This window comes from Liolophura sinensis, chromosome 13 (assembly GCF_032854445.1).
Source record: "Liolophura sinensis isolate JHLJ2023 chromosome 13, CUHK_Ljap_v2, whole genome shotgun sequence".
Classification (NCBI taxonomy): Eukaryota; Metazoa; Mollusca; class Polyplacophora; order Chitonida; family Chitonidae; genus Liolophura; species Liolophura sinensis.
This window is the reverse complement of record NC_088307.1, coordinates 21,342,467-21,486,645: the sequence shown is the minus strand read 5'-3', so window position 1 is coordinate 21,486,645 and position 144,179 is coordinate 21,342,467. Positions and strand designations below refer to the sequence as shown.

At 38.8% G+C, this 144,179-nt stretch overlaps 2 protein-coding genes across 2 annotated transcripts; both read left to right on the top strand.

Moving 5' to 3' along the window:
- The first annotated feature begins 25,031 nt into the window (after positions 1–25,031).
- On the top strand, positions 25,032–28,883 carry LOC135480781 (uncharacterized). The gene is made up of 3 exons (XM_064760705.1): positions 25,032–25,136; positions 26,082–26,243; positions 27,513–28,883. Exons 1-3 carry the CDS (start codon positions 25,085–25,087, stop codon positions 28,142–28,144), a joined length of 846 nt encoding a protein of 281 aa, XP_064616775.1. The 5' UTR covers positions 25,032–25,084; the 3' UTR covers positions 28,145–28,883.
- Positions 28,884–41,342: 12,459 nt separating this feature from the next.
- LOC135480427 (protein unc-80 homolog) lies at positions 41,343–141,384 on the top strand. The gene is made up of 57 exons (XM_064760257.1): positions 41,343–41,825; positions 42,940–42,988; positions 65,430–67,687; positions 68,258–68,514; positions 71,319–71,500; positions 71,857–72,041; positions 72,803–72,923; positions 73,896–74,055; positions 74,594–74,824; positions 75,533–75,720; positions 76,194–76,409; positions 77,484–77,616; positions 78,022–78,270; positions 79,662–79,781; positions 80,171–80,296; positions 82,519–82,706; positions 83,639–83,854; positions 84,033–84,209; positions 86,325–86,463; positions 87,759–87,867; positions 88,067–88,139; positions 89,230–89,364; positions 91,099–91,285; positions 94,865–94,993; positions 97,606–97,740; positions 98,745–98,845; positions 99,737–99,823; positions 101,023–101,175; positions 101,776–101,874; positions 102,236–102,332; positions 103,431–103,552; positions 104,117–104,194; positions 105,378–105,485; positions 107,729–107,773; positions 108,599–108,783; positions 109,625–109,754; positions 110,651–110,719; positions 111,261–111,368; positions 111,795–111,905; positions 112,855–113,012; positions 114,556–114,684; positions 115,406–115,625; positions 116,546–116,625; positions 117,625–117,748; positions 118,658–118,697; positions 118,986–119,041; positions 120,965–121,144; positions 121,695–121,818; positions 122,462–122,680; positions 124,906–125,001; positions 126,210–126,298; positions 127,300–127,480; positions 136,003–136,155; positions 137,171–137,374; positions 137,851–138,000; positions 138,742–139,067; positions 139,369–141,384. Exons 1-57 carry the CDS (start codon positions 41,692–41,694, stop codon positions 139,684–139,686), a joined length of 10,437 nt encoding a protein of 3,478 aa, XP_064616327.1. The 5' UTR covers positions 41,343–41,691; the 3' UTR covers positions 139,687–141,384.
- Positions 141,385–144,179: the final 2,795 nt, after the last annotated feature.

Here is a 144,179-nt window from a genome sequence, read left to right as displayed (position 1 = left end):
AATCTTTGGCTCTTTTGTTGCCGTTTGTACTGTCTATACGTTTGTGTACTCCTAGTATACTAACAGTTTAAGACCACAGTATTAAAATACAGAGCACAGTCTTGGTCACACTTCGCTGTTGCAGTGAATATATGTACCGATAGGCCTATTTCAGTTTTACGCCTAACTAATGCTCCATGGGAGGCTTAGTGCTTAAGCCACCTGTCTTTCCATTTATTTATTTTATTTATTTGATTTGTGTTTTACGCCGTACTCAAGAATATTTCACTTATACGACGGCGGCCAGCATTATGGTGGGTGGAAGCCGGGCAGAGCCCGGGGGAAATCCACGACCATCCGCAGGTTGCTGGCAGACCTTCTCACTTACGGCCGGAGAGGAAGCCAGCATGAGCTGGACTTGAACTCACAGCGACCGCATTGGTGAGAGACTAATGGGTCATTACGCTGCGCTAGCGCTTTAACCGACTGAGCCATGGCTTCCAATGAATTATTAAAGTATGATCAATCAATCAGTCAATGATTATTCCCGAGGCAATTTGTCACAATTCAACGACTTATTTATACATGTGTGACCAAGTTTTTCAGTCTTCACTAACCTGTAGCTTTCATACCTGAAAGAAACTCCCTAACAATATAACCTTGCTTATATCCGTGGATAAGTTAACTAGGGCTAGAAGGAATTGATTTTTTCTGATCGATACACACACAACTCTTTTTCTAATGTATTCCGAATGTCTCTGGACACAGTTCAACCACAGGACTGCAGTGTGTGACTAATCTGTTTTAGTTCGCAATACAGAAAAAAAAAAGCCTGCGTCACGGTGTATTATAAGTTAACTGGAGTTGCTGTGGTATTGATTTATTGATTTATTTGATTGGTGTTTTACGCCGTACTCAAGAACATTTCACTTATACGACGGCGGCCAGCCGTTGATTTATTGAATTCACACACCTATATATAGGCAACTTTCCGTTAAATTGAATAGGCGCGAAACAAATGACTCACCAGTTACGTGTGACCATTTGCCAGTTATCACTTTGTCTCTGCTTTTACTCCCTGTCCTGTACGTCTTCATTGTATTGTATTCTTGCATACACCAGAATTCTGCTGGTGGACAAAGTATCCCGAGGCCTGGTCACTTCGCCTTGTTTTAATGTTATCGTATGCAAAATGTAACTGACAAAACAACATTTTGAGTAATTCTACACCAGTGACGTCCAACAAATTGTAATTAACATTACCCATTTTTTTTGCCTAGTTCTGCTATAGCCATGTTGCTAGGATGCATGTATGTCGCTACTATTTATGCATTTACATGAATGAGTGAGTGAGTGCTTGGGGTTTAACGTTTTTTCAGGCATATGACGACAATGGAATCCTTAGAGTGCATGCACGTGTAATGTGCCTCCTTGTTGCAGGACGGATTTCCACCGCTCTTTTATTTAGTGCTGCTTCACTGAGGCGACTTAAGTCGCAAGTAAGCGGCCCCGCCCCAGCCATTATACTGATACGGGTCAACCAGTCGTTGCACTATCCCCTTCATGCTGAACGCCAAACGAGGAAGTTACAACTTCCTCTTTTAAAGTCTTAGGTGTGACTCGATCAAGGATTGATCCTGGATCTACCGGTCCCGAAGCGGACGCTCTACCAACTGTGCTATCCGGGCCGGTCATTTACGTGAACAGTCAGAATAAAACCCTGACTGAGGTAAATCGACAGTAAGACCGTATTTCACCAGTTACATGTGACCTTTGCCAATATCACACTGTTCTCACTGCTGTGGTTTTACTCACTGTACAGTGAATCTTTATTATGTCATAAATCTATGCGCTGAAAGAGACATTCGTATTCCAGCCGTCAACCAGTAAGGACGTTCCAGGTCAATAATCGCAAGACGAATTCCAAAAACGATGGATAACATGAGCGACAAATACATATTCTGAAATACAGCTCTACTGAGGTAAACTGGGTAGAGACCAGATGTCATCAATTACATGTGACCAATTGCCAGCTATCGCACTGTCGTTGTTGATTTGGTTTGCCTCTGTAAGGGTTTTAGATCAGTCAGTTTGTACCATGTATTACATTAAAGTTCTGTCAAATAGGGGCAGACATTTCGTCGTATCGTTGTTTGATTGTTCACATTTAATGTCTGAATTGTTGTTTTTCTTTGCGATAAATTAAGAACATACACATAGGTGTTTTATTTGTTATTGATTAGCATCATTCTCGTCGCAGCTCACCGAGCCCTAACCAGTGAGGTCGCACACTGAAATTCACCACTCATTAGCTTAAGACCTGGCAGTAAATGAGTGTACTTGATCATGAGAAATCAGCTAACTAGTCTACATCTGTTTTAAGAGCTTATTAGTGGCTCAGTTTCAGTTTAAGTTTTCAGGTTGGTCAGGTACAACGGGTTTTTTTTTCCTTTTTTTTTTAAACATTAACCTTCGTCCTTGTGAAAAACATCTTGAGTATACAGCGTTAAACACCAATCAAAGAAATTATTAATTCCGCTGTTAGTGTTTGGCAATTTCATCAAGAATAATCTTTTTATGCTTTACAACTACAACAAAGTTTTCTTTAGTCGTTATGGATTATGCCAGGGAGCAGTGTGTCCGTTTGAGGAAACACTATGACTTTTAATTAAGAATTTACAAGAACAGTGAAAGCCTGGTCCCTTTGCATTGTTTTAATGTGATTGTGTGTTAAATTTGATGTAAACACAGCATTTTGAGTAATTCTAGACCAGTGACGTCTAATAAGTTCCATTTAATATCACTGCATTTTTTTTTTACCTAATTCTGTTTAAGTCATGGTGCTAGGATGTGTGTAAATTGCTACTATTTATGCATATTTAATTATATTATATTAATTACTCATTTGCATGAATAGAATGAAACCCTAACTTTGGAAAACTGACAAGACGCAGTATTTCCTCGGTTACGTCTGACCATTGGCCGGCTATCGCACCATCGTCGCTGTTCTAGTTTTACTCACTATGCTGCATTCTTTTATTATTATTATTCTTAAACATACATGTAATATGAAAGATCGCAGCATTGAGAGTAAAACCACAGCAGCAAAGGCACAATAATTGGCATAAGGTCACAAATGTGTACGTATTGTCACAATTGATCAGTCTGTGCCTATGTGACGTGTGCTTGTATTAGGTGATTTTTGCTTGTAGATGGAATCGTCTAGCCAGGAAAAGTCAACTGTTGCTCTCAGGCACTCTATATACGAGACACCCACCAGCGTCTGCCTCTCCAAAACAAACCCACGTGGAGGGACACCGCTGGTCTATAAATGTCGCACTGTGTTACGCGCGTGTGATGTTCCGCAACTCAGCGGACGTAAAATTCCACACAGCAAACAGATATGTAAATATTTATATTGTTGACTGGGGTGTAGAGTCATCGGCTGCACATGCAGCCAATCAGTGTGCTGTCTTAGATCCACAATGGCTTTGTGCTATTGTCTGAGGTGTAGAACAACACAAGGTCCAAATTCACATTTTAAAGTCGGGCAGTTGAAACATTCCGCGGAATTTTCAGTTACATACACATAAAAAGTATTTAGACTATTTAGCGTCTTTGTTTGTGGACAAAATCCTTTTTTAATGGTGCATAATGTGAAATATATCTGACTATCCTTACATCCAAGTGTGAACTGTGGGCATAGATAATGTTTTTCTGAGTTCAAGTTACAGCTTTATTTAACGCTTTCAAAAGCTAAAATATAATTTTACCTCATTGGTGGGAGGTTTCTGGGGTCATTAGGCTGTGCTAGCGTACTAACCAACTGAGCCACAGAGGCCCCTCAACCACATTGGTGAGATGCTTCTGGTTCATTACACTGCGCTAGCGCGCTAACCAACTGATCCACGGAGGCCGCCTATGTCACAATATGCACAGCGAATATTAATACTATTATTATAGTATAGTAATTTGGCCATAATAATTGGCACTAGTATAATCGAATAGTAGAGCATTTATAGCATACAACATTACTACTTGGATTTTCAAAACTCCAGTCTTTTTATGTTCTAGATTTTTGCCTCAAAATTAGAGAAAAAAACTACAGTGATGTTAAATGGCCTTCCCGAGTATGTATATATGGTGAGCATAAAAGTATGGGTCGTACTTTGATGCTGCATTGCTCCATTAACCTTTGTTCAAACCCTTTAAAACTTTAAAAATTTAAATGGCATGATTTTGTTAATATACTGACCAGTTTTCAGCCTGTAGTGTGTACACAGGTTTAAAATGAAAACATAGCCTCAAAAACGCACGTTCCGGTGACCCACATTGCATCACCTGTCAGGTGTCATGAAACATGTGCTGCACCTGTCTGAGACGCATCAAGGATTGCTGAAAAAAAATTACTCTTAAGGAGATTCGGGACTCATGGAAGAAACGTTTGTGCGCCGTCTACCGAGAAGATGGAGGACCAGTTGATCACCTTTTCAAGTAAAACAATGTAGAACATTATTTTGCAATGTCCTGAACATGCGTTTTTGACTCCATTTTGATTTTGATCCTATGAACAGAAATCTTAAATAATGAAATTGAAATTTAGTCTGTATTCTTAGGACATAATGACTTTTGAGTGTGTAAATTTTTAGAAGCTGACGTAAGAGGATTTCGGAGATATTGAGTGTCAAAGTACGGCCCATTTTTTATGCCCACCCGATATATTCTTCAAGGTCATGCAGCACAGAGGTCACCAGCTCGATGCTTTCGGTTACATACCCACCTTCTTTCCACACACCTTAACTAGGCACTAACAGAACAGCCCTTGTAACACATTAATTCGGTGAAAGGCGATCGCTATGTGTGTTCGACTGTCACAGTCAATTTCCAACTTAGGGGAGGTGGGGGCCTCCGTGGGCGAGAGGTTAGCGCACAGAATGTGTCAACTATATACCTGGTGCATTTCTGTACACTTAAATACTGTATGCGTGGCCGAACAGCTAGCATACTTGTGCTGCACACTGGCTAACTCAGCAGCCTTTCACCATTGCGGCCGTTGTGAGTTCAAGGCCAGCTCATGCTGATTCCCTCTCCAATAGTACGCAGGAAGGTCTTTCAGCAGATCATGAGATTCAACCAGGACTTGTCCAGTTTTCTCCCACCATAATTCTAGTCGCCGTCGTATAAGTGAAATATTACTGAGTTGGGCGTAAAACAACAGTCATATAAAATGAGTAAATAGGAAAGAATCGGGAGAGAATGTGGTAAATTAATGTGTCGAAACAGACATTCGTATACCAGCAGTCAACCAATAAGCACGTTCTGGATCAATATTCGCTAGTTCAATTCCCAAAACGACGTTTAACACAAATTATCAAAGAGCTAAGAAAGTATTAAAAGTACGAAAATAGGACGGATTCATTCCAAGAGCAGCAGTCAACAGTTTTCAGTGATGTAGGAAAGACACAAGGTATGTTTTAAGTGACTGAGTGAAATCAGTATTCAAACCGCGCACATCGCTAGAGTAAAAGTTGTCGATAAAAAAATATGTATCTCAGTTGCGCCTCGTTTGCAACTGTTCACATATCCGAAGCGGTGATCCAATTCAACACGATGAACGTACAGTCCCAACCCTGAGTTAAGCGGAATAAGACACAATCATGAAGCATTCTTGTAGAAATCATGTCATCGAACTGAACGAGTTGAAGATTCTGGACTATCTTCAAAGAGTTTAGACGCAGTTGATGTAGTCGATAAACGGATGTTCAAGACTTCATAGCAATATTAAAAAAGAAACATGGATAGAAGAAAATATCCAATTGCATTAACTGACATTCATAAATCTTTACATACCTATAACCGCATTCCTGACCAAAAAATATCTCATCCTTTTTTAACTGAAACTCTAAAATTTATTCCTGAATGTGCTTGTATCGGCTACTTCCGTCATTAGAATCCTTCGGTACTTACGAGCGCTAATGAAGCCTACTGGACGAAAACACTCGCGTCAAGAGGATCCTCTCAACGGTGTAAACTGGCGGATTGGTCATTGATTAGCGTTTAACCATCGCCCTGTCGTATTGGTTTTGAGATCAATGGCAGCTCCTGGATTTGAGAGGGGAGAGCGGCGTAACCCTCTGAGAAATTGCAGCGAGCTTAAGAGACAAGTAGGAAGCGAGTTGACACTTGTGGACAGATAAACGGAGCGGATTGAACCCTCCACGCATATCGATAGTTGTCTTGTTCTGGCTGAATCGTAGGATATACAAAGTAGAGGAGAAAGTAGGTCCTTGTATATACTCACTCGTTGGGTGAGTTTGTAAACCCTCTAGTGGCTCAGTCGGTTAGAGCGCTAGCGCAGCGTAATGACCCAGGAGTCTCTCACCAATGCGGTCGCTGTGAGTTCAAGTCCAGCTCATGCTGGCTTCCTCTCCGGCCGTACGTGGGAAGGTGTGCAGCAACCTGCGGATGGTCGTGGGTTTCCCACGGGCTCTGCCCAGTTTCCTCCCACCGCCGCCGTGGTATAAATGAAATATTCTTGAGTTCGGCCTAAAACACAAATCAAATAAATAAATAAACTGTAAACCCTCTAACCAGAAACTCTTGTGGCTGTTTTGCAGCGTAACGTTGATTGAAGTCCATTTCTTTTTAACCAGTATATATCATTATTTATCAGTACGTCATTAATTTACCAAAGGCCGGTGGTTTAAACCATTAAGGCGTTAAATAAAGAAATTAATAAATGACAATACAGTAGCCATATCAGGTGATAGAGTGTGTCTCTCTGCATTACGACTGATATGTTTTCTTCCATTATATTTCAAACACCGGTGGGGTCATACTGAAGATTTCAAAAATGGTACTTGTTTGCACTGAGAGGTTAGAGCAAGAAAACATGACTTGTTGGCCCGGTGTCGGTATAATGTGACTGGTTGGAGTGTCATGTCTGGTGTCTTGATGTTTGGTGGAATGATATTTCATTGGCTGGGTGGCCTCGCCCGGCAACAAGAGGAAAGCGTGTTTGTACACACACCTAATCGTCATATAAGAAAGGAATTGGACTTTTACACATATACTTTGTACATGCATGCACACATACACCTTAGTTTTTTTTCTCATTCAGATACATATTGTACGTTTAAAATGTTCTTAGTGTTTATCTGTTTACTACTAAATTACAGTTGCGATTAAACTCGTTTCCCTCTTACGTGTTCTGAATATTCATGGTTTTTCACACGGCTAGCTAACGAAGACGATCCCAACATGTACTAACTTTATATTATTGCTCTTTAGCACCCTACTCAAGAACTTTGGTCGTATACATCTGTCTACAATGGAGGAAAGGAATAAACCACCGACCTTTGGCAAACTTATGGGTGAACTAATGATTTATGCATGTCATCACAGGGGCACTAACGTCAAAAACATCAAACCAAATTCTGAGCACCACAAACAGGGAGGGAGAATATATGCATATTTGAATCAATCCAAGATAATGATCTAATAATCACGAATTAAGAATAACACATGTATGTATACATATTATTATATACTAGGGGCCTGCGTGGCCGAAGTGGTTAGCACATCAGAGTGGCGCAATTACTCAGGATCCTCTCAAAGTAGAGGAGAAAGTAGGCCCTTGTATACACTCACTCGTTGGGTGAGTTTGTAAACCCTCTAGTGGCTCAGTCGGTTAGAGCGCTAGCGCAGCGTAATGACCCAGGAGTCTCTCACCAATGCGGTCGCTGTGAGTTCAAGTCCAGCTCATGCTGGCTTCCTCTCCGGCCGTACTTGGGAAGGTCTTCAGCAGCCTGCGGATTGTCGTGGGTCTCACCATAATGCTGACCGCAGTCGTATAAGTGAAATATTCTTGAGTACGGCGTAAAACACCCATGAAATAAATAAATATTATATCTTATCTTAGACGAAATCCCATAACATGCTCCTCAGTTAAGTTACATATAAGCTATTTTTATCTTTGTTTAAATGAAGCATTTCAAGTTTGACAAGGCCTAATCATTTTGAATGAAAAAAATTTCTTCACATATTGTGGGCACAAGTCAAGGGAGATAACTCTAACGTGAAAGTTGTTTGGATGGCCTGGCTTAAAATGGTATATGATTAAAAGGTATATATTTCTAAACCGAAATATGTAATTCCGCCCTGCGGACAATATTCTGCAGAAATCACTGAAAATGATTGAAGTTTGACTGTATATGACACTGGGTTGATCGAAGTAGAGAACAATGTGTCGTATCTTCACACCGTTTTCGAAAATGTAAATTCGCACGCAAAACCCTCCTTTCCTAAAAAAGGGTCAATGTACGTCAGCAGATGGGTCACAGTGCTCGGAGAAAACGGCTTCATGAAAGAGAAAAATTTCCAGGAAGTGGGCAATATTATCATTATTCATATAAGTGTTGCATAAGGGTTTAACGCCGTACTCTATAAGTTTTCACACATAACACGGTGGTTAGTTTCATGGATAAAGGATAGACGGGATAGACCATAACTTCGACAAGCAACTGCGCTTGACATACAGAGCTATGTGATATTGGCGGAAGGCAAGTGATCGCCAACAACTTACATCATAGACGACTTTAATTACGGGTCAAAGACACGAGTGATTTTCTGAATAGAAAAAGTGGTTACATGCCGATTATTACGATCAAATAAGATTCCCCGACTTATATCAATTGAGCAGAGACCTTTTTCAGTGTTATGTGCAACACGTCATTACAGAAACGAATATCTTGTTGATAAAGATACCATTTTTTCCAAATTTTCTGTGATATTTATCCTTTGCACACAAACCTTTTCAGACCGTGTGTGCAAAGGATGTCAGCCGCAATCGACTAATATGCTAATGCAGATGCTAATATCTTGTTAGGTTGTTTTTTCTTTTTCTGCCATGGATTGAAAGGAAATTATTCTCTTGCAATTGCTTTTTGTTTTGGTTACTAAAATTGAGCAAAAGTCTCTGATTAAAAAATAAGCAAAGAGTTATATTTACTGTAAATCAAAAATGGTAACTTTATATGTTTGAAAAATAGAGAAAAATCCCCTGGTGAGGAGAATTTACATAGGAAAAAAATAATACAATGCCTTCTCAACTTTCTACATTCTGTTATATTCCAACTGCAGTTTCAAACTTCATGTTGTTTTCAAGGAATATGAATTTGAATGTCCACAGAGGTCTTTATAAAGGATATGTGTTACCAGTAACTAAGGAACATGTTATGTACATGTCAAAACAGGCAGTGGTTTAATTACATGGCACAATACATGGATGAACTGTTGCTAGGAACAAGGTCGTACATGTATAAAGCCGTTAAGTGGCGACCAACAGATTAATCAGTACCTGAGAGTGTCTATCCGCAGACGACTAGTGACGATGCGTCTTTATTAGCATCGAACGGATGACCCTGCGGATAATCTGTGACACAGTGTTTGTACATATACGATGAGTAATCAAAACAATGAGTAATAAAAATGAACTTGTTTGACAAAATTAATCAACATAAATTATACAAGCAAGATGGCTTGATTTACATTTAATACTTTATAAAATGAAAAAACTTTTAACGAGGGAGTCAGTGACAATGCGCATGAGGGTATGTGCTTACTGACTGGAAAGTGACAATATTCTTCGTTATTGATATGTTGTCGATGCAGCGTCAATCTGGAGCGGAGATCCGAGGTCTGGCTAATATATTGTTTGCCACACCCCATGCAAACAAGTGCATATAAAACATTTTTTACAGTGCAGTACATGTCAAATTTTTTTTTTAAATAAAGAATCTTCTCTCTCAAACATCTGTATGAATGTATATGATAAAAGGATCAAAATAATCGATAGTAAACATTGAATATACACCACTCATACAAAACCACCACTAATTAAGATTAATCTAATGACTTGGATAAAAACATGCAAATGTCTTTGTATTTCTCATATACATGTATTAAATATCTTGTAAAACAAAACTCTTGTGTTAATGTAGGGCACTCCATCTGTTCTTTTTGAAAAGAGAATATTTTATGTTACTAAACAGCTTAAGACATGTAACAAACATAATTTATGTGATCAATTTGACAGTTATTGTCAGAAATTTCCAAAAATGTCGGTAGGGTTCCCTAGAGGGATGTTCAAAGCTTGCATTGTGTCAAAGTCTGCGTCACTAAGTCCTTCATGTTGCAGCTCATTTCATTTTCTTATCAGACAATGCCATATACTAAGAAAGGAGTTGATAGTCTTGATATGATCTGAGGATTATTTTTGATCGGTTAGTTGTTAAAATGCTGTGTAAAATAGGCACAAAGATACACTCAAATACAGATATGCACATTCTCTGACATCAGGACACCCGAAATTGTTGTGGTCATATGTGTACACTTAGCCTTGGGAAAGCTCTGTGATGTCCAATTTATCAACAATAGGTCAGGATGATGAGTGGCCGTGGTAAACAGCTGGCCATAAAATGTACGAGTCTGGACATGACATAACAGTCACTTGTGGAAGAGATGTCAGAGTAAACATTAACTAGGGTAGTTACAAATTGGAACAAGAATTTCGCACCTTGACCCGAATATGTTTAACTGACACTGCCATGTTTCGCAGCTTTCTTTTTCTTATGAAAGCAATAATTCCAAATGTTGTACAGAATGCTCAGTCCACTGTTCAAGTGCGTGGAATAACAGAAACCTGATCCACTCATTAGTTTAACGTAATGATGTTTATGGTAACTCCGAAAAACTCATTTTGACATTTTTGAAGTATTTCGGCATTTTATTTTTCTATCATCAAGAGAGCTAAATTTCATGGCGAACATCACAGATATATATATGTATATAAAGCCAGTAAAGAATTACTACTCTTCAGATAACGTTTGATTGTTCTAGTTCCCTGTATTTACATTGTCAGTTTGTTCGGTATCATCCCATCATAAGGCTCGCCGCCGTCATGTAAGTAAAATACTCTTGAGTACGGCGTAAAACACCGATCAAATAAATACATAAATATAAATAAATCACTACTAACACTGACGTGAAATATGTTCTGACAAATATGTTGTATTTGTACTCAATCTTAAATCTTTTGGGGTTGTTCTGTGTTCTTATATTCCCGAAAGGGAAATAGTTTGCAAACATGTTTTGTCACAAACAAAAAGCGTGTGAACATAGGGTGGATCTGTATATGTCGTAATATATGTGATCTAAACTTTCAATCTATGGGTTTGTGAGCTCTACGAAAACACACAAGTGTTTTCATTGATTTGTACGAATAAATAAATTCATGAATTTAATCAGTTGATTTGATTTGGCCATTGTACCGTGTTCTGCAATGTCTCACATAGATACTGTGACGGTCAGGTGTATGAGTGGAGGGAATCCCCTGTGTTTGTTAAACACCTGCCGAACTTCCTAACGTGAATCTACCTTTGTTTTAGGTTGAACTTGGAATTGTTTCAAATTTTAATTTCTGCAAGATATAGTGTGTGTATAACACGGCAAACAAAACCATGTACATGATATTCGCTGATTACTTGGATAATGCATATAAGCCTTCAGATATACAAAAAAACATGTTCCATGTTTAAAATGTGGGAAGAGGTTCATCTCTGGCAATGTGGACAGAGATTCATGTCCGTCATTTTGGGCAGGGATTCATGTCGAGTAATACATATGCGTAAATTAAGACCAGTTTCTGACCCCCAAGCGGTGTGTATAAAGCTTGTCTCATTACTGTAACGACACAGTGTCCAGCCAAACAATTGTACAAATGGACAGATCAAAAGTTCAACTACAACTTTGTTTGCACAATATTTTGTGTTTTGTCAGGTGTGTTTGCAAAGGTATTAGCGTGGGACATTTCCTTGTTTAATGACATGACCCTGAATTTTACCTTCTCTTCCTTTTTACAGTAATAGCAAGTAGTTAGATATTTGAGGTGGGTATGTTTTCATCGTGTTTATTTAATGTAATGCAACCATCCTATAAGTGGAGAGGCCTCCCTGGACTTGGTGTTTAGCTGCTATCGCTGGACCATAGCCCAGGAACCTCTAGCCAATGCGCTCTCTGTGCGTTCAAAATTTTCCTGAGATTTTCCCGTGTTTTCTTCCCACCATTATGCATGTTTTTCCGCCTCTGTGGTATAACTGAAATGTCCTTGAGTAAACAACAATCAGTAAATAAATGCGGGGAATCCGGGTCAACGTTAACTCAGGAAATTAACTGACGTTGGAAGTCCGCTACAGCTCTTGACCAATCCGTAGTGTTCCTTAGTATGATGCTCTCGATGGTTTGGCTATGGCTTTAAATCAAGAAGTTTTGTCATGTGCCTTGCGAAGTAGGGTGATTTAACCTTCGCCATGTCCAGCTATAAAGCTGACTGCCTTTAGTCGTTAAGTGAAACACTAATTAAGTATAAGTGTTATACGTGGGAAAGTTTTGAAAGAATTCTGAATTTTATTTTATACATGCTGTCCTAAAGAAGAGCATTACATTTTTTAATCAATATAATTAATATCAATATAAGGCAGTATGTGGTGAAAAGTTGCAAATCCTTAAATTATTGTCTGAAATAACAATGATTTTTTTGTCTCGCTAAAGCTATGAAAAAAATCCATGTTCTAGATGTGACCCACGGTAGTTTTCGCCTCATCCGTTTCACACAAGGTGTGACATAACTATGTCCGGAATCCAGATAAGGTTAACTCGTACAAGCTCGTACGTTTACCGTGTTTACATTACAAATGTTTGGGTTGGACACTAATGAAGACGAAACTTCACTGTAAAATTCAGCACAGGGGTATTAAGAGATAAACAAAATTGTTTGTTAATTTTCAGAGCTAACCAACTCCCGTCGCCTTTGAATCACGTAATGAAATTACGAGCCTTCTTTTTGTGAGCGTTTACTATTACTATAGTATATTGCCCTTAGAGCATTCCTGGAATACATTCCATTCACATTATATATTAATCTTTAACCTTTTAAAGGTAATGTAGTTATCATGCCTAGTTGACAATACATCATTTTGACTAATTCTCGATCTGTGACGTCCATTAAATGGTAATTAAAATCAGTGCATTTTTTAACCTAATCTGCTTAAGCCATTAGTGCTTCGGGACATGTTATTTGCTGATACTGAAGCATTTAAGTGAACAGATAGAATAAAACCATGAGGTAAATTGTCAGAAGGCCGTACTGTGTCATTTATCTGTGGCCATTTGCCAATTATTACGCTCTGTCGTGACTGTGTTACAGTATCTTATATTAGAATATGTTTGGTACAAAAGAACATGGATGAACGCTCTTCGTAAACACGAGAGGTAGATCCACGGTCAATCCTGGGTCGACTCACACCTAAGACCTTAAAATAGGAAATTATAACTTCCTCTCTTGGTGTTCAGCATGAAGGACATAGTGCAACGACTGGTTGACCCGTATCAGTATAATGGCTCGGGCGGGGTGGTTTACTTGCCTTCGGTGAGGCGTCTCAGTGAAGCAGCACTAGATAAAAGAGCGGTGGAAATCCGTCCTGTTACAAGGAGCCACATTACATGCAATCTAAGGATTCCATTGTCGTCATATGACTGAAAATATGTTAAGTACGACGTTAAACCCCAAGCACTCACTCACTCTTCGTAGACACGATATACTGCCTAACTTCTTGCATGTTAGCCATACCACTTTTGAGTGATTGCCGGTTATTTTATGAAAAAAAATCTTAATTGCTGTTGACTGGCTGATAAGCACAACGACGGGATTTCAGAACTTTATCTAGAGTACACGTAGCTCAATCTATGCTAGTTCAATGCTAGTTTGATATATATCCACATACATCTTGAATTGTAATGTCCACGACGCTATCCCTGTCGAGATATACCAATCTAAAGCTTAGCGCACACGGACAACGTTTGTTGTCGGAAATCAGAGTTTCAGATCCCGGTGTCAAATGTTTCGGAGTATCGGTTACCCCTACACTAGCAACATTTGTTGTCCATTTTTTGAAGATTCCAACGGCGAAAAAAACACGGTCACATGATACGGTCCAGGTAATAAAGCTCCAAAATGTTGTACCCGTAGACGAGCGAAATCTTGTGTCCGGCTCTTTTGCTTCTGGACTTTTTTGTTGCCGAAAATTAAAGTTTAATCTTTGGATCAAGCGTTCCAAACTCAAGAACTCACGCGAGTAAATTTGAGGTTTTTTGATGTCTGGATCAAGAAACCTCGTTTTCGACAACAAATGTTGTCTGTGTGCCCTGGGCTGAAGCGTCAAGTCCGACATGCCGTAAACTTTCTATCCCAGATGACGCCAGCGGGTTTGTGCGCTGGTCTTGTCGGTGTTATGGAGCCAACTGAGAACTGGTTGTTACATCTACAGAACCGATTTACAGGTTCGACCCGGCGTGATTAGCCGGAATTTTTCCCTATCGCCCGCGAAGGTGTGAAGAATGAACAGACGCCGATATTTCCACCAATTGTTCCTTTATTGCTGGCTAGTAGTTGGTTCGCACCGGGAACGTTCAATGTACCTGCAAGCTCTCGCCCAGGATAGATGAGAGGCCAGCTCTCTCTACAAAGACTCTTTCACAAGTGACACGTAATCCACATATTTTACAATGCGTACTCCACTCGTAAACCATGAAGTGGGGTACCAAGTCCATAATAGCAAGACCCATTTCCAAAACAACCTAAAACACCAGTTTTCCGCCCGTAAGTGGGAAGGCTTTGCAGCAACCTGTGGATGGTTGTGGGTTGTCCCCGTGCCACGGTCGTAAAAGTGAAATATTCTTGAATCCATGCGTCGAAGCAGACATTCGTACACAAGCCGTCAACCAGTAAGGACATTCCAGGTCAATAATCGCAAGGTCAATTCCCAAACCGACGTACAGCATAAACAGAACTAAGAAAGCAAAAAAAAAGTACGAAAATAAAACGGAATCATGCAAAGAGAAGCAGTGAACATTTTTCAATGATGCTGGAAAGACGCAAGGTATGTTCTAGGCGACTGAGAGAAAACAACATTCAAATTGTGTACTATGCTAGAATATCAGTTGTCGATAACAAAATATGTATCTCAGTTGCGCTTTGTATATGGCGTAAAACACCAATCAAATAAAGAAATTAAACCGTTGTTCCCAAAGGAGTGTGTGAGAAATTATATTTATATCAATAGTACGTAAGCAAAAATCACCATGACACAGTCTTTGGCGATTTGTGGTGTAACAGAAATCAACGCGATTTTTTTTTTTTTTTTTGCATTAGTGACTGCCAATGCATCTGCATGACTTCCCTGCAAACAGCTGCTATCATGCATTTACTCTGATTTCTGAAGGTAGCTTTTCACACTTGAGTTTACAAGATTTCAGAGTGAATCACAAATGCTCCACAAGTTGGCGTTTAAATCTTTCATTATACATGATCTGTGGACACCTGTTATAATTAAGCCTTTAAGCGAAACTCTAATTAGGGACTCCTTTAAGTGTTTTTCAACCGGCTTGATTCAGCCTTGTTAATCGTTGTTACATGCCTTACATCATGCCACGCCTTGTGTTACGCAACGTGCTCACGATTCACAACGCCTTCTTACATCTAACCCCTGATTTACTTTTGAAATGTCAACGTCATTTGAACTTTCTCTTCTAAGGCATAATCTTAGATTTTCACACCGGCACATCAGTTAATTTCATATACTTTTTATACTTTTTTCAGTTTTTGCAGGTGGTTTATGATGAACATTGTTAACCAATAAGGCCGTTCCAGATCAATAGTCGCATGGCCAATTCTCAAACACGACGTTTAACACAAAGTACCAAAGAAGTACAAAAAGTATACGAAGCCTGAAATTACGACGGAATCACGCAAAAAGAAGCAATCAACAGTTTTCAAAGATGTTGGAAAGACGCAAGGTGTGTTCAAGGCGAATGAGTCACATCAGAATTTAAATAGCGTACCATGCTAGTACAAAACTTGTCGATAATAATAGATGTGTCGCAGTTGCGCTTTGATTGCAACTATTCGTATATCCAACGTGACGATCTAATTCAACACGATGAATATACAGCACCTACCCCGCGTTAAGCCGAGTTAGACATAATCATGAAGTAGAGTGCCACAGGTTTTGGACGTCTTGTCCACATTTACTTACAAGAGAATTGTATTCATTGTAAATGCTTTAAAAACTTAGAATGAAGGATTTCGAATGAATAACTTTGACACGCAGGGTCCGTTAACTAGAATTAAGACGTGCAGTAAAGAGAGAAAAACTAGAGCAGCGACAAAAGTGTGATAGTTGGCAAATGGTCACACGTAACCGGTAAATTACGGCCGCCTGTCAGTTTACCTCAGTTAGGGTTTTATTCTAACTGTTCATGTAAATGCATAAATAGTAGCAATTTAGACGCCTCCTTGCACCACGGCTTAATCAGAATTAGGTAAAAATACGCAGTTACGTTAATTACAATTTATTTGACGTCACTGGTCTAAAATTACTCAGAATGCTGTGTTATCACTTTTAGCGTACAATAACATTAAAACAATTTTTTCTCTCTACGCTGTACGTCTTAATTATATTAACGAGTTAACCACTTGGCCACGACCTGCCCGGAGGTATTGAAATGCAATACGTAGAACTATGTTTTTGTTCATGGACAAAGATAATTACAACAGTGGAGTTAATTGTTTATTCAGCAAACTGATGCCGAATTCTAAAGATTACGTGACAATATTTTAAGTGGTGTGCTTCTCTTTCATCACGATTTAAGAAGACAGGCACAGGCCTAGAGAACGCTACGGCTGACATTTATGAGTACTACCTATCGGTAACCTCACCTCTTGGGTCCCCTGACAGTTAAGTAAGCAAATATTACCTCCATGACCTGGAGAGCTAATGAAATAAAAGTGCAGATCCGACGGTTGAGGTGCAAAGGTGAAAGTCGGTTGATATAAGACTCAGTTAGAAAGATCCAAGAAGTTGTTATCTTTCGGTGAACTTTTAACCAAGAATTTAAACTACAGATAAATTTTATTCAAGCATATAAAAATATGGATTCTACGATTTTGAGACTACTTTTACTCGGCGTAATCTCAGTTTCAGGTAAGTGTCATGATACAATATTTTGTTATAAGTTGTAAGTTGAGTTGTAATTGACTGATTGTATTTTAAGATCATTAATATTTACTTTTTTTTGCCGGATTGCAATGAAAAACATGTCAAGGTATTCAACAAGCTAAAATTCAGTTTGAGCAAGAAACTATAGGCCCAGAGTTTCTTTTTCGTGACTCGCTCCGGAAAGTATCTTGAACCAAATGGCAATGGCAGAGTCCGTACTGTATCCGTGTAAGCCAGAGACATGAGTTCGATCCCGAATCCGGTCATATCTAAGACCTAAAAATTGATATTCTTTGAAGGCCCTTGTAAGCAGTCGACCGACGATTAGGTGGCTATTTGTCCCGTCTCAAGTTTAAAATTCATTGAATCCCACTTGTCTTCCAAAACCATGGTGTACATATCTGTACGTCGCATTTGGGAAAGTCCTTTACCGGCCGATTATGATGATTTGTTCTGTTATTTGGCCATTTATTGATCAAGGCTAATAACTGCATTGTCTTATCGATCTGTTTAGCAAGATAAAATGTTATCAAACGCAGCACTTAAATTGATCACAAAACTATAACGTCGAAATGTTTTTTAATAAAGACGTTATTCATTCAGCATTCAAATGTCGAGTGCCATTATAAAGAAATCAACATGGCAAACAATCTGAAGCTTATGAATTAAAATAAAAAAGAAGATTATATAAATAATATACAAGACTTACAGTACAGAAGACTGCAAAGCACTAAAATATGTTAAGACTGAAAAAAACTATGAGAAATGGACAATATTGAAGCTCTCTTAGACTGTGTGTATTTAGCAAATCAGAATAGGCTACTCTCTGGTTTATTGCGAAATCAAATTCACCATATTTCAAATGGTTATAGGCCTCGTACCTTTCCTAAGGTTCATGTGGCTTGGGGGCAATGGGTTGGTATTACGTGTATCGAAAACATTGTCCAGTTTGTTTATTGGCTAGAAGGTAAGATTGGCCGCACCGGGAACATTCCAAAATTTCTGTCATAGCGGACGGGATAGATATAGGCCGCATTGTGAAAGTTTTGGTAGAGGGCTGGCCTGCTGTCTATCCTCGGCGGTGGCTTGCATGTAGGCCTACATTGAGCGTTCCCGGTGCGAACCAACTGCCAGCCAGCAATAAAGGAACGATAGGTGGAAATATCGGTGTCTGTTCATCCATCACACCTTTGCTGGCTAATCACGCCGGGTCGAACTTGTAAATCGGTTCTGTAGATGTAACAACCAGTTCTCAGTTGGCTCCATAATACCGACAAGACCAGCGCACCAGCCTGCTGGCGTCACCTGAGATAGAAAGTTTACAATGTGTACCAAAGGAATTATTTGTCCTACCCATTGTTTGGACATCAACCTATACGAGAGCTTCTCAGATCTTGAGAATTAGCTGATAGTCACGACCGACCAATTAAAAGTCACTTTAGCGGATTAGAGAGGCTTAATCACACGTGACTTTGGACTTACTAATGTTACCAATGGAATGTCCTGTTGCATTTACACCTTCAGAGATTGGTGAAGTTTGTTACCATACTCCTCACAGCACACGGGGCAATCATATTGTCCATTTAAGTCACTGTTACCACTAGCAAATTTTGTAGACAATATTTTGTCACTGGGTTACAGTAATGAGGTCAGGAAAAAAAACCTCCAGCTTTTGTTTCTGTTACTACTGGTGATATTCAAATACATTCCAGAGTGGAGCAATGCACACCTTAAGCGTTTTTCTTTTAGAATATTTGATGATAGGTTCACAGGACATTAGTGCTCCTTCTACAAAACAAACCCATTTGAGTAGCGCAAGGAACATTATATTGTATTATAGTGTATTAAAGCGAGTGTAAGGAGTGGCTGGAAGTATGACGTGTTCCTCGTGATAAAACTGTTTATTTGTTTATTTAGTTGGTGTTTTACATGTACGTCGTCCTCAAAAATATTTCACTTCCATGATGCGACAGCAAGCATCATGGAAGATGATCTTTGTGTTTAGGGGAACACCATGCAAAGGTTATAAAGCAAAAAAAATATTTATTAGGTTTATGATTTTGTGGGCTTTTATTTTGTAATTCTTGCACATATAATTTAACTGCAACTGCTTCTGGCAAAGTGCATGCTTACAGAAGTTCTACAATACTTTTACAGTTTACTGCCAACAAAAGTTCCGATGTTATGACTGTAACAGCGGACATATGGGATGGGAACATAAAGACTGTCCTAAAGACGGATCCATAAATGACGAACACATAGGTACTGCGTCCTGCGAAGAGCGGTGTTTTACCAGGACAAACAAATGGACACCAGGAGGTAAGGATACATTAATGACGAACAAATAGGCACTTTGTCTAGTGATGAGAGTTGTTTTACCAGGACAAGCAAATGGACACATGGAGGCAAGCTTACCTTACTTACGAAAATATATGCACCGTGTCCTGCGATGAGAGATGTTTTACCAGAACAAGCAAGTGGACACCGGGAGGTAAGGGTACAATAATGATGATCATATAGGCACTGTATCCTGCGATGAGAGGCGTTTTACCAAAACGAACAAGTGGACACCGGGAGGTAAGGGTACAATAATGATGATCATATAGGCACTGTATCCTGCGATGAGAGGCGTTTTACCAAAACGAACAAGTGGACACCGGGAGGTAAGGATACATTAATGACGAACATATAGGCACTTTGTCCTGCGATGAGAGGTGTTTTACCAGAACGAACAAATGGACACCGGAAGGTAAGGATACATTAATGACGATGATATCGGAAGTGTTTCCTATCATGACAGGTGTTTTAGAAGAACAAGCAAATGGACACCGGGAGGTAAGGATACATTAATGACGATCATATCGGAACTGTGTCCTGTGATGAGAGTTGTTTTACCAGGACAAGCAAATGGACACATGGAGGCAAGGCTACCTTACTGACGAAAATATAGGCGCCGTGTCCTGCGATGAGAGATGTTTTACCAGAACAAGCAAATGGACACCGGGAGGTACGAATAGATTAAAGACGAACATACAGGCACTGCGTCCGGCGATGAGAGATGTTTTACCTGAACGAACAAATGGACACCAGGAGGTAAGGATACATTAATGACGATCATATCGCCAATGTGTCCTGCGATGAGAGGTGACAAACCAATGGACTCATGTAAGGAAGAAGTGTACTAGTGTCAGTTAAATCTGACATGGTTACCATTCAAAATACTAACTTGTCGATATCTCGATCTGACGTAGCGCCGATATGACTTAAGTTAAGTCTGGTAATCGCTCCCAATACCGACTTGACACTATCTAGATCTCAGGTAACACCGATACTTCACACATGAGTGAGTTTTAAACAACAATCAAATAAATTTTTAAATAAATACATGAAGCAAGCGTTGGAATCTGCCCACAGTATTAACGCCTGTTGTCAACGGATCAAGGGAGACTACTGGCATTTACCGGAACCTGTTGTGGATGCCCAGGTCCTTCATAAATGAATTACTTACACCCGCTAGAAGGTTTGAATCCAGATCCGGCGAATTTCCCTCATTTCCCCATGGCTCCGCGTAGTTTCTTTTACCTATGAACCTGACCTTCGTCATATTAATGAATTACTCTATGGTAATAGATGTATGGGATGTAACACCAACTAAATAAATAGGTAAATAAATAATATTTCGTAAGGTCTGACAGCAACCTGCGGATGGTCGTGGGTTTCCCCCGGTCTCTGCCCGGCTTCCTTTCACCATAATGCTAGCTGACGTCGTATAAGTGAAATATTCTTGAGTACGGCGTAAAACACCAATCAAAGAAATCAATAAATAAATATAAAAAAACATTTCCATATATCGTAAGACAGAACTTTTATGCCTCTACTGTTTATAGATCTTTAGTGGCTATGTGAAGTCGGCAGTTCTCAGACAGCCTTTCTTACACACGCGTGTTTTGTTGAAAATCAGTTGCCCTTCACCAGTATGACATTCTCGTTTTGCATGTGATGAAAACCCGTGGGTCACACTTCATAAAGCCTGTCGGTTACATCCCAGTGGCCGGTGGTTTACTTTGAGAGCTCTGGATAAAACTGACAACTCACGCATACATGCAAGTGAAAACATTCTTCAGTACGGCGCCGAACATCAATAAATTAAGTAAATAACTTAATAAATACAGCGCAATCAAATAAAGGATCACATTATTTTGGTTGAAATCGACTCCTCTAAAAATTTCTGTCAATTGTCCTTTCAGTAATCCACCGTGGATGCAGCAGTGAGTTCTTTCTGCCTCGTCCTGGTCTTCCCGAGAGCGGATGTGTTCAGGACCCCTTGGAGAACTGGTGGTGCTTCTGCATGGGCGATAAATGTAACACAGACGATATGTCCGGTTATGTGTAAACTGGAAATGATTACAACCCGGAAATAGATCCCACAATACTCTTAGCAGAATGGCGCCATTCCTGAAACATGATGTGTTCAGCTGATAAATGATAAAAACAAAAACTCTCCATGGTTGACATTAGATATACTTTGTCGTCTGCAAATTGACTGTAGTCGAGGTACGCAGTAATTCGTGAAAAATAGCTCTGCCGTCATAATAAAACTTTACACAAAGCCATTTATCTAAAAGTGAAATTCCCAAGTCACCTAAGAAATAACAATTATAAAGTGCTTTGAAACTGTGTAAGATCGCATCGTGATCGTGGGGCCTGATTTCGACGCGATGAAGAAGCTACCAGGAAAAGAAAAATAATGAATGTTTCTTATGTTTATGAATTTGTTGGGTTTTATGTTTAATTTGCATGTTCGCTCTCTTATTTTTCATGTATACCGTATGTTCCAGTCCTCGCCGATAACTGTGTGACACTTATTACCGCCTATCATTTCCTCTACCGTATTAATAAGAAAGCAACCTTTAATCGATTTGATTTTATTATGCCACAAACGTACTCATCTGAATGGTGTGTGTCTTCTTGCTGCTTTCTTGTATTAAACAAGTTCGGGCAATGTTTGTTTCATGTTGTCATGGATACAGAACAGTTAGGATTCAGGTTAGGATTAAGATATAACTTCTTGATCGAACAGGGTCTTTATTCATTTGTTTTTTCCTTGTGTTACTCTCTAAAAACTAAGGCCTTCTTGGTCTGGTGTTAAGCGTGCCTGTGTAGAACATTGACCCCGAAGCCTCTCACCAATACGCTCGCTATAAGTTCGAGTCCAACTCATGCTGGCTTCCACTCCCGTATTACGTGGAAAGTTCTGAGGGCAACCTGCAAATCGTTGTGGGCTTTCCCCGAGGCTCTGCCCGGTTTCCTCCCACCATAATGCTGTTCGCTGTCGTATAAGTGAAATATTCTTGAGTACGGAGTAAAACACTAATCAAATGAATAAATAAATAACTAAATAAGATAATTGGTAAATGAAGCTTGTAGCATGAAAGAAAGAAGCAGTAATCAGCTTTCAATAATGCAGAGAATATAGTCGATGTTCCATTTCAGATTTCAAACCTGTAATCCGTGCGCAACTAGCCATAGGTTTAGGTTAGACAAGCAGATTAATCTGACGGTCGGTCAAGTTCTCACATCATAATCACCTAAGCATGGCCCGAGAGTATTCCCTAGCCTCAATTTGTGAGAAATAGGTGCAACTGCGATTTTGATTTTGCTATTAGCAATTATGAAGATACGATTTACATAAATTATATGTCACTGAATGTTTTACCTCGATGCTATTGTGTTCAAAACCAGGCGGAGTCAGATCTCCCAATGAAAAGCCAACTATTCTCTCGCTCTCACTGCTTAGTGGGCTTTTTGAGGAATCTAACATTCACTGAACACCACTTGTTTTCGTGTCTTCCAACAATATGATGTGCACATCTGTATTCCACAGAGCTCCGCTTCGGGAGCAGTAGATCCAGGGTCAATCCCGGGTCGAGTCACACCTAAGACCCTAAAAGAGGAAGTAAGGCGTCTCAGTAAAGCAGCACTAGATAAAAGAGCGGTGGAAATTCGACCTGCAAGAAGGAGGCGCATTACATGCACTCTAAGGATTTCTTCGTCGTCATATGACTGAAAAATTGTTAAGTACGACGTTAAACCCCAAGCACACACTCACTCACTCTATATTCGACATGTTAGTCAGTAACTTGCCAAATGTTCTTGGTTTGCACTGGTCGCTTCCTTTCTTCCAATCTTAGAGTAAATGATCACTATCGTGTTAGTGACAAATTCTTAAGCATGGGGTTAAGCAAACAACCAAATGAATAAACACACATAAGCCAACTATCAGAGACCTTTTTATCCTGCCTTGCTTTCACAGAGACCGGCCCCGATAGCACAGTTGGTAGAGCGTCTCTATCGGGAGCGCTAAATCCAGGGTCAATCCTGGGTCGAGTCACACCTAAGACTTTAAAAGAGGAAGTTGCAGCTTCTTCGCTTGGCGTTCAGCATGAAGGGGATAGAGCAACTACTGGTTGACCCATATCAGTATAATGGCTCGGGCGGAACGGCTTACTTGCCTTCGGCAAGGCGTCTCAGTGAAGCAGCGCTAGATAAAAGAGCACATAACATGCATTCTAAGGATTTCTTCGTCATCATAAGCACTCACATACTCACTCTACCACAGAGCTCACTAACAGATGAAATATATGTACGCGTAGACTAAATTAGGGGTAGAGTCATGACTGGTCTCTTTGCCTTAACATTGTGACCTTTGAAATATGTGGCTGTCTCTTTTTTCACAGAGGAGACTCGGTTCATGCATGCATGGTGACGCTTCAAGTACATCTGGTCCCAATTCTGACATTTTTATAAACAATCCGTCAGCTGGACAGGATGCCAATGGCCAGAAATCGTAAGACTAATGCGCTAAGACCAGTTTCCACAGACCAGTTTTGAAATACCAATTTCGAAAGACCAAAGTATGATTACTCTAAAATTGAGTTTTCAGAGACACATTTTCAGAAACAAATTTCCACAGCAACCATTCATTTGCGCAAATTCCCCACTCTCTGGAACAAATTCGCATAAAATGTCCAGCTTTCGCGAAAACGTCCAAGTTTAAGGACTCAAAATACTTAATAAATACTTCAGTTTTGACGTACATGTAATTCTGACGTAAAATCTAGGGCACATAGAGTTGGATAAACCTCAAGACACGCATGCGTAAAATCTGAGCTGGGCATATTGCTTTGGCGATGAAATAAATGGCTGCTTTTATCGCGATTGTGTAGATGAAAAAAGTCTTTGATTAAAACGTTCACTATACACAGACCCTTTAGCGTTTCTGCCAACTGGATTTACTTTTACTATCCACAGAATCTGTAGATGTCAGAAATCCTTTAACGATTCATCAAACCTTCGTTTCTTTGTGAATCCGCTAGCGACAGCATTTTACGACATTGACACTTCATCAGCAACCCTTCGACACTGAAGGGAAAAGACTGAGACGTATCCTTTACGCTGTAGTGTGGGCTATTTACCAGAGAGTGATGAAGAGGTGAAAACAACTTTATCTAAGCTGTTTACCAGCGCACGGCGCGTCAACATTAGATAACTGTACTGTTTTCTTAAAACCCATGCCGGAAGCGCCGCTTTCCGCGTCTGTTCACGTTGGCCGGTCACGTGATATTTGGATCCGTAACTTCAAACAGAACTTTCCATGCCAGGGTATATTTGCGTGTTGTACGTCGCCTAATTAAATGATACACATTTTTTTCGCTGTGTTTCTGTTTTCTGGTATCGCCAACAGCGTACTTCAAACAGCCCTACTACCTTGCGTACATTCGTGCGTGCGAAAGTACGTGCTTCAACTCAGGCGTTTTCACCTGGGACTATTTTTCTACCCAACAAAATAACAGGTAATTAGCACGTTTACCCCACTGGGTCCTAGTCGGGCGAGACTACCGTCTGGGAATTAGAAAAACATAACTTTGTCCAAGAACGGACCAGGTTTTAAATCTTACTCCATCTCCTCGCAAAAGGCTGAACATTTCGTCATGTCTCCGGTAACGTTCCTCGTCTTCACAATTTGGTCTGGAGCCACACTAGGTAAGTATATCCAAGCTGTCAACCTTATCATAGACTGTACTTAAATCCATGGACGATTTGCCAAAGTTCGAGAAAAAAATATAACTGCTGCAACAAAAATGATCGCAATGTCAACAATATACCTCTTTGATCATCTAAATAAGTCAGCGATAGGCGTATCACTACAAGGGAATCAGTGGTAATTCTAACCTTTTCACAGTCTACCATATCTATAAAAGAGTATACTAGTCCGACAGCTAACTTATTACCAGTAATAACCGCCCAATAATAATAATAATAATAATAAATTAATAAGCGATTAATTTGATTGATCGTATTTTGTGCAATCAGGACTTTGAGAAAAATGTGTAGTAATGTATCCGGTTGACAGTTTCCATTATTCTTTAAATAAATTGAATTAAATGCAAAAAATCACGGGAGTAAAAATGTTTCTCAAGTATTTTTTATACTTTTCCTGATGCCAACTGATTTTCAGTTTGTTTGGGTTTTTCATATAATATAAAAATCAAAATAATTCACAGTATAAAAGTTAAAAAGTTCAAATTTTGAACGAAAATGATTTTGGAAATATTCTCTGCATCATGACATTCATTAAGACAAACTGACTTTACAGTCAGTTAACAATGTTGTGCTTATAATGAACTGAGAAAAACGAAAGTAACACTGCTGGATGTTCAACAATGTGCAGATGGATTGTCTTGCCACTTACGAATGAACAATCACCAGTTTTTTTTCTTTTTCTCTTTGAATACTTTCAATGGCGTTTTCTATACGCAATATCGTAATAGCAATAAAGCGTGGATAGATTATGTGTCAGCGTCGGTGGGGTAGAAACCAGAGCATCTCAATTAAACCACCGGCCTTTGGCAAAGTAACTGGTAAACTTTCTCACACGATATTGCATTTGCATGTTTTTAATAAGCATTTTTTGGTAATTCATGACAGTATATTCCCAATCTCCGGTTCGTTGTTTCGACTGTAACAGTGGCGGAACTGGTTTTGGCGGCGTCATTTGCCCACCTAACGGTAACCTGAAAAGAGAGTTGCTGACGACGGTCCGATGTTCAGAGAGATGCTTCAGTCGTACCATTCCTGAGAAACCTGGCAGTAAGTATTTTCTTTAAATCTGCTTCTTTATTTAAACGTCTAACGAATGTCAGATTATGCATCGTAACTATTACGTGGGGAGGTCTACCAGCAACCTGAAAATGGTAGTGGGTTTTCCCCGGGCTGTGCCCGGTTTCCCTTCACTATATGTTGTTCGCCGTCATATAAGTGAAATTTTCTTGAGTACGGCGTAAAAACACATTGAAATAAACTTTCAGAGGCTTAAACATTTAATAATAATAAAATTTCGCCAAATCTGTGATGAAACAGTTTAACGGTCGTTTTCGTATGCTGTTAAACGGATGACAAGATCAACATATGTGGGAAATGTGTTTAAAAACAAAACGCTTAATTTTAGTCTGTAAGCCTTTAGCCTCGGGCATGTAATCTTCCCGTTTCTCGCACTTTCACTGTTTTGGGGATCGAGGTGGCAATACGTGCTGTACAGTGAAAAGAAGGGCATGGTCTTTATACACGGAGAGACACTTGCATTCCACCGGTATGACACACGATGGTTTCCTCCACACATAAAACTATTCTAATGAGCAGCATACTGCAGTGAGTACGCCATGTGGATCTGCCACAGGGAGGGATTCAGATGTTATATTATAACGTTCATACTCGTTTTTAAGATATTATTTTTTAATATTATAAGCAGAAAAATATTCACCATGCTTTATTTTAAATATTAGATATTTAGCTAACAGTTTTGACTGGTGTCTAGGCCTATTTACATTTTGATATGGCAGGTTTATAGTTCCAGCAATCAAATAAATAAATGAATAAATACCAGTCGAAAACTTCAAGGTCCCTCCCTATCTATGGGGAATAAGTTTTCTGTTGGAAAAATGAAGTCGCGTTGTCCAAGCTGGGAATCGTTGGTTCTACTGTAGTTTCTCTTCAGTAGATTTATCAGGTATCACCTTAATTCCGACAGAAACCACCTTAATTGCGATAGAATTAAGGTGGCTTCCATTTGATTTGGCCAATAAACTAAACGCTTTGTCAGTACGGCGTTTTACCTAAATCGTATCGAATTAATCAATTATTACTTCGAAAAATAAAGAAAGAAGTCAATGGCCTAAAGCGTCTGGTTGGACAACATAAAAAACAACAGGGAGTAAAAACAGGCAGGCACGGGTGTGATAGTTGGCAAATGGACACATGTAACCTGTGAAATATGGCCTCTTGTCAATTTACCTTTTTCCATGATGCAGGAACGAAAAGCGGTGGTGGAATTTCATTAAACTCAATATAATATTCTTTCAGTTGTCCAACGAGGATGCAGTGCTGGCATTGGATTCTTCCTCAGTCGACCTTTACCTAAAGACGGCTGTGTTAAAGTATCCAATAAGAACTGGTGGTGCTTCTGCTCTGAAAGTTTCTGTAACGTTGACGATATGACTCAGTACGGAGACGGTACCACCGGCTTGATACCGATGGATAAAGAAGAAGCCATCTTATCCCCAGAGAAGCCTTTAGAACCTTGGTCTGAGGAAGAGACCGAACCAGTCAGGGAGAATACGGCCAGACCGGAAGTGGAAATAGCGCCTCCTGTCAGGAAACAACCAGGCGAGCAGGGCGACAACCTTCCGCACGGCAGCCAGTCCGAATCGCTAGAAGAACCACACGTGGAATCATCAATGGAAAGATCTCCCGAATCGCTCGAGAACCAGGAGAAAGCTTCTTATGAAGAACCTCTTCAAACCTGGGAAGAACGACCGTATATTGAACCCGAGGCAAAGGAGAACCCTGGGCAGGGGGAGGAGAAGAGTCAGATGGAAGTTCCAGAGGACAACCATTACACTCGCCACGCCCACCACGGCCATGACCGACAGCCAGAACAACAACAACAAGAGACTGAGGAACCCTCCTACCAAGAACCTTTGGCTTTGCCGTGAAAAAAAAATGAGAAAAGATCGTGATAATTTTTCATTGACATTTTCGTTTTCACGGATTCATAGAGTCATGTAAATGCTTGTTTTGTTTTTCATCACTGTTTTTCTTGGATTTATAATCGCACTAGATTTGTTGTCATCCTGCCTTAATGTTTTTCGCTTTCCTACAGATTTAGTAACAGCTTAACTTAGCACTTAAATCTTTTCATATTTATAAAGTCAGAAAACATGTAAATAATTAAACATTTATGGCCAGTACACTATGCAGAGAATCCGGCATGGGTGATAGAAGTGGGGCCTGAAGTGGGGCTTGGAATAAGATAAAAGTGATATAAAATAAATCAAAGAAGGGCAGAGAGGTGGGGAAAATAGCCACATTTAGTGATGCTATATTGATTAACGATTCAAGTGTTCTCTTTTAAGGACCGGAACGTGTAATTAATTAGCTGTCAGAATGTTGATTTAAAATAAACGGACAATGACCTCCGCTGGACTACAGAAATTATTTTATATGCCCAAATGTGCTAGATAAAACAGGCTAATTTTGCATGACGCATTACTGCCATCGCTGGACTTTTAGTATTACGTAACAGACTGGATGTCTGACGTAATTCTTCCCAGATTACTACGTTAAAATGCTCATCTGACGTGACAGAATGACGCGACAACCGCTTCTAATAGCAGGTGATGGCCTTGAGTTTGTATTTAGCAATACTCAGTCTTGTGGTTTGTATTATGTAACATAGACAAATAAACTGTTTTTCTTTTTTCTTTGTTTTGTCGAAGAAAGATTTCCTGTTCGTGATATTTGGTCTCGTACGTATAGAAACATGTTTGTTTTATACCACTGAGCTGTAGAGGGTGTCAGGAACTACACCGAAACGTCGTGCAGAATGAATTTAAGAGTTATAAATCCAATGTAAATTTGTCACATTATTATAACCAATGCCAACTTAATGCCACTTAAAAACAATAAAAGGTTGAAAGGGAAAAGTTTCGCAGGTTCACATCCAAACCTACCTAACACATTGAAAATCGAAAAAAATGACGCTGTTCATTTCAACAATGTTAGGTATCAGTATCACTGATTAAGGCTGGCGATTTATTCATTTACGACCTGCTGAAGAATATTCCACGTTTGCGACGGCGGCTAGCGTAGTTGTGGGAGGAAACCGGTCCACGCCCGGAAGAAAACTGTATTATCCGGATGTTGCTGGCAGACTTTCACGCATACCCCCAGAGAGAAAGCCGCAGCCAAACTCCTTAAAACTCCTCCTCAAATAAAAAAATAAGTAACCATACATGTATTTACTTTGTTATTTCACTAGAACGTCATATTGAAAACACCAGGTTAGACGATAAATATTTTTCGACTCAAAACTTTCATACCACGCGGTATTGTGTGGACAAGTGCCCAGACGTGAAGGACTTTGGTCAGTTCATAGATAGTGCATGAAATATATTTAAGATAAAAGACTACTAAACATTGCCGCGGAAAGTAGTTTTATTTATATTTTAAGAATTTGCTTTAATACAAACCTTGGTGGCCGAGGCGGTTATCGTGCCAGAGCTGAACAATGACCCAGGAGCCTCTCATAAATGCGGTCGCTGTGAGTTCAAGCCCAGTTCATGCTGGCTTCCTCTCCGGATGTACGTGAGAAGGCTGCCAGAAACCTGCGGATGGTTGTGGGTTTCCCCCAGGCTCTGTCCGGTTTTCTACCTCCAAAAAGCTGGCCACCGTCGCAAAAGTGAAATATTCTTCAATACAGCGCAATACACTAATCAAATGAATAAATATTATACTTGACAAACCAGGTGAACCGGGATGCACCGCAGGTCGCTCCTGGGTGTTTTGAACTGTTCAATACATTCATGACTACCCGGGATGATTGTTAAAGCTTGTAGTACCGTAGTGATTCCGCATTATAGCAACGGCGTGGCCTTAAAAGAAATCATAGACTATCCAGATGGTACATCTTATCTGGATCTATATTTGTACAAAGACCAAAACGGTTTCCTTTCTCGCACACTTTACGCCATGAGGGATAGTTTTCGTTTTGACATTGTAAATTATTCTTACTTGGACAGCAATATGCCGAAGAGCCCTGCATATGGTATGTACATATCTCGCCTTGTAGCATTTGTCAAATCCTTCGTGGGGCCTCCGTGGATCAGTCGGTTAGCGTGCTAGCGCAGCGTAATGACCCAGGAGCCTCTCACCAATGCGGTCGCTGTGAGTTCAAGTCCAGCTCATGCTGGCTTCCTCTCCGGCCGTAAGTGGGAAGGTCTGCCAGCAACCTGCGGATGGTCGTGGGTTTCCCCCGGGCTGTGCCCGGTTTCCACCCACCATAATGCTGGCCGCCATCGTATAAGTGAAATATTCTTGAGTACGGCGTACAACACCAATCAAATAAATAAATAAATCAAATCCTGCGTGTTGATTTCAGTCAACGTCATTTTAGTTATTGCTGTTATTGCTGCCAAAACTAGTATGTCCAGGTTATTCCATCAACGTCTTCACTCCAAGTTTCTTAAGTTTTACAGTGAGTGAAATTCTCTTGTAAGTAAATATGCACAGGGCGTCCAGAATCTCTGACGCTCTGCTTCAAGATTGAGTCTAATTCCGCTTAACCCGGGGATAGGGGCTGTGTTGATCGTGTTAAATTAGATCGCTACCTTGGATACTTAAACACTTGTAACCAAAGCGAAGCTGAGATACACATTTTATTATCGACAACTGATATTCTAGCATAGTACATGATTTCATTGCTGATTTCACTTAGTCGCCTAGAACATACCTTGCGTCTTTCCTACATCAATGAAAACTGTTGACCACTTCTCCTTGTATTTATTTATCTATTTGATCGGTGTTTTACGCCGTACTCAAGAATATTTCACTTATACGACGGCAGCCAGCATTATGGTGGGTGGAAACCGGGAACAAGCCCGGGGGAAAGCCACGACCATCCGCAGTTTGCTGGCAGACCTTCCCACTTACTGCCGAAGAGGAAGCCAGCATGAGCTAACTGAGAGGTATATTTTGACCAGTTAGACAGAACAGTTACCTGAGATTCGAACTAAATACCGTTGCTTTTATTTTGTGTAGTAATATTAGCTTCGATGTTTCCACATTTTTTGATTACATTGTATAGCCTAATACAATATGTATAATTAAGGCGAACAGCATACAGAGAAAACCAGAGCAGCGACGACAGTGTGATAGCTAGCAAATGAGCACACGTAACCGGTGAAGTACGGCCTCTTGTCAATTTAACTCATTTTGCATTTTATTTTAACTGTTCATTTAAATGCATAAATGCTAATAGAAGCAATTTACACGCCCATAGCACCTCGGTATAATCAGAATCAGAAAAGCCCATTGCAGTGATGTTAATTGCAGTTTATTAGACGTCACTGATTTAGAATTGCTCAAAATACTATGCCATCATCACATTTAACATACAATAACAACAAAAGAATACAAAGGGACCAAGAGACAGTTTCACAACGCGGCGCACGACATGTTTTTATCATACATTTGTCGTACGATATTTTGTACGTCACTATTACCGTACCATTGTCCTATATGTGCGATTATCGTAGAGGTACGACATCTTTGTGAAACTGGGCCCAAGCCTCGGAGATTCTTATGTAACTGATGATTTTAATTACTCGAAGTCATTTGTTACAGTAATGGACTTATTTCGTCGTTTTTGACGAAGCTGCTATATTGCCTGGCTCCTGTATCGGGTTAGGGATTCTGAGCTACAAACATTCTAAAGTATCTGTAATACTTGAAAATTCCATACAAAGAATTGTTTGTTGCCGCTGTTTACAGTTAAGGTTTCGCTTGTTGGCATACACGACGTGGTTATTGACATGCACAACATTGACACCAAACTCACACTCAAACAGGGCATGCCTCAATGCATAGATCTCTGCCTCCGTTTTGCACCAGAGGGACTACTTTACGCGAAGTAACGACGTAAAATTCTAGTTGAAAAAAGCAATAAGAGAATTGGTTTTCTTTGGAGTGAACGGTTTATTTATTTATTTTTTTTTTTGGAGTGAGCACTGTGGAGCAAGAAGACACATTCACCTGCAAGGAAATTCGCATAGGGGACTATATTTGTGGGAAATAAATATTGCAGAGAGAATCAGAGGACGGGCTGTCCCTGGGATTACCGATTGTGAAACATCTCGGTAGCAATCTGAAAACGAATGATAATATATAGTTGCCAGCTGAACTAAAAAGGGAATCCAAGGCTATTTTGAATTGCGATTTACTTTTTGTATTTATGAAGAAATTTTTTTCCTTGAAGTAAATCGGTACAAGCTTATAGAGAACATCCTGGTAAGCGGGACATATTTTCAGTACGGCTTTATGCGGGGAACAGCAGCCGTAACACATCGCATTTGGAGAAATAATACCCGAATAGTAGATTGCTCGGCAAGAAAATGGAGTTTCTTCTCAAAACTGCTGTTTTGTTTCTCATGATCACAGTTTTCCCAGGTATGTTAAAGTTCAGAAGTCAGATAATTTATTTGTTTTTAATTAATACTGTCATAAAGACAGTGTGTACTGCTCTGTGTACATGTTTTTTAATGTAGCTCACCATGTAAACAAGATGTACACTCGCAGTTACACAATTTGGTCGCATTTAAGATGTATAAACATATACAAATGTTTTCTGCAATGTACACTTTAATATGCCTGTACAAATTTATTGCAATCAATTTGTACCTGAGGTACAAATCGTGTGTATGTTTTGTACGCGATTGCTTTCAGGGAGTACCTAATAATTTTGTCATTTTTCGAAGTAGTTAAGAAATCTGTATGTTAAATATTCGCTTTATGCTGAATACAACTTACGTGTAAATACAGCAGTACTGGTAATTTCAGAAGATAGCCAAGCAAAGGCTCCAGGGCCTAGAGTTGAACCTGTGGGCTAAGTTTAAAGCTCTACAGTTTTGCCAAAATATGAAAGTTTCCACAATATTAATTTGCTCACTAGGTCAGATTAAGATTAGACGTTAGAAATGCTGCTTTTAATTAACGATCAAGCGCTGCTAAGGATGTAGTAGATTGTAAAACTCTTTTGGCAATGATTTGATTGACTTGGAACTGATCGATACGTTTGTGTTTGTAGTTTTTCTAATTTCTGAAAAATGAGAGAAAAATGTTTTGGAGCTGTGCATGTCATAAGTATGACCACGCAGTCACAAGTTCAGCGTTCGGCGTGCATCTGTTTGTCACATGTGGTAAAGATCGTCAGTAATTTGCCAACAGTCAGTGGTTTTCTACGAGCGTCCCGGTTATCTACATATAACACCCATACAAAGTTCACCAACATCTTATAAGTGAAACAGTCTTGATTATGACGTTACATAACGATCAAGTAAAGAAGTAAATAAATGTTCCCCATTCGTGCTGACAGCGTCCGGCCTGAGATGTTTTGTGTGTAACAGTGGGAACTCTGTGACCCCTAATTTCGCCTGTCCAGCCGAGGGGTGGGTAGATGCCTCCAAGGTACCCATGAAGGACTGTCTCGGGATGTGCTACGTCAAAACAGGTGTATGGAATACAGGGGGTAAGGTTTAACCAACTTACTGACAGATTGACTAATTGAGTGATCGACTAAGGGAATGAATGGCTCACAGAAATCACTTATAACTGTTAGACTGCTTTTTTATTTTATTTTTATTTTATTTTATTTTTTTTTGACTGGTGTTTGAGTCATAGTGTAAGGATTTTTCACTTACATGACGGAGGTAAGGCTTATTGGTGCAGGAAACACCGTTTTTTCCCATGTACCTGACAAGTCGAAGCAGGGTCAGTTGGATTTGAACACGCGACTTCATCATTGATTAAGGGCCTGACCGTTTCGTCGAGCCAGTGCTGTTAACTTTTCTCATTTAGCATGGGGTGCATAAGTTGCCACTATTTAAAAATTTGCGTGAACTGTTGGATTAAAAGCTTATCAGGTGTAAATTGATACTATGTCGGATTTCAGCGGTTAACATTTGCCATATATAACACCGTACTATATGGTTTTGTCTCTCTGGTCAGTCTACATGGAGCCACCACCTAAAACTGCATGTGTAAGCCAATGCTCGCAAGATATACATATACATAATTGAACCAAGATTGTTCCAGAAATCATCGGAGCTTAATATATAACTTAGAGATCCTTTCCATTTCATGTTGACACAAACATCTTGTATTGTCTTCCCAACAGCTTTAAAAAATCTCATTTCTGACACATTCTCTAACGTATATACCCGTTTTTATGTATTTTGGCAGGCATCAATACCAAGAGGCCCAATTTTATCACGCATAATTATTTGGAAATTTAATTGTGCCATTAGATTTATAAAATTATACGACGTGCTTTCAATTCTTTGTTCAGATATCAAAATATGCAAAGAAATATGTTTCACTTTTGCCCTATTTGCTTTCATTTCAGCGGTCCTCCATCGAGGCTGTGCGCCGCACCACGTGCTTCCAAGACAACTACCCAATGGCTGCAACATATATGGTGGCGACATCTGGTGTATGTGTGACAAAGATGGCTGCAATGGGAGACGACTCGGGGAGAAATTTGAGGAGAATTAATTACACATTCATCGTTAAATGCAGTTTCTTTCGCAAAGGATTTTTACTCAAAGATCATAGATCCTCACAATACATGCATGACTATGCGTCACTCACTGCACTCGCTTTACATCACTGCCATCTCTTAGCAGTTTTAACAGATGAACAAGGTTACTGCACGAGGCATACCGCGGTAATGACGAAAACAAAAATAATAGTCCCACACATTGAAAGCTCATAGGCCTATTTATATGCGTGTGTGTGTGTGTGTGTGTGTGTGTGTGTGTGTGTTAGAGGGTGCTGATTAAAAGCAAGACCATCTGCCATTGAATTATGATAGCGAACATTTGCTTTCTGTTTTCATTTTTTTTTTTTTTTGCTTGTCCTTTTTACGTAATTTATTGATAATTTGATGAAGGTTGATTGAGGGTTTGTGCCAGGACACTATTGGTGAGACTTTAAAACCTAAATAAGCGCATATGACGTGTTCAGATGTCAAATTTTTCTAGTGATGGAGGCGTCCAGTGGTAAAATCAACGCATAGGAGGGGGAGCATACGTTGTGAGGAGTATGATGAGCGAATGTACATGGTTAAAATAGAACTTTACATGTGGATAATGACACGCGTCCGTCATCTTTTAGGAAAATTCCTTCAGTCTCTACAAATGGTTAAAAACTACAAGCATAGCCAATGACAAACTGACAATTTACCATAGTATGTTGTGAATTATAATCTATAATGGTATAGCGGTACTCTTAACGCTGTCATATTATAGGTAACTTTTATAATGTTAAATTGTGGGAAAGGCTCCCAGGGCACCAACCTTCTTATAGTCGTGGGTTACCCCGGGGATGTGCCCGACTTCCTCCCATTATAATGCCAGCTCATGCTGGCTTCCTCTCCGGTCGTATGTGGGAAGGTCTGTCAGCAATCTGCGGATGGTCGTGGGTTTCCCCCGGGCTCTGCCCGGTTTCCACCCACCATAATGCTGGTCGCCGTCGTGTAAGTGAAATATTCTTGAGTACGGCGTAAAACACTAATCAAATAAATAAATAAATAATAACCCATTATAATGATGGCCGCCGTCGTATAAGGGAAATAATCAGGGTTATGCTAGTTAAATCACCAATAAAACAAATGGGCCTAAATAAATACAACGTTAAATTCATTATGTCAGTGATGGAGGAGAGGAAGCTTTTTGTCATCTGAGTTTTATAAAACATCTAACATTATCTTATGTCAAATTCAAACATCGATGTGGTGATCGGCATTATAGCTGTTAAAAATCTTGTAATCTAACATGTTACAATTCGCAAACAGTCATTACGCAGCGTAACATTCTAAGATATTGGCACTCAGATTGTACAACCATTTAACATGTTATAGGATTGTAGAGCTAGAAAATGCCGATAATTTAAGAGAGCACAGAATAAAGTATACTCACAGTTACACCTTGTACCTCATTTGCGTTTCTGCATGTGCGTTCAAATCATGTCCTATCTTTTGATAAACTTTAATTAGTTCTACTGATGTCCTTATATAATCGCATTTTCTTTCAAATCATTGATTGATGTTTACGGCGTAGGTCTATTCAAGAATTCTTCACTTTATTTGACAATGGCAAGGGTTAATATGGGTGCAGAAATTATTCGCGCCAGATCAAAAACGTCTTGACAGGGTCAAGGCTGAAACAGCGAGAGCGGGATTCGAATCTGCGACCTCATGGGCCGGTGCCGAGAACGGCTTTCCATGAGAACAGCGCTTTAGATGAATGAGACAGCGATATATATAAGCCATATGTACATGTATGTAGCTATTTTATTTGAAATGTTGGCCTCCCTGTCTCTGTTTCTAACAACAGATTTAGCCTACTTGCATGAGCAAGAAATAAAGGGAGAAAACTCTTCCAACAATATCCACATACAAGTTTTGGAGGTTCACCATCTTTAGGTTACACGAGCGCATTGATTTTTCTTACCATTGAAATAGTAAATTTGTCAAACTCAACCTCAAAAATATATATCCTCTAACTTTCATGTGTTCCAATGCCTTAACACCACATGAAGCTTGCATTTTTCTCCACAACATCTCAAAAAAAGAACAAAAAAAACAAAAAAAAAACAAAAAAAACAACCTAGTATGACCACTGTATTTTTCAGCTGTGGTTGCTGAAAGGAAGTGAAGTCATAGCTTTTCGTTGCCTTGGTAACCTCCAGTGGGATGGGTAGTAACGCTGGGCAAAAAGTTTTCAGTTCTATCCAAAACAGACAAAATTCTGATATATTGTAACTAGGTGCAAAATAGCAGTGCAGAAATTTATTGTGTATCGACCTAAATTGTTTTTGAGGCGGTATTATCTAATCAGTGCTCTTTAACTCCTAATTAAGTTCGGAGGCAAATCTTGTCCCAATTGCCCGAATTGCGCATGTGTAACAGAACGTATCTTTAACATTATCGGTTAAATGGATGAAAATGCAATTCGTCATCCCTGGCTCAAGAAACGGATTTTACGGAAAGTTTTTTGAAGGCCCGCTTTTTACCAATAGCAAAACTTACGTTTCTTCGCTTGGCGTCAAGCGTCTACAGCATCGAAAGCTTATTGGTTCAGTGCATATAGTATTATATTTCGTCCATCTCTGCTTGTGTTTTTTGTTTTTTTTTGGATATGGGGGAGCTGATATATAAACACTAAAAATAAGTGTGTCATTTTAAACACATTTCTGCTGCAGTTTAGAAAAAGCGTTTTGGTGTGTATTGATGAAAATGATATGTTACTCTTAACTAAAGAGATGTGTTTATCATAGTAAACAAGTTTTTAATTTTATGGATAAACACCAGGACGTGTGTCTAAACTGTAACAGAAAAGTGTTTTAAAACGAAACACTTATTTATAGTCTGAGATGTGACTCAACGGTAAGGTTCATCTAAAATACAAAAGAAGACCTGATTTAATCCCAAGTAATGACATAAAATGTGTAGATTTCCCGCTCTCTCACTGTATGTATACTATATGCTTGGGTATTTACATGTATGTCGTAGTAAACGATTGTTCAGCCATATGACGACGAGGAGTCATTGGTTGCATGGACATACACTATGTCTTTTTGCGTTTGGCAGGGCGAATTATCTTGCCGAAGGCACCGGGCATGACACCCCACCCAGTCACATATGATAATGACACCGGGTCAACCAGTAATGTTTCCTTGCACTAACCTCTCTGTGCCGCAGCAACTTGCTAGTACCAGTTTTAAAGTGTTTGGTATGTCCCGACCCGGGTTTGAACTCATGCAGTTCTGTCGATTTCGAGACGATATCTACAATCATTAGGCCACCGAATCGTTCACATTATTCGTTTAAGACCTCATAGCAATAAGCCGTTCAGCTTTTGCGATATGAATCTTTGGTAGTTCTACATATGCAGTCTACCAACAGTATCTCGTGCCTTTTTGTCGATCTGTATTCTGAAATATAACTAATCCTGATATCTTAGTCTTGCATTGCTTTACTGTGATTTTAACTTAAATGTGATGATAACACAGCATTTTGAGTACTTCTAGATCAATGACGTCTAATAAATTGCAATTAACATTACTTCATTTTTTCACCTAATTCTGCTTAAGTAATTACACTAGGTGGTGTGTAAATTGCTACTATTTATACATTTACATGACAAATCAACAAATTGATCAAAACCCATGTAAACTAATTTATGTATGTATATGTAAATTGATCAAAAGTGTATCTTGTTCAACCTTCAGCATTTAAAATGCTTCCTCATCATGCATCTCCAAGCCACAATGCATAGAAGTCATTATATATATATATACACACACACACTGGTAGATCTTACCCAGAAATGAGTCAACTTTATGGATACTTATTAATGAGGTATAACGAATCCTTCTTTTATCTCCAAGATGATGTATATGTTAACTTTTATGCCAAATTACCGGACTATTATGAGGCTGTTAATGGGGGGCAAATATAAGCCTACGCACTAAAGGCTCTGCTCACACAAAGTTATTAATTTAAATGGGCACGTATGCCTGACAATTAACAGTGACAATTGTGCTTGTGATAACTTATAATATTTTCAGTCATATGACGATGAGGAGTCATAAGGTGCATGTGTGTACATATACTTGACCCGTATTGGATTACGTCCTTGAAAATCTTATACATATATCCGTCCCCGTATCAAACCTATAAATGGCCCTGTCGCTGGCTCAAACACCGATAGAAGCGATGGCTCGCAGCTACTCTCAGGGCCTTGGCTGGTGAGGTCGCGTGTTTGATCAAAGCTTCGAGAGCTGGGCTGCGGCTTTCAGTCTGGGGGTTTGTCCGGTGCTTGGCGAAGGGTGGTTAATTTCCTCTATAGGCATCCCAGTCTCTTGCAGTCATAAACCTGCCCGTTCACCGCCATATAAGAGAAAAATTCAACTGTTTGACCACAGTGTATGTTAAGCTCCAATCACAAATATAATCCCTACACATAAATAAACGGCCGTCCTGTAAAATATCAAAAGGAATTGGCCATGGGTGAAGGATGAATTTACGTAGTGCTACATAAGGGGGGAAAGTGAGACATTTTTACAGATATGAGATTTTACCTTTTCGGTACGACCAACAGATTAAGCCTAGCCTACATATCCTTTGATTGGCTGTTTGTTTGGAGTTATAATTTGCTTTCAACAGATTTGCTTTATGTATGGAAACATCTAAGTGACAGGTCCACAGAGAACCTGAGGAAAAACTGAGTTTCTGTTACAAACGCATAATAGTGGATTTCATTAGCCTACACGTGCTGTACATTTTTCGGAGGGAAAGATTGACGTTGAGCACATATATGTATGTATATACTGGATGTAAGAACTACAGAACAACCCTACGAACATGTATGTCTTTAACATGAGTTGCTGAAACTCAGATCTGGCTGATTTGGATATAGATCCATAGATTCCCATAATACGCATTGTTCTGTGTGGCCTCGTATACGGTTTAATTATTGCTTAATTAGGAAGGGGCTAATTAGTTCTATATCTCCGGAAAGAATCCACCACACCCAAAACTATCAGCGATGAAAGGTAAAAGCCTATTTATTGTTTATATAAAGGTGAAATGTCAGGATTTCCTTCACTGATAAAAGCGCTGTCTGGCTGGCTAGAGTTAGATATCACTTCTGTTATTACACACCCCGACGCCATGACGTCAAAAGGAAACATTTTGTTTTATGATGTTCCAATCCGAGCTCAGCGGAATGACCTCATAATGTAAGTTCTGCCAAATTTAACATTTCTTACGTCACACAACAAGACACGAAGTCATACAAGACGTCATATGCGACGTCAAGCTATATAAACAATTCTGTGGAGGTCTACAACCAAAAACATTGTCTAAATACATGTACACAAAATCACGATATTGTCAAATATAAATAATAAATGGAATACTGCACCGTGAAGGTTGAATATCATAAATATTTTTTCACCTCTCACTCGAAAAATATTTATGATATTAAACCTTCACTGTGTAATATCCTCTCTATATATGTATATTTAAACTTGCGATGGAAACAATTGCTCAGTGTAAAGGATGCGTGAAAAGACGGTGGAATACAAGGCCTGTATATGCATGTGTTGCAAACTTTGTGACTGTCATTTTTCTGAAGCATATTTATTTATTTATATATTTGATTGGAGTTTTACGCCGTAGGCCTATATGTAGGCCTACTCAAGAATATTTCACTTATACGACTGCGACCAGCATTATGGTGGGAGGAAACGGGGGCAGATCCCGGGGGAAACCCTCGATTTTTTTAAGCATATTGACATGTTATGTAGGGCCTACATGCTCTCAATTGTCTTCATGTATGTTTGTTTGCAGGCCTACATGTATTGTCCTTGGTATGCCCTTAATTTGGTCATAACCAGTTTACAATGTGTTAGCATCAATAAAAGAATTTGAATTGTAGGATACATCAAAAACTGTTGGACAGTAGAAACTGCATGGTACTCTTGAATCGTCGCTTCTCTTCCTTTTCTTTCTTCTTTTTTTTTGATTTATTTTTTTTTTTGCTATTAATGAATTGATTTTGGAGTAACGGAATCGATCACGAATTCCTCTTCAGCGCGTGAAGACCTACGCACGCAGTGTGTCCCAAACCGTGAGGAAAAAACTAATGAAATTCGGTGAAATTTCCCAATAAAATTATTCCTAGCAAATGCTGTTTCCCACGCCGCGTGCTTGCCACTGCTCGTTGTTTGATTTTAACAGGACGAAATTCCGTTACGGGAAACCCCCACGTGAGCCTCTCTCAGCAGCCAGTGGCCCAGTAGCCCGTGTGATACACGACGAGTTGCTCACCCCTGATTTGATTCAACCTCTGCAGCAAGTGTCAATCGGGGTCAGAGGTCAAAGGTCAGTTTTATCTCTGGCAATCATCTTGAGCATCCCTCCGTCGCCATCAGTTTATAAATGTAAGAGAAAGATTGAGTGAACACGCAGACTGGGGCTAAGGGTACGGCTTATCGTCCGTGGCCTGCGTGAAATGGTTTGTCCCCTGCAAAATTGTCTGCCATGGTCTTTACCACTCGTGAAGGCAGTGGTTCTGTGAAAAATATGGATTTTTCTCTAGCTTGAAAGCGAAGTGTTGTTGCTTTAACGGAGATAGCGCGCGCGATGTGCGAATCCAAGGGAAAGACGTGTCCGTGCGGCCTTCGCTATGAAGTGGCTTGAATTTCTCTCGCCTCGGAATTTTCTCTCCCCTCTGCCTGATAAAATAGTCGATACTTCCCACGGCTGTTGTCTCTGTGTGAAATGATTTGCCAAGGGATGCCGCTGTCAAAGTCTCCAGCCGAGAACGAAACCATATTCGAGTGGATTTTCTTTCATCATGCTCGTCCATATGTGAAATACGGTTGTTGGTGAAAATGGAGTCAAATATCGGTGGATTTTATGTTTAGTATCAAAGATCCGTGTTATTACGAAGAAAGCACCATGCCAAAGAGGAAATCGCCTGGTAGTGACGATCTAGAGGGGGATGAGACCATCCCTCTTCCCATACAGATGTTTTTCTGGCGTCAGACAAGGTAAACAGTTATGAATCATGCATGTTATATATATTCTGGTAACTTGCATATTTATGAATATTAAGGGCTGAGATGAAACAAAAGTACCGTATATCATCTGCACATATTGTCATATGGAGGTATTAAATATTAAAGCCTATATGGCTTAAGGTGTTTTTAATGATATTGCCGGAAGAGTTAATGAGTTCATGAGTGGTCTTAATTTAGCATTTCACCTTTATCTCCGTTTTAAAAAGTGTAGTTGCATTTTGAAATCAACAGGTAATTGATGTAGAACACTGGGATACATAATTCCATATAGGCTGTCATGATATAGGCCTATATACACCAGTTTTGTAATAAATGATGAAAATGTATACGGTTTATTTATTTATTTAATTAATTAAATGGTTTTTCACGCTGTACTCAAGTATATTTCACTTATACGACGGCAGCCAGCATTATGCTGGGTGGAAACCAGGCAGAGCCGGGGGGAAACCCACAACAATCCGCAGGTTGCTGGCAGACCTTCCCACGTACAGCCGGTGTACAGTTTTAAAATAAATTCAAATTAGTGTGTGGTGTATCTGTATGCCTACCTGTTCTTTGACTATCGGTATATATAGTATTTATAGGCCTACTAGCAGTATTAAATTAAAATTGCTTATGCAGTTGTAATACTTGATATTTGAGTATACAGAATCTTTGTTGCCAGTAGGATTAGGTGCAGGATTTTTATTGTTTTTTTTTTTTAAAACCTATCAGGTGTTCAATTATCCTAATTTCATAAAATGTTCAAATTAAAATGAGTTTGAAATGTGATATACATGTACATGTATGATATATATATATATATATATATATATATATATATATACTCTGCATTTCCTACAAGTGCTACTAAGTTCAATGCATAGTGCTACAGGCATAATATTTAATACGCATCAACACTTTCTTGATTTCAGACCAAATTATGGCACCCAAAGTGGACACTCAACTAGATTGTACTAATAGATCCTGAAACAAATATATCTATATGCGTTAATAATTTTACTGTAAGTCTGTTATTTATTTCAAATTTACGCCATTATTATAATTCGCCGTTTTTAAATGCGTAAATGTGTTTTTTTTTCAGTCCGTTCATTCGCCCCAAAGGTGGGAAGCTATGTGATGCTTCATGTGTGGTAAGACAGTTGTCTTCTCTTTGTTGCCGTTTTCTCTCCATCAACTAGATTAATAATAAATGCAGAGCCCAGTAAGATGGTGATAAGCTTAAAGGTTCCAGGCCACAGAGTAAGCTAAGCAAATATGAATGCTACATTTAATCAAGGAGTAATGAGAAGCTGGCTTGGGGGTTTTCTGTTAGGCTGTTAGGCTGTTAGGCTGAGCAGTGCTGAAGGGTGTTTCTTCAAATGGTGCAGGGGTTAGTAAAGGAGCAACAGGGGCATTGTCATACTGTCATGATGTAAGTCTGTCATGCGAAGAAGCTAATGTAGGACTTACGAAGGAAATTAAGACCTCAAAGTGTGAATTACGTGGAGTTATATAATGTAACATCATTACATCTGCGTAAGCAACATTTCATGAGTAGCTACCCTTTAATAACCATCAGGGCTATTATATAAATCCAGAAAAATAAATTAAAGGCTCTAATCTCAAACTTTATACGTGACATTGTTATTTTTCAAAATTTAAAAAAAAATGATATCCAAAATGAGACTTTCTGAGGGCAAGTCTGTGAATGAAAAAAATTTGTATGAAAATGTCACTTTTATGGGTAAAGGATTATATTGTATTCAGTTTACTTGTTGGTTTTAAGAGAGCTTGATTAATTTGGATGCCCAAAATTTTAAGATGACTCTAGGGATGGGCTTGATAACTATGTATACACATACATGATATACATGTATATTTTTCATGTTCAGAATATTCATTGGCAATTAAAATGCAAACTGTATTTTAGTTTACATTTCTTATACATGTAGTTACTATTCTTAATATTTTGCATCGTGTGCAATCTATTCCCGGCCGTTCCAAATTTCAGAAAAAATCGACTACAGTGTACATGTTTGCTGATGGGAAATGCAGTTCTCATCTGCTGACAGTGTATACATGCAATAAAAAAGGGCACTTTCTCACATGAGGTAGTGTTAATAGATATGTTAATTTATGTGTACGTGATGACGGTTAGGAAAAATTTGGATGTTTTTCAAGTGATAATCATGCTAATTGCATGCACATGCACATGTTTGTACCAGTACATATATGATCTACAGTCATATGTGGCACAAATTGTTCAGCTTTACCTGTCAGGTGTGTTAATCCCTTTTTAATCCCTACTGTAACGAGAGACATGCAGACAGGCTTTGTGTTGATTGACAGCACCTGTTGTATTCACACATTTGTGATTGCCGTTTACAGTGTGTTAATGTGTATTATGGAAACAAAATGAGTATTGACGACTTTACCTGGAAGGCTAAGATTACAGCTTTTACCTGTCACTGATAAGTGATTTGGATTAGAGCCTTGATGAATGACAATACACAGACATGAACCAATGTTTTCAGAAAGGCAAGTGTCCACCTGCATGCCTTTATTTTCATCAGAATAGGATAGATTCAGAATCCGTTACGTTTGCTTCAGGGGAATCTACCTGTAGCCCAAATCTAGTATAATATATGTACATATTATATATAGCTTATATAGGTTTTAGAGCATTATATATGTGGAATCTGAAAAAGTCTGTTTGTTTTTACATATATAGAATATCAGATTGCCTGTATTGGAGTATTATGAAAATAATGATTTTTAAGGATGCACAAGTTTAGATGGTAGGGAAGATGTATGCTAACTTTCATGGAAATACAGTGTAGATTCAGTACTTCAGTAAGAGTTGCATGGACAGGATCAGAATACATGGAAATATTTATTTATTTATTTGATTGGCGTTTTATGCCGTACTCAAGAGTATTTCACTCATACGATGACAGCTAGCATTATGGTGGGAGGAAACTGGGCAGAGCCTGAGGGAAACACAATACCATCCGCAGGTGGCTACATGGAAATACAGGGTAGATTTGGTACTTTAGTGAGAGTTACATGGACAGGATCTGAATGCATGGAAATATTAATTTATTTATTTATTTGATTGGTGTATTATGTCTTAGTCAAGAATATTTCACTCATACAACGGTCGCCAGCATTATGGTGGGAGGAAACTGGACAGATCCCAGGGGAAACCCATAGCAGGTGGCTACATGGAAATACAGTGAAGATTCAATACTTCAGTAAGAGTTGCATGGACAGGGTCAGAATACATGGAAATACAGATTGATTACAATTAAACTTAAGCTGCCCAAGTTCGGATGAATTCCTAGATGTATGTCAATTTTTTTTCAATTGACACATTCTGCCAGTTCTGATCAATTCATCCACATGCAGCTTTTAAGCCGTTTGAAATTTTTTTTGTGAAATTTGATTAATTTCTTATCAGAAAAAACGATTCATATATTAGTGTTAAAAGGGCAAGAAATAACATAAGTACAAACCGTACATATACACTACAAGAAAATACATTAGAAGAGTCTCAGAAAGAGGCTCAGAAACTGTACAAAGTCATTCAGGCTATGTACATGTATACATCTAAATTGTGCCTGTATTTATCCATATAGACTTTTCATGTAACATCTATAGATGGAGCATCAAGGCGTCTGAACTAGTATTGAAACCACGCGTATTGATTTTTCATCGGCTCGTAAAATTCTGACCCAGATCGAGGACCCAAGAAAGCAGCTCGTTTATCACTATTTGTAATTTTCTAAGCTGGCGACGAGACACGCTTCTGAGTTTTCCGTAGCCCAAAGGGGAAAATTGATTTTTCTTTTCCCATATTTAGCTCCAGGAATATTGACATGTTATGTTGAGCGTGGTGACTGGTATTGGTCTGACGTAACCCTTGTGCCGATCAAGAAGATTTGGTATTTGCAGAACCCTTATTACACTGTTACCGTGTATCCACCAAGAACATTTGGTACACATGGAACTCTGACTGTGTACACATGTATCAACCAGGAAGATTGAGTACATAAGGAACCCTTACTACACTATACATGTATGCACAAGAAAGATTTGGAACACATAGAACCCTTAATTGTTATGTACACTATATAGGTATATGTATCAACCTGGAGTTTTTGGTACACACGGTATCCTTACTAAACTGTGTATGTACACAAGAAGGAATTGGTACACAAGGAACCCTAATTACACTGCACATGTATGCACCAGAAAGATTTGGCACAAATGGAATCTTTACTGCATGTATGTGTACATATATGCACTATACAGGTTTGGTACACATGGAACCTTTACTGCACTATACATTGTGTATCAACCAGCAAGATTTGGTAGGTGCATGTATGGACCAGCAAAGTTTGGAAGAGTACACTAGATTTGCGTACATGTATCTGTGCAGACACAATGTATTTGACCCGAACATCTGTCAATGGCTATTAAAGTTCCTCATCAATTTGTCGATAAAATATGGCTGATGGATGTGGTATTAAGTCATCATTCATTCCTTCACCATTATTCTGAAAATTGTTTTAATCTAATAGAAGACTGGGCTGTTTGAAGTTTCCTTGGAAGCTACATGTACGTGTAGAATCGTACATGTATATCATCGAAAAATGTACCAAAAGTAATATTTGAGGAATTTTCCCAAATTACCTGTAATACTTTCTGTAAGACCACCTAATGGCCTATAGGTACATAAAGCTGTACTATGAACTATTGCCACTAAGGTTAATCAAAGATTTAGCCAGAATTTAAAATCAGGCTGTCTCATTTCCAATTTTCTCCTATTTTCTTTATCTCTCCCATGTTAATTTTGTCAGAATAGGGAATCTCAAAGACACTGAGACACATTATTTAAGATTGTTTATTTGAGTGGTGTTTTACGCCTTACTCAAGAATATTTCACTTGTACGACGGGGAACAGCATTATGGTGGGAGGAAAAAGTGCAGAACACGGGTGAAACCCACGACCATCCGCATGTTGCTGGAAGACCTTCCCTCGTACGGCCGGAGAGGAGGCCAGCATGTGCGTAGAATATTAAAATGTTTCAAGTATGTAATCATTAGAGCATTTTGCAGATTGTGCCAAAAAAAAAAACAAACCCCAAAGTGTTATTATTTATTCATGTATATAAAATTGCATGTAAACATTTAAATGAGGCCAGTATTGGGTTTACATTTTACGTGATTCATGCACTTATAGTTCTCTCACAACAACCCTTTGTATAAACCATAATATACCCCTGTGGGAGCCCCAAACAGTCTGTCATGTCCAGGTAACATGTGGTAGAGATTTGCTGTGTTTTCCCCCAGCTAAATTAATGGAGAGAGGCTGTCGGCTTCGTCTCAACCTGGGAGTTTTTGCCATTGTTTGTGCTGGTAACAAATGAGGCCCACCTGAAGTATCAAGGTAACAGGTGTGTTGGAAGTAGAGTTAGCTGGCAACACAAATATATTCTAGGACATCAACAGTTGTTATTTGTTCCTCATTGACCTGTTCATTCTTCCCAAGAATACTTGAATACACACGTACGGTACGTGTACATAAGTGTATTGAGAAGGGGGCCAAGTTTCTTTTTTTTTTTTCATTTTTTAACAGTGGCAATGTCAAGTGTGCATGATTAGCAAGAATGAACAGTTCATGCATGTATACATGTACCTGCTACGGAATAAGCCATATTCGGCTTCATAGACTTTCTATTGATGACTAAGGATCACTTATGACCGAGGGATTCATTGTTGACTGGGTGATTCTGTGTTGCCTGGTGGGGGGTGGGGGGTGGGGGTTCATTGTTGACTGAGGGATTCATTCATTGATGACTGAGGGATTCATTGATGACTGAGGGATTCATTGTTGACTGGGAGATTCCTTGTTGACTGGAGGATTCATTGCTGACTGAGGGATTCATTGGTGATGGAGGGATTCATTGTTGATTGAGGAATTCATTGATGACTGGGGGATTCATTGTTGATGGAGGGATTTGTTGTTGACTGAGGGATTCATTATTGACTGAGGGATTGTTTTTTGCCTGGAGATTTTATTGCTGACTTAATTACATGTATGCGATTACCAAGTTCTCTAACTGCGCCAAATAATATCAAACACTATACAAATAGCATTTATAAAGCCATATTCAGTTTGTTTTGTGTCACAAAACCTATTTGTTTTGTGGCTGTTTGTTATCTAGCAATTGTACAAACCTATGTGATAATGTGGCAAACACTGCACAAAGCATTTCACAGTTAGTACACACTTTTTGTGTGACATAACGGTAGACTTGAATCTAGTTGTACTGGATACATGTGAACTTGGTGTAGTATTGGCTTTTCACACATTATCACGCGAGATCTGTGATATTTGAGCATGGACTGTAAAACGAGAATTTGCGTATCACGTGATCCATCACGCCAATAGTGCACTTCGTGTACAGCACACGAAGCCAATAGAGACGAATAAATCAGCAGGCTTAATTGTACAGACACAATAATAACATAAAAAGACATTACGCTTGGTTCTATGTTTCTGTGTGGATGCACTCATGTTTGTTTGCAAAGTGGTTGTGTGAAAAGCTGTGATTTGTGATCAGAAACACAAAATCAAGTGAGCATGGCCTTATTGTAAGATTACATAAGGGAACAGATGTGACAGTGGGAAAAGGAGGCTTGTCACTATTGACGTCACCATGGCCTTATTGTAAGATTACATAAGGGAACAGATGTGACAGTGGGAAAAGGAGGCTTGTCACTATTGACGTCACCATGGCCTTATTGTAAGATTACATAAGGGAACAGATGTGACAGTGGGAAAAGGAGGCTTGTCACTATTGACGTCAGCATGGCCTTATTGTAAGATTACATAAGGGAACAGATGTGACAGTGGGAAAAGGAGGCTTGTCACTATTGACGTCACCATGGCCTTATTGTAAGATTACATAAGGGAACAGATGTGACAGTGGTAAAAGGAGGCTTGTCACTATTGACGTCACCATGGCCTTATTGTAAGATTACATAAGGGAACAGATGTGACAGTGGTAAAAGGAGGCTTGTCACTATTGACGTCACCATGGCCTTATTGTAAGATTACATAAGGGAACAGATGTGACAGTGGTAAAAGGAGGCTTGTCACTATTGACGTCACCATGGCCTTATTGTAAGATTACATAAGGGAACAGATGTGACAGTGGTAAAAGGAGGCTCATCACTATTGACGTCACCATGCTGAAACTACAACATTACAAATGTACCTTCGTTAATTATCTACCCTATGTCCTCAAGCTTTTCGCATGTGAAAGAGCAACTTTCAGTGCAATTTATGCACATTTTTAAATTGGTTTTGGAGAAAACTACATTGGTTGGATTGGCCAATTTTAGGGCTTCACAAAAAGTGTAATTTTATCATTCTGCACAGGTTAATTCCATCTTAATATGCATGAATAAACAGCTTACAAACATGCGAAAGGGTTGAAGATTTAGGGTGTATATGTTTGGAAAGGTGTTAATTTCTCAGTCTTCTTAGTTGGATCACTGAATATGACCTTTCAGCAGGGACATTTTGGTATCCTTTCAACGACGTCATCAAGTATCAGTGTTCGTGCACATTTGCATATATATTGTAATTCTGTTGTACTATAGTACTATTATACTCATCCGCAGCTTAATTTGTGCATGGAGCCTCCGTGGCTCATTTGGTTAGCGCACTAGCGCAGCGTAGTGAACCAGAAGCCTCTCACCATTGCGGTCTCTGTGAGTTCAAGAACAGCTCATGCTGGCTTCCTCTCTACCGTACATGGGAAGGTCTGGCAACAACCAGCGGATGGTCGTGGGTTTCCCCTGGGCTTTGCCCAGTTTCCACCCACCATAATGCTGGCCGGCGTTGTAAAAGTGAAATATTCTTGAGTACGGCATAAAAGACCAATCAATAACTAAATAAAAACAAAGAACCAAATACATATACATGTAAATGAAATCAGGGAGCAATGTTACTATTACTGCCATGTATGCATACTATCTCCTTTATACATCATATATCGTGTACTGTGGAATATACATGTAGGTGACCATAATAGTGGTTGCCATTGTATAAGTGAAATATTCTTGAACACGATATAAAACACCAATCAAATAGATAAATAATTTATGCAGGAAATGGAATCTCAAACAGACACTTTATCACTGGTATTAGACGTACATATACTGTAGGAGTACCTTTGATGTCTGTTTTTATACAGTATCATGAGAGAATTGAAAAGGAAGTTCTTTCTTTGCCTTTAGCCGATCATACCTATATTGGAACAGTCTGTATACACATGTATGTAAACGAACGCTGCCTAATGGACTGTGGGTACAGTATATTGTCTGTGATCTGCGAACCTGATTGCACATGGGTTGTGTCTTGTCTTACATTGTACACCTTGTATGCACATGCTGTATGCGGTCTTCTTTTGTCTAGCACTTGCTTTTACCTTCAAAAGCATGTGCTTATTCCTGGCTAATGGACTACACTCTACATGTTGTTCTGCCTACGGTAATGTTCATGACACTTTATCACATGCATTATTTCTTTTATTACATTTGTATGCCTAAAATGTTTATATGCAGTCTGCTTTTGTGTAATTACACAATATTGTTCAAAAGTATCGGAGTATATCCTTGTTAAGGTGTCTCTATCGCTTTTTGTTCCTGACAGTTGAAGTACATACAAATATGTAATGGTGTGTGTGTGATATTGTACTGTATTGTTCGCGCAGTTTAATCACATGCATTATTGCTTGTATTACGTATATGTGTGTTTATGATGGCACTGTCCACTACATGTACGTGATGCGCTGATGCGGGCGAATTGAAATGATTAGGCGTATTAACACTGCTCGCTGGGACATGGCACTGAATCATATGCTTCATATGAAATGCTCCCCCCAGGACTACATGGGCTAGAGGCCCATTATAAAGCTGCCAGCATAATCAGCTCTCTGCCTGCTTATAGTCAAGTAGATGTTTCACTGATACCCCAATCCCACCAGACCTCAGCCTGTGATCATACAGCAAAGTGAATGTGTGCCCGTAGGTCTGGGGTTGATCTGTTGGGAGAAGTGGAACCCGTTACGGCCGACTGCCAAACAGGAAAATAAAGACCTGATTCCACAAATCTGTTTTTATACATGTACCTCAGGGCACTTCCAGATATTGTGCAGGTCTGCATGTAACTCCAGCATGTACATGACATGCATGTGCCTTCGCATTTAATGAGTCACATACAGTAAAATGTTTTTACGCGGAAAAAATGTTGCATGTCATGGGTCGAAATTAACGACAAAATGTCATAGGCCAATGGGGCCAATGTCCGTTGAATTCTACTGGTCCTCTGCGATGTTATTTACGTGTATGTATGTATGCTTGGGGCTTAACGGCAGATATTACATGTAGCTGGTCCTCCAGTTAAAACACAGCAAGCTGTCCTACAATATATTTTCATCTGAATATATAGTATCTTCATGTACATGTACACATGGACATGTATATAATAGAAGTCATATATATTTTGAAAATTGTATGCACATGTAGGTAGGCACGGTACTCGTATTTGAATTAAGTCTTGATAAATTATTGGTCAGTTGGACAAGTTCTTGTTTAACTCTACTGGCTTGAGCAAATAATCCACTGCCCTTGGACCAGCGGACCAGTGTTAATTTCTGCTTGTACATATGTAAAGTTTATTTTTTTTATTTATTTCATTGGTTTTTACACCATGCTCAAGAATATTTCACTTATACGACGGCGGCCAGCATTATGGTGGGAGGAATCCGGGCAGAAAGCCCCAGGGAAAGCCATGACCATCCGCAGGTTGCTGACACACCTGGACTTGAACTCACAACGATCGCATTGATGAGAGGCTTCTGGTTCATTACGCTGTGCTAACGTGCTAACCAACTGAGCCACCATATGTAAATGTACATGTATTTATTTTATATAGTGGTGGTTAAGTTTATGATAGTGTCTACTATGGTTATACATGTATGCTGTAAGGTGATCTAAAGCTTGGGAAAAACAACTTGGCAGAAACCTAAAAACCTCCTGACCAGCCCTGATGGTTCATTTGGTAGAGCGTCCTGCTTCAGGAGCGGTAGATTCAGGATCAATCCTGGGTCAGGTCACATTTACGACCTTGAAAAAGGAAGTTGTACCTTCCTCACTTGGCGTTGAGCATTAAGGGCATAGTGCAACGACTGGTTGACCTGTATCAGTGTAATGGGTTGGGTGGGGCAACTTACTTGCCTTTGATAAGTCGTCTCTAGAAAAAAGGGAGATGGAAGTCTGTCCTGCAACAAGAAGGCACATGCACTCTAAGGACTCCTTCGTCATCATATGACTGAAAAATTGTTGAGTACAACATTAAACCCTAAGCACTCAGTCACTAATCACTACAAATCTCACTAATTCAGCAAGAACTGGATTTGAACCCACAGTTCAGAATTGGATTTGAACATTAATTGAAGCAGTGAGTCCACCACTGACCATATGCTATATGTAGTGCAGCACAATGACCTGGGGGAGCTCTCACACATGCAGTGGCTGTGAGTTCAAGTCCAGCTCATGCTGACTTCCTCTATATGTAGGAGGTTGTGCCAGCAGCCTGCGGATGGTTGTGAGTCTTCCTTCCTCACACTAATTCTGGTTCTGATCATCAAATGCACGTGAATGTAAGTGAAATATTCTTGAGTATGACATAAAACTGCAATCAGAAACATAAATAAAGTGGCGCTAATTCCGTAGTGACCCGAGGTGAGGAAGAGGAGCTTTGATTAGGAACTGAATTATGAACTGAATTATCTGGTGTAACCCTAGGCTATGGTCTTTATGCAAGTATAAATTACACACAGCCATGATGATAGAGGGGGGAAGGGGGGGGGGGAATGTGGATCATGTGTCGGAGACTTGTGTTATGAACCCACAGGGGTGATCAGTGTAGATTTATATTTAACCAGGGTTGTTTGTTAACCTGTCAGAACAAACAGGCTGTTAATAGCTGACATAATCATACTGGGGTAATTCTGGATGCAGCGTGAATGAACATCAAGCTACAAGATGGGTAAACAGAGGCTGTTGATACTGGACACAGCAAATCAGCCTGCAAGATGGGTAATCTGAGACTGGATACTGGACAGTAGACATAGCACGTCAGCCTGTAAGATGGGTCACCTGGGACTGTCAGTACTTGATACCAATTAATAAGTCACTTTCGCATTTCAGAAGGTCACCATTTTTGTAACAGAAATGTCGCCGGATCTCACATTACACAAGAGCTGGGTGTCGATTTTCACTCAATAGCCTATGTATGTTTTAACCTGGCGGCAGCATGCTTTCTACATTAAATATCTGTTTCATTGAAATTCTGCATTGGAAATCCTGTCCCGATTCCCAATAACTTATAGTATAAACAATGGAGAAGCTGAAAACACCAAGTAAAAGGTGTTACTTTGAAAGCTTGCCATTTTATTGGCCATAAAAAGCAGAAATTTCAAAGGCCATGTCTGCGTATGGATTCTAGTTTGATCATGGCTGCATTGCTGTGGCAAGTATGCCCAAATGCGAATGTTAAAAAAGCAGGTCTGAAACATGTGGAAACAGCTGAAAACAACTGCAGCATGTGTGGTACATGGATATTACAGTTTTGTAATATGTGGAATTGGCCTTTTGCAGCAGATGGAATCAAATAAAATGTCAGCTGCAACATGTGAAATTATCGTATATCAGTCACAATATGTGGCATACTTGTACGCACACGTCAGCTGCAACGTGTGGTGTAGGCACATGTATGTCAGTCGCAACAAGAGGATTAGGCACAAGTCAGCTTTAATGTGTGAAATAGGCATATTAGCAAGAATGAAAAACGCGATTCCCTGCTGACCAACAGATTGTTTTGTGATAGGGTTAGATTACACCCAACAAAGAGCTTTTTTAAGGAGGACCTACATGTAAGGCCACACCAATTTAAATTATTTGCTTTACAGGTGAAAAAAAATCTTTTTCAGGGCCGGAAAGCCTTTGAAAAACTTAAAAATTATAAATGTATATCAAGATGGGACAAAAAAAAGTGGATTTTCAGTTCATTTTGATTTCAGTTTTTGGATTTTTAATGTCGACTTGCCCATGAAGGACAAAATAAAGTTGGTGTCTCCTACTGTCGGTCTGAGTTAAGCATGCATGTAGAACTGCTTCTGTAGCTCTGTCTTAGATCTGCCACTCGGCAGTCAGTACAACAGCGGCATCTGAAGACACCAGCAGACGATGGTGTAAAAATCAATGCGGCACTACTAAATGACGGAGATGTAAAGCTGTGAGGTGCAATCTGCTGGTGTTAATTATTCATGCTTCTGTTTAGGTCTGACAGCTTGTCTTGCCTGTACATTTGATCTTTGTGATATATTGAGATCACACGCTGCTATTGTGTTACCTGTCACACAGCGACTATTCACTTAAATGGCCAGTGGGTGAGAGTGTGATTTAACAGTGGCAGTTTAAGTGCCAGGATCCAATGCTGCATGCTGTTCTTTAGAAATCCATGTTTCCCTTTGAATGTGTTTGTACATGTTCAAATTTACAAATGTATTACATGTACAGCTCATACACATGTAGTAGCCCCTGGATTCTGTGGATAGGTTTCCCCTGGGCTCTGCCTGGCTTTCTCCCATTATAAATATTTGCTGGCCAATGTCATGAAGGCTGCCAAGAATATGTACAAAAAAAAAAAAACATTGTGAATATACTTTTATATTTATTTATTTATTTGATTGGTGTTTTAATTACGCCGTACACAAGAATATTTTACTTATCTCATGACGGCAAGCATTCTGGTGGGAGGAAACCAGGCAGACCCCCGGGGGAAACCCACGAGCATCAACAGGTTACTGACATACGACTGGAGAGGAAGCCATCATGCAACATGAGCTGGACCTGGGTCATTTCACCGCTCTAGCATGTTAACCACCAAGTCATGTAAGCTTAAATATACAGTATACATACATCACACATGTGCAGATGTCATTTGTATATTAAGCATGACTTGAAAGTGACCAACATACATGTATTTGACCAGCCGAGTGTTTCCTTAGCTTTTACAGGTGAACCTTCACATTTGTTCTATGAAAGTTCACTTAAATCTGTTTTTAGAAAGCCCATCAGGGATGGGGGAGGGTGCGGTGTGGCAATCAGCGTTTTTGATCTCTGTTGTGTAGAGCTTGCGTACATGTACATCAGTTATCACGTCCAATGGCCTTCTGCCATGTTCAGACAACTACTGTTATTGATGTTGCAGGACGGAGCTGTTTGCTCACCAATTCACCACCTCTCAACATGTACTGATCTGTAAGCTCATTAATTCCACACGCAGTCACCATTGCGTTGAGCTTTGGCGACCTTTGAAATGAATTTCCAGAGTAGATATGTGGTGTCGTGTTTCTGGTTTTGAAAATGATTAGTTTCTTGCAAAATGCTGATTTATGTGTAGCAAACAGCTCCGTAGCTCACTCGTTAGATCCATCATCACTCAAATTTTTGGTATTCTACAGGTACAAGCATGTTTTAACAAAGGCTGTTCACCTAACAAAAGGCCAGATGAGCAGACTAACATAAAAACCAGTGAAAAATAGGATGAACTTTTTGTAGGGTGTTAGCAGCTACAGTAATGTGAATTTGGATTGTTTTTTTTTTTTTTTTTTTTTGGGGAAATAACCCGGCAAGAGATATTTGACCTGGAGAATTGCTGTTGAGTGTTCTTAGTGAAGAAATCATGGGAAATATCTTTACAGTATATGTACTTCATTGATCTGCCTTTGATCATTATGGTCACTGACTCAGATCCTGTTCTTGCTAGCTTCGAGTCAGAAGGTTTTGTCTGTGCCTGGCAAAGGCAGGCATAAATTTGACAGCCAATTTATAAATGAAAATTCATTAGTACAGCATTGTCATATTAAATCATATTAAACGCAGATAAGTTTATATCCCTAAATGAATGAATTTCGTCCATGGCTAACCTGCCCAGTTTTCCGGATTTGGAGCGAGAGTTCTGTTGATTTTAGAAAAATGTTTTGAGGTTTACTTGGAACATGGGATGATATTCTACTGGAAACTTCTAAGTTTCAGCACCAAACATAATATTTTGTGACATTTATTTGCCGTTAAAAATTTACTTTTGTGTGCAAATTTTTAGGTTATGTAGGGTAATTACTGTAAGGTATCATCCTAAGCCCTCACCCATTGTCGTGTACATGTACATGTACCATAGTTTTCAGACTTGCAATGTAAAGTTGCAGGAGACCAAAGACCTTTAGTGCAGTTGCAAGATTGTAATGCACTGTAAGCTGTTAATAAGAGAATGTTCAGACCTCTGTATTGGAGTGTGTGTGTGTGTGTGTGTACAAGAAATGATCAAGCCCAATGATTGTTGTTTGTGAAGTGTGAAAAACAGCTGGCCCTTCGGCTCTCTGGCTGTATTGACCAAAAGAAAACCCAACAAAACCTACAACGATCGGACTTCTTGACAAAGACAAGGTTTGTTTGTGAGTGTGACGACTACCACAACCAACGTCTCGCACGGAATCAATGGGTCAATTTGTATTGGGTACACAAATGTTTCTCTGGCATAGGAAATAATCCATAAGACCATTGCACCGTAAGAAAACCCACTGGCGTTCAAGATTGCAAGGCGCTCTCTGGATAACCTGACCATTGATCTATAGAGCCAGGATGTTTGCAGAAATTATCAGACATAGTCCTAGCTCTTCGTGCACCCTGGTATATTGTATAAGCATGCCAAGATGTCACGCAAAAGATGCAGTGTAGGCTTTGGTTTCATTGGAAGGAAGAAATCGTGTCTAAAGAGAACAGCATACCATAGTACATGTTTAATTAATCATTAGTCTTGGTATGCGGCCAGGCATGTTAGTTCGACTACTGAAGCTGAGCAATGTCTAGAAATTTCTCACCACCTTTTCTGTGAGCTTTTTCTCAGAATCTGCACATTTGGTTGGTTATTTTTTTTTAAATGCTGATGAAGCCCAAAGCACTAGAGATTTAAACACAGAATAGGTTGGTGTTACAAAACAAAGACAGTGGGTTTTTTTTTATATGTTTCAAAACATTGTATGAATAAATTTGGACACAATTACCAATTTCTAATACATGCAAAGTGATTAATATTTCATTAACTACGCGCAGTTATTAAATGTTTGCTTACTGTACATGTATGTACACAGATGCTCAACTTCACATACATGCATATTCCATAGTACACGATATATGATGTATAAAGAAGATGGTATGCATACATGGCAGTAACAGTAACATTGCTCCCTGATTCCATTTACATGTATATGTGTTTGGTTCTTTGTTTTTATTTAGTTATTGATTGGTCTTTTATGCCGTACTCAAGAATATTTCACTTTTACAACGCCGGCCAGCATTATGGTGGGAGGAAACTGGGCACAGCCTGGGGGAAACCCAAGAATATCTGCAGGTTGCTGCCAGACCTTCCCACGTACGTCTTTGTTCTTGTATTTTATGTTTTATAATAGTTCCACATACCTATTAGTTTGGGCGAATATTACAGTCAAAGAGTTACATGTACTACAATTTATATAATTTTATTATATTATTATTGAATTTTACCCACCCTTTTGGCACATATTTCATCAGGGTCAGTAATTATAAACAGCAAACGTAAGACAAGCCGTCTCAGAGATCACAATGACATTTATCAAACGTGACAAAATGTGATCAAAAAATATAGATGAATAGAAGTATGACAGTGTCAAAAGAATAAAATAATGCATATATTACAAAATGTGCAAAAACATGTCAGCTTGTGCCTTTTTATCATTGCAAGGAGTCCCAGGATCACTTTAAGAAAAACTTAAAATTGTACACCAGAATATTGATCAGGCCAGCAGTTGATAACAATGTATTCTTAGCACTTGATAGCACGGCTAGACATTGCACGGAAATTCCGTAGCCAATCAATAGCTGGATCAGAGGCTGTCATTTGATACATGGCCTTTTATACCTTCAGGATGTGAAGAGTTCTAATGATGTGATAAGGGTCTTCACATTTCTAAGCAAGGGCTGCAAACAGAACGCCCAATTAATAAATCATTATCAGACACGTTGTGTGGTGACAGAATACCAAACATGCATTTTTGACCTGTGAAATTGACGACCCTCATTAAAATGAAATTTAAAAATTCTCAGGTATGGCGTTAAACAGCAATTAGATAATTTATGGTTTAATTGACATTGAGTTGATTAGAGTATATATGTAATTGTACATGTAGTTTATGGACGTTACATCTACTTACGTGTAACCGAAAATGTGCATGTAAGTGATAATTCTATCCTGGCCGAGATGGTTAGCACGTCAGCACAACGCAGTGACCCTGGAGCCTCTCACCAATGCAGTTGCTGTGAGTTCAATTTCAGTTTATGCTGGCTTCCTCTGCGGGCGTATGTTAGAAGGTCTGTCAGCAGCCTTAGGATGGTCGTGGGTTTCTCCCGGGTTTTACCAGGTTTCCAACCACCATAATGCTGGCCATCGTCACATAAGTGAAATATTCTTGAGTATGGCGTAAAACATCAACCAAATAAATAAATAAGCAAATTATTTTATCTTATGGAAAAAACATTTTCCAGATTGGTCCATATATTATGTGACATATCCAATAAAGGTAATGATGTGTACAGTATGTACTCCGCTAAGTACATGTACATGTAAGTGGTTTAGACATCATCAATGGCAGCCGTATGTTTAGCGCGATATGAACCTAATCTCATGAATTTATTTCTGAAACGATTACTGCAAATTTCTGCAAACAATTTAGGATCCATATTATGCATTACCGGGTATATGCTTACTACCGGGTGTAAAACCTTCCAGAAAACACTGTGGCCTCTAATATACCCAAATACTTTACATACAGAACTTTCAAAAGCAGTATGAACATGTAGTTGTGTTAAGATGGCTCTATGATGTGAAGTAACCACTTCACATTATACATATACTGGATTGTAAGTACATTTTTTTTGCTCTTCAAATTATTAATAATGTATATATATAATATACCTTCATGTTCATTTTAATGTGCAGTTTAATAGTTCAGAGTTTTAATACATTTCTAAACTTGAAAACCTTTTTTTCTGTTTATAGCGTGTTTATTTGATAGCTGTTGCGTGTTCTGTCGTGTATACGTGTATACATATGCACTCAGGTATTTCCTTGACGCACATCATGTGTGTGTGGTACAGGTACATGTACCTCCTGACTTAAAGCTACAGCCAGGTGGAATAAGAGCCCAGAAGAAGAACAAACTTTTTAGCCATACATGCCATGAACATACAGTGTAGATTCCTTTCAGGCGGTCAAAATGTTTTTTATTTCGAGCTCTTCAGCATGATAATCTTCAACAATGATGATTTAAATGTATTAGGTATTGTATGGGTGTGAAATGTACTAGGTTCTGTTCATATCATCACAAAAAAACGTGGAAGTTGCATGTAAAAATACATGTTAGATAAAATACATGTTGATAAATGATAATCATGTAAACTTTGTGTTTTTGAAATAATGAATATTTGCACTGGTACAAATCCTTCCTTTTGTTGTTGATTTTATGATGACCTAGCTGGGGTTAGTTTTGAAGTCGTCACTTTTATTTGGAGCTCCTGAAGATGAGTGAATGACCAAACACTCGGACAACCTGGCTCTTTACTATGGCTGTTCACACTGTAACTGGATACATAACCCATGTGTATGCATACATGTAGAGTGTATGTGTACTGGCTACGTACACCGTGTATTGTGCTTTTCGGAGCATTTTTATGATCGCATTAAGTTCCATCACCGTTATAAACTATAAAATTTGCAACATCTGACACACATTTCCCACGAATATAACAATAAGGTGATAACTCCATATAATTTTATGATCAGTTTCTGATCAATTGTTCCTGTTTATTTGATGTCATTGAACAGTTCAATATGTGTAGCCTAAACCTGGCCTACTGTATCATATACGAAATCCAGTCATCCAGTTCAAGCATGGAGAAGTGAAGGATAGGCAAATAACTATCTGTGATAAGGGCCTGTTTGCTGTATTCACCATATGTGCTCTGAGTAGTGGCAGTCAGTGGCAAAGCACTAAGAGGGGAGATATCCCCTCCCACAATCCCCCCCCCCCCCCCAACCTTTATTACATCCACACATATAATACTGCTGTGCAAGGCCCTGAGACTGGCTATCAGTAACACAGCAGTTAAGTCAGTTTTCAACCCATCTTTCCGTTGCCATGGTGACGGGAATCCTTTGCTTGACCAGGCAGTTCTGCAGAGTCAGGCAAGCAACACCTTAGCTAGATTTGAACAGGTTTCAGCGCTTGTAAGGTTTTATTCCAAGCTGAGTGGCCAACATGGGAATTGCCTAACTTGATTAAGGGTGCAGATGTACTAGGCAAATGAGGCTTTTAGTATGTGATGATTGGCTACAGGCAAGCAGGCCTCTGGGTATGGGTTAAAACAAACCCTCACCTCTCGCGCAATACATGCTGTAAGTAGGCCCTAAATACTTGCACCTGAATGGTGTTTATATACAAAATATGCCTCATGTATTTCTTTTCTTTCCAAAAAAATAGTACTGTTCAAATTTGCCAAATCCCAATCATGTAAGAAATTAAATTATTTATTTGATTGGAGTTTTAACACCCTACTCAAGAATATTTCACTTATGCAATTGAACAGCACAGCATTATGGTGGTCAGAGCCGGTGGGGGAGGGGGGGGGGGGGCTAACACATGACCTGTCAGACGTGCATTTTAGAAATATCTGGCTTGTTTATAAATGGGAGTAGCAAGTTGAATTTGGTTTGCTCATCTGTAAAATGGTAGGGCTTGAGGTGTGGGTGGGGGTAGTGGGGTTGGTAGCATATGCCAGTAATGAGGCATTTTGCTCTGTAAAATAAAAATAATACAGGAAAATCGTCTGATTGTGGTAAAGGTGGACAGTACCAGCAATTCTTCTACATGCATGTAAGACATGTTTATGTGTTCCAGAGGCACTAAAATGACAGTCTTTTTCCTTCATTAGTTTACTAATGCTCTACTCTTCAGTTTCCTTGATTCTTTGTTTGCTCTAAACAATATTTTGGAAAACTTGGATATTTTTTTTGTATGCAATCAAAATTAGTTCCCTAAAAGAGTTTAAACTTGATTTGAAAGTAAAACTCTCCCACTGGGGAGATGTTATTTATTATTAAGCAAGTTTTCTTTTGCTACATGTTTATGATATTATAGTATACATGTAATGAAATCTTTACATGTATTCCTTGAAGGTGAGGTGGTTGGCACGCCAACGCGGCACAGTGACTCACCAATGTGGTCGCTGTGAGTTCAAGTCCAGCTCATGCAGGCTTCCTCTCCGGCTGTACGTGGGAAGGTCTGCCAGTAGCCAGCAGATGATCGTGGGTATCAGACAGGCTTTGCCTGGTTTCCTCCCACCATAATGCTGGCCGCCGTTGAATTAGTGACATATTGCTGAGTATGGCGTAAAACACCAATCAAATAAATAAATAATATGTTGAAGGTGCATGTAATTTACAGTGAAACTGTTCTTCCCCAAGGCCTTCATACCCAAAAGAAAATGTTGATGTCAAAAATGTACATCAAATATAACACAACGCTGAAAACAGTGTCATGTACGTAATAGTTTGGAAGATAAGTTACATACAACAACAACAAAAATAGTGCTACCCCTTTGACTGTCCCAGCCAGCACATGAAACGGGGTAGTAGAGATGGTAAAAAATAGTTGTGCCTACACACTGTCATGTCGTGTGTACATAGACTGCCTCTCTGGAACATGGCCGAATTCAAGGAGCACAGCTTTCATATTGACGACTGTATAATGCTCTGTAAAGGAAGCACTCATGTGAAATCTTAACACATGAGTCTGGATCATCCGAAGTCCAGTGAAGCGGTCACTACTGGTCAAGCAGCAGATGGACCAAAGCTTAGCGGATTGTGACAGAAAATCATTAGGGAGTGTGATAGCCTGTGGATGAATCTATATAGGCTTTACAGTCATGCATGCTAGCCTGGATCATTTTCTTACAAGAATGACTGCAGTGATTAAACCCTATAGGGTGCCCCCCCCCCCCCCCCCCCCGCCTCCCAGAGCCTCTGTTATTTCAACAGATAGGGACTGCTGCAAGCAGCTCCATTATGAAAATGGAGCTAAAGATGATTGTTGGTGTCGTTAAAGATGCAAGCTTCATAAAACTGTGGGGATTATTTCTCTACACCCAATAGTTCTCTCAGAATGTATCTAAAATTGTTGGTTGCAGTGATGGTTGAGTGAGTGAGTGAGTGAGTGAGTGAGTGCTTGGGGTTTAAACGTCGTGCTTAACAATTTTTCAGTCATATGACGACAGTGGTGGTTGAAAAGGTCGAAGAATGAAGGCACATATACAAGTACATACATTGTACCTACATTGTAAGTAGGTGCACATAAATTATTGGGTCATTAAAGCTGTGAAAAGTGACACAGTTGACCAACCCTGAATTAAATAAAAAGTATTAACTATGTGTACTTAATGTAAGGGATGCTTACTAAATCTCGTGGTCTTACCATCTAGCACTATTAGGGTGTCTCGGTAGATTTGATGGGTGGAAATTATACAAGTGTTATACAAGGATATATTCAAAGATTCCCCCCACCCCCCACCCCTGTCAGACTTTATCAGTGTCAGGGGCATCATAGGCAGGTCGGTGGACCCTTGTCTAATTTCAGACTTAACCCCACCCACCCCCTGGTAAGAAATGGTATTACTGGGCACTCTGACGCACATGTACATGTAATAACATATACACAAATTCATGTACATAATATTGAATTCTTCTGACGAATGATTTCTTCTGACGAATGATTTCATTTAAATTTGCTGACAGTGTTCCTGCAGGGAAAGTTTGTCATATTAGTTTTTTTTATTATGGTCATAGATGATAAAAATTAAATGTTTGCGTAAGAAAAAAAAACAAAAAACAATTCAGTTCATCATAAAGAGATAATGTCAGTTTGTGGTGGAAAATTAGAATATTTATGGTAAATGCATCTAGGAAAATTAGCATATTTAGGATAAGTGCATGCTGGAAATTAGACTATTGACAGTAAATGCACTTTGGTTTGTCTGGTCAGAGGGAAATAGGGCAGGGAATTGTAATTAGTGCCTGAATAATCACTGTCACAGCTGTTGCTGTCCATTGCTCACTGATGCAGGGGCCACATTAGGGGTTGTGTAATGGAGGGTCTTTGGAAGGGGAGGTAGAGGCTGGGTTGTATCATGGATGAGATTGGAGCCCATTGATGTAGGGGCTTTGGAAGGGGTGGTGGAGGCTGGATTAGTGATTAACTGTGTCAGGGAGGAGATTGGGGGGCTGTATGATGGAAGGGGTGGTGGAGGCTGGATTAGTGATTAACTGTGTCAGGGGTGATTGGGGGCTGTATGATGGAAGGGGTGGTGGGGGCTGGATTAGTGATTAACTGTGTCAGGGGTGAGATTGGGGGCTGTATGATGGAAGGGGGGGTGGAGGCTGGATTAGTGATTAACTGTGTCAGGGGTGAGAATGGGGCTGTCTGATGGAAGGGGTGGTGGAGGCTGGATTAGTGATTAACTGTGTCAGGGGTGAGATTGGGGGCTGTATGATGGAAAGGGTGGTGTAGGCTGGATTAGTGATTAACTGTGTCAGGGGTGAGATTGGGGGCTGTATGATGGAAGGGGTGGTGGAGGCTGGATTAGTGATTAACTGTGTCAGGGGTGAGAATGGGGGCTGTATGATGGAAGAGGTGGTGGAGGCTGGATTAGTGATTAACTGTGTCAGGGGTGAGATTGGGGGCTGTATGATGGAAGGGGTGGTGGAGGCTGGATTAGTAATTAACTGTGTCAGGGGTGAGATTGGGGGCTTTATGATGGAAGTGGGGTGGGGTGGAGGCTGGATTAGTGATTAACTGTGTCAGGGGTGAGATTGGGGGCTGTATGATGGAAGGGTGGTGTAGGCTGGATTAGTGATTAACTGTGTCAGGGGTGAGATTGGGGGCTGTATGATGGAAGGGGTGGTGGAGGCTGGATTAGTGATTAACTGTGTCAGGGGTGAGATTGGGGCTGTATGATGGAAGGGGTGGTGAGGCTGGGCTAGTCATCGCTGTATCATTGGTGAAATTGGGGGCTGTGTGATGAAATGGCTGTGAAAGGGGTGATATAGGCTTTGCTCATCACCCACTGTGTCAAGGATGAAATTGGGGTGTGTGATGGAGGGGCTTTGGAAGGGGTGGTAGGGGCTGGGATAGTCATTCACTGTTTCAGTTATGAGACTGGGGGTTATATGATAGAGGGGCTTTGATAGGGGTGGTAGGGGCTGGGAAAGTCATTCACTGTGTCAGGGACGAGATTGGGTGTTGTATGATATAGGGTCTTTGGTAGGGCTGGTAGGGGTTGGGCTAGTCATTCACTATGTCAGGGATGAAATTGGGGATGTGTGATGGAGGGGCTTTGGAAGGGGTGGTAGGGGCTGGGCTCATCATTCTCTGTGTCAGGGATGAAATTGGGGGCTGTGTGATGGAGGGGCTTTGGAAGGGGTGATAGAGGCTGGTCTATTTATCCACCATGTTAGGGTGAGATTGGATGCTGTATGATGGGCTGTAGAAGGGTTGGTAGAAGCTGGGCTCATCATCCACTGTGTCAGGGATGAAATTGGGGTTGTGTGATGGAGGACTTCGGAAGGGGTGGTAGGGGCTGGGCTCATCATTCTCTGTGTCAGGGATGAAATTGGGGTTGTGTGATGGAGGGGCTTTGGAAGGGGTGGTAAACTGTGTGAGTGAGCGCTTGGGGTTTGAAGGGGTGGTAGAGGCTGGCATATATTGAGGGTAGAATTGGGAGTTCTGTGATGGAGAGGCTCTGGAAGGGCTTATTGCAATGGCTAATGAAGTTTACAATGGCCAACATGTGAATCAGTAGCATAGATCTACACTATGGATGCTCTGTCTGTACACTTTATCAACCTTGGCTGCAACCTTGAACCGTGTTATTTGTGTGTACACGCATGGACATTAAGATAAGAATAAGCAGTCAGTGTGTATTAAATGGCTAGATAAGCTGTTGGTGACATTTAACAGTGTACAGATATATCAGTATTCAGTTTATAATAAAAATATAGATTATATTATCTGTTCCATTTACATGTGAAGTTTTATAACTGCCTGTATAAACTTTCCAGTATTCTGGAGTACCGCATAAAACACCAATCAAATAAATCAAATTATACATTGTAAACTTTCCCCCTAGTTTCATATCCCACATTTTGGATATGGAGAATCATATAAAAAAAAAATCATGAAACAATAAGGCTTAACATTAATGTTTATAGGTAATCCCCTAAATCTAGCAAGGCTAGTGCCCTCAAAAGCAAGAACTACATTGTCAGTTAATGTAATTGTTCATCTATGTTTCATATTTTTTCAGTCCTTTGAGCGAGTTGTTGTGCAGAACATCCATCATGGGTTGTCCCCTTGTCTGTGTGAAGCCATACAGAGTGTGTCTCGCTGGAAGCTCGTGCAGGCCGCGTTCCCACATGTCATGCATTCCTGCGCCGCCCTCCTTACCAACCGCAAGCAGAAAGAGCCGGAGTCCAAGCTGGGACCGAGCGAAACCAAGCTGCTCTACACACTGCACTGGACAATTTTGGATGCAGCGTCTGAATGTGAGGACAACGAAGCTGAGCAGCGAATGTTTGGTGGCGGAAAACCTGTTGCGCGTACCTACATGCATTCTCTGAATGTTGTTCAGCTTTTCGTGTACTTGTTTGCGCCCCTCATCCACAGCTTGGGCGATGATGACTTTCAGTCTCTGAAACTGGAGAGCGGCTTACGACTGTGGCAGCCATTGTGGGAGTATCGCCAACCTGACATTCCTTGCTTTTCAACCCTGGTCAAGCCTCAGAGAAATGTTTTGAAAGCGCAACGGAGCGCTTTGAAATTCCACACTAATGCTGCGAACATTTACATCGGTAAAGGATCTTCAACAGAAAATATATTCCTTGGGGTTGTGACCTCGAGCAGAAACAGTATCCAGGATCCGTCTTCCCCAACAGCCCCCTTAGCAACCATGAGTGACATTTGCCCACCCATATCCACCTCTGATGCGCAGTCTGCCACAGCGTTTGAAGTCATCTGCGAGGTGTGTAATACGGTGTTGTCGGCGAAATCTGGAGAGGCGCCAGCCTGCACTTGTGGACGCAAAGAGAGCTACACAAATCCGTTTGAGCCCAAACCATCGGGTGGACAGCGACTTGCACTTCCCGTTGACAAGGATTACATGAAGCAGAGGCTCGCCAGTGCAATGTCGACGGTAGTGCGTGGCCAGGCCGAGGCAGCTCCCGATGTTTTCAGCGCCAGCTACTTTGATGTGGCAGTGCTACGCTGCTTGTTTTGTCTTCACTGGGAGGAGGACGGCGTCTACTGGGCACTGCGCTATATCCACAACCGTCTGTTGGAGATTTGTGACGAGTATCAAGGGCTGCAGTTCTGCGGAAGAGAGAGGAGCAAGTCTTTGCCCATTCCAGATATCCAGGTGACCTACAACCAGCCTCTCAGTCCAGTACCCCCTGGGGTGGCCAAGGATGCTAAAATTGATGACGCATTGGACATCGCCCAACCTATGATGCCTCTGTTTGAAGAGACGAATGCTGCGATGACAGCAAAGGTAGAAAAGCCTGAAACTCCAAACGCAAGTCCAACCCACACTGTGTCAACTCCCAGAACACAGCCCCCATTCAAGAAAATTAGGGTTAGTGAGCTGCGACAATTCTTTGAAACAGGGCAAGCATTGCCAAAGCAGATTGAGGAGAACGAAACCCCGCCTACGGAGCCTACTCCACCAGACAGAGAAGAGAGCCCAGTGTGTCATGCGTCCGAAAAATCCCTCAAGGATGATTCGTCAAGTTCCTACACAGGATCAAATATTGCACTTGAACATGACCATGACCTTCCTAGGCCAAGCTCCGCCCTTGCAAAATACCCTGGAGAAAACGGCAAAGAGCTTGGTGTTCTCTCGGAGGACGAAGTGCTTGTTGACGTGAACAGACGAAAGAGCATGCCCTCATTGCGCACCACGGAGCGCGAAGCAGAGCGCGGCGACAATGACTCACAAGGGGATAGCAGCCAGCAGAGCAGTCGAACTTCGTCAGGGTCACATGTGGACTCTGTCCCACATAACCTCCACAACAAAGGGGAACAACTCACCATCAAGCCGATCATCACTATCACTGAGGACAGCCCAGAGCCTTCACCGTGCGAAAAGCTTCAGCTTTTGCCAAAGCGCGGCAGCATGATATCCCAGCAGTCCATGTCTTCCAGCGTTCCAACGACGGGTATGACTCGAAGCCTGACTGACTCAAACATTGTGTACAATGAGGTAGAGGATGTCCAGGAGGTCAGTGGAGCTGTCCACTACATCCAAGCCAATGGTCACCTCAACTACAAGGTCATCCTCAAGGCTGTTCACTTTGTCTCTATAAATCAGAAGAGTCCACGAGTTTGTGAAGTCCTTCTCAACATCCTCAACTGCCTGCTTGACTTGGAAATCTTGAAGCCGCCGCGGAAACCCAAACGCTCCACTAAGAAGAAGAAAAATGCGAATGGACCCAACAATGGGAAACCGAGTGCCAACAAACCCAGCCCACATGTCACTACACACAACCTTGCCCTGGATAGCATGCTGAGGTAAGGTTTAGATGACAGAAATATACAGTGTATAATGTTATCTGATATAACAGATAAAATCTGTGAAAGCTATGATAAAAATTCATTGTCAGTATGGAGCTGCAGGCGTAAATAATAAATGCAATGACTCTACCTGAATTAAGTCGACACCCCTCCCCCCCACCCCCCGCCGCCAAGAAAACAAAACAAAAAACTAACAAAAACCCCAAAAAATTAGGATGACACTGAAAATTTTTAATTGTGTGTTTAAATACATGTACTTTGGTTCTTTTAATAATGAAAATTTGTGATTTCATATAGCTTATCAGTTTCTCATTAGTACATTCATGTTGCACAGTTAGCCAGGTATATGGTTGTTTCGTACAGTCTGACATTCATTAAAGACCACTTAGCTTTCACCAATATGGTAAGTGTATGTTCTTTATGCGTGGGAAAGCTTGTCATTGACTTGCCGAGAGTGGGTAGTTTACACCATGCACTTAAAGGCTGCCATTGTATACTGGTTAGAGAAAAGGTCTTGAGTATCTTGGGCAAGAAGCAAAACAATAAATCAAATTTTTTTATCGTCAGAATTTACCAAGCTTTGGGATGTCCTCATGGATGTGGTGATGGGGCGCGTGGTATCCATGGTGATGACCTTCGTCTCAAGGGTCAGAACTGCTTACACAGGCTGCAGCGCCTGAACCCAGAGGTGTTCCGTCAGTATTTCCGTGATGCTGTGAACAAGCCTTCATTACAGGATATTGTTGACTTTCTTCACTCCTTCCTGGGATTCTGCATCGATCCGTCTCAGGCTGCAGCCGCTTCCATGTCTCACTCACCACAAGGTGCACTGATTTTTCACTTTGTTTTTTTCTATAATGAATGATAATTTCTGTTTGTGTGCAATAGCAATCAGGTTTTAGGAGCAAGGGGACCAGGCAGAGAAAAGTAAAAACTGTGCCTTGCAAAAACGAGTCCTGTGTTACATTTTTATCTTTTTTTTTTTTTTTCAAAAATAAAAACCCCAAAAACTTTGAATGTCGTATTTCCTGACTTCAGACTACATGTAATTGATTTTTAAAAGGGCTTATTAAAACATACAGTACAATCACTCTGCAAAATGGTGTCAGTAGGCAAGCCTACTCACTGCAGACTTGAGTTGATTACATTGATACATGTATTTACTCAATAAATTCGTTTTTTTTTTCTTCTATTTTATAGCATAAAATCTGCTGTAACATCATTGTGTTTAAAGCTGCACTTCAGAATTTTTAACTAAAACTACATGTATCACCCTTCAACTGGAAGGTACTTGAAAAACCTCATGACCTGCTTAAGGCCACTGCCAAAGTAGCAGTGAGTATCCCTCTGCTTCACTGCCCCCAATGCCACACGAAAGGACATGAAAATAAAATGGAAAATTAACTTGAAAAAAAAAATGACTAAAATATACTAAACTGTTTCCAAAAATTACATTTTTAGAAGATTCTTTATCGATATATACATTATGAAAGCATTGGCTCATGCTGGCTTCCTCTCTGGCTGTACGTGTGAAGGTCTGCCAGCAACCTGCGGATGGTCGTGGGTTGCCCCCAGGCTCAGCCCCGTTTTCTCCCACCATAATGCTGGCTGCCGTCGTATAAGTGAAATATTCTTGAGTGTTGCCTGAAACATCAGTCAAATAAATAAATAAATTGAAGGCATTGGATGTATTAAATGTCTATATATGAGGTTGTACATGTATTAGAATTTTGAGATCTCATGTTATCCCATGACTGTGTACATGAAACCTCATTGTATCCCAGGGCTATGTTCATGAAACCTCATTGTATCCCAGGGCTATGTACATGAAATCTCATAGTATCCCAGGGCTATGTACATGAAACCTCATTGTATCCCAGGGCTATGTACATGAAACCTCATTGTATCCCAGGACTATGTACATGAAACCTCATTGTATCCCAGGACTATGAACATGAAACCTCATTGTATCCCAGGGCTATGTACATGAAACCTCATTGTATCCCAGGGCTATGTACATGAAACCTCATTGTATCCCAGGACTATGTACATGAAACCTCATTGTATCCCAGGGCTATGTTCATAAAACCTCGTTGTATCCCAGGACTATGTACATGAAACCTCATTGTATCCCAGGGCTATGTTCATGAAACCTCATTGTATCCCAGGGCTATGTACATGAAACCTCATTGTATCCCAGGGCTATGTACATGAAACCTCATTGTATCCCAGGGCTATGTACATGAAACCTCATTGTATCCCAGGACTGTGTACATGAAACCTCATTGTATCTCAGGGCTATGTACATGAAACCTCATGGTATCCCAGGACTATGTACATGAAACCTCATTGTATCCCAGGGCTATGTACATGAAACCTCATTGTATCCCAGGACTGTGTACATGAAACCTCATTGTATCTCAGGGCTATGTACATGAAACCTCATGGTATCCCAGGACTATGAACATGAAACCTCATGGTATCTCAGGACTGTGTACATGAAACCTCATTGTATCCCAGGACTATGAACATGAAACCTCATTGTATCCCAGGACTATGAACATGAAACCTCATGGTATCCCAGGGCTATGTACATGAAACCTCATTGTATCTCAGGGCTATGTTCATGAAACCTCATTGTATCCCAGGACTATGTACATGAAACCTCATTGTATCCCAGGGCTATGTACATGAAACCTCATTGTATCCCAGGAGGATGTACATGAAACCTCATTGTATCCCAGGGCTATGTACATGAAACCTCATTGTATCCCAGGACTATGTACATGAAACCTTATTGTATCCCAGGGCTATGTTCATGAAACCTCATTGTATCCCAGGACTATGTACATGAAACCTCATTGTATCCCAGGGCTATGAACATAAAACCTCATTGTATCCCAGGGCTATGTTCATGAAACCTCATTGTATCCCAGGGCTATGTACATGAAACCTCATTGTATCCCAGGGCTATGTTCATGAAACCTCATTGTATCCCAGGACTATGAACATGAAACCTCATTGTATCCCAGGACAGCAAACATGAAACCTCATTGTATCCCAGGACAGCAAACATGAAACCTCATTGTATCCCAGGATAGCAAACATGAAACCTCATTGTATCCCAGGACAGCAAACATGAAACCTCATTGTATCACAGGGCTGTGTACATGAAACCTCATAGTATCCCAGGGCTATGTACATGAAACCTCATAGTATCCCAGGGCTATGTACATGAAACCTCATTGTATCCCAGGACAGCAAACATGAAACCTCATTGTATCCCAGGACAGCAAATATGAAACCTCATTGTATCCCAGGGCCGTGTACATGAAACCTCATAGTATCCCAGGGCTATGTACATGAAACCTCATAGTATCCCAGGGCTATGTACATGAAACCTCATTGTACCCCAGGACTGTGTACATGAAACCTCATTGTATCCCAGGGCTATGTACATGAAACCTCATTGTATCCCAGGGCTATGTACATGAAACCTCATTGTACCCCAGGACTGTGTACACGAAACCTCATTGTATCCCAGGACTATGTACATGAAACCTCATTGTATCCCAGGACTATGTTCATGAAATCTGAGATTAATGTCTACGTTATCTTTTTCTTGCAGTTCACAAAAAGTCAGTTTCTCAGGAAGGACTTTCTCGAAATGGCTTCCACAACAACTTTGGTCACAGCATTGGAGGGATTGGCTACCGTGGTGTAGAGGGAGTGCTCATGTCTAATATCCTCAAACCCTTTGTGACAAAGTGTGTCACTTCCTGGAAAGATATCAGTAACCATGACAACATTGTGAGTTATAGATAATTTTATGACGTCTGAATTGAAAAGGAATGGCTATAATCCAGCACATGTGGATTTTTACGGTATTTCTTCAAACATTTGAAGGAAAAGACAAACTCCTGTTCACAAAAATGTTCATATCTAAAATGAAATGTTCAGTTTTTATGTAAACTGTTGGAAGCATAGTAAAGAATATATACGGTAAATACATGTACATACAAAAATGTAAATCCACACAATAATTAAAGATTAACCTCATAAAACACTCTTTGTACGTGTACATCTATATTACTAAATCATGCGCAGGATTAATTATTCGTGTTTTATCAAAGAATCGTATGAAATCTCGTAATTTCTTGTGACAGAGTTTGTTCTGTGACATCCGACAACTTCTGACGTACATTAAGGAGATTCATGGCGGAACATTTCGTAGAGTGGCGCTCAGCGGTCTCCTGGATGCCAGTCTCAAGTTAAAACAGAGGACCTCCAGTGATTCACCTCAAGGGAGACAATCCAGACGACGTTTTGAGACGTCAGGGCATTATTACAAGTAAGTATTATTAGGAGCTATTATTTGTAGATCGTCACCTTCAGGAGCAGTAGATCCAGCGTCAATCCTGAGTTAAGTCACACTTAAGACCTTAAAAGAGAAAGTTTTACCTTCCTCCCTTGGCGTTCACCATGAAGGGGACAGTGCAACGACTGGTTGACCCGTATCAGTATAATGGCTCGGGCGGGGCCTTTGGTAAGGCTTCTCAGTGAAGCCAGCACTAAATGAAAGGGCAGTGGAAATCCGTCCTGCAATTAGGAGGCACATTACATGCACTCTAAGGATTCCTTTGTCGTAAAATTCCTTTGTGAAAAATTGTTAAGTACGACGTTAAACCCCTAGCACTCACTCACTCACTCACTTAACTGATGACCTAGGGCGGATTCCACCAAACCAGATTTGGCAGAAGTCAAATATTGACATTTGATTTTAGAGCTTATTTTCGAGCCCTGTGAATTTTGACCACCTTGTCAATGTAATCTGCAAATCCACACAATAATTAATGTGTCAAAATTTCAACTTCCATGACCAAGAACCAAGCTTTGAGACAGTGTGTTAAATTTTGACTTACATGTACTTGTAAGTCAGAGATGTCCCCTGTGCTCTGCATGTAAGATGACATGAACAATTTGTGGGATACGGCAGAGATTGCAAACTGGCGCTTATAGATTGACAGTTAATTTAATTGACATTCATTAAATTCATTTTTATAATTTATAAAACAGTCAACAATTTTTATTGAATATTTTTGCTGTTATCAGACGGAATGTGTCAGTGAACTGTGACCACAATGAGGAGCGCGATGGACCGCGCTCACCCAGCTACATGGATGATCCCTCAGCGCAAAAGTCACGTCGCTCCATCTTTCGCAAGAAGAGGAAGGTACTTGTATATGTACAGGAGTTTGATTTGGTTATAACTAGCACACAAATAATTTGAAAAAACGGCGACAAAGCCTGTCCCAAAAACATTATAAAACATGTGGAAGCTTCAAAATAGACAATTGTTATTTGACTTTATAGTAAATATTGGTATATTTTTTTTTGCAGCTTTTAGAAATTTGCACCAAGTACCTTGTCATATATTTATTGGTCAGATGCATAACCCTGTTTGAAGCCATAATTCTTGCAAATCAGTTTGTCTTCAAAAATAGGAAATTCATGTGAATTCAAAAATACGCATATGCAAAAGTACTTACGTCGAATAATACACGTCCAAAAAGACACATGGATCCCTTCAAAACTTGTTTTCAAATGCACTGGGTCCATATGGCATCTTATCTCATCTTCTTCGCTGCAGAGGTCTGAATATCAAAGCTTTTTTTTTGGAGAGTGTGATGTGGTCGATAAAGTTAATAAAGTTTACTTTTACATTTACTTGCCTTTTAGTGACCAGGTCTGCCAGCAACCTGTGGATTGTTGTGGGTTCCTCCAACCATAATGCCCACTGTTGTTGTATAAGTGAAATATTATTGAGTTCGGCGTAAAACACCAGTCAAGTATATATAAATAAATAAATTTTAATAATTAGGACACTCAAGGTGTATATTCAAACTCGGATGTGGTCAGACTGTCATGCTCTAACTGGTTTTGTGACTGTTTGATCAGTTTATAAACGTTGATTGACCACGTGTCTTTCACCAGTGTGTGCACATCTGTTGATCATGTGTGAAAAAAATTACGAATTTAACGTGCCAAAGGCCGGTGGTTTACCCCAGGCAGTCTGGTTTCGTCTACCCATAAAACTATAAAACCCATTGTGTTAGACAAAAAATTTTGGAGTATGACACTAAATAAGTCATATAAATACAAAAATAAATAAAGCTTACATTCACTTTCTTTCTTCTGTCTCCAGCCTCTTGTGATGCAGCTTGGGACTGCCAGCGACTCTGAGCTTCTGGAAGAAGCTATTCACAGTAAACTCAGCCCTAGGACTAGTATTTGTAACAACAACGAGGATGACCCACCCTCCGGACCCAGCACGCCGAAGCGGCGCTTCAGCAAATTCCAGCTGGGTAAGACGCACTCCTGAATAATGGTTGATTCTTGTATGAAAAATGACTTCAGTATGAAAGATGACTCCTGTATGGGAGATTGACTCTCATATGAAGGATGACTCTTATGAGGGATGACTCCTATAATCCGTATTGAAAAAATATTGAAGATTTACTCTAGTGATCAGAAGTCCACCAGCCAATTCTACACTAAACCCTGACATTATCTCCCCTTTTTACCTTTCTCATTGAAGGGTTCCTTCTTCCTTGAGCATATGTGGTTATATTACCAATGTAGAGGATGATTTTTTTGCAGGTCTCACTGGGATTTATGTAGTTGCAGGAGTTCCTCGTCCATAGAAAAGATTTAATAATATAATTATATTCAGGAAATTTACTTGTTTTTCTCTTCATTAAAAAAGCTTTCACAATATACACTGTATCAAATAAAAGTTCCATATTTTTTACCTTCATGGAAAAGTTTGAAATGTAAACATTGGTATTAAGTTACTTACTTTTCACTCCCACAATTTATCATTCCCTTTTTTCTCCTTCTCAGCCTGGAAGAGGCAGACCAAGTCTGACCACGAGGATGAGGTGGCCAGCGACCCACCCCCCACAGCCTTGCTTGACCGACGGGAGAGTAAGAGCGAGGGACAGTTCCAGCGTAAACGCATGTCGTTTAAGGCCGCCAGTCACGCAACCATGACCTTCCTGAGCGCGCGGAAACGCATTGAAGACGGGCTGAAGAACCTGGGGAAGAGGATGAGTAAAAGAGGCAGCACCGATGGTGAGAGTTACTACGTGAGATATTCTGACACAACTAGGATGCTTGATAGGGAACTAGGGTAGGGAGTCTGTGATTGAGTGAAACAAATCATTCTTTGCTGGGGATGTGGGAGTGCTTGTTTTTTTTTTTTACTCACAGCAGTTTCAGCAAACACAGCTATACTGAAAGTATTGTTAATCTTCAACCTTTTCAACTAAAGCAGTTTTTTCTGTGGAATTTATGCGTACAATTATTATGAAAATAAGGCAAAAATGATTTGTTCGTGTCACTGAAGATGCATGGTGCCTAAATCTGTGTAAATGATTTCTCTAGACCCAATAGTTCTCTCAGAGTATTTTAAAATATTGATTCCAATAATCGGGTTGAAAAGGTTGAAGATTTAGGGTACATGTACAAGTATATTTAAAGAAAAAAAAGCTGGCAAATCGTTCTAAAATTCAAGTTCTGTCTCTTGCGGCTTCAGTTTCCTCCGCTGATAAATGTGCTGAAAATATCACAAGATTATTTAGACATCCAATTCATGAGGTTTAATTAAAATGACATGACTGTTCACACATAATAATGAGGTTGAATTCAATAAATTCATACCACAGACCCTCTTGTTGTTAACCTGTCTGGCTACTGTGGGAATATACAAATTTGTTTACAAATATTTTGTATACGAAAATATTTGTTAATATGCAGCTGTTTTTTTTGTTGGTCAATCAGGTTTTAATCGGCGGGGTTCGTGTGAAGTTGGCGGGTCTTTAGGTACCGAGGTTGTCATTGTTAAGGAGAAGAAACTAGTGGATCGTTATCTGGTGAAATCCGGAATGCTCAGGTTCTCCTTCCTGCTGGAATGCTGCCATCCTGGAACTTTGCCAGATCCTCAACTTGTGGCAGCCATGTTGGATTTGGTGAGGAAGACTGTTTTTGAACATTTGTGCGAGATACATGAAACCAAAATTGCATATGTTATGAATTTTGAGTTTTTCACAATTTTGCCCAGAAATAGAAACCTAATTATTATTTTATTTACGTAAATAAAAAGAAATATTATTGTGAGCATGTTGATTTGGAATGTTTTCTTCATTGTATTCCACACGGATTAGAAAAAAGATTTGATACATTTTTATAGATTTACATATTTTTAAATGTAAGATATGATTACCAGACTCATTTTAGATGTACCCAATGAAAAGTCTTATGACACTGTAAAAATGAAATTCTGCTTTCCGAGTTCCGTGCATTTCTGGGTTATTTACTGTTACAGTGATGGAATACATCAGTTCATTAATATTCTGTAACAGCCGTATTGAGATTTTTAAATTTTTTAATGGCTGTTTTTTTGTAACTTTGCTCAAACCAACCACATTGCCATTGGAAACAGGAAGCTCCGGTGGTCGCCCGAGCAGCACTGTTGTTGGAATGCGCACAGTTCATTCATCGCTGTAACCATGGCGACTGGCCAAACTGGATGAAACTGAACCTGCCGAGTTTCCGTCATTCGACAGCGGCCCTTCAGAATCGTGGCCAGCCATCAGCGTACCGGCGAAACTTGATCATCCAGAGATTGGCAGGGCGAATGTTTTACTCGTGGGCAGAGGTGGGTACTTGTATCAGAATGACACGTAGATTTATTTTTAACTGATGAAATTTTTTTAAATTAAAGGTATAGTTGATTGGCTTGTATGGCAGTGTATGGATAAGTCCTGGCGTTCTACGAAACGGACAGTTTGCGAGCTGCTCCCCAGTGTCAAGACAAGTCCATACAGCGCCATTCAAGCTAAAATAACCGAGTTATTATACGCCCACTTAGACCTGGATTTAAAAATAAACGACTTTGAAAATAACGTCATTGAACTGTCTAGGAAAATTTGTGAATTTTTTTCTTTTTTTTAGCAAACTGTCATATGCTTGAGACCTCATCGTCTTGTTGCAATGTTACTATTCGTTTAATTTTTGAAAGCAATGAGAATTTGTAAAACTCCTTGTCGCCTGTATCAAAACAGTCCAAAGCTATGAACTGGTCAGTTCTTCCCATTATTACGTTACAATTATAGGTGTACGTGTACTCATTTATATACATGTATGAAGTACACACGCACTGCGACGTCACGGAAGAAAACGATGCGTTCTACTGTCATTCGGACCATCTGTGTAGCTTGTTCTCGGATGTCCCATTGTGATGTCATAGAATAAAATAAGCTATTCGATCAGTGACATTGCAAGTGTAGTCTCGTAATGGACAGTTGTCATTTACTACATAATGTCATTAGAGATGGACAATTAGGTGGACATTTATAATAACCGAGAACATTTCACTGTAATGGAGGCAGCCAGGTTTAGGGAAGAGGAAACTGGGAAGAGCTGTGGGACTCCTCCATGCCTCATCCAATCCAACGTGACTTCATGTGAACCAAGAATATTTCTCTGCTATAGAGCCAATCAATTTTATGGGAAGAGGGCACTAGGCAGATCTGTGGGAATCATCTACACCTCATCCGGTGTGACTTTATGTAGTTAAAAGTGTTAACTATATTGTAGTTAATTTGAACACGGTTTTGTGTCACAGTTACGTGTAAATTCCTCTGATATTTGGATGTTTGGATGTAAATGCGATATTTCATGTACATGAACTGTCATGTATTACAGTTATTTTTTTAACATTTTCTTGTAGGCTCTAGGCTACCAGCTGGAATATGTGTTGGGTAAAGAGCACACAGACCGGTATGCCGTCCTCAACGATGTGAAGGAGGAGTCGAGGAAAGGACTGAGGAACGAGGATGATGAAGAGGATTTCCTCGACGAAGGTCAGCCAGATTTTAACTTTGACGTTTAACGGAGAGCAGTTTGTTGCAACTCGGCCGTCGAGCAAAAGTTATCATGTTCTTGTCAGGCGTTTGTTTTTTGAAATGAAGAATATAGCAAGACAGATACCCAGAAATAGTGCTTCAGTAAAAGAAAAAAGGATAGCTTTTTTTTAAATAATAATTTTAAAATTTAGATGGCCTTGTGAGTCAAATAATTGGGCTAAAATTATTGGAGTATATCAGTTATTGGTCTCAATATGAAGCTTACTTTTAAATAAAGGATTGATAGTATTAGAAAGTTGCACATTTTCATCAACATTTTTTGCCGTATGATCTGATTAATTAAATATCAAAATAAGCAAAACAGATGAACTAATAAAGACTGGCATTTTTTACCATCCACAGCCACTGTGAACCACACGGGCTTTGACTGTCCTTACGCCCTCAAAATGATCGCCTGCATGGTACTATTTGAGGTTACCACGTTTCTAAGGGAGACCTACCAGTTTCTACCCAAAATGAAAGGCCCCAAGAAAGAGGTCAACGTAGGGGAGAAAACTCAACCAGCCAGGCGATGGAGCGCAGCTGTCAGCAGTTCAGGGCATTCCGAAAAAAGTTCTGAGTCCAACATTGCAGAATTGCCGCAGTCATCAGGTACATATTAACTGTGACTAATGCATCAAATATCTGTCAGGTATCCATAGTCATATTTATTTGTTTATTTGTTTCGTGTTTTACGCCGTACTCAAGAGTATTTAAATGCAGTGGCTGCCAGCATTATGGTGGGAGGAAACCGGGCACAGCCCGGGGGAAACCCACAACCATCCGCAGGTTGCTGGCAGACCTTCCCACGTACAAATGGAGAGAAAGCCAGCATGAGCTGGACTTGAACTCACAGCGACCGCATCAATGAGAGGCTCCTAGGTCATAACGCTGTGCTAGTGCATTAACCAACTGAGCTTCACTGTAGTAAGACTTACATGTGAACTATTATCCTATATAGCAGCTGACATTGTTAGTCACTTTTAAGCCCTGAACATATTTTGTCTAAAATTTATTCAAGCTCTGAGTTTTGGGGAATTTAAAATAAAGGAAAGCTCAAATATGAAGTAAGTTCATCCTAAAGGCAACTGAAAACTGTGCGTAAAAATACTTTCATTTATTTTTTCAAATTTTGTTGGAGAGTGTTAAGAGGCTTTGTAATAGTTGAAAACTATGGTGAGCTTTATGAACCATACTGACGGTATCTAGGAACTCTAACGTCATATCGCCTTTTTTCCTGATGCTCACCAGAAGGAAGGAATTTTTGGGAACATTATTTCAGTAATCTGGTACTCATGTGTAAAAAGAGCTATTCCAAAATTCAAAGTCCTGATTAGAGTGGGATAATCTTTGTGTGAGTACCTAACCTCTGATAGCATGATCCATAAATCGCACCTTAGAAATCAAATGTTTGAGCACACAAAAATGTAAAAAAAAAAAAATGAAAGTATATTTATGCATAGTTTTCAGTGTCTACTTAGTGATGCTTACCTCGATTTTTAGAGGTTTTTTTCCTTTAAAGTTTTCTTTGGAAGGTAGCATGACGTACTGGAAATACTGGAGTTTCAGTACCAGAAAGAATGTTTTTTTTTTACCTTGTTTAGGAATTTGTGCATGTGGATTTTTACATAAAATGTTTGCTTTTAGCATACTGTGAAAGAAAAGAATTACAGTGCAAAGTAGAACGTGAATTGATTGGTTAAGCTTTCTTCATCTTTGGAGTTACCCAAACAGGTGCCATTCAAATGTGAAAATTTTTCGCAGATGACACATAACTCTTCAGTGAAACTAATTTTGGTACATCAATTTGAGAAACTAAGGTCATTGACATTGACTATCTGTCAGCTAGGTCATGAAATGAAAATCTTAATTAATAATTGTGACTTAATTTCTGCTTCAAACGACATGACAGTGGTGTTATTTCATCCATGACAGGTCTATCATGCATGGATGTCAGATGCTGCCAATGTCAAATAACTGTTGTCATGCTGTTGTTGTTGTAGTCGGAAGTCCTGGAGACAGGAAGATCAGTTTTGCAGTGTATGGACTACAGGAGCGCTCTGATTCTCTACACAGCAGTACCACGTCCTTGTCTATGGCCGAGCCCGGCGAGGAGAAGAAGGGTGGGACAATTAAACATCATTTATTTTATTTATTTTGTTATGTGTTTGAAGGCCTTGGGGAAGAGCAGCTTTATTGTAAATTGATTGATTTACTTTGAATAAATAAAGATATAATATTACACAAACCCACCATTCTTAACCCATGAAAAATTGCTGAGTACAGGCAATTGAAAGTGGAACTGGGCCTACGGTTAGTCTAAAAACAAAAATCAGATATTCAGCATAGATTTTATGAACAAATTGCTGAATGCATCTGTCTTGCTAAATGTCAACGGCCAGAGAATGTTAAAATCTTACTTGTGTCATTTATGTTGCCTTTGTTGCCTGTGAAAGTTAAATGAAAGTGAAATTTATGAATAAGATTATATAGTGTTGTTTTCTGTCCCCAGGAAGCAGAAGAGTTACTAGTACTCAGGGGAGAACAAAACTGCTGAAGCACTTCAGGAGAGGATCTGGCCACAACTCAAGTTTTCGACACAATCGCAGTTTTAAATTTAAACGCCAAGAAGGAGGGAGTATGTTTATTTATATTTGTTCTATTTTGATGCCTTTGAATGTAGAAAAATAGTGTAGAAATTTGAGAATTCACAACTCCAATTCATAAAATAATATTTATCCCATAATTTGTCTCTGTCAGTGATATAACAACAGTGATGTAAATTTTCAATATACCACTCGTTATATAAATAACTGGAAATTTTGATTGGTCACCTGAACTTTCATTGATAAGCTTATCCAATGAAAAAGCACAACTGCATAAAGGTCTACTTCTATTGATTATTTCCATGACAAAAAAAAAAAAACCTGCCTATCGACCTCTTACTACACTTTACAGTGATTTCTTGGTACCGAAATGGTGTTTGATACACTGGATGGGACGAAAATTTAGTCGAGGGTCCAAAATTAGGGAAAGGAAATGAAGCGCGTGTCACTGTGTGACTAAAACCGTCAAGCGTCAACAATGGCAACATGCCTTGGTATCAGATTTGCTCAAAATTAAAACCCTGCAAACTTACCTTACTACTTTGTACAGGACCAAGAAGTTGTCTTGCGTGTACGAAAGGATGTGCAGCTGATGTATATCAAGATTATTCTTAGATCTAGTTGATTGTATTTGCTACATCGAAACTGAAGAGGATATCAACCTTTTGATTCAACATCATGTCCACCATCATACAGAAAACCCAAAACGGAACCACAAAATAAAGCCTTTTGAAATATCTTAGACACTGTTTTATTGCATTCTCCAAGTTTCATGATGGTTAATAAGACCAGCAAATAAGTTCTGACGTGAATTGCTCGCGTCAACAGCCTAAATTCGAATATTTCGTTCAATGTGATTTTCGAAATCACTGCTCCTCGCGCCCTGAAAGTCATGGCGTAAAGTCAGTTGTCATAGAGATATGACCTAGATTTAGGTCACAATTATGAAGCAGAATGTTTTTTCATCTTCTCTTGTTGAGCTCAGTATGAGGTTTAGAGTGAGGACTCTAGAAATGAAGTTTAGCTGATGTTGAGCTCAGTATTAGGTTTAGAGTGAGAACTCTAGAAATGAAGTCTAGCTGATGTTGAGCTCAGTATTAGGTTTAGAGTGAGGACTCAAGAAATGAAGTCTAGCTGATGTTGAGCTCAGTATTAGGTTTAGAGTAAGAACTCTAGAAATGAAGTCTAGCTGATGTTGAGCTCAGTATTAGGTTTAGAGTAAGAACTCTAGAAATGAAGTCTAGCTGATGTTGAGCTCAGTATTAGGTTTAGAGTAAGAACTCTAGAAATGAAGTCTAGCTGATGTTGAGCTCAGTATTAGGTTTAGAGTAAGAACTCTAGAAATGAAGTCTAGCTGATGTTGAGCTCAGTATTAGGTTTAGAGTAAGAACTCTAGAAATGAAGTCTAGGTGATGTTGAGCTCAGTATTAGGTTTAGAGTGAGAACTCTAGAAATGAAGTCTAGCTGATGTTGAGCTCAGTATTAGGTTTAGAGTGAGGACTAGAAATGAAGTCTAGCTGATGTTGAGCTCAGTATTAGGTTTAGAGTGAGAACTCTAGAAATGAAGTCTAGCTGATGTTGAGCTCAGTATTAGGTTTAGAGTGAGGACTCTAGAAATGAAGTCTAGGTGATGTTGAGCTCAGTATTAGGTTTAGAGTGAGAACTCTAGAAATGAAGTCTAGCTGATGTTGAGCTCAGTATGAGGTTTAGAGTGAGAACTCTAGAAATGAAGTCTAGCTGATGTTGAGCTCAGTATTAGGTTTAGAGTGAGGACTCAAGAAATGAAGTCTAGCTGATTAATATTTCGGGCTCGTATATATGACATTTTATTTAGATTGCTGCGATCACGCAAAAAGTAATAGTATATTACAAACACATAAGAAATAAAAAATATATAAATAAACAAAATAACCCTAGAAACCTTACAGTTTGAAACTTGGTTTTCATGTTTGTAATGTGCCATAGTTTAAAGTAGTTTAAGAATTTGTGGGTTGTACATTGCATTATGTTCTTTAATAACCTTATTATGGTGTGTCCAAGAGCACTTTACTGACTGTAGAAAGTGAAGAAAGTTATATTCTATGACCTGTATGTCATGGCTTCATATCTAAGAACAGAACATTTTCTTATTTCCTGGCATGTTTTCTCTCACATATATGTCATATAAAATGAGGAGTAAATTATTAAAACTGTGCTTTTGTAATTATTTAATATGTTCCTACATTACTTGTAATCATGTACTTCATCTCATCAGGCATAAAGAGATTTGGCAGCGTTAAGTCCCGAAAAGTGAGCAGCCAATCACTGCGGTCGGAGGAACGCTCGGAGCTGGAGGAGCATGCAGATGATGCAGAATCGTCAGGGATGCTGAGTGATGAGGCGCAAGAGAGTCCTGCGGATAGCGATGGAGATGATCTCCACCAGAATATGCCCTGGATAAAGGTTGGTGTACTTGTATTGTACTTCATTGATTTATTTTTTTTTTGATTGGTGTTTTACGCCGTACTCAAGAATATCTCACATATACGATGGCGGCCAGCAATATGGTGGGAGAAAAACGGGCTGAGCCCGGCGGAAACCCATGACCATCCACTGGTTGCTGGCAGACCTTCCCATGTACGGCCGTGTAATGTAATTGTATTCAACCTAAAAGTCGTCTGTGACATTTCTCCTCATGCAGACTTCTGTTGATCTTTTAGTTAGTTCTATTTTTTTAAGGTAGGATGATTTTCTACAGGAAATACGTCGCATTCAGTGCCAAAAATAAGGCTTTATTACCTTAATTTGCATGTAAATATGCACATAATATGAGGTGGATTATTATGGCATCTACGGTAGTTCTGTGTTTTACTGATTACAGTTCATCACCTGTTTTTTCATGATGCGCTCATAACTAAATATATTATATGAACAAATTACATTAAAGAGCTCAAGATATTAAAGCAACAGACAAAATACCTATATACAGATAAATATTTTTTAAAAATTCAAATAATCGGTGAAATCACAGATTTGAACCCATTTCGAGTGTGGCATGAAACATCAATGAGTAAAATCTGAAATATAAGCTGGAGCTTAGCTATTAATTCTGCATTAAGCTCATTTTATTTTTACCAAATTTTTGCAAATTAAAGGTAACTTTCTGCTGCATGAAAAGGTTGTGTCCCATTAAAATACAAGCTGCTGTTTTAACCGGATTTATTTCAGTGGTAGAATTATTCAGCCTGCTATTTTTTACACAAAACAGAAACAGGAGTTAGGTTAAAGTCATGAATTTTAAAAATTATTTTTTGAGGCATATTAATTGTACTCAAAGCTTTTTATCTGTCTCCCTAAAATTTGATAGCCTCTTGTTTTTGGTTGTGTCTTTCCAGGTGGTGATTCAGCTGGCAAACCTGTCAAACTTCATCTGCACGCATGAGGGTTTCTGTCATCCCGACTGCTCTGAGCGACAGCGTCGTAGTTGCGCCCGTCTCATCACCGCCGTCAAAAAAGTGTATCAGTCCACGGAGGCTGACACGAAGAGAGAGCAGGAGAAACAGCGTTCTGACAGCAGGAGGGATTTCTTCAAGGAGAAGCTCAAGAGAAGGGTACAGTCTCATTTCAGTCTCATTATAGGAAGGTCGGGGGGTGGTGGGGAGGGGTGCAGCTGGTAGAAGAAATTTCAGCAGATTTTGATGGAATAGATCGTGTTCCCTGAATTTATGGTAGCAGTGTCTAATTTACCTGTGTTTTGTATTAAACATTTACTTTGTTGTATTGTTCTAGGAGTCAATTTTCCAACAGTCTTCACCGACGAGGAGAAGGGAGAGCACTCCGCTGCTGGAGAAAATCAAGACAGACGTGTCGATGACAAAACTGAAGCTGAACCAGCCTGTGAAAAAGGAGGACAAACCCAAGGAGCCTAAAGAGGATCATCCAATCATGAAGTATATTCTCACACAGGTACATGGGGCCATTAAAGAGGTTGGAGGGTTTTCTTTTGTATTCTGCCCGCTGTTCGTTGCGGACAGCGGGCAAATATACATATTAAATAGAGATGAACTTTCAAACAACATTGAGTGTCTCATGCAACACAAAGGTCAGTACATTTATCTCCCCGAGTAATGTGATTTCAAGCTGTTTATGTCAACAAAAAATAGAATTTGAGTTTGTTTACTTGTTATATCTGCTTTTGTGATCTATATAAAGGTGAACTGTCAAAATTTCCTTCGGTGATAATTGTGTTATTTCGCACAGTTTATAGATATCGCTTCTGTTTTTACATTTTTAATAGTTTACACTCAGACGCCATGAAGTGCAAAAAGAAACATTTGTTTCAGGACGTTGCATTCTGAGCTCAGCAGTATGACGTCATCATACATGTGCAGTGTAATTTTACATTCCTAGATCACTCAACGGCTGCAAGGGAGAAAGCTTGCCGTTGATTGGTCTGAAATGTATGAACTCTTTGGAGGGAGGGAAAGAGAACGGCAGCAAAAAGCTGCCTGAAATATGCCATTTTTTGCCTCATTTTCTTCTTTTTTGGGGGTAGAATAGACATTAACACCTTCGTCTTGGCCATTTTTGCCTCATTTTCTTCATTTTTGGGGATAGAATAGACTTTAACACCTTTGTGCACATTCTCAGAATTTGACTTGATCTGAAACAAGGTTAAGCGCTATCAGATTTCACAACAAACACCAAAACGAAGGTGTTAAGCCCTTAAACCCAATACCACTGAAACTTGCATCAAACGTACCTCTAGAAATCCTGAGAATGACCAAGACAAAGGTGTTAAAATCTACCGCTCTAAAAAGTGGAAAAAATGGCATATTTCATGCAGCCATTCTCTTTCGATCTCTCCGTAAGTGTCATGAATTTTGGACCAATCAACAGCAATCAGAGCTGATGAACTATTGTTGCATGACATACATGTACGAACGTAAAAGTTTTGTAATAATAAGAGTGATCTATAAATTATATGAAAATAGAACCTTTTTTACTTTTTTCACCTAAATATGAATCATTAAAACAAATCTATCTCGTAAAGAAGTTCAAGTAAATTTATTTGACGAAAAAAAAAAAGCATGACGGAGAATTATTTAGGGAGGTAAATATATCAGTGAGTATGTTGTGTGAAACGCTGAATGTTGTTTAATTCATTTATTTATCAGATTGGTGTTTTACGCTGTACTCAAGAATATTTCACTTATTCCACGGCAGAGCCCGGGGAAAACCCACGACCATCTGCGGGTTGCTGCAGACCTTCCTACGTACGGCTGGAGAGGAAGCCAGCATGAGCTGGACTTGAACTCACAGCGACTGCATTGATGAGAGGCTCCTGGGTCATTACGCTGCGCTAGCGCGCTAACGAATGTTGTTTGAAAGATCATCTGTATTAAAATGTATATTTACACATTGTCTGCAACTGACAGCACAGTAGAATAAGCAACTTGTTTACAAACTAGGAGTACAACTCATATGTGTGAGCTGGTCGAACTTCTTGCTGTGATAGAAAACTGTTCAGCTATTTGAATTGTGTGAGTTGCACCCATCAAGTAAATAAGACCAGTTGTCTATTTTCATGCAGCCAGCGGGGATGTAGATAAAGAATGACGCACAACAAAATGTTTACAGCATGGAAAGTTTACATGAAAACTGTGGCATGTATTCTAGCAAACTCACCATTGCAAGAGAACATAGGCATGGAACATGTGTAAATTTCATTTACTGGTTTTAATTTCTACTTTTTTGCAAAAGAAGAAATAGATACCTACGATAAAAAATGTTTCATGAGTGGGTCGTTTTCATTTTTTTTTTTCATATTAAAAAAAAATAAGAAACAGACTTGAAGTTTTCAAATTACACTTTTTTTGTGTGTTTAATTTCTACTTTTTGCAGACAAAATTTGATAAAATACTGACTTGGAAATGTATTATGGGTAAATTCACATATAACCAAATGCACTACTCCAGTAGAATCAGTTTCTGCTTGTTTTCTTGCATTTATTTTCTGGTAAAATAAGAAAAATAACATAATCAGTGACTTACCTGATCACTTTTTGTTCCCCCTTCACAGGCTCAGCGTCTCACTCAGTCCACACTGGCTATCATCACTAAAGCAGCCCCAACCCTCACAGAGGAACATTTTATCGATATTGTTCCCGTGGCCTGGGAGCTTCTGCTGGATGTTGATCAGGAAATCGCTGCATCTGCAGGTAAGACAGCGACAAGTTTAATTAGTGTTTTACAGTGTAATTAGTGTTTTACAGGTGAGCCAACACTAAGAGGTCTAAAAATGGGCAGCGTAATGACCCAGTAGCCTCTCACCAATGCGGTCGCTGTGAGTTCAAGACCAGCTCATGCTGGCTTCCTCTCTGGCCGTAAGTGGGAAGGTCTGCCAGCAACCTGCGGATGGTCGTGGGTTTCCCCCGGGCTGTGCCCGGTTTCCACCCACCATAATGCTGGCCGCTGTCGTATAAGTGAAATATTCTTGAGTATCGCGTAAAACACCAATCAAAAAAAAAAAAAAAAAATCTAAAAATGGAAGAACATATTTTAAAAAGACATCTTTTTATTTTGTCTTATCTTGGTGTTTTTATGATTTTCCTATTTTTTAAAGCTTTTCGATCATGTTGTTATGTCTTCTATAGGAAAAAATTGCTAGGATAGTCCATTTCCCATAAATTAGATGATTTTTTTTTATTTTTATTTCTATACCCTTCTCCGACATTGGAAAAAGATTTATTTATGACCGGGGGCGGGGGGAGGTGGTGGAGGGAGGGGGAGGGCCTTTGTTGCTCAGTTGGTTAGCGCGCTAGCGCAGCATCATGACCCGTTAGCCTCTCACATGCAGTTACCGTGAGTTCAAGTCCAGCTCATGCTGGCTTCCTCTCTGGTCATATGTGGGAAGGTCTGTCAGCAGCCTGCAGATGGTCATGGGTTTCCCCCGGGGCTCTGCCCAGTCTCCTCCTACCATAATGCTGGCCGCCGTCATATAAGTCAAATTTTCTTTAGTGCGGCGTAAAACACCAATCAAATAAATAAATAAATACACATTTATGACGGTAAAACAGAAACTTAAAATGATGTGGCCTAATGAGGAATGTATATATAGATTTTTATTTCAAACTGGAACCCAGTTTCACAAGGCGTCGTACAACATTTCTTTAGCGTACATTTGTCGTACGATACTTTGTATCGTATTATTTATTTATTTGATTGATGTTTTATGCTGTACTCAAGTACGACGGTGGCCAGCATTATGGTAAGAGGAAAAAGCCTGGGGGAAACCCACGATACGCTGCAGGTTGAAAACAGATCTTCCCTCATACAGCCGGAGAGGAAGCCAGCATTAGCTGGACTTGAACTCACAGCGACTGCATTGCTGAGAGGCTCCTGGGTCTTTACGCTACACTAGCGCTGCTTTAATAAAGCATTTTCCATGATGTACAAGTGATGTTGCGTCAGTTTAGATATATCTTAGTGACAATCTGTTGTTTTTTTTTTGCAGCTTCGGTGTTTCTGCTTTCATCTGTTAAAGCTCCAGAGAGAACGCATGAAATGATGATGCGACAGTTACAACACGATGACACAGCTCAGAGGGTGTTTGCTGTGTTAAGGTATAGAGTTTATACACCTTAATGTGAGGACAGATGCTTGCCTTTAAGTAGCTAGGTCGCACAAGATGTTGTTTTAATCCCAGCCACGGACAAGGAAACCTGAAGATTTCTGCCCCTTTCTTCATGCCTTTGTTTTCACAGACCTTGTTGGCAGTAGGCAGTTTACAGAACTGTTAATTCTTAATATTTCATTTTTCAGATTTGGTATTTTGTGGAAGTTCCGTTTTCAAGTCTGGCCTCGAATGGAAGATGGTGCTGTCAGCTATTTCAAGGTTGGTAGCTGATCTTGATACCCGTCTGATTATATTGTAAAGATAAGTTTATCACAAGCAAGTATATGTCTAAAAATATCACTAGCACTCCACTGGCTCACAACTAGCACTGCACACCATTAGCTCACTACAAACACACCATTAGCTCACCACATGCACACCCTTAACTCACTACAAACACACCATTAACTCATAAAAAACACACTTTTAGCTCACTACAAACACACCATTAGCCCACCACAGGCACACCCTTAGCTCATTACAAACACACCATTAGCTCACCACTTGCACACCCTTAGCTCACCACATGCACACCCTTAACTCACTACAAACACACCATTAACTCATAAAAAACACACCATTAGCTCACTACAAACACACCATTAGCCCACCACAGGCACACCCTTAGCTCATTACAAACACACCATTAGCTCACCACTTGCACACCCTTAGCTCACCACATGCACACCCTTAACTCACTACAAACACACCATTAACTCACAAAAAAACATACTTTTAGCTCACTACAAACACACCATTAGCTCACCACAAGCACACCCTCAGCTCACTACAAACACACCATTAACTCACCACAAGCACACCCTTAGCTCACTACAAACACACCATTAACTCAACAAAAAAAACACACTTTTAGCTCACTATAAACACACCATTAGCTCACCACAAGCACACCCTCAGCTCACTACAAACACACCATTAACTTACCAAAAACACACTTTAAGCTCACTACAAACACACCATCAGTTCACCACTGACACATCTTCAAGCATTCCACATCTACTCCCTTCGTCTTCACAGAGTTAATCATTTACCGATTATTGTTGATAATTATTGTTCAAGACCTGTATGTTGTGTGCTTTCACAGTATATTTTGCGATACCCATTTATTAAAAATAAAAAGCATTTTCTAAACTTCTGAAATAAAATATCACTTTTGAAAAGGTTACCTACATGGATATTAATACGCAAGCATGATTTATACCCAGTGGATTTTCACATTATTTCACATTACCCACATTTCACATTACTCGCTATTCAAGTTGACATGTCTATGGTTGTGTTTACTAAGGTCCCTCCTCCTGGGATTGATTTCACCCTCCCCTCCCCCACCATTGGGCTTCCTAACCTTACAGTCATTGACCCCCCGTGGACTCCACACTTCAAGGCCAAGATCGAAGAGGTCACCGTGAACCAAGAGGAAACTGTGAGTCTTCATTGGATTCATATTCTAATTCTTAACACTAATTTTTTTTTGTGTGGAGAGCAGTCATTTATATTTTATTTCTTGAAAATCTTTCTGAATAGCGGACTGTTACATATACATATTCTGAAGTGTTTCTCAAAACTTACTACCTCGGCCACGATGTATGGCTTTGATATTGTGGAAGTGGCATTAAGCCATTATCATTCATTTATTCATTCAGATTCAACTTGCTATTGCCATAATATGACTAAACTAGCATTAATGTGGCATTAAGCCATTATCATTCATTCATTCATTCTGATTCAACTTACTGTTGCCATAATATGACTAAACTAGCATTAATGTGGCATTATAACCTTAGCATTCATTCAGTCTGGTTACACGTACACCTACATGTAACACCGGCCCGCTAGCACAGTTGGTAGAGCGTTCGCTTCGTGGGTGGTAGATCCACGTTCAATCCTGGGTCGAGTCACACCTTAAGACTTTAACAGAGGAACTTGTAACTTCCTCGCTTGGCGTTCAGCATGAAAGGGATGGTGCAACGACTGGTTGACCCGTATCAGTATAATGGCTCAGGTGGGGCGTCTTACTTGCCTTCGGTAAGGAGTATCAGTGAAGCAGCACTAGATAAAAGGGCGATAGAAATCCGTCCTGCATCAGTGAAGGTACATTACATGCACTCTAAGGGTTCCTTTGTTGTCATATGACTGAAAAATTGTTGAGTACCACGTTAAACCCCAAGCACTGACATATAACACTTGTATTCTTCTGACATGATTTAGGTATATATAAATACAGGGATCAAAATGTTTGGAGCTCTTCAGAGCGATGACCTCTACAAAACTGATCTCATCTAGTATAATGTAAAGGCGTGAAATGTATTACGTCCCAGTTGTGTCATTGTAAAACAATGTAGAAGCGGATAAAATGCAATAATTAAAGGATTATGAATCTGAAACTATGAATACTAATGGCATGATCCAAAGTCATTTTTTGCATCAAAACGAGTAAATAACCAAACATTTTGACCCCCGAAACGGTATCTGTATATGACTGGCTGTAGAATGCAAACATAAAGAGAAGAATTCTGTGCTAAAAATCAGATTTAAAATTAAAATGTCTACTTTATTATTCATAAATTATAATTATATGCGTGCTATGTCTTCTCGTTCCCCTGCTGCTTTCCCCTCACATCAGTCTGTAAGTGGAGTAGAATTAGAATTGTAAATAGCAGTGTTTGTTTAGCAGTGCTATGTTAGTTACATGGACTGTAAAGCTTCAACCTTTTCAACCATTAAAGCCCTTTTTTTAAGTGGAGTTTATGCATACAGTTATTATGTAAATAACACTAAAAATGATTTGCTTGTGTCATCCAAAATACCGACTTCATAAAACTGTACAAATTATTTCTCTACACCGTGTGGTTCTCTCAGAATGTTGCACTGGGTGCCGAGGCAGTTGAAAAAGTTGAAGAATTATGGTAGTTTAGATGTGGATAGTTAAAGCTGATATGTACTCCCTGTACTTAACTTCCATGCTAGCTGTCCTTCACAAGAAGAAAGGATTAAATTAAATGTTCACAGTCTGTTTGGAGTTGGGAATTACGTTTATTTACCTCTGAAAAGATCCTTTTTGGCTTTTTGAGTGAAACTTTAGGTCATTACACGTTTAGTTATGATTTATGGTGTCGCAGAGTTCAAGTTTCCTGAGCTCTTCTCTTGTACTTTTCAGAAATCACTTGTAACTGCGACAACAACCCGTCGCAAACAGCAGCAGGAAATGATCTACAAAGCTCTTCTGGCCGAGGAGGAGAGAAAGAAGATTGGCCGAGAAAACTTCCCCATGACGACGATATCTCCCACTCAGCAAGCTGCATATGAGCCAGCGTTACACCACGTGAACGAGGACCATGAAGAAGGTGGGTGGAAAGGCAACGAAGTACTACCCTACTGCAAATTGCCAACCTACCCCCTCCGCTCTACAAATACCCCCCTCTCCCCCCCACTACGCCCCACCTGCCCCCTCGACTTATCTGGCAGCCATTTAACTCACTTTTCAGTTCTGTTTATAATGCAGTGTCTCTTCAACCATTTAGCATGTACAACATTGACTTAGTTTAGAAACTTTGCTCTCTCTACTGTGTTTTAAGGTGTGAAACAGGCCAATTCTCTCAAGGTTGTTCAGTCTCCAAAATCTTTTTGAACAAAGTGAACAATGATGTTGCTTGAGAAAAGTGCAAGGAAACAAGTATCATGTGTAATATTACTGCTTGAGGCTTCACTATTAGGTGATAGTTGCTGCTGTTCTTCCTATAATTTGTGTGAAGGTGCCTATTTATATAAATTTTTTTATTTTTTGCTAATTAATTTTACACTTTGTGAGTGTGTAATTAACTCTTAAGGTGCTATCTAAAACTTCTTTAATTTCAGACTGTATTTCTTAACACTTTCAACCTTTGCTTCTACTGATTTCAGGCTACTGCTGTGTTACACTGCTAATATTTCCATGCTGCATTCTTCTTTACTGTAGCCTACATCCATCCTACTTTGTCTGCATTCATCCTGCCTCAGCTGCATTCTATTCACTGTAAACACTGTTGCCTTTTTCATTCATCCTACATTTTCTTTTGCATGTATCTTGCCTTGGTATCATTCCACTTACTATAACAACATATCCTAGTTTAAATGACTGCGTCCATGGCTAAGTGACTGTTCTGTTGATTTTAGAAGAGTGTTTTGATTTATTTATTTATTTGATCGGTGTTTTACACCGTACTCAGGAATATTTCACTTATACGATGAAGGCCAGCATTGTGGTGGGAGGAAACTGGGCGAAGCCTGGAGGAAACCCATGGAAAAGCAACCTACGAATGGTCGTGGGTTTCCCCCAGGCTCTGCCCGGTTTCCTCCCACCATAATTCTGGTCACCGTTATATCAGTGAAATATTTTTGAGTACGGCATAAAACACCAGTCAAATAAATAAATAAAGTGCCATTAGCTTTGTATTAGGCCTGGACTGGTAGTAAGATTTAAGCCTAGCTTAACTTTAGTACACTTTTGAGCAACTGGGCCGTGGTTATCTCCACCATCAACACACATGTATGTGTATGATCATCTTCTAATATAATGCTGAGGATATACAAACTGTACACATACCTGTTTCCTTAATTCTGCAACCTTTTCAACCAGTACTGCAACCAGTAGTTTGAAACTTTTCTAGAGAACTGTGGCGTTGACTTAGTTTGCTTAATTTTATGAAGCTTGCGTCTTTAGTGACTGAAACCAAATGATTTTCATCATCATTTTCATAATAAGTGTAGATAAAAATTTCTGTGACCAAAAAGTGCTTTTGTGGTTGAAGAGGTTGAAGATTTACAGTATTCTAGTTTCTGCTTCTTACATATGCTTGATCATACCAGCCTCTTTTTTATTCCAATGTTGGCCAACTTTGATTAATTTGAAGGTCCAGGCTTTTCTTAGTTCACCTGCTGTATCAGTTACGTATTTTGATTTGCTTTAATAATATGCAATCCCAAAAGACCGCCATCTTTAAACTAGTGTTAGTTCGAGTCTGCAGGTAGTGTCCCAGCCTTGGGGTCACAAAGTGATCTTAGACCTAAGTCAAAATTTCAGTCATTAAACCTGGTATGTTCTTTTCCATTTTTACAATATCTCAGCCAGACTTCAAATTATCAAGCAGTATTTTGACTTTGTTACTTAAGAAATAACAGTTTTAACAGTGATTCGAAATTTTGGCATAAGTCGAAAATGGCTTGGTGATCCCAGGGTCAAGACTTTTAGCTTACATTGTACCGACTTTGTAACAGTTCAGTTCCTCTAACAGCTACACTGATATTTTAACAACCCTGTTCATGTGAGACTGTGTTTTTTTTTTTGTTTTTTTTTTTAATATCTTTATTTACTTTTTGACATTTTGAATTTTGTATAGATTTATCTCTGCCACTCACACTACACATTTTTCAACACAGTATTTGTATTATTCATAAACATACACGAAGCCAATTTTATTACTAAAATGACATCTGGACATGCTGTAATATTAAGAACATCTGATGGTGAAAATCAGCTACATTTTCGTTCCACGTCTGCATGCGATTTTTGTTTGATCCTATACCCATTACCTTCATTGCCATCACTCATTGCGTTGCATGCGTTGGATTTTTTTGTTGCACTTGTGCTGCATCTTTGTTTCTTGTGTAATATTTGTTATAAAAAATAATGCATAGTATGAATTGATAATGTGTGTCTGAAACATGATATGCATTTGTCTTATACACTGTTATATACAGCACTGCTAATTGCTACTGAAAGAAAATAAAAGCATTTTTTTTCTCCTTTAAGACACGTATTCTACATGTATTTTACTTTCGTTTATTTTGTCAACATAGTTTTTTTTTTTATTTGTATTCCTTTACTTTATTGAATTTTTCATTTTGTTTTTCGTAATGTCTCTTTATTTGAAACATTGATTTTCCTAGCCATATTGCAGTTTGCAGCTGTTCAGGACCTAGCATTTAATACCCAAATTCCATTTCTTTCCTTGATGTCTTCGTTTTCTTTTTACGCGGAAAAATTTTACCTGCCTTGAACATAGTTTTAAAACAGATCATCAGCACGTTGCCCTAGAGATGTGTGAAGACATGTTGAATGATAATTATGACGGTTGTGAGATGAAAATGGTATATTAATTAACCAGCATTAATTAGCATAGAACTATTTGCATTCACCATGTTTATTTCTCTATGTTTACATATTGAAAATGTCTTCGTAGAAACTGCACAGGAACGGACCCTGTAATTTCACTTTGTTTGTGAACTTTATTTTTTTAGAAGAGTTACAAGCCAAGCATGGAAATAAAATACGTCTGTCACATCCAGAAAAAAAAAGAAAAAAATATGTTTATATAAGTGTTGATATTGTAAACATAAATTTATCAGTGTAACTTTTTGAGTTCTGCTGTGTTTGCACGCTCATTCTGTTTCGTTGCTTTCGACTATTCGGTCCGCCAAGTGACAGTCCGTATTTTTCCACGCTTGCTGTTGACCTTTAACCCAGTAACTAGATCATACCTTTTTTCATGTGATAAACTTCAAAAATTTATAAATAAGCAAAAAGAGATGATGAAATTTTTTCTTTTGTAATTCCTCTTTATGTTCTGCTAAATTGTGCTGAAGGAGTCCAGGCTCTTCATGTATGCAGACATGAATATTTCTCCTGAAGATTTCATGTCACCGTGTACATTTAAACCAAAGGCTTTGTTCATTGAAATTAAATTAAATAAAAAACCGTTCAAAAGAGCACTTTTTGACAGTTATCAGTCGTGACTGATGTTTGTTTACAATAAAAAGGTAATTTTAAAAAGTGTGGTCTAGTTGCTTAATATATGAAGACCTGTTTTCCTGCCTGCCCCCATGTGTTGTCACATTAACCAATCACAGTTGAGCTCACTTGCACGTGCTTTGATTTTGACCAATAGCAATGCAAGAGGAATTGAACTTGGCTGCACGGCGAGTATCATTGGCACCAGTCAATCGAGCTAATATCCAAAGTCGCAGTTTGTCCTGGCGGAACGGAAGTTTACACTGGGGCCGGGTTTGTCTTGAAGGTACTCAGCTTTGTCTAAACAACAACGATGCAAATGCCAGTTATTTATTCTTTTCTTTTCAACATTAATTTTGTCAAAAAGAATTGAAAGAGGTTTAATTTAGATGAAAAAAAAAGAAAAACAATCCGCTCAGGATGAAAATGCCATGTGAGTTTTGTGAGGAATTTTCTGTTGAAAGTTAAATTTTTCAAAAGAAAAATGGATTTTCTAGTATGAACTCTTTTATTGTAAAAAAAACAGTGCTACAGTATCATGTGATCTATAAAAAATATCAAGCAATTACTTTTGATATAAGTTATGTCTGAAAATGTTTCACCAAGAATTAATTAAAGCAGAGGGTGGAGAATATTGGGGAGCTGAGAGTTTGTGAACTTATGAAGTTCCTGATGAAAAGATATTGATTATTTGTACCTGAGGATCACATTGAGCCAGGTGATTGATAGATTAATGTACAAACACAATCTGCTTAACATTTTTGACAGGTCACGTGATAATTTTTTCAACCTGTAGTGGCAAAAAAGAGTTCAAAACTCAAAACTCCCCTATTCATGACGTCTGTTTTCCACTACCAGTGCAGTTGTTGTTCTAGTGGAAAAATTAATTACGTATGGCAATATGGGAGAACGTTTATGGTTCACGTTAAAAGATTTGATGATTGTTCTATTGTGTGATGTATATCGTGCCGCTGCTTACCCCCTGCACTGTCAATCTGATTTGTGGCGTTGAAAGTGTGGCACTGTATTTTGTAACCATGGTAACCCGGTGTGAATTGACGGCGTGTTGTAATTGTAATCTTGTCCCGACAGCCTGTTGCCATGGTAAACGTTTATGCCAGAAGCGTAAATCTGAAGAAAATGGTAATCGAGAATGACAGTTCAGTTTTGCCCGTTGTGCTGATGAGTTACCACTGACATCTATAAAGTGAAAGTACCAGTAATCTCATGTGACCACAGTAACCATGGCAACTTGCCTACACAATGACTGCATTTGAAATATGAACACATTCGTAAACATACTTCAAACTTATTCGTAGCAAAAACACTCACTCTGTTCAGCTGCATTAAAACTACATGTATTTTTTTTAAATTTGGGGTAGTCTGACATGAAGTATAAGATCACTTACCTTCTGGCAATATACATGTAGCACGCAAACTGAATATGCTCCGGGGGTGAAAATTTGTGTGCATTACAAATTTGATAGTTTGACAATTACTTGTCACAAGGCTGAGGTTTATTACTTGGAGCTCTCCAGTTTCTTTCAGCCATGAAACTGACAGCTATCGAAAGAATTTAGTTGACAGTTAGCCAGCTGATCAATAACACAGCAAGCTACATGTTTGTATTTACTTGCTTGTTTCTCATATGTCTAAGATTTTAAAAAAAAAAAAAATATATATATATATATATATATACTGTGAAGTACTCAATTTTCGCGGATTTTGCGGTCAGTAATTTACAGCGAAAAATAATTCCAGCGAAATAAATATCCAAAATTGAATCACATACTACATGTCATATTAATAATGAAGTGAAATCTTTGCCAGGGTGACGGGAGTTGCGCTAAGAAAGCCTGACAGGCCAACTAAATTTTTTTATCATCAGGGAAGGGAAATTATGGTTTAAATATATACAAACTCTGGTACTATGGCTTGGTGGGTATAAAACAAAGTGGGACTTTATTCCTCTTTAGTTTGATCAATCTTTGCTATGCTTGAATAATTTCGGCCATTTTATATCTTTTTAAGGAGATTTTAAGATTTGTTTTTCAGTATTTTCTTAAATATGCGAAAATTTATTCCCGTGAACATATTTTTGGAGAAAATCTGCAAAAATAAATTCCAGCGATTAATAAGTACTTTACAGTAGCATGTCTTTGACTGCATTGTATTACATCCCTAATTAAGCTTTATTTCATTATTAAACTCCATGTTGACTAAAACTCACAGGTAACAATTAACAAGTTGCATGACAAATCATGACCCGAAAGAACAAGTCTACCTATGAAAGTGGAGTGCTTGCCAGTTGTTTTTTTATGTTTCAGAAAATTTTTTCTTCATTATGAATAACTGTTAAGTGTATTTTTTTTTAATCTTTTCAACCTCAGGGATTTCCTGTGGGTATTTAGCTGTAGGATTTTATATCATTTCAAACTGCAACAGCAGGCAACAAACAATTCTGGGAAACAATTTTTAGTAATTAGGTGCAGTAAAGTAAATGTACATGTACATATTTAAACTGAATAATAATTACTAATTTTTTTTTTTTTTATTGGGGGTGGATGAGATTTTTTCATAAAGGGTTAACTTAGGTAACTTCAGATTTATGTAGTTAAAAGTGTAATATAATTCTTTATGAACATAAAATCTGTATTTTGGAGAACCTCCCATTTAAATATATCATTTTCTCAGAATGTGTCAAAAATTTACGGCCTTAAAAAAATAAATGAATCCAAGTTAAAAATAAAAAAATGAATAAATGGATCAAAAAAATAAATGAATCAGAAATTAACCTGATAAAGTAATAAGCTTTTACAGTTTTTGAAATGTTTAAAAAAAAATATCTGTGGTAGTGATTTTCATGTTTCCATGGTAACCATAATTTTCCTTTGTCAGGAGAAGAAGAGAGAGCTGAGCACTGTCACCACATGCAGTTGGCACAGTCATTCTTCCCATCAACCATTTGTGCGGCCATTTTACCCATAATCCACCTACTCGATGACAGTGATGTTAATCCTGAAGGAGTGGCTGGTATGTTACCAGTGCAAACCCCACCACTACCTTCTTGCTCTCTCCCCCACTCTTTCCTACCCAAATAGGGACAAGATAGGTGAAAATATATCAGAAAACAAAGTTTGTAAGTTATTTTTGTTTTTTGTAATTAATAGATTTACATTACATATATTACAGTGAAAACTGTGAATATATTACAGTGAAAACTGAGTGCTCGTGCCGTCAAGCATTGTTCCAGTATGTAGATGTGTCCACTCAGCCATCCAGTTGTCTTTGGTATCCATTACATGTTTCAGTAACTAACATTATTTCAATAAGCTGGGCTATTTTTGGTCATGAAAGCCAAAATGATACTCATTGAACCAAGTTATATTTATTTATTTATTTGATTGGTGTTTTACGACATACTCAGGAATATTTCACTTATACGACGGCAGCCAGCATTATGGTGGGAGGAAACGGGCAAAGCCCGGGGGAAACCCACGACCATCCACAGGTTGCTAAGAGACCTTCCCACTTACGGCCGGAGAGGAACCAAGTTCTAAACCACAAGATTTGTTTTCTAGAATTCTCTTATTCTTGTGGAAACAAGTCTGTTTTAGCATTCTTGCAGTCATGTAGTTCTCAAAGTACTGCTATCTTTGAATGTTGTACCAGAGATTTTAGGCCAAGAAATTGATTAGTGCAAATCCAATGGAATTTTTGCTATAATTTTAAAATGTATAGGCCTCTTTTGTGTACCTGTTCAAAATGGGTGATTTAGTTTGTAAGATTAACAAAGTGGGTTGCAATAAAACTGTTCTCCAGGTTAAAATAAATTAAACACCATAAATAATACTGGTACAGAAAACAGTCTGCAATTTTACTCAAAGGCAATAACTGCAGCTGTTCTTGGTCAATACAGAAAATTTGATTTTGTTTAGTGAATATGGCTCCCCCCCCCCCCCAAGAAAAAACAAACAAAAAAACAAAAAACATCTCTGGTATAGCCTCTTTAACATTGATATGAACGTACATTGCAGTGTCAGAAGTGGCCAATCGGGTGATCTGGAACTGTATTGTGGAAGATCCTGTGTTGTTCCTGAGACACTTCAATGAGAAACTCACCAATAGGGATAGACAGGTTTGCCCAGTCATTTAATATGATACAGTTTAAGGATGTTGTATTTATACGTTCATTAACTTTATATTTATAATTTGAAAATTTTTGGAAATTTGTTCCTAATTCTCTTTCCAATACCAATGGCTTCGTAATGATCGAAACAGTTATCATCATATTCACAGATATATATTCCTAGATAATTGATTAAGAACAAATGAAGTCCATTGAGGAGAGCATCAACTTTTTGGGGCCGTGTTTATTTTGAACCAAGCATGAGTTCGTGTAAAGTCTTGAATATCAAGTCTAATTACGTTCAGGGAAAAATGAAATCACACATTGTGCGAAGTAACTGTCAAACCAAGAGCAGACAGTCTTTGACCTAGGCAAGCTTCGACTTTCACCAAAAACTGATGTACGATGTGGAAAGAGATAGACTGGGTGGATAACTTCTCAGAGAAGGAAGTAATAGAGGTATAATTATAGAACTCATTTATTACACCTTGCAGTATTGTGTGACACTCGTGCAGAGCCTGCAGTATTCCACTGGTCAAATGTTTTAAAGGGATCACCACAATATGGCTGGAATACTTTTTATATGTTGTTTTAAATCCATAATTATTCATTCATTCATTCTATGCATGTAGTGTCTCGTAATGTCCTTCAAAAAGATTCTTTCCAAAAAATCAGAAAGAAATCTACCTGTATGGTATTCCATTGAGATGACATCTAATTATCAGTTGGATTGCCCTGCAGCACTTGCAGATGGTGATGGCCTTCCCCCTGAGCTCTGCGTGGTTTCTTCCCACCATAATGCTGGCCCCTGTCGTATGAATGAAATATTCTTGAATACAACATAAAACCCTAATTAATCAAATAAATAAATAAATAAAAACTTGTGTTTGCCTGTTTTAGGAGGAGCTGTTGTTTCTGTTACGTAAGCTGCTCCTTCACTACCCAGACCTGCCAGCTCAGATTGCTCATTCTCTCTTCAACTATCTGGTAAGCAAAAGCCAAAAATTATTTCTCAGCTACTCCAGTTTCAATGTCTATTTAAATGTATTTTCCACTTAAAAAAAAGGTTTAAGGATTATGGATAGCATTGCTAAAGTATGATCAATTTTAATACAGGATATCAAAGCAGGTTTTACATGTACCCCAATTTTTGGAACACCTGTTTTCTGCTCTTTTTATCCAGTATACATGTAGCTGTAGCAGGAATATTGAGTGGAGGATCATAAAGAAAACAGTATTAACTTTTATGCCATTCCAGCAGAATTGCTTTACTTCATGTCGCATCTGCCTCGTTCAATGTCAGAACAGAAATTACTTTGGTCACATAACCAACGACCAAGGCAAGCTGTATGATGAGATGGACAACTGGACATGTTGTTTTTGAAAACAGCTCAGTTATGCACATGAAATACTGTTACAGGGCAAAAATCTTTATAAGCCATGTTGCAAGTTTTACACCGTATGTCATTCTTCATTTCATATTAAAAATTTGGGCTGAGCCTATAGTTTCTCACAGAACTGGAATCATGAAGCCGTCATGAATCCCTAAATCATGAAGCCACCATGAAGCCCTAAATCATGAAGCCGTCATGAATCCCTAAATCATAAAGCCATCATGAATCCCTAAATCATGAATCCCTAAATCATGAAGCCGTCATGAATCCCTAAATCATAAAGCCATCATGAATCCCTAAATCATGAATCCCTAAATCATGAAGCCACCATGAAGCCCTAAATCATGAAGCCGTCATGAATCCCTAAATCATAAAGCCATCATGAATCCCTAAATCATGAATCCCTAAATCATGAAGCCGTCATGAATCCCTAAATCATGAAGCCGTCATGAAGCCATCATGAATCCCTAATTCATGAAGCCATCAGGTCCCTTTTTTCTCGAAACTTCATGAATCAATTTTTCTAAAAAAAAATTTCAAAAAATCACATTGCCTGAGTTGGCCCCATCCTCATAACCTAGATACACTGGTAGTTACAAGTCATATGACTTTCAAAGGTTTTTATGAAAAGTTTTATGAAAGTGCCCCCTGATTAGTTATTAGTTGGTTGATACAGATATGAACATAAATTGAAATGTTTTCTTTTGGAATACTCTTGCGAACAATAATTGTTTAATTCTCTAAAATCAGGTCCTCATTAATTGACACAAAAAACGTCGACTCTGTTCACAGATCGGGTTCATCATGTTTTACGTGCGGACACCATGTGAGGGAGGACAGGAAGCCATAGGGGGCGCTCTGTCGCTCCTGTGGCAGGTGATCCCCTGTGTGGAGGGCATTTACTTCAAGGACCTCAAGCAGACGCTGAAGAAAGAACAGTGTGATGTGAGTATGGGATACATGTCGCATTCTGTGCATGAAGCACATGGGCGTAATTTGCCGGTATATGCGTCGCATTCTCCACATGAAGCACACGGGCGTAATTTCCTGTTAATGTGTCGCATTCTCTGCATGAAGCATACGGGTGTAATTTGCCAGTGTCTACCATAACAACATAATACTGGAAGTAGAGGAAAGGAGCCCCTGTCACAAAACTTTTCTTGCATTGAATATATTTTCTCATAACTTTTCATACATCATATTTTGGTAATGTGTCCTTTTGTCTGTAAATCTATTGGGGTTTCCACTGCACACAGAGAACTGCTTCACTTAGAATTTAGAAAGGGTCCTCAAGTCTATTCACAAGCTACCACCAGAGTAGAAGCTACAGGTGTCACATTCCTTTAAAATTCATTTTACAATTAGTTTTTTTTTTTTGAAGAGCTGCTTAAGAGTTTGAAATTAGACGATCATGAACACCAAACCTGATGGAATTGTCTTGTTACTCAGTTTTCAAATGAAGTTCATGAGATTAACACTACCGTTAATCAATAGACTTTTGTGATTGTTGTAAAGTCTTTTTACTGTTCATTAATTATTTTTCAGCCATACTTGATGGTGTCTGCTCTTGTGGCCAGTACAAAGAAAATTCTGGTCCATGGACCTGATCTCTCCAGTATTCCTTCACAGCTTCCAGTACATGAGGTAACTTTTGTAGTTTTGCAAAAGCTTAATGGGCAAAATATATTTTAAAGTTTATATTCACCTGGAAAAGCGTGCATGACTTTTCTGTGGGCAGTAAAAATGATACACTACACATACATGCATGTCTTGAACAAAATGGAATAGACCACCGTGTGGGGTGGTAGGGGAATCTAATATTTAAATCTAGAAAACCTTTTGTTAAATTTCTGTAAATAAAAAACTTTTGATGCATACTTACTGATGCTGTTCTCTTCCACAACCTTTTGTTTTAGTTTGTTGACAAGAATAACTCATTAAAAAGAACCTTGACCTTGTCTATTGTTTTTATCTCTGATTTTGTTGGTTTGTTTGTTTATTTCAGGACACTCAGTTTTACCAGATTCTACAAGACAGCTTAGAGTTTTTCAACATTCCTGAAGATCAGCATCACTCCCACTTCCTGGTGGACACAAAGTCTAGTGAGTCGAAAACACGTTCAGTAATAACTTCCAAAAGAAATTCTGTTTTTTTTTTAAATTTATTTGTTTGGTTGGTGTTTTACGCCATACTCAAGAATAGTGTATTAATACAACGACAGCCAGCATTATGGTGGGAGGAAACCGGGCATAGCCTGGATGATACTCATGGCCACAGACACGTCAGAATTTTAATCTGAATAATATCAGTTAAGAGAATTAGAAGGGAAAATCCCTCATTGGCATAAACTGTCCTAACTTACTAGTGAGGCAGCACAAAGTTTTCCACCGTGCAACATTTCGCTGGTGTCTATAACATGATAGATTGAAAGTGAAATGTAAGTCTAGTAAACCGAATACGATGGTACTTTCTGTTAAAAATGTGTTATAAACTATTCGTTATTGAAAATCACATGGTAGGTCGCATAATTACAACATAATACCCTGTCTGGACTAGTCTGAACATCTGCTGTTGTCTAGTCAAGGGGAGGTAACCCAGTCAAAAAAAGTCAGCCTTCAACCTTGTTCCTCAATGTAGCATTAAGAGAGTAGATGGTCAAAGGAAACCCGGATAAAACTGAACATTCGATTGTTCACTCAATGTTAGAAACATGCGACATCTGAAAATCTGAACTTTATGTAGATGACTTTTAAAATAACAGCACAAATTTTTTGCCGTTGACAATATGTCTCTTTAATATGTCTTTACATGATTGGAAAGCCTTGAAAAGCGTAGAAACCACATGATCAAACAAAATTAATAAGGTGAATTTACATATATTTTTTTCCTGTTTTTTTTTTATTTTCATTGTTGGCTCGCCCGTAAAATGCAAATTAAGATTGGTGTTGCATTACTTAGAATAAACTAAAATCTGGCATTCATGAGGATTCAGTGTTTCTGAAGAAGTTTTACGTACTCCAAGAAACCTACTTCTGAGAAAGGTGTGAAAATTTAGTTGTTTAGGCGAGTTGGTGCACAGGTTTTCAAGAATGTGTTCTTTATAGAAATAGAATGTTTGATTTTCCAGGAATGTTGTTGTTGGCATGGTAATGAATTAACATCAGAGCATTCTAACCCATCATTTGTTCTGACACTTTCAGATCAGATGCACAACATGAACTCCTACGTGAGGGACTTTTACTATTTCCGTCGTAACTTCTACCCTCAGCTGAGCCTGGTTCACATGAACCCGGAGGACGCCTCCAAGGCTCTGCAGAAACAGGTGAGGGCGGGGTTGTGTACAGAAGGAAAGCAAAGGAAGCAGGAACAAGCACATCACGAACAAAATAAAAATGACGCTGATTACTTTAATTCTTCAACCTTTTCACATGTATGCGAAATGTTTTTTTTCAAGCATATTGTGAGGGCATATTTCTGCGTAAGGCTGATAGAATGCTACTTTTGCAGACTGCCTGATATTGGCCAAGTAAACCAGTGCAGTTTTGTTGTCCAAATCAAATTTGAAAGGTGCATGAATAATCATGAAAATTGCTCTTGGATATGCAAAATGGTAGAGGAATTAGGATAAATGTCAGAATTTTAAACTGACATGCAACTAAATGGATTAACCATGATGCAACTCCAATTTTTCTCTCTTAGGTTAAACTTAGGCAAAATCTAATGTATCTTGCCACATGTGTCATAATTAAGGGGTTAAGGGAAGAATCTTTCAGAAAAAAACACGAAGACTGGCTAAATGGGGGAAAGACTAGGGAAATGATAGGATATGGAACTTAAATTTTGATATTTTTAATTCTATTTTAATATAATTTTTTCTGTGTTGTAGGCCTTTACCATGAAGTTTGTAGAGACAGGTAAAGTGATGTTCACCACCCAGATCTTGCAGAGTACCCCGGCACATCAGGTAAGCTTTGCAAAAACAGGTGTGTAAGCTTTATAAGAATATACTTACCATATCTTAAGCAATCCACGGACATTTTCAGAAATTCTCAAAGTATTTATTTATTAATTATTTGATTGGCTGATTTTACGCCATACTCAAGAATATTTCACTTATACGGCGGCGGCCAGAATTATGGTGGAAGGAAATCGGGCAGTGCCCGGGGGAAACCCACGACCATCCACAGGCTGCTTGCAGACCTTCCCACATACGAGCGCAGAGGAAGCCAGCATGAGCTGGACTTTAACTCACATCGGATGCATTGGTGAGAGACTCCTCCGTCATTACACTGCGCTAGCACGCTAACCAACTGAACCACGGAGGCCCCCTTACTCAGAGTAAATGAACCGTTTTGTCTCATGTGAACTGCCAGATGAATTAGGCATCTTCCTAAAGAATACTGCAAGGCAACAGAAGGCAATAGATTACAGTTTAAGAGTTTAGACTTTGCAGAAAATACTACAGATCCATATGCTGGAAGATGCATTGTATGCTTATGAAGTCGAAACATACATGTCTGTGTACATAGTGGAGCTATCTTGGCTCGACCTTGAAGATGTCAGCATTAAATTTTACAATCAAGTAAAACTTAAACAACATTCGTGAAAATTCTGTGTCCTTGACCTATCATGTCTGTTACCATCACATTGTTAAAATGGCAAACCCACAATAACTTCCCTGTCACCATATGAATGCGCCATAAAGCAAAAGAAATGATTGTGAACTTTGTGATATTGTTGGGAGTTTTACTGGCAAATAGTGTTTTCCTTTCATACATTCATAGAATTTGTGATTGCTCTTTTTTTTTGCTTCGGGAGCAGTAGGTCCAGGGTCAATCCTGGATCAAGTTACACCTAAGACCTTAAAAAAGAAAGTTGTAACTTCCTCGCTTGGCGTTCAGCATGATGGGGATAGTGCAACGACTGGTTGACCCGTATCAGTATAATGGCTCGGGCAGGGCGTCTCACTTGCCTTCGGTAAGGTGTCTCAGTGAAGCAGCACTAGATAAAAGAGTGGTGAAAATCCGTCTAGTACTAAGGAGGCACATTACATGCACTTTAAGGATTCCATTGTCGTCATCTGACTGAAAAAATTGTTAAGTATGACGTTAAACCCCAAGTACTCACTCACTCAGTCTTTTTTGTAGATTCAGACTCATGTGGCCTTCCTGCTGGAAGAGTTCATGAAGCTACCATCGTTTCCGAGAAAGGCGTTAGAGGCGGAGTTTGGACTGTATGATGGACATTGGGGAAAGGTATTCATTTTTTGGCAGATACATGTAGATGGTGTGTGAAATACTATTCATTGTTTGCTGCAAGAACCTACAATAATGGGTATATATTACCACATTCGGCAAATAAAATAGAAAACTACATTTCATATTGGAAATGAAATTCTATAGCTGCTCATCATAATTAAATCTAGCCTGGGAGTTGCTAATACAGAGATTTCAAGACATGGTGTCAATGTGACTGTGACATCCCTCTGTGAAGTGACATACTGTAAATATTCAACATTTTCAACCTCTAAAGCACTATTTTCAGTGGAATTCATGCATACAGTTACTATGTTTGTGTCAGTAAAGATGTAAGCTTCATAAAAGTGGCCAGCAACCTGCGCATGTTGATGTCTTTCCCCCAAGCTTTGCGCGGTGCCCACCCACCATAAGGCTAGCCGCCGCCGTATTAGTGAAATATTCTTGAGTATGGCATAAAATATCGATCAAATAAAAAAAAAAGATCATTACAGTGTACAAATTATTTCTGTACAACACAGCTCTCTCTGATTGAAGAATTAAGGTAGTCATTTTATGGCATGATGTGACAAATGGCTGCATTTTGACAAGGGCGAGTATACAGAGTACCCTAAGCCCTCAACCTTTTTGGCATATAAAAGAGTAACTTTCAGCACAATTTATGCATGGTTTTAATTTGATTTTGGAGGCAAATCGACATTGGTTGGAATGTCCAATTTCAGGGCTTCACAAAAAGTATAATTTTATCAGCCTACACAGAATAATACCCTCAGACTTTGGTTGAATAAACATCTTGCAAACATGCAAAAAAAGAATAATTACAAAATTATCCTCAAAACATAACATTGATTACCTTGTGAATCGTCTAAAAATTTCAGGTAATAAAATCAAAGGCTTATTGATAGTCTGAATTCTTGTAGATATCCGCCCATATTAAAATGCATTCATTTGCCCCACTCTGCCGTAAATAGAGAACATCACAGCACATAGGGACGTTACTACTGGAAAGCCCTGACTCTGATAATGTATCACTACTGGAAAGCCCTGACCCTGATAAATTATCACTACTGGAAAGCCCGGACTCTGATTAATTATCACTATTGGAAAGCCCTGACTCTGATTAATTATCACTACTGAAAAGCCCCGACTCATATTAATTATCAGTATTGGAAAGCCCTGACCCTGATTAATTATCACTACTGGAAAGCGCTGGCTCTGATTAATTATCACTACTGGAAAGCGCTGACTGATTGATTATCTCTACTGGAAAGCTCTGACTGATTAATTATCACTACTGAAAAGCCCTGACTCTTATTAATTATCACTACTGGAAAGCGCTGGCTCTGATTATCACTACTGGAAAGCGCTGACTGATTGATTATCTCTACTGGAAAGCCCTGACTCTGATTAATTATCACTACTGAAAAGCCCCGACTCATATTAATTATCAGTATTGGAAAGCCCTGACCCTGATTAATTATCACTACTGGAAAGCGCTGGCTCTGATTATCACTACTGGAAAGCGTTGACTGATTAATTATCACTACTGAAAATCCCTGACTCATATTAATTATCACTATTGGAAAGCCCTGACTGAATCATTATCACTACTGGAAAGCCCTGACTCATATTAATTATCACTATTGGAAAGCCCTGACTAAATAATTATCACTGCTGGAAAGGGCTGGCTCTGATTATCACTACTGGAAAGCCCTGACTGATTAATTATCACTACTGGAAAGCCCTGACTCATATTAATGATCACTACTGGAAAGCCCTGACTGAATAATTATCACTGCTGGAAAGGGCTGGCTCTGATTATCACTACTGTAAAGCCCTGACTCAGATTAATTATTACTACTGGAGAGCCCTGATTAATTATCATACAAGTTATTATTATACAAGTGTAGGGATCAGTTGTTAAAATACTGTTCGGCTAGCCCTGCATACTGTTAGCTGGGAAATGTGTACATCACTTTTGATAAAACTGTGCTGTTTATTGGACAGTGTTGGTGTAATATTTATTTATTTATTTGATTGGTGTTTTACGCCGTACTCAAGAATGTTGCACTTATACGACGGCGGCCAGCGTTATGGGGGGAGGAAACTGGGCAGAGCCCGGGGGAAACCCACGACCATCCACAGGTTGCTGGAAGACCTTCCCACATGTTGGTGTAATAGGGGGAGGCACTGTAGCTGCAAGTAAAAAATTGAGTGTTAATTTCGTTTTTTTTTGCCCACAGGAACTCTTTGGGATGGACACTTTACATAAGTATGTCTGGGTCAAGGTATGTTAACTTCACTTTCACTTTTAAACTACGAAGTGAACCACTATTTATAAAGATCTTGTACATTTTGTGTATATCCTTAGCAAGGAAGTCTTTTGTCACTGAAGGTGAAAACAGTCCTGCTGTACCAGGTGACATGTCAGAAATGTTAGGCGCCTGCTTTTCATTCACATTTACTATAATATAGGCATCTGAGAAAACAATTTCGCAGAAAGTTATGCAGAAAAGACAATGGATAAAAGTTGAGTAGCTGAGTGCTTGTGAACTTAAGAAGTTCCTGGATTTTGTATTTGTATTTCCGGAACAGAGGTGAGATAGTTGATCTGTATTAAATGAGAACCAACAACATTTTTGACAAGTCACATTACACTGTAGGACTTTTTTTTTCCTTTATCAACAAGAGACTTTGATCTGATTACTCCCCTAATCCTTTCACCAATCGAATTGCATGTGTCAGGCCTGTGCCTAGCTTTTTGCCAGGAAGTCATACATGCATATATTGTTCCTTACATTTACACGTAAAAGAATGCAGTAGATGAATTATAAGAGCCGCAATTGCAGTCACTTTGTGTTCAAGACCAGCTCATGCTGGCTTCCTCTCCAGTGGTAGGTGAGAAGGACTTCCTGCACACTGCGGATGGTTGTGGATTAACCCACGGGCTCTGTCAGATTCCCTCCAGTTCCAAAATACTCCCCACTGTCGTACATGTATAAGCGAAATATTCTTGAGTACGGCGTAAAATTCACTTTTCCCAGTAATTCTTCCGAATTTCATTTTCTGTTTGTTTAATACCAAAAATTCATATTTTGTCCATGTGTCCTCAGCTGATGCGTGCGTTGTTCACATCAATGTCGGACACGCTGACAAGATCACAGGATCTCCCGCTCTTCCTAAACGTGATCAACGGGACGATCATCCTGCACTCTGAGGATACAGCAATCTTGAGGGTGTGTCTGGGCATACTGATCAATGCCTCAAAACACTTCAAACACGTGTTTGCCACCAATGGGTGAGTACGAAACACTTTATACATGTGTTTGTTACTAATTGGTAAGTAGGAAACACTTCAAACACGTTTGTCATCAATGGGTGAGTAGGAAACACGTCAAACACGTTTGTCATCAATGGGCGAGTAAGAAACACTTCAAACACTTTTGTCATCAATGGGTAAGTAGGAAACAGTTCAAACACGTTTATCATCAGTGGGTGAGTAGGAAACACTTTTAACATGTGTTTGTTACTAACTGGTAAGTAGGAAACTCTTCAAACATGTAATTGTCACCAACTGGTGAGCAGGAAACACTTCAAACAGGTTTGTCATCAGTGGGTGAGTAGGAAACACTTCCAACACGTTTGTCATCAGTGAGTGAGTAGGAAACACTTCAAACACGTTTGTCATTAATGGGCGAGTAGGAAACACTTCAAACCCGTTTGTCATCAATGGGTGAGTAGGAAACACTTCAAATCCGTTTGTCATCAATGGGTGAGTAGGAATCACTTCAAACACATTTGTCCTCAATGGGCGAGGAGGAAACACTTCAAACACGTTTGTCATCAATGGGCGAGGAGGAAACACTTCAAACGCGTTTGTCATCAATGGGTGAGTAGGAAACACTTCAAACGCGTTTGTCATCAATGGGCGAGTAGGAAACACTTCAAACATATTGTGTAACAAGGAGTGTGTAGCCAGTAAATACATTAAGAATCAGTGAGAGCAATGCCTGTGCATTGTAATGTGTGTTTTATGTTCAATTGTACAGATTTTACTGAATTTGGACCTGTTTTGGGCTTATTTCATTTCATGTACATAAATCAGAGCTAAACAGCGGTGAACTCTAATCTATTTTCAGTTACCTGTACCTGGTGCCTACCTTACTGAGAGTGTACAGCAACAACCAGCCAAACACAGTTCTGTCTAAAGCCATCACATTTGTGTGTAAACAGTTCTACCTGCTGCATAGAAAGCCCTTTGTTCTACAGGTGAGTTGTACAGGTAACATTTAGAGTGTTCAGTAACAATCGGCCAAACACAGTTCTGTCTAAAGCCATCACATTTGTGTGTAAACAGTTCTACCTGCTGCATAGAAAGCCCTTTGTTCTACACGTGAGTTGTACAGGTAACATTTAGAGTGTTCAGTAACAGTCAACCAAATGACCTTTGTTCTACAGGTGAGTTATACAGGTAACATTTAGAGTGTTCAGTAACAATCGGCCAAACACAGTTCTGTCTAAAGCCATCACATTTGTGTGTAAACAGTTCTACCTGCTGCATAGAAAGCCCTTTGTTCTACAGGTGAGTTGTACAGGTAACATTTAGAGTGTTCAGTAACAATCGGCCAAACACAGTTCTGTCTAAAGCCATCACATTTGTTCTACCTGTTGCACAGAAAGCCCTTTGTTCTACAGGTGAGCTGTACAGGTAACATTTAGAGTGTTCAGTAACAATCGGCCAAACACAGTTCTGTCTAAAGCCATCGCGTTTGTTTGTAAACAGTTCTACTTGCTACACAGAAAGCCCTGTGTTCTACAGGTTAGAAATTTTTAAGTCAAAATTTTGTGAAATTTTAAGTAGAAATTTCAAAAGAAATGTTTTTTTTTTCAAGTGTAATTTTAATCAAATACAGAATTTTAATCAAAATCGTTAGGAAGTTGAATGTAAGTTTTAGCAAATTCATGTCAGAATTTTAGTAGAATTAATTTCTGGAAATTTGATTCCATATTTGAAATACATTGAATCAGGACAGACTTCTATCTACTTCAAGCATATCAGATATTAATATTTTGATGGGCTTCCCAGAATAATGTGCGATAAGTAGCTGTTTAAGAAAGTGCATCAGTGATAAAGCACCAGATAACCACACAAATTCCCGTTTCAGATGTTCGGTGCTGTGGCCCCCATCCTGGACATGAACAGTCATGTGACTGGGATGATGAACATGAACAGAGTAAGTGTTCATTGATACATGTTCAATTCGAATGGATGAGGTATTCTAGGATTGATCATTTATTTATTTATTTGATGTTTATTTATTTGATTATTTGACGTAATGCGACCAGCATTATGGTGGGTGGAAACTGGGCAGAGCCCAGGGGAAACCCATGGCCATCCGCAGGTTGCTGCAGACCTTCCCACATACGGCCGGAGAGGAAGCCAGCATGAGCTGGACTTGAACTCACAGTGACCGCATTGGTGAGGATTGATCATGCTGGTGGCCTCAACACATATTAGAACCTGATGGCTGTGTTGTGAAAGATTTGAAAACATGAGGTAAATTTGTTGCAATATTTGGTTGTCTGATTTGTGGGTATTTTGCACAAATCAGTTGCCTACATCGTAGTGTATTTCATCCGAAGTCTACCATTTTTCAAGTGACACATTTCGTTTAATTCTTGATTGATTCATCCACCTGATAGGTTCAGGTAAGAAACTGGACCAAGAACTGAACAAATAAATAAATAAATAGAATGTATCCCCTGTCTTTAAAGGTGCAGCCGGACTGTTTATTCCAGTTACTACTGGATTTGGAGCAGGATATCCCGGATGAGCTGGACATTTTGGATCTGGTGGATGGAGAGAAACCCCTACGAGCCTTGGTACAGTCTTCATTTTTGTTGTTTTTTTATTGTTTTTATTTGTTTGTTTTTTTTTTAATATGCAGTTTTGGATGAGCAATAACATATAAGAATGCAAAATAATTTCAACCTTCTGTTTTTTTGGGGTGCTAAAAATAGTTTTAAGGTACAGTTTTTCTGAAGGACCGGGTGGTCTGTCTGGAAATTAAGTAGCTGGCAGTGATGACGTCAAACAATCATAGCTGTAAAACAACTCTGTTGGGGAAAAGACGGAATGGTGCAACTAAGCTTGCGCCCAAAACAATGTAGTGCATACTCTTAACTTGGTGCACTGTTTGTGTGAAATTTTTGTCATAAAAAACTTGTTGTCTTTTTCATTCAGATTTGATTTATTTGTGATATTCTTCATGTTGATATATATTCATCCATTATTTTGTTGTATCTTAGGATTTCTGCTATGAGGATGACCCTGGCACCATAACAATGATAGACGTGATCAATATGTGTGTGACAGTGGTTGCATATGCCCCAGACTCTGCAAGAGCGGTGCAGATGTTGGTGAGTTGTCTCCCCTTAGTCACAATTGTCTCCCCTTAGTCACTGGTGTCTCCCCTGGGGTGTACCTGATACTGATTTCACATTAACAATTTTCAAGCCAGTGTATACTAATAACATTATGATATGCATAAGGCTGATTTGTAGGTGGTATGGCTGTAATGATACAAGGTGAATACATAAGAAGAACTGAATGAGTGTGTTTTGGAGACGAGGCAAACAAATACTGGTTGTCACTGTTTCAGTAAATATGTTGGTATGAGGTTCGGCCTGCTTTTATGTTCGTATGAGGTTCCGGCCACGCGTATGATATTGACTGAAATATTGGTAAAAGTAAAGGTAATCAGACCAACTATTAAACTGACAAATCCGTTTTCAAAAGATGTGAAAAGCAGTGTTTAAATTCCACTAGGAAACAGAGAAAACATTAGGAAACTCAGACATCATTCCATTCTGTTAGCTTCTGTTTGTGTAAGTTAACTTTCTACAGGTGACAAAGGGTTACTTATGACAAATGTTGTAGAAATTGTCTAGCAAGAAGACTCGACAATAAATCACATCGAATTATTAAAATAAATCTATCTCAGGTTTGAGTTTCCGGATTTGCTTCATGAAAGCTGATTACCTAGCTTAGGATTTGAAGGAATTGAAAAATGTGCAGGTTTAGCAAGCCTGTGTTGAAGGAGTTGTGCCGTGTTTGAATATTCATTGTGAGGGCATAAGTAGCAAAAAAATGTGACGGTAATAAGATCTCAGTCATCATCATAATAATGAAAAGTAAATGCATGTCTGTGAAAGTAAAGATACCACTGTAAAGACTGACAACTACAGTGTGTGTTAGAATTGCTTGGAAATGCATTTACGTCTTTGTTATGCTTATTGAACCGTATCTTTTGTCATATTTGGGGATTTAATTCACATGCTGAGTGTTTTGTTTTTTCTGATTTAACAGACAGTTTTAGAGGTCGTAATGCCACGGTATTTACAGTATCTGAAGAAACACACATCACGACTGGACAGCCCTGTAGCCGCCAGACATGAAATCACCAATATCAACAACCTGTCAGTTTCCATGAGAGCCCTGATTACCTCGTGTGAATCCTACACCAGGTGAGATAACGAGTAATCTCAAACTGAGAATGTCTTACTTAGTTGTTCTGTGGTGTTGTGTCACTTCATGGAGTGAATGGGTAAAGGCTATCTCACAGTTTATGTCGCACAGTTTTTTAGCAGTGCGTTTGATTGAATAAAATTATCGAGATGGCTGCCGCAATTCACATGAGCAATAAATTTGCCCAATGTTGTAATTTTGTCATTTTTTCGGCGAAATCTCATCGAAAAAATAAAGTATGATATTTTTTAGAAAGCTTGAGCATGCTGCTTTCGTTTGACATATGTTTTATCCAGGTGCTGCCTTACCCTTTAATATACTGACTTAATTGTTGAGTGCAGGTGTAACAAAGCATCTTAACCATTTGATCAACTAGTCATTCATCAAAACTGCCAACATGTGTCAGTCAGCCAGTCGATCAATAACATGAAATTTTCAAGGTCTAACAAGTGACCAATCAGCTGTGCCATTATGTACTTGTCAATCATGTAATCCACCAATCATATCATCAGAACTGCCAACATGTATCTGTCAACCAGTTGATCAATAACATGAAATTCCCAAGGTCTAACAAGTGACCAATGAGCTGTGCCATTATGTACTTGTCAATCATGTAATCCACCAATCATATCATTAGAACTGCCAACGTGTATCTGTCAACCAGTCAGTCAATAACATGAAATTGTCAAGGTCTAACAAGTGACCAATCAGCTGTGCCATTATGTACTTGTCAATCATGTAATCCGCCAATCATATCATTAGAACTGCCAACATGTATGTGTCAACCAGTCGATCAATAACATGAAATTCTCAAGGTCTAACAAGTGATTAAATCAGCTGTGCCATTATGTACTTGTCAGTCATGCAATCCACCAATCCAATCATCAGAACTGCCAACATGTATCTGTCAACCAGTCAGTCAATAACATGAAATTGTCAAGGTCTAACAAGTGACTAAATCATCTGTGCCATTATGTACTTGTCAATCATGCAATCCACCAATCATATCATCAGAACTGCCAACATGTATCTGTCAACCAGTCAGTCAATAACATGAAATTGTCAAGGTCTAACAAGTGACCAATGAGCTGTGCCATTGTGTATTTGTCAATCATGTAATCCGCCAATCATATCATTAGAACTGCCAACATGTATGTGTCAACCAGTCGATCAATAACATGAAATTCTCAAGGTCTAACAAGTGATTAAATCAGCTGTGCCATTATGTACTTGTCAATCGTTTAATCCACCAATCATATCATTAGAACTGCCAACATGTATCTGTCAACCAGTCAGTCAATAATATGAAATTCTCGCGGTCTAACATCTGGCCAATCATCTGTGCCATCATGTACCAGTCAATCAATCATGTAACCCACCAATCCAATCATTTGATCAACATGTACTCAGTCAACATGTATTTGTCAAACAGTCGATCAATAACATGAAATTCTCAAGGTCTGACAAGTGACTAAATCATCTGTGCCATAATGTACCAGTCAATCAAACATTTAATCCACCAGTTCAATCATTTTCTTGCAGGAGTATGAGCATCCCGTCACGTCACCTGGAGAATGTGAACCCTAACATCAAAACGATGCAGAACCATAGCAACCATTCACCCCAGGGCTGTAGTGTGTACTATGAAGAGAGGGAGGAGTCCCATGCAAGGTGAGCCAGCTAGCAATATCCTGACCCCCTGGGGACAGGTTGTTCAGAAGTGTTTCCTTCCTTAGGGTAGAATTTTGTTCAAACAAATGAACAGGACTAACGAACAGGGTGAGCCTATATGTCTCTCCACATAGGATAATGTTTACAGCAAACACTGAATACAAGTTGATTGGTAACAGAAAAAATAAAGCAACAGGGAAAACTATGTTTCTGGCTTTAAATATATATATTTATACATGTACACATCGGCATACACTAACATGCACACACATGCAAAGATATTTTAATACAACAGTGTACAGTGGGATGACAGTTTGTTGGATAAGATTGAACCTACCTAGCTGCTGAGAGCAAATTTCGTGTGTGTATTTTTAGAAACAAATAAAGGTCATAAATTTTAGATTTTAGTGCTGAATCTTACAATTTCCTGTAAAATATCATCCCATTTTCCAAGCAAACCTCAAAACACCTTTCTAAACTCAATAGACCTGTCAGAATCAGAAAAATGGGCCAGTTATTTAGGCATAGTTTCCCCATATAAATGTAGTACATTTATCATTTGGGTAAATGATCAAAGATTTTGCTCCCAAAATTGCAGCATTTTTAGGGGCACATATTTGTCATTATATGTTGTTTTTGGTACTAAAGCTTTCGTTTTTCCAGTTGGATTTTATTTAATGAGATTTTGTGCCTGTGAAATATCTGAGACTGACTGTTTTAGCATCGTGCACAGATACATGGAGGAAGGACGCAAGAAGCAATACACCCATGACCCAGATGACCTTGAGATGAGGAATGAGTTTCGCAAACCTCGTGATGCCCTGCTGAACATTGCCGTGGATTTCTTTGTGACCTGTGTGCTCCGTCTGCGAGAGTTACGACGGATGATGGCAGATCCAACCTTCAGGCCTCCGGAGCTCTTTGACCCCAAAACACACAATGTAAGTTAATCATTAAAAATATGTACACTAGACGTAACATGACTTCATATTTTCAAGAGTTCTTTATATGGAGATTTTCCAGAGGTAGGAAACCGGGAAAATCTCAGTATAAAATATTTTGAAATATTCTTGAGTATGACGTAGAAGACCAATGAATTAAATAAATATATTGAGATTTGAAGTGTTTTATTTTCCTTTTCTATGAATGTTTATTTCCTAAAAATCGCTTTTTTCATTAGCCAGAATTAAAAAAAAAGATAAATGATAAAACGACACACCCTACTCTTCCCATTTGGTAATGATAGATTTTCAGTATATTTGTATATAGGGACATACACTGTATTTGTTTGGTACTGTATAATGTTTTTAACTCCAGAAGTACATGTAGGCCTGAAAATGATGCTAACTCTTGAGTTTTTTCTGATCAGAAATTAATCAAACTTCATAAAAAAATTGATGTTTATGTTACATTGGATGTTAATTCATATATATGTTATTAGTTTTTAAAATCGATAGAGTTGTGGAGAAACTTTCAGAAATTAGGCGATTTCAGTTTTATTCTGTGTTTTACAGGTCAGCCAACACTAAAAAAATTCAAAAATGGAATAAAAATTAGAACAGAAAATCTGCCATGGTTATATGTTTATATAATTTACCTATTTTTCAAGGTTTTTTTAATGAAATAAATTTGTCTTTAACAGGAACATTTGCTGGGACAGTCCACATTGGCCACAAAGTATATGATTTTTCACATTTTAATTTTTATACCCTCTGACGACACTGAAAAAAAAATTATTTCTTCACATAAAACGAAACTTTAAACTGGTGTTACCTTAAGTCTCAGACTGTAACACATTGATGTGTTTGGGTACATGTGTATGTGTAATCAACATGCTAATCATTACCTTGTCTGTGTTTAGCGCCTTGCCGACATTGTCCACACCCTGCTGAAGTTAGCACCGTATGATCCCCAAACGATGAGGTGTGCCGGACTGCAGAGGTAGGAACTGAGTATATTGTAATTCACTTGAGTATTTGTGTCTCGTACGTTGATTCTTCATCATCCATGTGTTGATTTTTTTTTACGGTTGACCGACATTTGGGGACGCCTGTAAGTTGCTTCCGTGTAGGCATTTACATGAACAGTTAAAATAAAACCCTGAGATAAATTGACAAGAGGCCAGTTACGTGTGACCATTTTCTATCCGTCACACTGTTGCTATGATGCTTGTTGCTATGGACCCATATTTATCAAGCTGAAGACCTTAAGTCATAAATTGCAAGATCTTGAAAAGTCAGATTGAGAACAGGAAAAGACCCAAATTGTGGTTAGTACATTGTTCTGCAGTGAAGAATCAGTGCACAAATTTTAAACTTTCTAGAGCAAGGCATTTTATTTGTAGCTGTTTTTGATTTTAAGACGTTTGATAAATATTGTCCTTGTGTTTACTGTCTTATTGTATATATATATTTCTGGTTTTACAATATCTAATAATCCTGGTCAGAAGAAATGGGGTTTTTTTTTAGCATTAGAATAAGGGCCTAGTCCAGAAGGCCATTTTCTGACTTGAGTCAAGATTTAAAACCTTGTCACGTGGCTTACTGTAATTCTTTAACTTGTTTGTATGATTGCAAGGTGTTTTTTTTTTGGAAGTGTCTTCAGTAGGTATTGTTTTTTGTAGACTGACAAAATTATACTTTGTAAAAGTGAAGCCCTGAAATTGGCCAATCCAACCATTGTAGTTCTGTCTCAAAAATCAAATTAAAAATCTGCGTAAATTGCACTGAAAGGTGTCCTTTCATATGCGAAAAGGTTGCAGTAATGTGGAACATATGTTTCTACTTTCTCAGTTTTGTCCGCATAGATTACCTCGGTGACTTTATCCGCAAAACTTCATGTGTAAATGCATTAAATCTTGGACTGAGTATCAATCTTACCACTTTGAAGTCAACACTTGACAAGGGACATAATCCTTGTTTATCCATGCTGTTATTTCAGGTACATGACAGAAGCAGTGCCCCTGACGGACTGGTCCGTGGAAGCCGTGCGCCCTGCCCTGTATCTCATCTTACGCAGGCTGGACAGACTCTTCAGCAAGATTGCCAAGAAGCAGTATCTTAGGGTGTGCAATTTTGTATTTGTACTTTGTAATTTGTATTTAATTAATTTTTTTCAAATCGATTTTTGATATTTTACTTCTGTTATGAAATTCTGTCAGGTTGAGAGGTTATCATTTTTCAGATGGAGTATGCTGAAAACAGGCTTTGAGAAATATGCTATTTTAAATATAGGCTATGTAAGTGCTTACAGTAAAACTTGAGGAAAAATATAAATACTGTATTTCGCCAAAACTTTAGTATTTTTGAAGCGACACAGTTTGCTTCATTTTGATTGATTCATGCAGCTTACATGTATTATGCCACCTAAGAGTTTTTTTGTGAAGTTTAATTAATTTTGTAACACAAAAACTTTTTTTTGAATTGTAATTCAGTTTGTAATACAAAAACTGTTTTTGAAGTTTAATTCATTTTGTAATACAAAAACTTTTTTTGAAGTTTAATTCATTTTGTAATACAAAAACTTTTGCGTTGTCATCAAAATTAAGGCCTAGATGTGTTTTTGAAAGTGCATTTTTACACAACAAACTTTACATGATTTACAATATGAACTTTTACTGGAAAAAAACGCTGACCATGGTTCAGGAATAGTTCTTGGGAAAGATGTTAGAAGTGTTGAAAGTAAATTATTACATTTCGTTACAAGCCTTTTGGAAAAGTAATGATATGAGTATGTTGTTCATTAGATGGTCTAATCATTTGAGGAAAAGAAACTCAGTATTCCTGCTATAATTACATATATACTGGCTAAAATGAGCAGGCCAGGCGTCCCAAAAATTAGAAGAAATAGGTAGGGTTTTTCTATTATACAGTTGTCTTAATGTAATACATTCCAGATGAGCATCCATATTTTGAAATGTCATCCACAAAGAGAAAAGAGGCTGTCTGTTTATGTTGTTTTTGCCTTTTTTCAGAGGCAGATGGATTGGGAAGCCACGGCTAATATTCTCAAAGGTGAGAATTAAGTATGCATTTTACGATTTTGTAAATTGAATTTCGATGCGGTTATGAGTAGTACATGTGTACTTATATAAGCATGATGGAAGTTTGTATGGAAAGCTTCCGGACCTTCCAAAGCTTAAGGCCGGATCCTGTAGGAATTGGATTTTAATCCCTGCTCATGTATGTGTTAAACCATTTCATGTCATGGATGGATATTTGTCATACATATTCCATAGTGTCCTGCTTGTTTATCATAAACGCTTAGTTGCTGAATTTTAATTGATTTTATTGTTGTGACAGGTCTCTACACAACCCTGAGCAAGTTCACGTTTGTGGCTCATCTTCCACATCTTAAGGTAATTATATAAACATTAGCTATTCGAAAGTGTATTATAAGTTAATAAACCAAACTCAATCCTTAATACCAGTTTCAACCTAAGGGAGCATAGCCAAAATTTTCGAGCTTTTCAATCGCGAGTTTTAAAGATTGCGAAATACAGATTCATGATTGCAACAGGAACTTGCGTATCCTTTCCAATTAAATTTCATGACTGCAATTTTGACGACAAGTTGGCGATTGCTCTCTGTTGGATGAAATCGCGTTTCAGACGAGAGTACTGTACCGTCGCAGAGTGATATCACCTGTCTGAAAACTGCACAACTCCGATATAGGTACATACACGTGTTTTAAACTCATATAATGCGGATGTATGAGCGTGTCAGAGTAACCTTTCGATCAATATCAGCGTTATAAAAATCACACACCTTTCTTGACATAGATCACTACTGTAAAGTTTAATGCTAGTTAAAACTTAATATCATGCTCAAGCCTGAAGTCATTTTTTAACAGCTGTACATGTGTATTGTATATATAAGTAAATGTGTTTAGGATTCCTTCACGGATAAAAATGTTATTTCATTTTGATATCTCACACCCAGACATCGAAAAGAAAAGTTATGATGACATCATCATCCAGGTTTAGGTAACTTTGACATTTCTACGTCGCGCTATAACACATCATTGAAGACGTCATGTATGACGTTAACAAATAAACAATTCTATAAAAGCCTACAGCTTAGGACATTCAGCGCAAAAATGTTCAAATACACAAAATCATCAAATTGTTAAAAATACATGTATTATGAGTAAATACATGTATAATATTGCATAGTGGAGGTTAAACACCACAAATATTGCATCTCAAGCAGTATTTATAGTATCCAATCTTCATTGTGCAATATCCTCTATGTATTTGAACTTTGCCATACAGCAGTTATTCTTATAATTCTACTGTTTTCCAAATGGCCCCGAGTTGGTAAAGTGTCCGCTTCAGGGGTGGTAGATCCAGGGTCAATCCTGGGTCAGGTCACACCTAAGACTGTAAAAGAGGAAGTTGTAGCTGCCTTGCAGCTCGTTTACTTGTATCAGTATAATGGCTTGGGCAGAGTGGCTTACGTGCCATCGGTGAGTCGTAGTGAAGCGGCACTATATGAAAGAGCAAAGGAAATCTGTCCTGCAACAAAGATGCACATTACATGCAGTCTAAGGACTCCTTCGTCATGATATGACTGAAAAATTGTTTAGTGCAACGTTATACCCTAAACATTCACTCACTCACTCAACTGTTCTCCTGAAGGAGAACAGATAAGAACATCTTTTAAAATGAATTGGTAAGAGGCGTGAGTTTAAATTGAATCCAAACAAGATTTTTAATGCTGCATAGCCACACCCAAAAATGATTAACCGGTCGGATTATGTGCTATGAGTTCAGTATTGTGAGTCTACTGACAAGAAACATATGTGAAACACATTTATGAAGAAACTTGTGTTTGACATGCCAAAAAAAAAAATGAAATAAACCAGCCGTGATATTTTTACACTACGTAGATTGAGTTGATCGTAAAGTAGTGGTTTTTCCTCTTAGGATCTGTCTTTCATCAATAAGAGCATTTTAAATATTTGATTAACATGACTGGACTGTCAGAAAGGACTAATTACAGTCTATGTGTTATAGAGATGTAACATCCACACTGATTGGCTGACAAGATATAGGATTTCCTGGGTTAAACCCTGCAGTCGCAGTCACACTTAAACAATTCCACCATACCTAAAATTCAGCATTAGTAGGTTAGGCGTTAGGCCTGGACTCTCTTCTCTCTCTCACACCAACCAATCAGAATCGATTGTGTATCCTTTTAAATGAATTGATTTTCTCCTTCTAATTAGGTAACAGTAAATTCAAAGTAAATTGAATTTGATTTTTTTTTTTTTTTGGCAGACTGTGATTAATGTGTTACTGAGTATTATTCTATCCACAACGGGCCCTGCGTACCCAGAGACAGGACTCCAGGGTAGTCACCGTAGCGACCACACCTCATCAACCTTGACCTCTAACCCCCCACACACCTTCTGCTCTGCCGTCGTCAAGCTTGTTGCCATGCAGATGCAACTGCTAGGGGTCTGTACTCTGTGGTGTTTTGATCCTTTATATTTTGATTTAATTTTCAAAGTGGTGAAATACAAGGTTCAAATCCAGCTCTTGCTGTCATTTTTAACAAGAAGTTAGTTTCTTTCCTAACTGAATTGAATTGCAATTTTTGTTCAAAGGGTTATTCTGTTAACACTGAGAATTTTCCCTTCCTCAAGGCATTTGTTGATACCTGATATCAAGCATGGGAGTATGAAGTAATACTTCATGAAAATTTCAGCCTTGATTTGTTACAGATAAAGATTTCTTTGACCCATAAACCAACTATCATAAATAAAGTGGAACGTTCTTGAGCACAGCAAATAATCAAATAAATAATCAATAAACACAGCTTTCCTCTGACCCTTGACACCAGTCAATCAGTCAGTCAATCCATGCGTTCCTGAACAGTACTCTCTAGAGTACATTGAAAATTTCTCTCCATGGGTTTTTCCTACCCACCTCCAAACACCAGTCAATCAGTAAACTGTCAGTAATCAGTCGGTGCGTTCGTAAACTCTCTGCCCTTGTTCTCCCCCAGGAGCAGTATTCTCTGGAGTACATATGTGGGGGTCTGTCAGTCTTCCCTACCCAGGAGCGATGCCTCAACATGCTGGTGAACTTTGTGCTCCCTCTTTGTGTCAGGGTGGGGTCAGGCAGACGAGGTGAGTGTCACCACTAAAACAGAGGACAGATCACTACTTTATATTTTTGTATATATATTCACACGAAAAAATATACATGGTTTTTTTTTTTCTAAGTGACACATTTGACTTTTGACCACACATCGATTCACCAGCCTCCTTATTGGGCCACTGAAGAGTCTTTTTGCGAAGTTTGATTAATTTCTTATCAGAAAATTGTTGGCGTTAAGGGTATCAGTAAAGTGAAGTGAAGGTGACTGAGAAGGCCACTTAAAACTAGTTGCGTACGTGGGAAGGTCTGTCAGCAACCTGCGGATGGTCGTGGGTTTCCAACGGGCTCTGCCTGGTTTCCTCCTATCATAATGCTGTCCGCCGTGGTATAAGTGAAATAATCTTGAGTACGGCGTAAAACACCAATCAAATAAGGAAATAAAATATAAAACTAGTTAAAGGATATGTGATACATTGCTTTTTTATTTCTTACTATACAGTTTAGGATATGTCCCAATATATGTAAATACAAAAATTCTTCTTAGCTGTTTCCTGAAATTGGCATAAAAATTGCTTTGAGAAACAGTATTTCTAAGGCGAAAGCAGTTTACACGAAAACAGTGTGCTTGTTTCAAATACTGATTATTAATGTATTTGGTTTTTTTTTTGTCAGATTCTCCCAAAATTCGGCCAGTGGATATTGCGTTTGGACTGACCATTTTGGTGAATGCTCTCAACCCTCCAGCCAAGCCTCCCAGTCATTCCAACTCATCCACGAAGAGTAGCCATCACCTGTCCCTTAACGAACACAGCCGGTCTAACAGTATATCCCACTCTGACAAAGTGTATCTAAAGAATGCATCTGAGCTGGTCTTACAGACAGCTTACCTGGGTAAATATTTATTGATTTATTTATTTGATTGGTGTTTTACTTCACTTATACGACGGCAGCCAGCATTATGGCAGGAGGAAACCAGGCAAAGCCCAGGAGAAACCCACGACCATCCGCAGGTTGCTGGAGAGGAAGCCAGCATGAGCTGGACTTGAACTCACAGCGATCGCTGGTGAGAGTCTCCTTTACCACGGAGGCCCTTCACCTTGGTAAATAACAGTTAACGCTAATCACAGCTGCTTTACCTGATTCAACTTTGATACTGGCAGCATTGGTGTTGTGGATAGAGCATCTGCTTCATAAACGGTGTATTCGTGCTTCAATCCCAAATAAAGTCATACGCAAGACTAACATCATCAGTAATATCCCAAATAAAGTCATACGCAAGACTAACATCATTGGTGATATCCCAAATAAAGTCAAAAGCAAGACTAACATCATCAGTAATATCCCAAATAAAGTCATACGCAAGACTAACATCATTGGTAATATCCCAAATAAAGTCAAACACAAGACTAACATCATCAGTAATATCCCAAATAAAGTCAAACGAAAGACTAACATCATCGGTGATATCCCAAATAAAGTCATACGCAAGACTAACATCATCGGTGATATCCCAAATAAAGTCATACGCAAGACTAACATCATCGGTGATATCCCAAATAAAGTCATACGCAAGACTAACATCATCGGTGATATCCCAAATAAAGTCAAACGCAAGACTAACATCATTGGTAATATCCCAAATAAAGTCATACGCAAGACTAACATCATCGGTGATATCCCAAATAAAGTCATACGCAAGACTAACATCATCGGTGATATCCCAGATAAAGTCATACGCAAGACTAACATCATCGGTGATATCCCAAATAAAGTCATACGCAAGACTAACATCATTGGTAATATCCCAAATAAAGTCAAACGCAAGACTAACATCATTGGTAATATCCCAAATAAAGTCATACGCAAGACTAACATCATCGGTGATATCCCAAATAATGTCAAACGAAAGACTAACATCATCGGTGATATCCCAAATAAAGTCATACGCAAGACTAACATCATCGGTGATATCCCAAATAAAGTCAAACGCAAGACTAACATCATTGGTAATATCCCAAATAAAGTCATACGCAAGGCTAACATCATCAGTAATATCCCAAATAAAGTCAAACGAAAGACTAACATCATCAGTGATATCCCAAATAAAGTCATACGCAAGACTAACATCATCGGTGATATCCCAAATAAAGTCATACGCAAGACTAACATCATCGGTGATATCCCAAATAAAGTCATACGCAAGACTAACATCATCGGTAATATCCCAAATAAAGTCAAACGCAAGACTAACATCATCGGTGATATCCCAAATAAAGTCATACGCAAGACTAACATCATCGGTGATATCCCAAATAAAGTCATACGCAAGACTAACATCATCGGTGATATCCCAAATAAAGTCATACGCAAGACTAACATCATCGGTGATATCCCAAATAAAGTCATACGCAAGACTAACATCATTGGTAATATCCCAAATAAAGTCATACGCAAGACTAACATCATCGGTGATATCCCAAATAAAGTCATACGCAAGACTAACATCATCGGTGATATCCCAGATAAAGTCATACGCAAGACTAACATCATCGGTGATATCCCAAATAAAGTCAAACGCAAGACTAACATCATCGGTGATATCCCAGATAAAGTCAAACGCAAGACTAACATCATTGGTAATATCCCAAATAAAGTCATACGCAAGACTAACATCATCAGTAATATCCCAAATAAAGTCATACGCAAGACTAACATCATCAGTAATCTTGGCACTACCTCATTTAGCTCTCAGCATAAGAGAAACAGGCCACTGGTCGATCGGTCAGTATATTGTAGCTGGGTGGGGCATCGTGTCTGATATCTTCAGCATGGCATTTCAGTGAGGCAGCGCTAGAGTAATTGTGTTATGTTATGTGTTTCGCATACTCTTATTAACACAGCCTCTGGTTTTCATGTTGTCTCTAGTTTTCATGTATTCTAATTTCTCAACCATTTTGCAACTTTCATGGCTATTTCTGCACATTTTAAATTTGATTTTGAAGACAAAACTGCATTTGTTGGATTTGTCAGTGTCTTGGCTTCACAAAAAGTATAATTTTATAAGTCCACACGGAACAATAATTTCATGTAGTATAACTTTTCAATTTGTGTTTTAGGTTTGGAAATCCTGATGGTGTGTTTTGACAAGCAGCTGGCTCCTGAATGGCACAAAGTTACCAAATGTGTGCACGAAATAGCTGGCTCTAATAATGGTAAGCAGTGTGTTTGGAAGCACATGTTTATACAGAACTAGTGAGGATATGCTGGTCCTCAGAGGTTGACACTAGTTGACCTTAAAGGATACATCAAAGGAAACCCCAAAATGAAGATTATGGTTTTAAAGGAAATGTCAAGCTATGTCAAAAAATTTTTGTTTTTTTTATTTCATTTTAACGGCATATTTTATAACTCACCTTTTTACTTATATTTTCCATCAGTTGTCAAAACTTTGCACCGGCCCCGATAGCACAGTTGGTAGAGCGTCCGCTTCGGGAGCGGTAGGTCCAGGGTCAATCCTGGATCAAGTTACACCTAAGACCTTAAAAGAGGAATTTGTAACTTCCTCGCTTGGTGTTCAGCATGAAGGGGATAGTGCAACGATTGGTTGACCCGTATCAGTATGATGACTCGGGCAGGGCAACTTACTTGCCTTCGGTAAGGCGTCTCAGTGAAGCAGCACTAGATAAAAGAACGGTGGAAATCTGTCCTGCAACAAGGAGGCACATTACATGCACTCTAAGGATTCCTTCGTCGTCATATGGCTGAAAAATTAGCTGAGTACGACGTTAACCCCCAAGCACTCACTCGCTCAAAAGTTTGCAGAAATCACATTGTTGATGAAGTTAGTGAGAACTCTGGACCAGCTTAGCACCTACTTAGTCAGCCATTCTAAACTCTGTGTACCATATGTAATTTTTTTTGCATTTCGTATGAAGTTTATCTTTTTCAAGTGGCACATTTTCCTTTGTTCTGATTGATTCATCCAAATTATATTATTTTGGGGGTGAAATTTAATTTCTTGTCTAGAAAGAAAAAGTGTTGACATCAGAAGTATCATCTTTAATAGTTCAAGCTCTTCTAAAAGTTGCGTTCAGCATGAAGGGGATAGTGCAACGACTGGTTGACCTGTATCAGTATAATGGCTCGGGCAGGGCAACTTACTTGCCTTCGGCAAGGCGCCTCAGTGAAGCAGCACTAGATAAAAGAGTGGTGCAAATCCGTCCTGCGACAAGGAGGTACATTACGTACACCCTAAGGACTCCTTTGTCGTCATATGACTGAAAATTGTTGAGTACAATGTTAAACTCCAAGCACTCACTCACTCACTCTTCTGAAAGTTCATAATTACAGGCCAGTATCATGTGAAATACTCCTGACTCACAGTTATCAGCCTTGATTTGATTCTCTATTCTGTCACCAGGTGGCCTGCCTTTGTGGAAATTCCTTGACTTTGTCGTCACTCATAGGCCCTCCATCTTCCTTCAGCTCCAGCCATTCATCGAGTTCAAGGTATTGAAGTCAGCATTTTTTTGTTCAATTGCCTCTATCAGCCTGTGACATAATGTCCGCATATCAAATCTAGATCTCACTACTTTGGCCACATCTTTAGTTTATTAGAGGCCGGGGACACCCACGACCATGCGCAGGTTGCTGACAGACCTTCCCCACGTACAACTGGAGAGGAAGTCAGCATGAGCTAGACTTGAACTCTCAACGTAATGACTGGTGCCTTCATTGTCAGGTGTCTGACAAATTGGTGCTGGTTCACTCTGGACAGTCCAGGCAATCCAATTTTCTTCACCCATAAGCCTGACCGCCATCGTATAAGTGTAAAAAATCCTGTGTAAACAGGGGTTGAACATCAGTGGAGTAAAATACCCTCAGTGACCTAAAATTTGGCCAACAGAAGTGCATTTTGAGAGGCATTGTCACAAAATATTTTTTTTCGTGCTGAAACTTACAAATTTTCGAGCAGAATATCATCCCATGTCCCAAGCAAACCTCAAAACAGAATTAAAAATAGAACCCTCAAAATATGGAAATATTGGCAAGTTAGTCATGGTCAAAATTTGTGGTCACTTAGGGGTAATTTAAGTCAGGGCTTTACATGCAACAGGACTTCAAGAATCTGATACTGGTCTAAACTCATTAAGCAAAACTATCACATTAGATTCCAGTGATAAAGGCCAAAAAATCTGATCACTTTTACATGCATTAAAAGTTTTCACTGAGAGCAAGAGCTTTGTGATACCATATATTTTCATTTAATGACAATATGACAACCATGCTATATGTGACATTTAATACTCTGTCGGCTACGAAACTGTTCTTCTCAGAGGCCCTCCAAAACAAGAAATACTAGATGTGAACTAGGTACTGGTGGATTCCAGTAAAGTGTATCTGCGGGAATCAGTTTCAAGTCTGGTGAAAATTGTCAAACATACGGGCCCATAAGTTAAAAAAAGTATCAATAAAAATAACAAGAACTGATCAAGGACGTTGTGATTCAGATGATGAAGGTAAACTGCGATACAGCTCAAGAGTACTTCCTGCAGCAGACCATTAAAGAGAAGATCACGGGGAATCTGCCTCACCCACGCTGTAATGGGAGTGTCCTAGTTCAGTTGGCCACAGAGTTACGTCAGATCAAGGAAGAGATTACTTCTGCGGGCGGTGTAGGGGTGTATGGTGGTACGTTTGCATACATAAATTCTTCCTGTAATGTGAGCGTCTTTTTACTTTACTAATCTAAGCTTTACTAAAAGAGCTACTCCAGTGTTGCTGAGACACCAGACTGAAATATTGATATCACATGAGGTAGTGAAAAAATTAAAAGCAGCTTAACCAAGAACAACAATATTATTTTGTGTTTTATTTGTGAGCTGACTCTAGACAAAAATTCAAAAAAGGACTGAAAATGGAACTGAAAATCCACTTTGGTGTTTTGTCCAATCTCCATATGATTTTCCTGTTTTTCTGGGCTTTCTGATCTTGTAAATATGCCTTCAGCAGGACAAATTGTAAGGATAATCCTCATTTTTGTTTTTCGTGATGTTTTTGAAGTTTTTATATTTATTGTTATATACTCCTCGGGCATTGAAAATAAAGATCGTGCCACAAAATACCTAGGCTTAGGTAGAGTTTGAAAATCAACTTTGCTCCTTGCATAAATTTTGCATATTTAAAATGTGACATTAGTTCTCAGAATTAATTTGTTTTACATTTATTGCGGGATTTGAAGCCATTTTAAGGAATGGTCGTTTTCATGTCAGATTTCAGCATTGAAGTGGCTCTTTAAGTTTTGACGCTTTGTGGTGATTTCTTCAGTTTGTCTTCACATCATTTTTAGGATGATGAGTTGCAAACTTTTCCATATCATACAGGGTCTAATGCAGACATTCGTTTAATCTCAGATAGAATGACTCAAAATAAAGCCAGAATTGAAGCGAAATTTAAATAAAAATGTACATAGATGTACATATTCAACACATTTCAACTATTTCTTGATTTTTACCTAAAATTATGGAACCCCAAAAGGCATCAAGAAATCTGTATTCGGCCCTGTCTTGTATATTTAATGTAGCCCTGTCTAGTGTTTTACATGTTAACATTCCTATTTTATGCCCTACGGTTTATATATGTTTATTTCTGATGATCCTCTATTTGTGTCAGAGGTCAAGAGTCACTGCACTTCAGATTAGTCCTCAGTTATTGCCCTTTCCTCAGACTATTACTAAGACTTACTGCCCTTTCTTGCAGACTATTATCAAAGTTATTGCCATTTCCTCATACTATTACTAAGAGTTACTGCCCTTGCTTGCAGGCCATTATCAAAGTTATTGCCATTTCCTCAGACTATTACTAAGAGTTACTTCCCTTGCTTTCAGACTACTATCAGAGTTATTGCCCTTTTCTCAGATTATTACTAAGAGTTACTGCCCTTTCTTTCAGACTATTATCAAAGAGGTGTGTCGGATGCCTTAGATGGTAGGATTCTCAGCTTTTGAGTGCACACTCTTACTCGTTTATAATTGTGCACTAGTGTAGTGTTTTGTGTTGTCAAAAAAAATAAATAAATAAATAAAATAAAATAATGTGGAACTTTTAGGTACCAGTGGGCATCTCAAATGATAGTTGTGCTGGGTGTTCAAATCTGGCACAGTTACAGTTTTGACTTTAGGAGGTTTGCTACAAGTTTTGTGCAGCTTTCTACAACTTGATTATGTGCTGTAGATAACATTTTCTGAATAATGCCCTTCACATGTTCTAAAAATTGTGTTCATGCGTTTTACTGGGCGCTGTGTAATAGGATAATGAGAACTTTGTTTTTAGTTTTAATTCACATTTTCCTGCTTCCTTTGTTGTAGTAATTAGTCAGTGGTGCTCTTTGTGTAGTCTTACATAAAGTTCACCAGAGACCACTGCATGGTATATTTCACTCATGGAAAAGTATGTCAGTCTAATTTGTTAAAGGTAGCTGGATTTTACTCTGATTTCATGTACTAATTTATTGACCATATGAAATATTAATTCATATGAAAGGAAAAATTCTTCAGTATGGTGGAAAGATTTATGGCCAGCTGGTTTAAGATGCTTGCCTTTAAAACAGTAGGACACATTCTTGAATTCTTCAATGGGCAATCGACAGATTAAAAGGACCATTTGTCATTTTAATACCAAAGGCCAGTGTAGAAATCTTGCCATATGCCCCAAGTCTTCAACTGGGGCCTACATGGTTCAATTGGTTAGTGCGCTAGCGCGGCGTAATGACCCAGAAGCCTCCCACCAATGCGGTCACTGTGAATTCAAGTCCCTGTTATGCTGGCTTCCTCTCCGGACATAGTTGGGAAGGTTTGCCAGCAACCTGCGGATGGTCCTAGGTTTCCCCCGTAGGGCTCTGTCTGGTTTCCTCTCACCATAAGGCTGGCCGCAGTCACATAAGTGGAATATTCTTGATTGTGTCATCAAACACCAATCAGATAAATAAAATAAATAATTCGTCAGCCTTTTCAACCTCCCCTGCAATCAATATTTCCAAACATTCTGAGAGAACTGTGGGGTGCAGAGAAATAATTTGTACAGTTATATGAGGCTTACGTCTTTAATGATAGGAGCAAATCATATTTAGCATCATTTTCAGCATAATTGTATCCGTGAATTGCACTGAAAAAATTGCTTTAGCTGGAAAAGGTTGAAGTAAGTAAAATATTCTTGAATGCATTCTACACAACACAAAAATAAGATTTTTCTTGGGCTTTTTACAGGGTATAAATAGCCAAATTGATGCCAAGAATTGGAATTGAAATGTGAATAATGTTAACTTGTCTTGTTTGATGTTGGTAAGACGAGCTGTAATATTACTTTTAATACTACTGATGTAGGTAATACATTAAAGCAAGTGGAATATTTAGCCTAATATCGAATGCGTATTAGTTTCACATTTCCTTTGCCTGTGGCACTGGCTAACAGGGAATGAAATGAAAGATAACTTTGTAAAGGTGAAGGAAAAAGCCAAACTTATTTCATAGCTGTATGTTCTTAGGTCTAAATGTTCAAACCTGTGCATGTGACTGATTTTAAGACTTTAAATATATAGGTTTTTTTGTGGAAAGGTTGGTGTTGTAATCATTCAAGTGCAAATGTTAAAGTAGGTGGGACATCCTGCAAAAAGCAAATGTCCACTTCCACTCAGCCCCATGTTAAAGGTGGAGAAAACAGTAAAATGACATAAAGTTCATATGAAAGAGTGCGAAAAGTTATGACTAAATGTGGTCTTCAATATTTTTTCCGATTTTTACTTGAGGAGAAAAAGACACTTCAAAATAATTTTGTGCGGTGGGTAATTGGGACCACCTTTTGATATTTATAGTCTTTGTTTGATAATGTCGTAAATGAGGATGTAAGACAGGTTTAATAAATATTTTTGCTCTAGATTTTGTTCTTTCCAGCTAACAAATGTATTAAACCTCAATTTGGATCATTTTTATATTTTTAATATGTTCATAAATATTATCATAATTGAGGTTAAATGCCTATGTTTCGATATGAACAACAAATTTACATTCAAATAAATTTATTAGACAAGCATCACATCCTTATTTAGAACATTAATGTGCAACAATGATAAATACCAAAAGTTGGTCTCAAATACCCACCATACAAAATATTTTCAAAAACCCTTTCCTCTTGAACAAAAAAAAAAATATTTGCAAATAAGTTTTGATGCTCTTTCATCTAATTTTGGCATCAGTTTTATGTTGTCTTTTCCTTTAAATTTGACCAGCCATTTGACTGACCCACAGACAGACAGACAGACAGTGAGTGATAGAGCAGCTTGTCACAGCCAAAAGTTGCATGCAGATTGGTCAGTTTAAAGGTTGTGTAGAAGAGTGATTACTTGTAAACAAAGGTCGCAAGTGGGAAAGTTTGCCAGCAAGGTGCGGATAGTCATGGATTCCCTCTAGGCTCTGCCTGTCTTCCTCCCACCATAATGCTGGTTGCCACCGTGTAATGGAAATATTCTTGAGTATGGCATAAAACACCAATCAAATAAATAAGATTCTCAGGTTGTGGCAAAAACTCAACATCTTGTATCAGCAGATGAAGTTTATCTGGTCCTCAGTTATTTCATTTATCCGAAAATAAAGCTAAACATTTGTTGTGGTTGTTTTTTGTCATCTTGTCCATCACCTGCATGCTTGTGCGTAAATGTCCTGGTAATCCTGTGGGAAGACAGTCTGTGTGATCGGAAAGTATTGAAAAAAAAACTGAGAGATCCAGATTACTCTAGTGTAAGGTCAACCTGGTTAAACATTTTATGTAAAAACCCAGTATAGACTTTACTGCAATGTTGCTGACGGACAAAGACTGGCAAGAACATGATCTCTGTTAGAGGCGGTAGTGAAACAAATGTGGTACTTATGAAAAGACCAAATATGAAAGACACATACTAGTAGTCTAATTCTTCAGCTCTTTCACCCTCTCTTCAACTAACATTTTGAAACATTCTGCGAGAACTGTGGGGCGTAGAGAAATAATCTACACAGTTTTGTGTAGCTACATGTAACATCTTCAATGACACAAGCAAATAACTAGTAGCATCATTTTTGATAATAATTGTATGCATAAACTCCATTGGAAGAACCCTGTATTGGCTGAAAAGGTTGAAGGCTTACATGTACATGTAGAAGCCACACCTAGCTCAAACAGGTTCTTTGCATCATGGCGTGTATGGGATACTATTTGTAAAGGTGGAAATCCAAATATAAAACTTAATTACAATAAAACTAAAAGTATTATGTTACTTAAAAGACATAGTTGATGAGTTGAGAAAAATAATACCGAAATGTTGGAACTAAAAATGCTTGGTAATTATAGGGGAACGAAAATATATACCATTTTTTCCTCCATTTTGAAGGATTTTTTGCATCTTTTTTGATGTTTATATTAGTTTGCATGTTAAAGTTGTAATTTCAGTACAGGTATGGGTCTCTGTGATTTTGCGTCTAATGAACTGCCATTTTAATATCAGGTGATGGTAAGGTGAATATTTTACTTGCACATTTGCCGGTAAATTTCTTGTGTACAGGAAGATGATTTCAGAAGAGCAGCCTGAAATCGGACCTAACTGTTTCATGCCTAGAACTTTATGCGTAGACGAAAGTTTTTAAACTGGTGGATCAGAGCATTGAGTGTCGCGAAAACAAAACAAATTTTCAGGATGATGGATCTTGACGATTTACTGAGTTCAAGCTGCTGACTCCATGTCACACCTGCTGACTCCATGTCATACCTGCTGACTCCATGTCACACCTGCTGACTCCATGTCATACCTGCTGACTCCATGTCATACCTGCTGACTCCATGTCATACCTGCTGACTCCATGTCATACCTTTAGCTTTGAAGTAATTAATCAGTACAGGTGCTGTCAATCAGCCCGTTGGACAGGGAATATGTAGCTTCCCTGGTTCTCTCTGCATTCTGGGGCCTTGGTGAAAACAAGCTGTTAGTGACACCATGTGTTCATTTGCGCAATCTAAATATTCATTGAGTGAGTGAGTGCTTGGGGTTTAACGTCGTACTCAACAATTTTTCAATCACATGACGACGAAGGAATGCTTAGTGTGCATGAAATGTGCCTCCTTGTTGCAGGACAGATTTCCACTGCTCTTTTATCTAGTGTTGCTTCACTGAGATGACTTACCAAAGGCAAGTAAGCACCCCCGCTCGAGCCATTATACTGATATGGGTCAACCAGTTGTTGCACTATCCCTTCATGCTGAACACCAAGCGAGGAAGTTACAGCTTCCTCTATAAAGGTCTTAGGTGACTCGACCCAGGATTTACCCTGGATCTACCGCTCCCAATGCGGACGCTCTACTAACTGTGCTATCGGGGCCGGTAAATATTCATTGAAGACCACTTGTTTCCCCCTAATATGCGGTGAATATATGTACAGGTATCCTTGCATCACAAGTGAAGAAATTCTCCAGTGACATTTATACTCACAAATTCATCTGAAAATATTTTTCTTTTAATTTATCGAAGGCTGAATCAGTTAAAATTTTACACTGACAATGATCTGTAATTTACCTCCAGACACTCTCGTTTCCTTCTCCCATAAAAGTGATCTCAATTGTTTAGGTCAAAAATTCTTGAGTGTGGCGTTTAACAACAATCGTATCAAATAAATAAATATTAAGTCAGTTTGTTCTTGAACCACAGTTGTGAAATAGATCACTGAGTGGCACGGTATCAGTTTAGGGTATGACTGTGTGAGTCTGGTGTCTTCAGTATGGCATTTCAGTGAGGTAGCACTATGAATATGTCTGCATTGATACCAGCTTGCTACAAGGAAACACCGTCTTTTTATGACTAGAAATACAGTGCAGGTATTAAAAATGGTATCATAATCTAAAGCAAACAAACACTGCTTGAATGTGTCAGCAATGTTTGTGGTATTTTATACGGATTATATGTGTAGTTGATATTGTGTGGTGTGTATTTGACGAACTTTTTGGCACAGTTGTATCCCCGTCTCTTTCAGATTCTTGCCCCGACTGTTTTTTGGATACCTTTGATGGTAGGCTTTTGTAAAACTGGTGTAGAATGTCACAGAAATGTATGAGACTGATGCACTGACGTAGTTGTCTTCTTCTGTTTGGATGATTTCTCATGATTATCTTTCGTTCACTGCAGTCAATGTAGAAAACAAAACATTTGTACACATAGATAAATATATGTTAATCAGTGAGATAATAGAGAGTTTTCACAAGACTACATCTACATATACAGATACAAATAGGATAACAGGAACTTTTTTGTGAAAAATCTTCTGATTTGCTTTTTTGTGTCAGAACTTACGTGGTTTTTTTTTCTGTAGGAATAACTTGATTCTTAGTAAATTCTGCTTCACACTCATTTTTCATTCAGAAATTTAACTCCATTTTACTAACTGATACAGCAGTAAGGACATGAAAATAGTTTCCTTGCAACTCAAAAGCAGAAAGAATTAAAACTACTTTTATACTTTGCAACATAGTTTGTGTCTGTACTGATGTGTGTCAGCTCATATTCATTGTACTATGGATATACGTCATGGAGACAGCATTAAGTTGATTTATTCGTTTGATAGGTGTTTCATTACACCGTACTCAAGAATATTTCACTTATATGACAGAGGTCAGCATGTTGGGAGGAAACCGTTTTAAGGAAAGCCTACGACCATCCGCAGGTTGCTGGCAGACCTTCCCACATGCAGGAAGTGACTGCATTAAGTGATTATGTCATTATCCTTTAGTGTATATGTGATAGTGTGAATTCTCTCTATTAAGGTTAGGATACTCCTGTTAAAGGGACAAGCACCAGTATGTGAATTGTAAATCTGCAGTATTTTCCCACAAAATCGTTGCATGAAGACCACATTGTTAATTTGCATGTGAATAAATTTTAAAAAAAAAATTTTAATGTAGAATAGGGGTCTTGCCAGGAAATGCAATGGAAATTTGTTCTTGAATTTGTTTGAACTAGTCAAGATTAAAAAATTTGAAAACAAATAAATATATTTATATATATATATATATATATTTGGTCATTTTTTCGACTCATTATGATCATTAGCTTCCTGGATACCTGTTGAATGTAATTACTTTCGTTAGAGTGAATTATGGTTATTACTTGTATTTTAGACAAATATTCTGTCATATTCACTTGTATACTTTATGTGCCAACTGAATTTAATTAGATTGCTTGTATAAAAAACACATGTGTATATTAGACCCGTGAATTTTTTTTTCTTAGTTTTGGACATGCAGGTACACATAGGTTTCATGATGGACATAAGGCTATGTTCAGTTTTGGTTCCACTCTGGTTTGTCATTACACTAGCCTTTATCGTTTTCCTGCATGTTTTACATACAGTTGCCTGGAATTGATTTTTTTGTAGTCAGAAATTGCTGCAGGAATGACAAGTTTGTGGAATAGGTGCACAGTTCTTCATATGTAAGCCTGTTTCAGAATTAAGTGAAGCAGCAATTGCATGACGATGACCAAAGATGGTTTTTTTTTCAGCTGTTTTTATTTGCTTTTTATTAAGGTGTGTTATTTATTTTCCTCAGGAATTTGATACACCTGTGTGCAGACACATTATTTACAGATGTAAAATGCTGCAGTTGGACAGTTCTGCCAGGAGACGCATTTTCATGTCTGATACAGAATTAGTCCAGTACATCAGTATATGAGGTCAACTTTGGCTGAGGTGGTTAGCACATCAACGCAGTGCAATGTCCCAGGAACCTCTGGATCACCGATGTGGTCGGTTTAAGTTCAAGTCCACCTCATGTTGGCTTCCTGTCCGTGTCTGGAAAGTCTGTCAGCAACCTGCGGATCGTCGTGGGTTTCTCCCGGACTCTGTCTGGTTTGCTCCTGCCATAATGCTGGGTGCTGTCGTATAAGTCAAATATTCTTAAGTAGAGTGTAAAATACCAATGAAATAAATAAATAAATTTGCAGCTTTTGCAGTGTACTGAAAATAGACAAATTGGATTTGACCATCTCACCGTGATTTTTGTACGTTTTTGCTGAAGGCATTTGACCTTTGATCAATTAGTTAAGATTGGGTACAAACTCTTCATGATTTGACTGTGGCTGTGTCATTGAAAATACAAACATGTTATTTTGTACCAGTAAAGCTACAAACGTTCATCTGTTACAGAATATCGACCACGAACTGCTACTATGGCAACTGACCGCTCAGACCATTCTCAAGCGTTTGACCATCGTCAGAGGATGAGCATCTCTGAAGTACCCCCTGACATCAACCCTCCTAAACCCATGTTAGCTACCATTGGGAAGAGACCAAGTAAAGGTACTGTTTAGTGGAACTCGGGTGTTTTGAAGATTAAGTGGTCAAACCTGTGTTACGCACTATTGGCAAGAGACCCAGTAAAGGCACGGTTTATAATAGTGAAACTCAGATGGAACTAAACAAATCAAAATCAAATCCTTGTTTCCAGGTACTATCAGCAAGAGACCAACTATAAAAGGTACTCTTTTGTGGGACTCAGGTGTTTTCTTTTGAAAATTAAGTGATCAAACCTGTTTTAAGTACCATTGACAAGAGACCCAGTAAAGGCCCTGTTTATAATAGTGAAACTCAGGTGGAACTAAACAAATCAAAATCAAACTCATGTTGGCTACCATTAGCAAGAGACCGAGTTTAAAAAGTATCCTTTAGTGGTACTTACGTGTTTTCTCTTGGAGATCACCTAACCAAACTCATGTTAGCTACCATTAGCAAGAGACCCAGTAAAGGCACAGTTTAGTGGAACTCAGGTGTTTTCTCTTGGAGATCACCTGATCAAACCCTATGTGTTTTATCCCAGGATCATCGTGTCAACAATCATTTTGACTTAGTGCTGTCAAGAAAGGCAGTAAAAGTATACTGTTTTTGGAATTCAAGTTTTTCTCTCTGGAGCAAATTGGTCAAACAGTTGCTGACATTTACCTGATAAATGACCCAGCTGTAAAGTATTAAAATTAAGATTTATATTTGTATTATTCATCACTTATGTTTTAAGAAGCTGTGACCGATATCTTCATTATTTGTTTCCTTCCAAGGAAGCTTGATTAAATACATGTATTCAAGTGGCTTAAAAGATAATTTTTCATGTGTATGATGCAAATGTCCTAGAGCAGAGAATTGCAAAATATTGTCTAGTTTTGTAGTAATAAAACTATTAACGCCGAAAATAAACAAATTGAAATTCAGCCCAATATTTTCCACATGTAAAACTGCATGTGTTTGTAATTCAAGGTTTCTTCCAAAATTCTGTCAAATATTTGTGAAACATTTAAAACATTGTGTATGTTTCTGTTTGTAGCCACAATTCTGTCTCAGTCCAGTTCCAGCACCGGAGTGCCTGTCAGGACCCTGGCCCGGGGGTCAAGCGTGGACACAGCAGGGGGCAGTCCTCTCCTTAACCGTCAGCATTCCAGTAAGCGCATCATTGCGCGCGAGGGCAGTCGTATCCTGGAGAAGTTCAGCAGAGTGCAGAGTGTGCAAGAGGACGATATAACTGCACTAGGTAACTCATCAGCTTGACAGGGTGCACAGTTATTATGACGCTTGTCTCTTAGTCGTGTGCACACAGGATGTGGGGGGGGGGGGGAGGTTCAATCTCAGCTATGTAGGGGCCTCCATGGCTGAGGGGATTAGAACGCCAGCGCAGCACAATGACCCAGAAGCCCCTCACTAATGCAGTTGCTGTGAGTTCAAGTTCATGCTGGCTTCCTCTTCTCTCTGCGTAGGAAGGCCTTTCAGCAACCCGCAGATGGTCGTGGTTTTCCCTCAGGGTCTACCCCGTTTCCTCCCAAAATATAATGCTGGCCGCCGTTGTATAAGTGAAATATTCTTGAGTACTACGTAAAACGCCAATCAAAGAAATAAATAAATAAATCAACCCCAGCCCTGGTCATTGAATTTAAGAGCGTCATCATTTAAAAAACTTGGCTCTTTGGAAAGTTTCAGGAAAACTTATCATTTTTCAAATTTCTAAAACAGATACTACAGTTGCTGCATCTCCAGTTCTACAACGACAGCCGTCGATCTGTTTCCGTCAGTTTGTCAGCAAACAGCACAGCGGCGACAGTGGGGATGCTCCAGCTGATATCCTGTATGAGAATGAGGGCACCACAGGACCTGTCAGGACAGGTGGGTGATTGGTTGGGGTTGGGGTGGTGGTTTTAAAGCCCTATTTAGTGCGTGTATGAGGCGGGGTGGGGGAAGTGGTTTTATGTGGTGTTGTAATGAAGGCTCGGTCCTCTGAACATTGAGAAATTAGTGTTTAACTTCAAGTACAATACCACAAATTAGGATTAAGTTACTGACTTTTTAATAAGTCCTTCAAGAATTCTGTGAATTGAAATTATTATTTTACTCAGTGTTTATTTTATACCATATCTTACATTAAATGTGCAAGCAAAACTGTGTGAATCAAAGTAAACTTTTATACATTAATCTTGACATATAGTTTTTAAGGTACAGGGTAAAGCACCAATCAGAGTAGTGGCATTAGCCAGTAATGTGGACAGCACATCCGCTGTGAGTAGTATGAAAGTTTGTCCGAAAATTGCAGTTGTTGAAGCCTGGGAAAAATACGAAAAATAAAAAAAAAATTGACAAAACAGTCCACAAATAATAATAATAATATCTTTGTTTATTGAAGGCAACTCAGTCAATTTGTACCAAAATGTTCTTCTCCAATGTGCTCACAAATGAAAACAAGGCAATACATGGGAAACAGTTATTCAGTGACTAAGGACAAATATGACTACAGGCCTCTCAACTGTCCCAAACCAGAAGGTGAGGACAGGATAGTGTGTTTTGCTGATTCACTTGACTTAGTTTCACAGAGTATTCTCAAGTTAATGATTTGTTGTGTGTTTATTTCAGTTTCTGGAAAGTCGACAAAGAGCGGTGGCGCAGAGACAGAGCCTCGGGCTCATAGGCTACAGCGCCAAGATGCTCGCAGTCGCAAAACCTTCAAGATCAAGTCCCACAAGACTAAGACGACAAGCGTACGCCGTTTTATGTCACGACGAGGTCGAACTGCTGGACTCGACCTGGACGACACAGACTGCAGCAGTCGGGAGCAGTCTCCTGCTCGAAACTTCATGGACGGTGTCTGGTCAGGCAACCGACAATCACTCAGTCGTCATGACAACCATCCACCAATGGCACGCTCTGTGGAGACAATCCCCGAGGCAGTTGAAGTGAAGGTAAAGGCGTGACTTTTTTTAGAACAGGTTCTATGAGGAAGGGGTAGTACACAGTTTTTGAGTTTTATCATTATAACAGGGTCACGTCCCAGTGCAAAATGATGCTAGTGCTTTACGGTTGACTGCTTTGCCACTTGCCGTATCTTCATGGCAATGATGGTATTTAGATCAAACTACCCGTAGAACATCATTATTTTGGCAATATTGGGAGGAACAGGGCCTACCCTTGTAAAATGTATAGATCCCTGGGATAACCCTAAAGTTTTTTACATCTATGATTTTTCATTTTTCACTTTTACAGCCCAGTAGCCGACCTCGGTACGTCCAGAGATCCAAGTCACATGATGACCCTTCCCACGACATCCAAGCCCCGATTGGTTCAGCGCGTGGAAGGATTGCTCGCCAGGGAGCGCGTATAATCCGATCGCGATCGCCGTCTGCCAGTCCAACAAGGGCCGCCAAATCGCCAGTTGCTCAAACCTACGTCTTCCGCTGCGAATCGCAGGAGTCCATCACAACTAACGAGAACTCAGCTCTTCTGAGAGATGAGGAGAGAAAGTCGCAGGCTTCGCTGTGTATTTATTTTGATGGCACTGAAGTGCAGGACACAATTGTGTGATTGTTTGTCCTGGATTCTAATGGATTAAACATTTCATTGTATGTGGTTCATGTGATTTTTGCGGATATTTTGTTGAGGTTTTCCGGATATGATTGGTTGATCATGTGAACACTCACAATTGAGAAAGAGCGATAGAATTTCAACATTTGTTTCCCTTTTAAATTGCCAAATATACTACTGTAATTCTTCAACATTTTCACATGTTGGCAAGGTGTTTATTCAGACATATTCTAAAGGTCTCCACAGTATGGCTGGAAGATTGTTGATGTGGCGTCAATTCTGGCACTATTTTGTGTTGACTGATAAAATTATACTTTTTGTAACGCTCTGAAATTGGCCAATATCCAACCAGTTTGTCTCCAAAATCAAATTATAAATGTTCGTAAATTGCGCTGAAAGTTGCTCTTTCATATGCGAAATGGGTGAAGAACAAGGGTGATACAGTGTGCCAACAAGGTTCTGTTTAAAGGAAATATATACCCGTATTTTTATCATTTTACCTATGGCCAACAACTCAAGCTGATACATCGTTGCAGATAACACACTGTTATCTCTGTTTATTACACATGACCTAAAACTTTGTCCATCACCAAACTACTCATTTTTTTTTTCATTCTGAGAGTTCTGTTATTCAGCAGGTATCAAGCCTTATACAAGATGTACCACTTATACCAGATTTGTCCCCCAGCAACATTGTAATAAGGGACAGGTATATATAAACTGACTTGGTTTAGTACTCATATGTAACATAGGCCTCTGGACATGTTTAATGTTTTCAGGCCCTGAGATCATGAAACGGTTTTAAACTTATGTCAGACTTGTCTTAACTTCAAAAGTGTTTACTGCTCTCAAATTTTTGCTTACCGTAAACAGTTTTTGTTTTAGTACTTTAAGAGTGTTCGTTAACTTACGTGACAGATTTGGAAATTATCACTTAAGTTCAAAGATAAGCTATAGATTATGTATTTATCAAGCAAATATCACTTAAGCCTTAAGACGTTTGATAAATATGGGCCAAGGAAGTAAATTCTATGTCTGACTTAAGACTAATACTGCTTTGTGATCCTGTTGGCTGCAATGAGAACATGCACATTTAATGTGTATATATGGTTTAAAAACAGGGGGGAGCTTTTATTTGTTCTTCAGTTTTTATGGGCATATGCAGTAGAATTGACTGATTCTCTCTGGTGTTGTTTTCCCAGATGCTACAATAATAGTTTTAACGCATAAAATTTCGACAACTGCATTTTTAGAGGGAAATAAATGTCAAAAACATTATTTTTGTTGCTGAAGCAATAAAATATCACCCCATGTTCCATGCAAACCTCAAAACACCTTTGTAAAATCAGTAGATCTCTCAGAATCAGAATGGGCAAGTTTGTCATGGATGAATTTTATGGTCATTTGGGTAAATACAACAATGGAGGTTTGAGGTCGATTACACAAAACCAGTTTTGACTTAATAAGTCAACATTTAAAGTGGAATTTAAATGCTTTTTTTTAAGACCGTACAAGTCAAAATTTGGAAAGCTGAATTAAGCATTATGTTAGGACAAGTGTGTCAAAATTCCACCACAGAGGCCGTAACCTGTACATGTGTATTATGTTGAAGTTTATGTTTTGATTTAAAATTTTGAGTTCAGACCAAAATTCACTTTGTGGAACTGAATTTAAACCTAAAAATTCTTCTCTATTTTTTTTTTTTTTTCTTTTTTTTTTTCAATTAGATTTTTGTAATGTTTGTACGTTCACATTTATATAATGTATCTTGATTTTATTTATTTATGCCATTACTGTATTTATTTATTTATTTATTTACTATAACATTACCTGTACAAATGTCCTGTTACAGAGTATGTGTACAAATTCATGGTTATTGACTCTAGATGTTTTAATTGATAGTTACACATTTATTGCCACTTTGTGCTAGTTGAACACATTCAGTGAGATAATTTATGACCCATTTTAAATGTATAACATTGAGATCGAAATTATGAAACAGTAGCAGAATATTTAATATTATTTATGAAAATCTGTGACAAGTGACATACCTTAGTCCATTGTCACGCTGTAGTGTTGTGTATCTATGTGTACAGTGGCATGTCTAGAGTATGAGATTATTTGGTAACAATCCAGGAGCGAGGCAATATGACAAATGTCCAGAGTCTGACACAATGTGACAAATGTCCAGAAACTGAGAAGATGTGACAAATGTCCAGTCTTGAGGCAACATGACAAATGTCCAGAGCCTGAGACAATGTAACAGATGTCCAGAGTCTGAGACAATATGACAAATGCGTCTGAGACAATGGAACAAATGTCCAGAGTTGAGACAATGTAACAAATGTCTAGAGTATTAGACAATATGACAAATGTCCAGAGTCTGAGACAATGTAACAAATGTTCAGAGTCTGAGACAATATGACAAAAGTCCAGAGTCTGAGTCATTGTGACAAATATCCAGTCTGAGACAATATGACAAATGTCCAGGGTTTTAGACAATGTGACAAATGTCTAGAGACTGAGACAATGTAATAAATGTCCAGATACTGAGACAATATGACAAATGTCCAGAGCCTGAGAAAATGTGAGAAATATCAACAGACAACAGACTGAAACAATATGACAAATGTCCAGAGACTGAGACAGTATGACAAATGTCCAGAGACTGAGACAATATGACAAATGTCCAGAGACTGAAACAATATGACAAATGTCAAAATTCGCAATCAATATAAAAAAATTCCACAGTCTGACACATCATTAGGCTACTATGGTCAGACAGTATGCCAAGTGTGTAGACAGATATCCAGAGCCTGAGACAAAGTGACAAACGTTCATAGTCGGATACAATATGACAAATATCCATAGGCTGAGAGAACATGACAACTACCTGGACACTGACACCTGTGATAAATAACCAGAATCCGAGAGAATATGGCATATATCAAAATTCTGAGACAGTGTGATAAATGTCGAGTGACTGACAAAAAATGACAAATGGCTGGAGCCTGAGATAATGTCCAGAGACTGAAACAATATGACAAATAGCCACAGTCTGAGACAATATTGATAAATTCAATAGTGCGAAAATGACAAATGTCCGAGACAAAATGACAAATGTCCAAAGGTTGATGTACATGTATACATGCATATACACTTCTATAGGATGTAAAATATGGTGGACATGAAGATCATCTGATCAGCTTCCAGATATGTAAATTAAAATTGTTTATGTAAATGGATAACGTTTTGCAGGAGAAATGTTAATCCGTTGTCCTGCTAGGGGAGATTGTAAATGTTGAGCGAATTGTTCATGCTTCCGTAAAGCCTATATTTATGAGAGTTAACAAACTAGAGTATTTATATACCAGAAATGTGATCTGTAGACAAATTTGTTCATGTTGTTGTTGTTGAAATGGAATGTTGTTGTTGTTGTTCACCTGAAGAGGTATTTTAGCATTACAGTTCCTTAATGTGAAGTCTAGTTTTTAGAATATTGTATACAGGCAAATGCTGAAGAGAGCAAGGTCATTATTTTGATGTCAGCGTGCAGAGAAACCAGGAGTTAATTAGCCTACCGGTAGGCCTACTAGAAGTTGAACGTGTTGTACTTATCACATTTAACGAAATTAAGGCTATAAATGTTGAGAACTCTTGACATTAAAGTTGCTGTACACAGTTCGATTGATTCCAGTACTCGCCGGGGGATCAGTCTACTATATATCTTGAGTTTGCCATTGGATGTTGATATACAAGCTGGTCTTAGGATTTATGAATCGTGTCTGCGACAGTCGTCCCAATCGGATACCTTTTCATTACAGAATTAAGGTTGTGCGCGATATAAGATTGGTCTCTGCTGTGTAAGCTGGGATTAAGGTAGACGCCTGTCTTAATCCCAGGCTTATGGAAGTGAATCTGAGACCCCGGAATTCTCCGATTTGTCTTAAGTTGGATTGGATTGGTATGTTGTTATATGGTATGAGGCATATGCGAAATGCCGGTACATCCCCAGTGCTATCCTGTGTACTGACTGCATCGATAGGCAACAACGTTCGAGTTAATGTGTTCGGAGATATGGGAATAGTGGATTCTTTTTTTCTTTTTTTAGAAATGTCTTGGAAGTGTACACAGAAAGGTACCAGTGCATCTCGATCGGTTTTGTGAATTAAAACTTATTTGCACCAATGAGAATTTTTAGCTGATTCCCGTTGATTTTAAAGGAATTCAGAATGTTCAAATTATCTTTGACCAGAAAGGCGAAAACTAATCGTTTTTACGACTGAAAGTCAGCTACTAGAAGAGATTTCAATTTATTTTCGAGGAAAAATTTTCATGTATTTGCATTTTGTATGGAGGTTTAAAGAATGGCAAGGCCTACATTCAGTTGTGTTTTGATTATCGGACGACTAATATAGTTGTGTTGTATCTTTGTGAAGTTAGAGTTCAAAAGTGTGATGAAGTCGAAAAGTGTGATGAAGTCGAAAAGTGTG

Excerpts from the sequence above, each read along its gene's own strand:
- LOC135480781 (XM_064760705.1), top strand. The coding sequence starts at position 25,085 with ATGTCTCCGGTAACGTTCCTCGTCTTCACAATTTGGTCTGGAGCCACA. Across the intron at positions 25,137-26,081 it reads TTGGTCTGGAGCCACACTAG|TATATTCCCAATCTCCGGTT; the intron begins GTAAGTATATCC and ends AATTCATGACAG. Across the intron at positions 26,244-27,512 it reads CATTCCTGAGAAACCTGGCA|TTGTCCAACGAGGATGCAGT; the intron begins GTAAGTATTTTC and ends ATATTCTTTCAG.
- LOC135480427 (XM_064760257.1), top strand. The coding sequence starts at position 41,692 with ATGTTTAGTATCAAAGATCCGTGTTATTACGAAGAAAGCACCATGCCA. Across the intron at positions 102,333-103,430 it reads CCTGGTGGACACAAAGTCTA|ATCAGATGCACAACATGAAC; the intron begins GTGAGTCGAAAA and ends TGACACTTTCAG. Across the intron at positions 139,068-139,368 it reads CCGAGGCAGTTGAAGTGAAG|CCCAGTAGCCGACCTCGGTA; the intron begins GTAAAGGCGTGA and ends TCACTTTTACAG.